Source organism: Antennarius striatus, chromosome 18, assembly GCF_040054535.1.
Source record: "Antennarius striatus isolate MH-2024 chromosome 18, ASM4005453v1, whole genome shotgun sequence".
Lineage (NCBI taxonomy): Eukaryota > Metazoa > Chordata > Actinopteri > Lophiiformes > Antennariidae > Antennarius > Antennarius striatus.
The window spans coordinates 8,151,836-8,252,949 of record NC_090793.1 but is presented as its reverse complement, the minus strand read 5'-3'; the positions used below and the strand labels follow the sequence as shown (position 1 = coordinate 8,252,949).

General features: G+C 43.8%; 5 protein-coding genes across 9 annotated transcripts; 1 reads left to right on the top strand and 4 right to left on the bottom strand.

The window, feature by feature from the left end:
- Positions 1-18,017: 18,017 nt before the first annotated feature.
- On the bottom strand, positions 18,018-26,917 carry LOC137612457 (microtubule organization protein AKNA-like). The gene is made up of 20 exons (XM_068340994.1): positions 26,744-26,917; positions 25,474-25,725; positions 23,870-24,956; positions 23,498-23,615; positions 23,088-23,236; positions 22,964-23,023; positions 22,749-22,882; positions 22,417-22,609; positions 22,015-22,175; positions 21,644-21,805; positions 21,414-21,576; positions 21,232-21,326; positions 20,924-21,123; positions 20,735-20,843; positions 20,477-20,659; positions 20,238-20,344; positions 19,864-19,986; positions 18,972-19,077; positions 18,366-18,534; positions 18,018-18,288 (listed from the first exon to the last, which is right to left on the bottom strand). Exons 2-20 carry the CDS (start codon positions 25,680-25,682, stop codon positions 18,118-18,120), a joined length of 3,699 nt encoding a protein of 1,232 aa, XP_068197095.1. The 5' UTR covers positions 25,683-25,725; positions 26,744-26,917; the 3' UTR covers positions 18,018-18,117.
- A 357-nt stretch (positions 26,918-27,274) lies between these two features.
- On the top strand, positions 27,275-36,590 carry gpsm2 (G protein signaling modulator 2). Of its 3 annotated transcripts, XM_068340654.1 has the most exons (16): positions 27,275-27,473; positions 28,442-28,480; positions 30,112-30,499; positions 32,751-32,972; positions 33,062-33,197; positions 33,303-33,442; positions 33,522-33,645; positions 33,750-33,865; positions 34,132-34,287; positions 34,365-34,473; positions 34,610-34,739; positions 34,815-34,891; positions 34,996-35,184; positions 35,272-35,431; positions 35,841-36,031; positions 36,120-36,590. In XM_068340654.1, exons 3-16 carry the CDS (start codon positions 30,435-30,437, stop codon positions 36,294-36,296), a joined length of 1,992 nt encoding a protein of 663 aa, XP_068196755.1. In that variant the 5' UTR covers positions 27,275-27,473; positions 28,442-28,480; positions 30,112-30,434; the 3' UTR covers positions 36,297-36,590. The 3 variants fall into 3 exon arrangements, with proteins under 3 accessions (XP_068196755.1, XP_068196757.1, XP_068196756.1); XM_068340656.1 differs by lacking the exon at positions 30,112-30,499; XM_068340655.1 differs by lacking the exons at positions 27,275-27,473; positions 28,442-28,480; positions 30,112-30,499 and adding an exon at positions 30,546-31,585.
- A 301-nt stretch (positions 36,591-36,891) lies between these two features.
- Positions 36,892-46,152, bottom strand: wdr47a (WD repeat domain 47a). The gene is made up of 17 exons (XM_068340653.1): positions 45,925-46,152; positions 43,990-44,159; positions 43,812-43,895; positions 43,640-43,724; positions 42,954-43,085; positions 42,687-42,863; positions 42,087-42,598; positions 41,880-41,997; positions 41,011-41,192; positions 40,155-40,406; positions 40,007-40,070; positions 39,563-39,720; positions 39,298-39,467; positions 39,038-39,208; positions 38,809-38,940; positions 38,481-38,699; positions 36,892-38,252 (listed from the first exon to the last, which is right to left on the bottom strand). The coding sequence occupies exons 2-17, from the start codon at positions 44,145-44,147 to the stop codon at positions 38,110-38,112; spliced, it is 2,757 nt and encodes a 918-aa protein (XP_068196754.1). The 5' UTR covers positions 44,148-44,159; positions 45,925-46,152; the 3' UTR covers positions 36,892-38,109.
- Positions 46,153-46,869: 717 nt separating this feature from the next.
- camsap2b (calmodulin regulated spectrin-associated protein family, member 2b) lies at positions 46,870-73,817 on the bottom strand. 3 transcript variants are annotated; one of them, XM_068340649.1, is made up of 22 exons: positions 73,327-73,817; positions 68,405-68,664; positions 64,269-64,448; positions 63,665-63,751; positions 60,772-60,913; positions 59,650-59,789; positions 55,295-55,385; positions 55,085-55,177; positions 54,245-54,317; positions 53,863-54,141; positions 53,046-53,775; positions 52,803-52,949; positions 52,491-52,722; positions 52,181-52,364; positions 51,355-52,093; positions 50,598-50,734; positions 50,272-50,486; positions 50,092-50,191; positions 49,574-49,639; positions 48,962-49,077; positions 48,757-48,875; positions 46,870-48,680 (listed from the first exon to the last, which is right to left on the bottom strand). In XM_068340649.1, the coding sequence occupies exons 1-22, from the start codon at positions 73,463-73,465 to the stop codon at positions 48,381-48,383; spliced, it is 4,569 nt and encodes a 1,522-aa protein (XP_068196750.1). In that variant the 5' UTR covers positions 73,466-73,817; the 3' UTR covers positions 46,870-48,380. The 3 variants fall into 3 exon arrangements, with proteins under 3 accessions (XP_068196750.1, XP_068196751.1, XP_068196753.1); XM_068340650.1 differs by lacking the exon at positions 49,574-49,639 and having other exon boundaries at positions 73,327-73,816; XM_068340652.1 differs by lacking the exons at positions 60,772-60,913; positions 63,665-63,751; positions 64,269-64,448; positions 68,405-68,664; positions 73,327-73,817 and adding an exon at positions 59,918-60,314.
- Positions 73,818-74,737: 920 nt separating this feature from the next.
- On the bottom strand, positions 74,738-78,564 carry ticam1 (TIR domain containing adaptor molecule 1). Its single transcript, XM_068340857.1, has 2 exons — positions 78,338-78,564; positions 74,738-78,175 (listed from the first exon to the last, which is right to left on the bottom strand). Exon 2 carries the CDS (start codon positions 78,036-78,038, stop codon positions 76,242-76,244), a length of 1,797 nt encoding a protein of 598 aa, XP_068196958.1. The 5' UTR covers positions 78,039-78,175; positions 78,338-78,564; the 3' UTR covers positions 74,738-76,241.
- Between the last annotated feature and the right edge of the window lie 22,550 nt (positions 78,565-101,114).

Below are 101,114 nucleotides of genomic sequence, written 5' to 3'. Positions count from 1 at the left end.
ATAGGCAGAGGAGTTAATCTATTAGAAGTGGATTGGTGTTTTCATATTAGGCATTGTTCTAAAATGTGAGTTATGAATTACACAATGTAACCCAAACTTCCTTCCTACCTGTCATAAAAGCGACATCCTTGCTGACAGTGCTGTTGCACATCAGATTTGTGCCAATAATGGTGGCGTTGTAATATTGCCCACAACTCAGGCCTTCAATCAAGCAACTAGTTGTCCTTGAACTACAGCTGTGTGAGTTTCCATTTGCATCCCGAGCATTTACCACATAGAATACGACACCAATGCTCGCAGTCCAGTTAACTAGTGCAGAATCTTGTCTGCAGTCGATTGATACCGATAGATTTTTTGGAGTGCAGGGAACTAGAGGGATGAGAAGTTGTGTTCAAGACCAGAAACATTAAATATATTCCTATCACAAACTATGACTTCACACATCACAAGTGTCTCTTAAAACACCAACTATGTACCAGTCTGAGCAGCCGGTCCCAGTACTCTGCTGGTGCAGTTGTCATTGGAGGCGACAATCCACACACTGAGGTGTTCACCACATGGTATCCCGTCCAGGTCACAGCTGTTATTGGTGGAGTTACAGGTGTACATTTCTCCGGTGTTGCCTTGTGCTTCCGCAGTGTAGAAATCTGCTCCGGCAGCAGAGTCCCAGGTTGCGGTTAACCTGTCAAAGTGACACCCGCTTCCAGTCCTTATGTTTGTCGGCAAACAAGGAGCTGAAGAGAGAAGAATAATTTGAGAATAAAAATACTTCCTCTGTCCACACATTCAGCATTCCTTGTTACTGTTGCTCCATTTATTCTACAATCCCCCATTGCTCATGGGGGATTGTAGAATAAAGAATCAGTCCAGACCTGCACTTCCTGGAAAGTCTCTTGATGTAACTTATGTTTTGGTTTGGCAAAATATAATTAAATGTGATTCTACTTGATTTGAAGAAATTGTAGTTGTGATACATTATTGAATGCTATTTAACTGGCACTCAAACAGAAAAAAATTGTAGTTATTGTCACTGAAGTTTTAGCAGCTGGACATTCATTAGATGGAAGGAACATGTGATTAACTGGAGGAGTCTGGATCATTAATGTGCTTCTAATACCCCTACTTGTTGTATTGTTGTCTTTGGTTTTTTCAAGACTGATGATGCAACCTTATTGATCATATTATACTGTATGTTAAAAACCACATAAAGATTTATTTCCTGCCCCAGTTGTAAAGGAAACAAATGAAATCCACCTCACCGGTGTGGATGGTGTCAGATTGGCTGACTGCACTGTTACAGCTGCTGACGGCGTAGACGGTGTAGCTGTAGGACTGACCGCAGCCCGCATTACTGAAGAAACACATGCTATCTGCTGTCATGCACTCGGTCACACTCCCGGTGTTGTCCATAGCCTTCGCCACGTAGAAGAAGGTGTTGTTGGTTGGCTCCCATGTAAAGATGATCACATTGCTTGAGCACTCATGAATGGTGCGAAGATTTGCAGGAGCGCATGGGACTGTGGGAATGAGACAAGGAATTAGGCACTGAATCACAACCAATGGAGAGGGAATATAAATCTAGGGAATCACCGAAGGTGTCTATTATCTTGTTCAAAAGTTTAAGTGTCCATTACCTGAAATGATTTGAAAATTTACAAATAATGAAGAAAGGGGAGACTTTATAGCACCTGTTTTTTTTGCAGTTGTTGGTTCTTTAGGGTAAACTGTAACATTAGATTATTTTCAAGTCTCCTTCACCTTTTCCCTGATCTAGACGGGCAGGATAACCCACCTTTGAGATAACCCCCTGATTTTTGTGGACAGTAGAGATGAGTGTGAGAAATGAGTATAAGACACCAGTGGGAGGAACCTCAGCAGTGTCCCGCAATGAAATCCATGGGGAGGGATTGTGTTAATGGGACAGTGAGAGGTAAAACACAAAGGTGTCAGTGAAAACCATAGAATAAGTGTTGAGGCCACGTTTTTCATTCACCTGTCTCAAACAAGGACGATATGTTGGAAGTGCTCTCGCAGTCGTCAGAGATGGCGGTGACATAGACTTGGTAATTCTCCCCACATTTGAGCATGCTGATTTGGCAGCTGGTGGAGTTTGACATACAGCTGAGGGATGCGCCTGTGGTATCGGTAGCCGTTGCCCGGTACATATTGGCCCCAAACACCAAATCCCACATTACCGCCACCATGCTGGTGGAGCAGCTGTAGTCCGCAGAGATGGTCGTCACCGGGTTTATGGCTGGAAAATGCATTCGACAATGAGAGCAGATAATGCAACTATTCTAAATAGTTCATCCTCTCCTTCTGATCAGTTCCATATTTTATCAACTTGACCAAATGTGGAAGAACATAAGTGAACATAAGGGAAATTAACTTGCACTGTGGATCAGTGCAAGTTAATGGAGTGCAAGTTAATGGAGTACTTACTGGATGTAATGTGCGAAACATTAGAGGACTCTCCAGGAATTGAGAAGACGTTGAGGGATGATACTCCCACCACGTAGGTGGAGCAGGGCTCCAGATTACTGATATCCAGGGATGTGTCTGAAGTGTCTGTTATCACCGGGGGGTTTGTGGGATCGCTGTCTATCACAGTCACTCGATAAAGCAGGACTTTGCTCACAGGGTCCCATGAAACATGGGCTGTGTTCTTTCCAGTCTTTATGAGAGTCACACCAGTGGGTGGCTGCACCACTTCCAGGAGAAAATACAGGTGTTAAACATCATTTCATTTAACCTCAGATTAAAAATCGATCAGTTTTATTCTTATCTAATTGTTTTGGAAAATAATCTATTAAATAACCATCACTTACACGTCACAATAAACTTTGTAAGACTTCTGGCACCTCTTCCAGCAGCGTTGGAGGAGTAAAGGTAACAGGAGTAGGTTGTGGACGGACTCAGGCCGCCTACTTGTCCACTCAGGGTTGTGAAAGTCTGGTTAGTTATTTTGGGGGGAAAACTAAACAACTCCTCCATAAATAAGATGTAGGTGTCCGCCCCTGTGACGCCAGACCACTCAAATCTTACAGATGTACTGGAAATAGCTTTGGCAAAGGTGATCTGAGATGTAGCAGGCACTGTAAGGACAACAGTATTCAGCAAAGGATTCACTGGTTTATAGAACTGGTTAGTTTTTAGAATGTGTGCTTACCAGTTATAGTTTCTACAACATCTGTGCACACGGCGATGGAGCCCACAAAGACCTTCAATGTGACTGTATAGCGGTGTCCAGCTCTTAACCCCTGAACCAGCCTTTGTGTACTGGGCGGTGACACCATCACCACCAGTGGAGACGTAGTGGTGGAGTTCACAACTCTAAGGTCCAGCACATAAGACATTGCCCCAGCATAACTGGTCCAAGTTACACTCAGTGTTGGGGCAGAAGGAGACATCACTGACACAATATCACATCCTGAAAAAACATAGATGAGGGATTTGGTTTGCTTCTACACTCTAAAGAAATTTGAGGCTTCCTGTCTGGAGCACTTAATCATAATGAAAGCATTAAACAAAAGAAGTATTTAAATCTTCTTGTACTATCAACTTAACACTACATGAGATTAGATGCAGTACAATAGTAATTTGCATCACAAAATCAATATAAGCCTATTACTGAATGTCATGTGCAAGCAAGTTGAATTATCCATTTAGGAATATTATTTTCTACATTGAAAATAACAAAAAGCTATCATTCATTTCATATATATCATTCATTCATTTTCTATACCGGCTTCTTCCGCCGTCACAGATAGCAGGGTTTCTGGAGCCTACCCCAGCCAACTGAGGCAGGGTACACTCCAGGCGCGACGCCAATGCACCGCGGAGCCACATGTAGACAGACAAACACGCACCCAATTTGAAACTGGCCAATTTGCCGGCAGTGCATGTTTTCAGAGGTGGGAGGAAGCCGGAGAGCTCATAGAGAGCCCACGCAGACACGGGGAGAACATTCAAACTCAGCACAGAGTGGGACTCGAACCAGGAAACCTCCATGCTATGTGACAACAGCAGTACCCACAGCACCACCATGAGGCCCAGGCTGTTTAGTTTGACAGAATTTAATCTCGTTTGTGGTAAAACATCAAGTTGATATAGATTTACATATGTGCCTCATTAATATTCATAATAATATCAATACAGTAATCCCTCGCTTATTCGCGCTACAACTTGAAGCAAGATGCACGGCATCATTACATCGCAGATTTTTAGTAGGTAGTCACGTGATACCGTACGTGCATGCTATTATCTGACAGAATCTGTGTGTGCACTGCGTTCCGAGACTCACGTTTCCTCCTGCGACTTTTCTTTTATACAAAAGTGTTTTAAACAGCCTACAAGACTGTGGGGAAAGGCCATACAGATATAAAGGGGTTTAATATCAGTGTGGAGAGGGTTCATTAACGTTTATCATAAATAATAAAATAAATATTTTGGTCGCTGTATCGCGGAATTTCATTTTTCGGAAGTGGTCCTAGAACGCATTAACCGTGAGTAATGAGGGATTACTGTATTCATCAATTACAAATGATTTAATTTAAATATCACTAATATAAAAAAAAATTCTGTTCTAAAAAACAATATTTTTCTCTTCTCAAGTGATGGGAATTGGAGAACAAATGAAAAGAAATGCCCTGAAATGATTGCAGTGGACCTCTGGTGGTGGTGGTATTGTCTCTGCAGCTATTATCATTAATCAGTCAATCAGTAAAGCCTATAATATAATATTTCCTGATGCGATAATATAATATAATATAATATAATATAATATAATATAATATAATATAATATAATATAATATAATATAATATAATATAATATAATATAATATAATATAATATAATATAATATAATTGAATATAATTGAATATAATTGAATATAATTGAATATAATTGAATATAATTGAATATAATATAATTGAATATAATATAATTGAATATAATATAATTGAATATAATATAATTGAATATAATATAATATAACATAACATGATATAATATAAATATAAGCACAAATATGAATATATATTACAGATAGAAAAGTAAAACCGAACAAAGAAAACTCACCTGTGGCCAAAGCATGTTGTATCTACAAAAACACAAAGTTAGTTAGAACTGTTACAAAATGCAAACTTTGTAAAATTAAAAAGAAATTGCATTTAATAACTTTATTTACCTGTATGACAGACAAAAGGATAACTGCTGAAAAACATGTCTTATCCATTGTTAGAATCAGAGTACGTTACATCCATAGGTGGGTCCAGAAACACTTCTGAATTCTTTGCAGGCTGATCTCCATAGATCAACTTCGTGGGAACCAATCAGGATGTTCTAAACGAGGACAGGTAGATGCCTGTGGGCTCGCCGTCATTATGAGAAGGTCTGTTACGTGGAGGTGGGGGCCTTCTCCATCCAACACATTCATTTTAATCTGAATTTCCTCTCTGTTCCCGGAATATATCAGCCTTCTTTAATTATGATTATCTGTAGAATTCACATATTCATGTTTGACTTAGCGGTCAAGGTGGACATTTGATCACAAATTGCTTCTCTTGGAGTCCATATAGATTTGATCTCATTGACGTAGGTCAGGTAATAGGATCTCCTTTGTATGTACCACTGAGTAATTGAAGAGTGACAGGCTATCACTGCATCCTTCCTGGATTTATGTCATTGTTGTAAATGCTCTGTCATTAACGCATAATGTCTTAGTTAGATTAAGAAATAGATATCCTGTGAGTGTTGTCCTGTCAATGTTTTATTTGTAATTTGTTTTGTACTGACTTGTATTCGTGTTAATTTATTAAAGCTTTTATAACTAAATAAATCTGAATATCTTTTCATTGACGACAAAAATATACAAAATAATGTACAAATATAATAATTGTGTGTGTGTGTGTGTGTGTGTGTGTGTGTGTGTGTGTGTGTGTGTGTGTGTGTGTGTGTGTGTGTAGTGTGTGTGTTATTCTGGATGAGGTTTTTCTTTATCTAAAGATGCATCCAGTGTTAAATAACAATCTATTATTAGATGTGAGTTTTTGCAGTTGTTTTCAAAGTTTCCCGATGCCGTAATTTCATTGTTATAAGAAAGTATGAAACACACAACTACAAGCTTCAGTTTCGGTGAATTGTATTGAAGAGCATTAAATTCAAACTGATGAAACTGGATGACACTGTTGATGAATGCTGTTGAGCAGTGATTCATCTCTGATGTTCTCTAATAGTTGTTGAGTTGTATTCTCAACTTCCAATAGTCAGAATAATTAATAAACGGAAATATGTAATAAATTCTGCTGTACGTGAAGCAGAAATCAAAGATGTGTAACAAAGATATTTTGTATATATTACATTACGTATGTAAGATACTTCAGTGCTTTGTAGACACAGAGATATTGAAGCTTTAATACCAGCAAATACAGTATGTGTGACTTCAGGGAATTTCCTGTTCATGATATAACAGTATCTTGTTCTTAGCTTGTGTATTCTGCTGCGGGGGGGGTGTCGTCAATGAATATCACAATAGATCAACACCTCTATCTCTTTCCACAGCTCCTCTCGTGTTTGTCTTCAGTCTGACATGTCCCATTGTGAGACGTATTCGCCTGGTCGTCCAGTAGCTTGTCTCCGCCACATTGTATGGCAGGCTGAGTTATAGAAGCACACTCTTCCTCCACCCCAGGAATGGAGGAAGAGTGTGCTCATGTCCATTTTTAAGTGATGTGCAGAGTTGATTTAACTATAGAGGGATAAAGTTGATGAGTCACACAAAGAAGTTGCAGGAACAAGTAGTAGAAGCTAGACTTTGGACAGAAGTGAGTCTCAACACAATACAGTTTCATGTCTAGGAAGAGTCCAACAGATGTATTATTTGTCTTGAGGATGTTGATGGAGAAGTGCAGAGAAGGTCAGAAGAAGCTTCATTCTGTCTTTGAGGATCTAGAGAAAGCCTATGACAGGAGGATACAGAAAATAGACTGACATGGAAAAGGATGACACGTTGTGGCGACCCCTAACGGGACAAGCCGAATGGAGACGAAGAAGTAATCACAATTTAATGACTGAATCATTGATCTTTATAGGTATAATGTGTATTTGTACTGCTGTCTGTCCTTGTTCTAAGATGATGCCTTAGATATTTAAATATTAGAGACAAACAAACAAATAAACAAAAATAAATAATTTGTTCCTTTCTCAGATTTAAAACATAAAATTATTGATTCATGCCAGATTTATATTCCTTTCCTACTCCTTACAAATAATACTATTTTGACACTAATTTATTACATTTTGCTCTTCACTGCTTTTATTTAAATAATTTAATGATTTTAAAGAATTAAATCATTTTGTGGTATTTCGTGCGGACAGTTTCTGGTCACATACAGTATTTAACTTTTAAAATTAGACTATCACGTATTTCACAAGTAAAATATTTATTTGTCTAAATATTATTTTCGGCAGGCTGAACGTAACTCATGTACTCCCGGACAAAGCCTGTCTGTGTCACAAAGAAAGCCAACACCAAACGATGAGGTGAAATCGATGTGTTTTATTGTTGTCGTCCATCAGCTGACAGAAGTCCAATGACAGTAGAAGTAATGTTGAATCTCCCTGCAGCTATCTGAGCAGACATTTCATCCACTGGACTTGCTCTGCCTGTCTCCAGGCTAATGAGATGGAATTCCTCCTGCCCCACTTCTGATCCACTTCTGGGTCACCGATCCCCTGGCTTCACACCCCGGAGACAAGTCAGAAAGCTGCCATGTGGAGGTCCTCTATTTGGGGAAGTCCTAAGATCATTCTGTAAGTCCATTTTGTCTTTAAATATAAATTTCAGCTCTTTATCGTTTTTGCTAGACACAGCTAGGTTTAAAGGAGGAATTCCAGAGCAGGTAGTAAAAACATGCAGCGTGCTGTAAGATGAGTATTTTATACTAAATATAAGAACATTTTTCAAATGCATTAGACAAACACTCCAATTTAATACCCCTCCAAAGATTGTTTCGTGTAAATTCAATGTTTTTGCTTGTGTTTGTCATATAGTGCAAACATTTCTAGCGAGCATTCGTAACAACAAAACGGCAATATTCCTAAACAAGTAATAGTTCATGTGGACATTTTGTTCTTCACAGTTGCTGTTGATTTGGATGGAGGGTGGTGATGACGGCTGTTCACTGTGGAGGTGGGAGAAATGAGAAAGAGAGGCATTATCAACTGGGAGTGAGAGGACAAACCGGTTATCACCTCATCATCATTATCATTTCAGCACTTTTGTTCTCAATAAATGGTTGTTTTGAGAGAACTTTGTGAAACTGTATATGCAAAATGAAGAAGAATGCAATGTTGTCATGCCGAGTAAGGTGCTATTAAATGTCCATCAACTTCCATATCCTTCCATCTTTCTATTCAATATTTGCCTGTATTGTTGCACCAGTGCACTGCAGACAATCGGCCTGTTTTACCTTCAAGGTAAAATACTGAAAGCGCCCTTCATCAGTTCACAAGATGTACTAAGGTAAAGGACAGCATGTTCTTGTTCTCAGCTTGTCACATGAGTCTGAAGACATTTGGTTCTGCTTTGGAGGGAGTCTGATGACAGTGAACTTACTGCAGTTAATAGAGGCTTCGTCTCCCGCGCATCACTAGAAAAAAAAAAGGATGGGATTTTAATCTGAAAATCAGTTCCTTTTGGATGTTTGATAAAGGTGCTTATTTGTTTTCTTGCAAAAATTATCAAATCAACACCACCCTAATAATAATAATAATAATAATAATAATAATAATAATAATAATAATAATAATAATAATAATAATAATAATAATAATAATAATAATAATAATAATAATAATAATTAAAGACTACAGTTAGCAATTGATAGCTTAGCATAAGGACTGTAAACACTTCTAACGAAACTCTTTGGTGGATGCAGGTGAATGTTTTTCACCAGGTTCCCTGGTTAGAGGATACTCACCCATGGAATTACCAAGTGAGCAGGAAACTGAGGATGTGACAAGAAGCATTGTATTAATTTGTAATTAATTATGAGGTAGACACAAATGTTAATAGCAGTGAAATGACATGAATCTTTTGTTCCTTCATGACTCACTTGAGTAGTTCCTGCTGTTACAGAAGCTGACTTCTTCCCCGTTGTGTTTCACCGGCGCCACTACGACTTGGAAGATGTCTCCGCAGTATGCATTCTGGACGTCACAGTACCTGTAGCCTGCAGAGGCAGTGCAGGAGTGGTTGGACCCTTTTCCATACAGATGGACTGTGTGGTTGTGGGTCTGTGGGCCCAGAGGACGCCACTGTGCCCTGAGCGAATTGTTGGCACGGCGAAGGATCTTGACGCCTGTTGGACAGCAAGGACCTACAAGAAGAAAGTTTGAACTGCTGGGTTTGTCTGTCTGTCTGCAAGAATATAGGAGTAATTCATAAAAAAAAATAGGTCATTGAGATATGTTTGATATACACTTATCATTATGATCAGATTAATTAAATGTGTTTTAAATAACAGGAAATGGGAATAACATCCAAAACCAATGTTTATGTGTGACAATTTGCACTTGAATGATAAAACTAAGGAAAAAAAACCATTTGGATATTTAAAATGACTTCCTGTAGAATATTTTGGTAAATGTGTGTGTGTGTGTGTGTGTGTGTGTGTGTGTGTGTGTGTGTGTGTGTGTGTGTGTGTGTGTGTGTGTGTGTGTGTGTGTGTGTGTGTGTGTGTGTGTGTGTGTGTGTGTGTGTGTGTGTGTGTGTGTGTGTGCGTGCGTGCGTGTGTGTGTGTGCGTCTCACTGGATGAGAATCCCTTGTAGTGACACTCTGACTTGTGTCCCGTGCTGCTGATTGCTTCCATGCTGATGCTGTAGTTGGTGCCACAGGTGATGCATCCCATCAGGCAGTGGTTGTCCGTGGTGTGGCACTTAGCATGTCCGTGTGAAGACGTCAGACTGGTGACGTAGGAGCGAGCCGTGCTGCTGTGCGACCAGGTCACGTTACTCACGGCCTGGGTGACTTGAGACACGTTCACTTGTTCGGGGCAGCAAGGGCCTACGGCAAAAGGGTCGTGAAGAGGTCAGAGGTCAGTGTTGCAGTGCGTGTACGTGTAGTTGGATTGTTTGAAAGTCAAAGTTAAATTTATACCCTATTTATAGTCTATTTAAAGAATATTTACTTTATTGCAACATGAGGACAAAGCAGTAAAACATTATTTTTGAATGTAAGTAGCATTTAACTCGCTTGTTTTAAGCCAGTAGCATGCATTCATACTTTTTGCAAGAGGCCAAAGGGATTCATAAACTGCATAACCTTTTCAGATTTCGGTTTTTGAGAAATCTTGAGCTTGAAAACACATTTGAGAGAAATCTCTATAATGTTTCCAAAAGATTGGTGAGAAAATCCCATGGATTTGATGTAATTTGAGAAAACGTGGCCAGAATTCTGTCCATAAGAAAAATATGGTGCTTCCATATTTGGTGTTGTTTCTATGTTTTTTTTATGCTTAAATTAAGATGATCATTAAAAACTATTAAAGACACAAACCACCTCAACAAACCTGCATATCAATAATCGTTCGCCTTTGAATATTTCTACCTGTTTCCAAAGTTTTACTGAATCCAGGCAGGCTGCTCCCCACAGCGGTGGTGGCCACGGCCATGACCTCATAGGTTGAGCCGCAGGGCAGATGAGTGAGGTTACAGGAGCTGCCCCTGGTGTGGCAGGTGTGTGAGCCAGAGCGTCCGCTGGCAGTGACGGTATAATCGGTGTTGTTGGTGTTTGGGGTACTGAAGGCGACTGTGCACATGGAGTCGTTGGTCAGCTGCAAGTCCAGGATCTCTGGAGCACACGGAGCTGCGGCAGGATGGAGAGGAAATCATTTCACACCAAAAATGCATCCTTTAAAGGGGTGGTGAGAAATATTCCATTTATATTTTTGGGAACTATGATGGAAGAGAACAGAAATGGTGATTTCCTAAGATGTTGACTCATTGTCTTGTTTTGAATCCCCTGCCCTACCCTTGTTTGTGTGGGTATCTGTGACGTGAGATAAACCCTAACTGCTGCATCACTACCTGTCTCGTGCGTGCTTGATCCGCAGGTGCGGTTGCATCCGCTTAATTCACTGCAAGGTGTGACGGTGACAGAATACACAGTGTTACACTTCAGATCCGAGAGTGCGCACACTGATGACGTGTCGTTACAGTGGATGACATTGTTGGTCTGCGCCGCTGTCGTCTGGTACAAATCGGCCCCTTTGACCGGCGGCCACTTGACCTCCAGGGTCTCCGTCGACACGAGGTGGACGGCAACATCCTGTGGGCAACAAGGAACTGCACCAGAGTGGAAATTCAAATTAGGCGAGAATAATAATCGTCTTTGAGATAGTATTTAAAAAAATGCAAATAATGTAAATATATTAAAAAGTAGAAATAACTACCGATGGAGTAAACCAAACGTGACAATAAATCATATGGCTAAACTGCCACGATGCACTATGAAATGTTAAATCCGTTAACCAAAACATGTACTGGTGGTTGTACTAAACTGGTGGTGTAGTTGTGGACACGGTGTGAATGGCTGGAGCCGGCCTGGTTGTGGGGAAAGACCGAGGCGTAGTAGGTGCAGCCGCATTTGCAGACAAACTGGCACTTGGTTTCGGTGGTGTTGCAAGACTTCTCCGTCCCGTCGTCCATCTTCCAGTAAGTCTTGTAGAAATCCGCCAGCTCCACCGGGTTCCATTCCACAGTGCAATTGCCTGGTATGGGCTCCTTCACCTGGATATGGTCCGGCAGACATGGATCTGTCAGAGAAAGGAAATCGTTAGCTTAGCTTAGCTTTTAGAGTATCTCCCTCATTATAAAATGCACTGGATTATAGGGTGCACCTTCAATGAATGACTTATTTAAAGAAAAAAAATTCATATGAAAGGCGCACTGGATTATAAGGCGCACTTTAAGTTTTTGAGAAAATTAAAGGCTTTTCGGTGCGCCTTGTAGTGCGGAAAATACTGTAATACCATAGATGTGCCCAAAATGAGGGGAAAAAACTAGCATTGCGCTTTCATGGTGGATTTATTTTTAAAGATCTGATCCTTTCTTGACTGGATTAACACCTTCCAAATGATTCTAAACCCAGGCTTTCTGTGGGAATACTTACATGTGAGGTAACCTTTTGGGTCTGACTCATTGCTGGCACCACCTTTGTTGTAGGCTTTGACGGTGATGGAGTGGTTCTGACCACACTCCACAGGGGTGATGAGACAGTGGTTCTGACCATCTGACATACAACCTTGCCCGTTAGTTGATCGAGCCTCATATTGTTCAGCTCCCTGCACTGATGTCCAGTAGACGCGCATCTGCTCAGTCCGACCTTGACTGATCTCAATGTAGGTCACATCTGGGATGGGAGGACCTGGAAATCAGACCAGAAGGACATGAGACAGAAAACCTGCTGAGCTGCTGTTTGTTGGGTCAAACCAATTTTTATTCTCCATACGTGTGATCTGACAGACGGTGGTGTCATCTCCAGTTCGACCCTGAGGATCCATGGACATTGCCTGAATGCAGTAGTTGACCCCTGCTTCAAGGTCATCGAAGGTCACCGTGGTGTCAGTGGTGTTCAGCTTGTGGCGGTGGCTGGAGCCCTCGCGAATGATGCAGAGCAGGTAGAGGTCGGCGTGCTCCACCGGGGTCCACGTGGCACGGATGGTGCCATTGGCTGGGGAGGTGGTGTTCAACTCAGGTGGCGGCACCACTGCAGACATGTGAGGGCAGAGGTTATAAAGGCCAACGAGAACAAGTTAACACTAAGAAATGCATGGATTCCTATCTTTTATTGTCAGACGTGTGAAATGGAAACAGTTTCTGTGTTATTATGTTACGTTCTGTTGTCCTACAGGAGGAGGGGGCGACGGCTCGGTTCTCATGGTGTTGTTTTTCATGTTATGAGAATAAAACAGTGAAAGGGCATGGATCCTGTTCCCATCTTATGAGTATGAGACTCTGAGACAATGGGCTGAGAAATGAAACGCCGTTATGTCTAGTGGAGCGAGATGTTGACCTATTGTCTGACAGAAACAACAACGAGGATGCATTTCACCCGTCATTCACAGGTTGAGTAAACTGCTTCTATCTGCAGTATCAAAAGGTGAAAGTGGACAGAAAAGCCCCGTATTATTCGCCGTTAAGAATATCTATTACTGATCCTCATGGGGAAACATCACATATTCTTTTATTAGCTAGTTTAGATCAGTTTGAATCTTCTGCATCTGTTTGAAAAGCTGAAGCGAGGGTGTGAAGTTCTGGTATGAGACGTTACTTCCCGTACCCGTCTTGACTTCGATGTGGAGCGACGGCTGGCTCCGCCCCCCAGAGTTGACAGACATGATGCTCAGCCTGTAGTCGGTGTAGGACTTGAGCTCCACCACAGTACCCGGGGAGCTGCTCACCACACTCTCAGAGAAGAAGTCACCAGTCTCCGACTCTGCCCTCAGGATGTAGCTGGTTGCCCCGGAAACCTCTGTGAACTCCACAGTGATGCTGTCCGACTGTTTGGAATACGCTTGTTCAATGCTGGGGATTTCAGGAGCTGGAGACGACATGATAAAAATCTCAGATAAACAGATGGATAAAAATCTTGTTGAATATTTTTTTTAATTTAAGATAAAATAAAACACAAAAAGGCACGTCATCATGGGACCTTTTGTTGTTGAAACAAAAGGAAATGTCTGCTTCTCATTTTAAATGAGTATTTTATTCTGTTGCACAAAACACATTAACATAGATCTAAGTAAGGGCTGTTTGATTTTTATTTAATCATTATATTTTGATTTTATTGTTAAATATGCTCCAAAAATGTTGTGGAAAGGTAATTTCTTTCCAAATAGAGAGAATTACGTCATCTGGACTTCAGACGTTCTAGCCAATTTGAACCCATAGCTGCTCTCCCTTACATTTAGAGAAGAAATATATTTTACACTCAACAATGTAAAGCTCTGGATACTAGTCTCTGTTCACATTAAAGTCTGAAAATGTCAAGAGATCTCACAAATAAGGGCTGCATTAATTGTTTTTCCAGTTTAGTTAATTAAGCTTAAGATAGATAAAAGTTCCCAATTTGCCCAAAATTATCGATTTAAATCAAGATCAAGATCTCATTATTGTCATTGTATTGTACCATCATGCTCGATCAAAAAAGGAAATTGTGTCGTAGCAGTGGATTAATAAATAGATAATTTACAAATTAAAATAAGGACATAATAAAATATATGAGTTGAAACGTCCGCTGCCTGGTGAAACTGATTCCACCTCAATGCATGACAGCCAATCACCCAACAGCAGGGTCCTCTCTGCGTCCGTGTAAAAATGCACTCAGTTCTTTTGATAATTTTAATTTTTAAAAAATTTTATATACTGATTGTAATCCCCGCAGGGAAAGTAGTGGCTTTGACTCTAGGCTTTGACTTCTATGTGCTCTTTGTGGTCTTTTACCTGTTGTCTCCTCCATCTCTGCGCTGCTGAGGACGTTGAATGTGTTGTCCATGGCCTCCAGCTGCAAGGTGTACACTGTGTTGGGGGACAGCGAGTTGATGGAGCCCATCACCGTGTTGCCACCAAACTGGGCGAAGGCCGATGGTTCTGGGGAGTTCTTAGGTGTCGCTGTGATCTTGTAGGAACTGGCACCGGCTTGGATGTTCCACTGGACCGTCACACTTTTAGATGTGACCGCAAACACTGTAAAACCGCTGTCTAGAGGAGGGAAACAGCAATGGGAGGCATTCAATCTACGCTGGAATAAAATTCCTGATGACAGAAAAAATTTGCTTTTCCACAGCAACAGTTAATATTTATGGAAAAGGCATTTCAAGTTTAGAAAAACTTGAAATGTTTGATAAAGGGTATGATTTACCATTTTGAGCAGCACAAATCTGAAAACGACAAAATACAGTTACGTTAATAAGATAATGAATGAAACAAAGGAATAGCCTGATGGTAAATCACAGGATATACAGGCCGAGGGTAGCGAGCTGTTGGTATTTGATGTTACATCCTGAGGCAAATTATGGCCTGTATCATATTCTCGGAGCATATGAGGCAGCAGGCTGCACATTAGCTTCACTCAACGCAGATTTCAGGCCTGGTCAGTGCAGGTATTTCTTTCAGGAGGGAATGAATTTGTCTATTGAGGTAAGGTTGGGCATGCCACACGCTCTTGTTGAAAGCAGTGACACTCAAAAGACCCTGTGTTCATGTATATCTCTCTTTACACGGATAATCAGAATCTGTATTAAATGGTGCCACTACTGTACAGCGCTGATGTAAAAATAATTTTTCTTGCGGGTGTTAATTTGAAATATTAAGAGACAGCCCTTGTAGAATGAGATTGTGATCTCTCACCTCTGTGAAGGTCAAGAAAATCAAAAGGATCAGCATCCTCAGCAGCGTCGTTCCCCTCGGCGTTTTCCTGCCCAGCCACTGCCTGGAGGCGAGATGCATGATGTCGTTTCTCTAAATGACTTCAGGGAAACTGCTCAGGCTTAAATTTGACTTTTTTTCCCCTCTCTCCCTCCCTCATGACAGGTGCTTTATTGTTTCAGCAAATACCAAAGAGCTCAAAGGCCGTAACTCCTCCCCTCAGGGGTGTCCGGGCAGCCTATCAGACTGGAAGGAAGCTCACCTTTGATAGACGAGGATGCAGATAAAAACTGTGGCGTTGCTGCCAGGTTTTTAAATTTCCATTTTTTACAGCCCCATCTTTAAAATGGACAGAATGTGTCTTGATATATGATCTAAAATAATGTTTTACATATAAAGACTCTTCCCTATCATCAATGTTGGAAAACATCCAGCCTGGCGGCCTCATATAAAGGAAAACTTGATACAGGGATTGACCTACTTCTGTTGTCTCAGGGAGGATGTTTTACAGTATAGTTAACTTTTTTTTTTTCCTGTGACAGTTGAGACTTTTTCTTAAATTAGGTTATCATTTGGTGGAAAAATGCCAAAAATGACTTTAAGATTAATTTACTGTAAATAGAAGCATATAATGAGTGTTTGAGTTGATTAGATATCCCAGGATTCTTCCGTTGGCTAATCCAAGTCGATGCAAACTCACTGGAATGCACATGAGCTGAAACCCGGTTATATAATACACATTCTGGATGGCTGTGATATCATACACCGTGCTCTGCTACAGTGAATTTCATTGTAGGTGCACTACCTCATGTACAAAAACATTGTCAGTGGCACCCCACCCAGGCCTTATCGGGTGTGTCAGGTGTGTGTTAAGAAGACAGTCTGGGAGGATCCTCTAAGGACCGGCTGTGGATAAACGCTTTTGTGCATAAAGGCCAAAGGAAGAACCTGACTGAATTCTGCTTCAGACAAACACAAGATAAGATCTGCTTTCAAAAAGCTGTGGAAGATGAAGAGCGAGTGTCAGATTCCCACAGTCAGCATCACGTTTACAGGTAGCGCTCCAGCGCTGTTTATCACATTCAACTCCAAAGTTAAGATGGCGTGCGAGATAAACCATCCTGATCATCATCTTGCTCAGACGATCTCCTCTGGTAACCGAAACTAAAATGTCTCCTCATCACATGGTTCCTCTGCGGGAGACGAGAGACAAAATTTACAGTTCTCATTCTGTTATACGTCTATCTAATATTTATTTCAGGGACGATAATAATAATAATGATTCTAATAATGAGAAGATTGGGCCATTCTGGAATAAATAAATTAACCTTAATTTTATTCCAGATCTACACCCCTTCATCACATCAATCCGTGACACAAAACTACCGTCAATCAAATCCTAGCATCAGGACTTCCTATCTATGAATTAATCTTAGCTTTCGAATAAAAATGCGATCAAACCTTAAAGACAGACCATAAATTCTGACTGGTACAGATGTCATTGACATGTGGAGGAGCAGTTATCAATGATGTTCTACATTAATGAGTTTTAGTTTCTCTAGTCATAATAAATGTTCATTTTCATGCCAATGACAGACATGTCTCAGATCAGGAGCTGAATACTGATATTTTGTAAATTTTGATCCACTGGTGTATTCATGTCCTGTGATGTGCTGGGGTCTCATCTGGGGTGTACCCTGCCTTTTGCCCACATCCGGCTGGGACAGGCTCCAGCAGACCTGTGACCAGCAAGGCGGATAAGCGGCTGTAGAAAAAAAAATGCTAAAAGTGATTGTTATTTCCCACCTGCCCTTTTGATGGCCCAGTGATTAGACAACACCCAGAACCTCAGCTGCTTTTTGAACAATCAGAAGGAGCAGCAATGTCATCTAGACTCATCCTCCTTCCTGATACCCCCTCAAGTAAAAAACCCACACAACAAAACCAGAACACAGCCCGGCACCAACGGGCGATGGCAGCGACAAAGCAACAGAAACTGGGTAAGGAGACACTTCCACAGCAGCAGCCACGGGCTAACATTAGCATATTAGCAAAAAAAAAAAAAAAGAGGCAAAAGCTGATACCTATTCAAACTGAAGGTGGAGAGGGATTTTCTTGGAAGATAATGTTACTAATCTGACCCAGTTTAATCAGATTTAGATTCATCACCTCAGCCTGTGGCGACCGGTGTGTATTGGTGGTTTTGTCAGGCAGGTCAAATAAAAAAACAAAACATGAGGATTAGGTGACACCAGCGCAGCGACATGGAACAAAAGATGTTTATTGATTTTTTAGCTTCTTGATTTGTTGCTAACGGATACGACTATGAGAATGATGTCGCCCCCCACCCCCCTAACTAAAGGTCACAGGTCACGTCTGGATTATACATCTCCTGCTTTTGTCCAGGAATGCAAGCATTACAATAACATCCACCAGAGTCTAAACCAATATTGGCCTCTTTAGTATTTATTCTTGGCTTTGAGATGCTGGTGACTATATAACATGTTGTGCATTAATAAAATTATTTAAATAAAATTTCTTTTATATAAAATTGAAAATACAGTTTTTACACTTTTGTTCTGACTTTTCCGTGTCTTATAAATATGCAGCGTGGTGTGGTAACACTAAAAGGAGTAGCTCCCTACAGAATCTGATTTCAGAGTAAACTGATCCACAATCTGTTTTTACACAGTGTGGTGTTTCCTGCCCCCCAGCGGCTGCATACTGTGCGCCGTCCTGTGGAGCTGAGCCTTGACCAGGTCTGCTGACAGTGTTTTAGCCATACGGGCCGTGGTCCTCTTCATGCCGTAGGCTACCTCAATCGCCTGGTCCAGGGCTCTGCTTAGGCGTTCCTCCTGGATAACAGTAGCAGCGTTGTTATGGCAACAACAAACTGATGTGAAATGACACATTGGTCAGCAGTAGACATCACCTTGGTGCCTCTGTGTCTTCCTGTCCTGGTGGAAGCCCTCGTGGGTCCTGATGCCGGGTACGTCGTCCTTTGAAAGAAGACATTGGTGGGCAGTAGCGCCGAGTCGGACTGGGTGGAGCGCTTCCTGCCATGAGATGTAGACTGAGGCAATGGCTCCCTCACTTTGTAGCTGCAGAGGACAGAGAAGAATGATATCCACCTGATTTAAGGGTGTAAGTAAGTTAAATGTTATTTTGTTAGTAGCTTTTTAGATCCAGTATTTGATTTCCTGACTTCGGGTGCTACTGAAGCTGAACATTCATCTATGCTGCAGTACTGAGGAGCTAAAGTACCAGAAACGACCACTGATTTTGGAGAGAAAGGGTCTTCCTACTGGTGAAGTCACTACTCAAAAAAAAGTTGGTCGAGCTCGGATGATGAAATCAATGGTTTGACTTTTTCTATACTCATCAAGTAATAGAAAGAGACTTGATCCACTTCACTGACATGAGGTCAACCTGAGGGTTGAACATCTCCAGCATCCGATGTGACAATGAGACCAGGTGGACCAGTGTTAGCAGAGGATATATGGTGTGTTCAAGTGATTCTTCATAGCCATTGGTTTACCTGGCAGGGAGGCTGCTGGAGGAGGCAAAGCCGACCTGGAGGAGAGGCCTCTGAGGGGAGAATAGAGGCCACTTTGACCCGGAAGGACAACGGTCCATGATCTCTTCTGATGACAGAAACATGAGATATACAACACTGAGGAGTTATACAATAATACTGCACTGCATATGTTTGTGCGTGTGTGTGTGTGTGTGTGTGTGTGTGTGTGTGTGTGTGTGTGTGTGTGTGTGTGTGTGTGTGTGTGTGTGTGTGTGTGTGTGTGTGTGTGTGTGTGTGTGTGTGTGTGTGTGTGCTGGTCACATTAGAATACTGTATCATGAAACAGTTTATTTCTGTAATGCCATTCAAAAAGTGAAACTTTAATATAATATTTATTCATCACATACAGACTGATTTAGTTCAGATGTTTAATTTATGCCAAAAACTTTTCATTGCAATCATCAGTGTTTGTGTGTTTGTTCGTCTGTCCGTCCACCAAATATCTTCACAACCGTTGGAGATAGAACGTTGAAAGAAAAAGCACATTACTCGGGCAGCAAAGGGGATGAAAATAAGATGATCACAACCTTGACCTTGAAAAACTAGGTTTTATAATTTTCACTTTTATACCTTTTTAGGTACACATCTCTGAAACCTGATGAGATATAATCACAAAACAAAAAGCAACATTTTCAGGAAGCCAAGGACACAAAAATGTGTAGGTCAGGGAAAAATTTTGAATTCAGGGGTGTTGCAGGATGTTGCAGCCTCTGACTACCTTGTTTACAATGACCCCTGATGGAGACACATATTCTTCTTTTCTGGACACAAAATCCCCATACTGTATATTTGATAGATATAAAAAATAAATACAAACACCATCAGACCTCCTCTGAAGCTATGACCTACTGACCTCTGCTGGATCCCACTGCCCAGTGAGGGTCATGTTGAAAACCAGCTGTTGCCCTGCCACCTAGAGGCGTTTTATGGAACTGCAACGCCTCCTCCTCACTAGCAGATTCGTCACTGTTTGTGCCTGAAGATCAAAAAACGTAGTGGAAGAAAAATCACACTTTCTTCAACTGTGGCCCAGTCACTTTTTTGTGTTCTTCTTTTCATTGCATATTTTGCCTTTAATTTTTATGTACTTCTATCTTTCTTATGTGAAAACTGTTATTTGCTACTGTATTCTAAACTTGTTCAGCATTTTAGTGAGCTGTTGGCTGCTTTAAATACCATTGCAGATAAACTTCACCTGTGACTTAGTGTTTTCTGGTTATGGATTACCTTTGCTCTTGCTGGGTTCCAGGTCTGACGAGATCCAGTCATCTATCCTCACCTGACAGGAACTGAGACTTCTCACAATCTGTTGGTTATTTGACAGCTTCCTCACACTGGAGTTAAAATAAAAAAGGTCGTAATAATATATGTTTTCATGATGTGTTTCCCATGTAATGTTACATACAATACAGACATTTTTGATACAATGTTAACATAATACCCTTCCCAACACACCAGCACCCCACCTGCTGCATGTAGATCTTTGGTGGCTCTGTGTTCTGGTTTTAGACCTACGCTCCAGATGATCTTGCCTGTATTTGGAGGTCAGATAGTCCATCTTCAGTGCGAGGTGAGGCAGCTGGACCAACCCCTCCTCCAGGTCTGATCTAAGCTTGGATACCTCAGACTGTAAGGCCAGGATTGCCTCACTGAAAGCAAAGGGTTGTCGTTGACACGTCTGCTTTTCAGCAGTGCATCATGGCTGCTCCGAAACATTTACTGACCTATTACGAGAGCAGGCGTGCAGAGGGCTTTTCTCTGCATGCATGGCAGTTTTAAGAGTAGCTTCAGATGTGTGGTGGTGGAGATGGGCAGGTGTTGTCTTTTCAGATTCTGTTTGAATTCAGGTAGAGAAGGGTTCCAGCATGTCAGTTTTCCCCATGATTGATGAAATATAAGAAATGTTTGCTCACCCTTTGATCTGACTGAAAATTTCTTATCGGTGCTCTGTGCCCACTGCTGCACTTCCACCGCTGCATCACAGGATTGTGTTTCGACAAAAGGGTGGGTGCTGGTCCACCTCTGGCTGGTCAGGCTGGCAGGATGGACCGTTGTCTGCAGATGGGAGTCCTCACTGTCTGAGCTACTAAAAGCTTCATTCTGGTGCTGCACGCTGCAGGAGGAAGGTCCAAACTTATGTTATTCTCAAATCAGTCGCAATCCACAAAAGTTTATTTTTATATGTAGTCCTATATAGCTGGAGCTTTTCATTAGTTTTTACCTTTCTGTGAGCTGATCTGGCTGAAATTGTTCAGACGCGGATTGATTCAAGTAAAAACTCCCAAATCCACTGTCTGTCTCTGGACTCACGATCCTCTGCAGCCCAGGAAACCCAACATCAGTCCAAAACACCAGTGTGACATAGACAGCATCATCACAACCGTTACAGTATGTGTGACTGACCTGTAATACAGATGAGGTGTTGAGAGGAGGCTCTGAGAAGCTGTGGGTGTCTGAGTCTCTGGGTGCATCAGAAGAAGAGGAGACCCCCACAGCCAAACTGGCACTGACTCCCAGACAACATTCACCCACCGGGTTCAGGACACTCTCTGGGGTGCTACAACTGCTGCAGCACCAGAGTGAGATACTAAGACGGATGTAAAAACCACAACAGAGAGTCATTCAATTACTACCTGTCAGGTTTCCACTGGCTCTGCCTGGAGGACGACCTAACTCCACTCAAGAAATCTAAAATGTCATCTCTATGATCTCCGGCCTCTGAAGACACGGCGCTCCTCTTTTCTTCAGCCTCAGCCGTGTGGGTGTTCTGTTCCTCCAGAGAACCCTGTGTTCTCCTGCAACAAGTCAGAATAGAAAACCTGCACTCAGAGACCCAAACACTGGAATCTAACACCGACACCTGAAACTCGATCAGCTCCGTGATGTGAGCACAAACACAAAGGAGCGCTGCTCAGACCATCTCTGCCCTAATTTGCCTCAATAAAATTTTTTTTTTACTTTATTGATTATACAGAATTATTATATTTTAATATTTCAGAAGTACCTTGGCAAGTGTGCAGTAGTTTTCAGTAAAGAGTCAGATGTCATGAGTTCATCACTTTCCTTTAATCCTCTTTCTCTGTGAATCCCACTGTCTTCCACCACTTCCTGGTCTCCCCATTTCTCCGTTTGAAAACCCGCGGTGGAAAAAGCTGCACTCAACCCCTGAAACCAGAGACCAGGTCAGATCATGTGGGGTGATCTTAAACTCACAGGACTGATCTCATGCTAAGGTGCAGGCAGGGTTTAAATGCTACGTATTGGCCTCTAATGTACACCCGCAGTGGATCATGTGATGAGATGCTAACGCTTTAGCCACACACAACCACCTTTCGACATGGAAGAAATGTTTGAAGTGTAAATACGTCACGACCAGCAATGCTCGGATCATTGTTCTCTTGATTACCTCATGCAGGGAGGGTGGAGGCGAGGGCGGAGGAAGGCACAGAGGACTAGGCTTCATGTCCAGCATCTCTTTCATGGGGGTGGGGGTGGAGGACACGTGGGGTGGAGAGATCTGCTCACACACGTTTTTGTCTATCATCTCCTTTATGTCCTCAATGTGCATCCCTATTCTGAATATGTCTCCTTCCACAAGTCTACACACACACACACACACACACACACACACACACACACACACACACACACACACACACACACGCACATTTCAGATATACCCTGGCAGGATGTATTAGCATGACACTGATACAGGTGCGACAGCAGCATCTGCTTAACCTGTTTGGGTCAAACGTTCCAGTGTTCCTGCAGAGACCCATGTAGTTTTGCCTCTCCAGAGCTCGATGCTCCTCCTTCTTACTGATGTATTTCCTTTCCATCTGGTCTTGAGCCTCCATGATACCCCTCAGCATCTGATGACAGATAGGTTTTAAAAAAGGGGGGACCTACCTGCTCTAACAAAGTATAAGACATGTAGGTAAAACAAAACTTACCGTCTGCTGTTCTGCTGTGCTTAACGACATGCTGCTGATGCTCAATCTGAATTCTTCCACCTGAACAGAGAAGGGGTTCATTTTAGATGTGATTCATCGTGATCACAACTTCAAACGTCCTCACCATCTGCATGAACTGGACGATGATACCCCTCAGCTCAGCAGTCATTTGTTCACCATCACTGGAACCCTCCTTAGCCTCTTCGGGGGAACCCGTGTTCACCTCTTTAACACTACCGTGGGGGGCGGTTGCTTCTTTTCCACCAGAGTGTTCTGAAAAACATATAATTTGTTATTGTGAACAGAATGTATTCAAAAATTTGACACGCAAAAGGAAAAAAAAATATGTTGGATGGGAGGTATTGTTTTTCATTTAATTAAAATGCTCTAAAAGCAAATAAAAGATGTTTTTGCGTGTATAATAAAGTCATCTGACACCATTTGTTTCTATGGGAGACCATTGAACTGTACTTGCAGGTAGTGATGCGAGGCGCTGGTCGGTCATCATATCAGATGTCGAACTCAAAAGCTCACCTGCTGGGGGAAGGTGAGGACCAGAGGATCCAAGATGGTTCCCCTCAGCTGCAGGAAGGTTTTGCTGATCCTCCTCTTTACACTCTAAAAACACAGTCAGGTCTGAGCAGGGATCAGCCTGTGGAGACAAATCCAGACATTCACAGCTTATATGGAAAATATGATTTGAAATAATCACGATAATTCTGCATTTATATCACTTCCTGGTCTCACTTGATCTGAAAGGTTATCCGTCTTAGCATATTTGGTGAAAAAATGCATCCCATTCATCCTTAATTAATACGTTAGTCCCACATCCTCTGAACAACCATTATTAGTGATTTAACTAAATGTGATGACAGAAGTCCAAAGTGCGAAGTGAACATTTCCTACCAGAGCTGCAGGAGTCTTGACCTTGCTATTGAAGATGTAGGGTGTTTCTGATGGCTGGATCGAGTCCTCCAGGACTTTGCTGATCAGGTCTAACATTCCTGGAGAAGACTGGGTTCGGTGCATGTAGACGGGACCATGAGGAGCAGGTCTAGCTGGTCCACATGGAGCTCTGGGAATTTTTACCTTGGGCGCAACTTTTGAGAAGTCAGGGAGTGGGTAATGGACTTGGCCTTGGCCATATTTCATCTCACTGAGGGACCTTGTGCGCACAAGCTGGGATCTCTGAACCGGATCGTCCTCTCCAGTCTTTTCCTGCTCTGATGCATCGCCAGCGCCATCAGCGGTGGATGTGATGCCGTCAGCAGCAGCAGAGGTGACGTGATCAGCGTTCTCTTCCTCCTCTCTGTCTGAAGGTACATTTTTGGATGCAGTATCGATTTTCTCTTCAGTCCAAATCAATTTGGACTCAGAATAACATGCGATTTTATCTGAGGTGTCACTGTTATTATTTTTGCTTCTGTGCGTTGGAGCCCAGCTGGTAACAGTGTCATCGATGCTCTCCAGCAGGGATACTTCTGGAAGGGTCTCTGCCTCGATCAGCCGGTCCAACCGTAGCAACTCCTCCTGGGAGAAGTGCCGCAGCAGCAGCTGGTTGATGTCTGCAGGACACGATGAGGAAACATCACCAGGCTTTGAAACATTTAACCTGCTTTCCTGTTTTGTATTGTTGCTAGTTACTGGCGTCTGAGGACCAATGTCTCCATCTCTTGTACTGCGGTCATGTAAACCAGGAGAATCAGGACTTGCATGAATCGTTTCTCTTCCATCTGAACTGCTGCCCTCAGAGCTAGGGGTCTGGTTGAGGGATGGGGTCCCAAGGTCACCATCGTAAGGAAGGTCATCCTGATCTTCATCGCTGGTGTTCTGCTCCAAGTCCAGGTGGTTTAAAGGAGACTCCTCCGGTGTGGTCTCCAGTCTGGGAGCAGACTCATGTGGTGGGCTGCTCTCAGTTTCTACTACCTTCTCACTCTGACTGCTGCCGATACTTTCCTCTGAGGAGGAGACGTCTAAGGCTGACAACTCTGCACTTCCTAAAATCATAGAACGTCACAAATACCAAATAAGGAGGTTGATAAGGAGGTCGCATACATCTACACTGTGTTCAAGACACACTGGAAATTGAGAAGATGCACATTTGACGTGATTATGGTGTCCCCCTCTGTGATTGATTGATGTCCAATCCTTCAGTTACCGTTATTGATGTGTTACGAATGTTTCAATAGTTCTTAAATGTACAATTTACAGAACATATAAACTTAATACAGTATTTAGATGCATTAGGTAATTGTTTCTGTTTATGGATATTTATATATACAACTAAAATATACTGGTACATGCAGTACTGTATGTTATAACTCTAGCTAATAGCTTTGTGATGCTAGTTTTCATCTATTTCTGTCTTATTTCTGTGTAGTATTGAGATAAATGAATAAATAAATTGCTTGTGTGCACTCATTATTACTACATAGGACTATTCTGACAACACGGTGCAGAGCTGAAATCAGACACATATATACAAGTGACAAGCACTCAAAACAAATGACTTGCCACTGAGATGGATGCTGGCTTCGGAGGCAATGGACTCTTCCTGGGACAGATGTAAAGCTAAAGAACTCTCTAAATCACTCAAGTGGAGACTTTCATCCTCACTCAGGTCAACAAAGATCGTCTGCTGAATGCACTTTTCCCAGAGCAGAGTGCGCTTGTCCTCTCCCTGAACATCATCGTCTGAGTCCTCCACTTCTCCCTCCATCGACGCGTCGTCCTTGACAGCAGCAGTTAGCCTCTCCTCACATCTTGTGTTGAGACCAGGGGTGACAGAGGAGCACAGGGCACCTGTTCATCACTTAGCAACGCAACTTGTCAGGAGACAACATTGGATCAAAATGTGAAGGGCTGTCAATTATTTAAGGTTCGATGCATCGTGTGGGCAGATGTGACACAAGTTTAGCATTTTGAGATAAATTAAATTTAGTATCAGTCTTCAGCACATACAAAAGATAAAATACTTATGAAGTGGATTCATTTTCAGTTTTTGATAACAGAAAGTAATGTTTGATTACTTTTTAATCCACAATGTCAGATCAAATCAGTAAATACCGCTAGGGAGTTTATTTATTTCTGGATTTTATACAGTACTCATAGTTACATGTTTTTGCATGGAACTTTATGTGCTCTGTCATCTTTTTTTTTTTTAGGATGTGTTGTTTTTGCCAGCGATCTGGTTAAAACTATCACGGATTTAAATACAAACAAAAAACCAAAACTGCAATCATTGTGCTATAATGTGTTTCAACACATTAAGCATAAATTACTTTGTGTATTTTTGGTCAAACTTTGATGAAGGGAAGGAAATGAAGTCAAATTCCGTTACTTTTTTAATATGCCAACTACTCAACAAACATAATAATGTTCAGAATATATATGTTATATATGCTAATGTAAATATTTTACTTTAGATTGATATCTCTGTGGTTTTAAATGTATAGGTAGTTCAGTTTGTGCTGGGCTGCTGCAGCAGCTGACAAGTCTAATGATGAGAAATTATTCCAGGTTTAATGAAGGTTTTGACCAAACTTAAACAACCAGCCATACAATGACAACAAATCTGAATATGAACTACATGTTTTTGCCAAACGGCAGCAACAGTGGAAATGACAAATGACAGAACACAATGCAGAATTGATAAAGTACAATAGAGAAGGCATTCATAAAAACCAAGACAAGAACCGATTACAGAGTGACAGAATAAAGCAGACTCTAGTGACTCTACTGTAATGTGAATAGGTGTCATGCTCTTGTGCTGTAACTTACTCGGGTAACGAACTGGACCTTCAGCAGAATCATCATCAGTTTCTTGATGAACCCACACCGAGCAGGAGCCGTCTTCTCTATTTCTTTCTAGGCATGTGCATCACATATTGACGGCTTTGGTCTCCGTGGTCTCATCAATAATGCATCCCGCTGCGATGCCCTGGACGTCCGGCCGCTGAGCTGGCGTCTGGTTGCTGGGCAACAACGGTGAACTCTCCTTAAAACGTCTAGTGCAACCAGTACGGTCAGTTTTGGACACACCAATACATGACGTATGCGACATTATTTTTTTATTTTTTTATTTTAGCTTTGGAGAAATTAACTTGACATGCTATCTTGTTCTTTTAGTCATTTTGAAAGCAAAATTGTTTTAAATATTTTTTTCTTCATTAAGTCTGACGGCTAAACGACGAGACACGTCACTTCTTTTCTATTCAAATCTATTGGTCCAATGACTGTTATTGTGGGCGTGGTCATCTTTGAATGTCGTCCTCTGACTGGCTGCCTGGCGACAACACAGGCGAGCGCAGCCCCAGGGCTTTTCTTCTGTCCACGAAGTTAAATCGAACTTTTGTAAAAAGTAACCCGATAATGTAGAACTAGGTTAGACAGTCAGCAGTTTAAATTACAAACGCCTGTTTTATTTTATTTTTTTAAAAACTTTTTATCATCTTTGTGAGAACTTAAAGGAGAAGAGCGCTCAACCATTGTTCGAACTGGATCCTCTAACGTAAGTTCACCACCTAGCATGCTAGCATGCTAATCCTAAACTGGCCGTGATAACTGCTGTGGAATCAGACGGGAGTGAATTCGCTGCCCCAGCTTGGAGCCATTAGCATGTGTTCATCGTCCTGACAGTTCCAGCCACAAGAGTTGTGTGGTTTTTCTTTCAAGCTTCCTCGTGGAAGATGAATTCTGTCTGATTGGAGCTGGCGCTGACAGGAGTGCCTCTGATCAATAACAGAAATTGATCTGGTACTGATCAGCAGGCATTTGAGTGATCAGTGTTTTTAAAATGGTCAAAAACACTGATCATTCTAGTGATATAGTCAAACTAGTGATATAGTGACAGGGTACTATCACCTATATCTACTATAATCACCCTGATTAACAATCAATTTACCTGTGTGAAGTAATCCATGTTGTGTGGTGGAAAAACTGCATCCAAATCCACAATTATGACAAATCATTATTTTATCAATAATTCACATACTACCAATAAATAACACATGTTTTATTACTTTAAGGATGTGTTAAAAGAATCAGGTGTTATTTCATTTGTCTTTAGTCAGATTCAAGTAAAGTGAGCTCATTATCTTAACAACACATGACGTTTGTCACACCCTTGGTGCAGTTTTTTTAAACAATAAGTGACATTAGAGGAGGTTTACATGTAGTTGCTGAAATTTAATTTCAAGTGCTGGGAGTGATTGTTAGTTGAGATTGACATTGGAAACTGTAGTATTTAGATTTCCCTATTGTATAATATACATACTCGGTTTATATTATATAGCGTTCATGTTTGATGAAGTGGCAAATTGTGTGTGTGTGTGTGTGTGTGTTAAACAGAGTGCTAAATCAAGTATTTCGTGCACCTTAAATGGTATATCAGTCATTACAGAGTGCAAATGTTAAGATTTCTCCATCTTTCACAACAAAGTAAACAAATCATTAATGATCATTCACCGTTCCCTGCAGGCTTTCCAGATATCCTGTTCCTGTGAGGAAGAGCTATCGGTCAGTAACCCCGTACTTATGTGCTTGTTTCTTTCTTTTGTTTTGGTGCTGCTTTCTGCTGACTCAGTGCCATGCTCACTTCTGCTTCCAAATTTAGGTTTTTCTCTCAGTGGCTGTTTCCATTTTAGTGCATCAATAGGATGTAAGCTCAAAGAAAATAGATCGTGGGTGTGATTCAGTGATTACCCCCCCCCCCCGCCAGAAACCTGTTATTACCAGTCAGCCTCTTGATTTGTTTGATGTGTTTTAAGTCATGAATCACTTCTTCTTACTGACTCATCGCTGCAGCTGCGTGAGCAGAAACGGCCTCTGTCCATCAGACCCAGTTGACCCAGACATTATTGATGACGATTGGATTCGTTAGCTGCCTTTAGCAGACATATTTCACATGTTTTATGTAACGTTAACAATAACACTGTAGTTACAGGTGCCAACCTCATTTTTCCTGTGTTTGATACCAAAGACAAATTAAGGAAAGAAAAAAGCTAAAAAAGGTTTTTTTTTTGTGTTCTTTTCCTTATGTTACTCAGCTGTTTGCACTTTATGCTACACAGTGAAACAATTGTTTGTTGCTACAAGCACATTTTGTTAAAGGTTTAATGAATTGTCATCGTAACGGTCTTTTTTTTTTTTTCTAGTTAGCATATACCTTAAACAGTTCAACCTGAAAACTGATGTTGACATTAGTTCAGCTGGTGCGATGAGGTGAATGTTTTCATTTAATTTAAGCGTGATCTGATTAGTTGACTACTTGAAAAAATAAACGGTGATTAGTCAAGTATCAAAATAATCATTTGTGGCAGCGCTAGTTGGTCAGGAATGAGGCAGTACAAACTACCATGGACATGTCAGAGAACCATTAGAATAACTGGACAGACTCCGAAAGTCCTCCGATGTTTACATACGAGCAAACCAGCGTACAAATCAGTATATAAACTGAGTCCCCTCATTCTAAGTTTAGTATTGATCTTTTTTCTGCCTTTCTTTCTGTGTCGAGTCTTCCTGATGTAGGAAAGTTTAAATAGCATTAACCTTATTTGAACGAGGCATTCCAAATTCAACAGGAATTGATTGTCATTGTTTGCTGCAATTGATCAAATGGAAGTCAAACAGTTTGCGAACAAGCCCCCTGTTTCTGAATATGGGTGTCTGATGGGTTAAACTTGGGGGACAAATGGGTGTGGCCGGTATGACCTCATGGAGGAATGAGGTAATGCTCGACTCTCTTTACTTGGTACATTATGTGCTATTCTTGTAGCTTGACTATCCCTGTACTTTCCTGTGGTGGAAGCTGCTTTCAGGTTCATCTGTTCCTTTGCGGGGGGGTGTTCCTCCTTTTACTTAGCGACACTTTTCTCCGAGAGATCATGCAACAGGTTGCTGGTCGCTCTTTCTTTCCAGTGACGTCCTCTGGTTTACTTTCCCATTGCTTGAGCATAGCGCTGAGACGAGCTGCCCTCGTAGAATGCCTGCGCTGAACTGACCCCATCCATTAGCTCCCACCCTGCACTCTCTCTCTCTCACCCCCCCCCCCCCCCCAACTTATGCATGCTGCTGTTTGGTTGGTGTTGCCATGGCACCGTGTGGCCAGAATGAGGCTTCACACACAGCATCTTGTGTTCTCTTCACAGAGGGCAGCTGAGGAGATTGAGGTGCAGTGACGCAAAACACACACTATACCAAAGCAGCCGTGTGGATTTCCACTCAGGACTCTCCTGTCAGACACTCATGGGGTTACCTTCCTCTGTCAACGTCCAGCAAAGGGACAGTCATAGCTTTCACCGCATTGGGTGATCTGGGTTGTTTTTTTTTTATTTTTTATCATAGTCTACCCTCACCTCGCCTCCGAATCCCTGGGACCAAATCTTTTTTTCTTACTTGTTGACCCCTGTTTTGAAACGCAACCATTTTTTTGGGAACAAGACTGGGATTTTCCCTCATATTATGCACGTCAATGGATACCGGTGGTTCAGTGATTAGCACGCGAGCAGAGGAGCAGTCCCTCCATGTCCGCTACAGGTAGGACTCTCTCAACTGAGGGGTGGGTTTAGAGGGAACTGACTGGCTCTCTTTTTTTATTTCCTGTTAACGTTTGGTTTAGAAGGAATTTCAGTCGAATCATTTGCTGTCGGATGAAACGTCAAAAACCTTGTGTCATTTTGTGGAGAAAGTACAGTATTTTCCGCACTATAAGGCGCACCCAAAGGCCTTTAATTTTCTCAAAAACCGACCGTGCGCCTTATAATCCAGTGCGCCTTAAATGTGAAAAGTTTTAAAATAGGTCTTTCATTGAAGGTGCGCCTTATAGTGCAGAAAATATTGTAATGCATGATCTCAAATGTGGAAATGAAAATTGACGGATAAGTTGGGGTCCCTGTAGACCTTCAGGTGAGTTGTGCAGAAATGCATCTGCCAGCTGTCCCTGCATTCCCAGTAAAGCACCAGGTGTGACCTGCCAGATCTCCTCCCCTTCAATATTTAATAAGCCCTGAAAAATTCATCACCACTGGCGTTGTCTTTGTTTTGTTTTGTTTTTTTTGCTGCGTGTGTGTCCGGCTTGTTTGCAGAGGGTCGCCCACTCGTCTGCTGACGGGACGGTTCTGGTCAATGACTTGATTCCATTAGACGACACTACAGACTCAGCTCGTGTCTCGTAAAGCCTCTCAACCCTCACCTGAGGGTGTAATCTGTCGGCTGCTGTAATCTCAGGCGACCAGGTCAGAAGAGAGAACTTGAAAGAAAGGAAAGCAGATTAGCTTTGAAAACGCTGATTGTGCACTTTGCCTGCTGTCCTGTATTGTGAGTTAATACTTGGAACAACGTCACACGCGTCACACTCTTTGGGGATTTTTTCCAATGCGCTGCGCTACGATACCTGGATGACATCAGAGAAGAGGTGGCGTTGATGTCACAGGAAAAGGAAGGGCTTTTTTTTTAACCTTTATTCAAACTGATTTCCTTTTTTTTTTTACCACAAACCCCCGGGTTGTTTCTGACTTGTCTTCATGCTCCGGCTTCAGCCTGGAGGTTTTTCTAAAGGGAACCTCGGTAGATGCCTCTCAGATGTTCTGTGTGCTGTTGTTGTAAAATGACAAAATCAAGAAGGTAGGCTAGTGTCTGTCGCAGCTCCACTGCTCAAGGGTGTGTTGTTAACTTTGGAGTCAACAGCGAGTGCGTTTTCTAATTCCTGGCTGAAGACTGCTAATTATACGAGCTTTATCCGCTGCTCAGAAAATCCAGTTAGCTTTTGTTTGCAAATTATAGCTGACCGGAATGACGAAACAAACGACTTTGTTGAGTGTTTTTGTGCTGTTTAAGTAGCTCGCCGCAGATCAGGAGCAGATTGCATCTTTAAATGGGTGTTTGTGGTTCAGTTCTTGAGAGCTTGGGTGGGTGGAGATGGAAAGCGCGAGATAAACAAACCAGATAGCCTTTGTGTGGAGCTGATCTCTTCTCATCAATGGTTTCCTGAAAGCTGTCTGTCTCTGTTTGTGTCAGTTGTTGCTTTGCACTAATAAAACACATTTTAAAGACAATCCGTGTGCAGATTGTCTGACGCTCCTCTCGCCTGGCTTTAAAACGCCTGAATCTTTTTTTCTACAATCACGAGATAATTTGCATGTTTCGCCCCACATTAAAGAACATCTTTACACTTTTTGAATTTATTTCTTCCGTTACATGTAGCTATACGAACGATAGACCTCATTTACTTTATTGTCAGCTGAGAAAACGTCTTTCACAAGCTGTATCCTTAAAAATGAGTTCATTTAAATGATACATTCTTAAGAACCAGCTCATTAATCTCATAGAAGCCTTCTTAAAATCATCCCTGCATAAATTTGTACCATTTAATTTTCATGTCAGTGGGAAATCCAGTGGAAACCAGTGCCTGCTGAAAAGGAGCTGATCTAAAAACCAGTGGAAAGATTAAAAATCATGTCTCAACCCCCTCAGCTAATAAACAGGAGAAACCACAGCTCAGATTGTTAAAGGGACCCTCAGAACTCTCTGAGGCCTGTTCAAAGGATGTGAGGTTGACCACAACAAGCACCCCCCCCCCCCGTCTGAGCCATTGTTCTCGCTGTAGGTGGAAGGAAGTCACTGAATGACGTTTCCTGTGCTTAGACAGACATTTTATTCCTGGTTGTGAAGGGAGTCCGGTCAGTCGGCAGCAGGATTCAGACACACAAGATCTCTTTTTCTCCAGCTTTGTCGTTATCTGGACTCCAAACAGACACCAGACACACTGATCTGACTTCTGTCTGCGTAGGATGGAGGTGTCCTGCCTGGAGCTGGCGTTGGAGGGTGAGCGCCTCTGTAAGGTTGGCGATTACAGAGCAGGCGTCTCCTTCTTTGAAGCTGCCATCCAGGTGGGCACAGAGGACCTGCAGGTTCTCAGCGCCATCTACAGTCAGCTGGGAAACGCCTACTTCCACCTCCATGACTACGCCAAGGCTCTGGAGTTCCACCGGCACGACCTCACCTTGACCAGGTTGGTCTGCGCTGGAAGCCCCGTCACAGATATTTTTAGATTTGTCGTTACTAGTGTGGTGTGTGTGTGTGTGTGTGTGTGTTGTGCAGGACGATCGGCGACCTGCTGGGAGAAGCCAAAGCCAGTGGAAACCTCGGCAACACTTTAAAAGTGCTCGGGCGTTTTGAGGAGGCTGTGGTTTGCTGTCAAAGACACCTGGAAATAGCGAGAGACGTAAACGACAAGGTGAGGCGGCGAAATTCTGAACCCAATCAGCGATCATCCGCGCAGAGAAATGTTTCGCATCGGACATCAGGATTCAAAACCGACATAGTTCTCCTGCAATTGTAGGTGGGTCAGGCACGCGCTCTCTACAACTTCGGGAATGTGTACCACGCCAAAGGCAAGAGCATCTGCTGGAGCGGCGCCGAGCCCGGAGACTTCCCAGAGGAGGTGATGATGGCGCTGAGGAAAGCGGCCGAGTACTACGAGTAAGTAGCCGGGACAATTTGTCGATACGCCGTCCCCCTGATCAAACATATCAAGTTTGACCGTTTTGTGTGTTTTCAGGGATAATCTGGCGATAGTGAAGGAGCTCGGCGACCGCGCCGCTCAGGGACGAACCTACGGCAACCTGGGCAACACGCACTACTTGCTAGGAAACTTTCGCAAAGCCGTGGCTTCTCACGAGCAGGTGACACTTCGTAACGACGACACGTTCCTCAGATAAGATGCATAAATTGTCTAACTGCAGTTTTTCTAAAAGAAATGCGTGGCTTTATCTCTGTCTCTGTGCAGCGATTGCTCATAGCCAAGGAATTTGGCGACCGTGCAGCAGAGAGACGCGCTTACTGCAACCTGGGGAACGCCTATATCTTCTTGGGGGAATTTGAAGTGGCGGCAGAGCATTACAAGTATGACCCAAACAGAAGAATGGAAGATTTTTTTTTTTAAAATGATGTCCCTTCTCTATATTATTTTGACAAAAAAAAGTTTTATCTTTAAAATGTCTTTTTCTTAATGATGAAGCTTAAGTACCAGCATGATAGAATTTTAAAGCTGTCATTTAAAAAAAATCTTCTCTTGTGAGAAGCTCAAAGCATCTTGTTAGCAGATGTAGATTTTTCAAATTCCGAGGAGGCAGATTCTTCTGACCCTGAAACGTTCTGGTGTTCCCCAGGAGGACGCTTCAGCTGGCTCGGCAGCTGAAGGATCGGGCGGTGGAAGCCCAGGCCTGCTACAGCCTGGGAAACACCTACACACTCCTCCAGGATTATGAGCGGGCCATCGACTACCACCTCAAACATCTCATCATAGCCCAGGACCTCAACGACAGGTACACACACACACACACACACACCGTGGTTCCACTGTGCCCCCCCTGCATCTGTTGAAATGTGAGTTTGGATGCAGGATCGGGGAGGGCCGTGCATGCTGGAGTCTGGGAAATGCCCACACTGCACTGGGGAACCACGATCAGGCGATGCACTTTGCCGAGAAACACCTGGAAATCTGCAAAGAGGTAAAAATCAAAGGTTTAAGTTTTCCTTCGCCGCATGTTTGTTCTCTTCTCTTTATTTGATTTGAGGGAGATCTCATTCCGAGTAGTTTAACCACAGCAGGGAAGGAATTCCTTTCTAAATGTTTTGTCGTCGTAGACTGGAGACAGGAGCGGGGAGCTGACGGCACGCATGAACGTTTCCGATCTCCAGATGGTCCTGGGTCTGAGTTACAGCACCAACAACTCCACGCTGTCAGAGAATAAAGAAATAGATTACAACCTCCACGGTACGCCGATCTCACCAGTTACGGGTCAGATACCGTCACCTTTTGACACTGTAGTCTAACATTTTTGTGTTTTAGGAGCGAGGCCCAGGATGAGTAGAAGACACAGCATGGAAAACCTGGAGCTGATGAAACTCACCCCCGACAAGATGAATGTAAGAACTTCTCTTCACGGGTCACCAGTGAGACACGTACAGAATATCCCAGAGTGATAAGAGTAATGTAAGTTAACCTCCTCGGGCCTTCCTGTGTTTCAAAGGGGCAGAAGAGGAATGTGGACATTCTGAACAAACAGTCCAAACCGTCTCTGGCTAAGAGCTCCTCCAAACTGTTCTTTGTCAGCCGTCTGCGGGGCAAAAAGTACAAGACTGGTGGCAGCAGTAAGGTCCTCCAGGACACCAGCAACACCCTGGACTCCAGCCAGACGGCCACTCAGGGGCCTCAGAAGGTAGAGCGACAGGGGCGTCCGACTGGTGGCATTTAGTCCCCGACGGGCCCCTTCTGTATTCATTTGACCGTTTGTGTTCTTAACTAGCGACTCAGTCCAGACATGCTTGGGGACGAGGGCTTCTTCGACCTCCTGAGCCGTTTCCAGAGCAACCGAATGGACGACCAGCGCTGTTCAATACAAGATAAAGGCAGCAGGTTATCGCTGAACAGCGGCCCGGAGTCGCCTCCCAGAGCCATCAGGAAATGTAAGACAGAACTAACCAGGTTTTAAACTAACTAGATTTTTAAAACTAACTAACTCACCCACAAGGTTTTAAACAAACGAGGTTCTAAACTAGGTTTGGAACTAGCTAGGTTTGGAACTAAATAGTTTTTAAGCTAACCCACTAGGTTTTGAACAAATTAGGTTCTGATCTAACTCGGTTTTGAATTATTATTTAACACAAACAGTGTATTTGCTATTATTTAAATACTTATGTTGGTTTGTTTACACAGTATGTTTTCACTTCTACACCAATCCGGCTTTTTGTGCTTTTAATTGCCCCTTGGGGACAAATAAAGTTTTTTGAAATTAATTGAATTTTTAAAAAATCCCACACTGAACTTCCTTTTCACAGTAAAACATGACTGATTTGTCTCTGTGTGTTTCTGCAGCGGTATCAGAGTCCGCCAACGTGTCCGGAGCCCAAGCCCGGCGTCTGGAGGAGTGTTCCGCGCCGGGGGGGAGCCTTCCCGGCCTCAGGCTCAATCAGAACAGCAGCCAAGCCGTCCTCAACCACCTGATGGCCAACGCCGACAGCGCCGAACCCGACGACGAATTCTTCGACATGCTCGTCAAGTGCCAGGTAGCTAACGCCAACAAACGCACCGCGTGTGAAGAGAGAGGCCCGACGCCGACAGAACTCACAGATGTTCTTTCTCTCGCTCCGACAGGGGTCCCGTTTGGATGACCAACGCTGCGCCCCTCCCCCTCCTCCCATCCGAGGACCCACCGTACCGGATGAGGACTTTTTCAGCCTCATCATGCGTTCTCAGGCCAAACGAATGGACGAGCAACGCGTCACCTTGCCTTCTGCGTCCAACGCTGCAGCCCGACCCGGCTCCAGCTAAGCTAGAGACTAAAGGGACACAGGTTGACCTGCAGGCTCGTGTCCCGTTACTTTTGTCCTCTGGGACTAAACTAAAGCACTGTCAGCATTAAATGTAGTTTGGAAGATTTCTCTAATCAACAAGGACTTGTTTCACACAAAGTAGCACGACGCTAACAAACGGTCATCAGGGACATTTTGTTTTTTCAATGTTTTCATGGATTTCATTTATTTTCTGTGTATTTTTTAATACACAATACAGTTCTGTGTGTATTTATTTTACTTTTAATGACTTTGTTTTTTGTTGACTGCCGTCCCCCTCCGCTGTGGAGCAATGTGGTTCAATTCAGTCTCTGAGTCAGCGTGGACAGACTTTTAGCACACTACATGTTTTTGTTTATATTGGGTTTTTATTTTTTGATTACTTATAACAAAATAAATTGTGTTTCAAGCTAACTGGTAAAAGAATGATTTTAACCCATGTACAGCCCTTTATTCTCTTTTGTACCAAATGTTTTAAAGATGTTAGAGGAATGAAGCCTTGTTCATATATCCTCCTGGCTCAGAGTTTTTAATGTGAACTGTTTATTTTGAACAAAATACAAACAACAAACAAATTGTGTAAAAGACAATTTATTGAACATACTATCAGTCAGACTCACGTTAGCTTGAATTAATTTAAATCACTTTTAAAAACAAGAATAAGAGGGGTTTCATATGAAAACCGCTAGCATTTCAATAATATACCAACAAATCAGATAACAAACATAAACACAACATAAATAAATACATCTAAGTACGTATTAGTTTGGCCTTGTTTGTTAAAACCATATGTGCTATATATTAACATATAAACCTAAATATGCATCTCTGTAAATTAAGATTAGGAGACAAAGTAACAAAAGAAAAAGTGCATTTTTAAAATAAAAAAATAAAATGCTCATGCCCCAAATACTGGTTATAAATAAAGGTCAGCATCCATTCATCCAATCAGATTCTGCTGTGCACAAGTTCCACCTTTCTGGGCAAACACTGCCACCTACTGGCAGATGAACAGAGGTGTGCAACACAGTAACCCAGAACAAATGCCACAAATTACAGTTCTTATTTCGCTTTAACTTTATAACCTGTCATTGCAAGCAAGCCATCACGGGACACTGTAACACCTCCAGAGCAGAAACACTGATGTTCAGATTGAAAACTAATGCACAAGCTACTGCTAATGCTATGGATACAGTAACTGTACAGACATCGGGGGGGAGGGGCCGACGCAGAGCCGAGCTGATCGGCCAATCCTCCACCAGATTCTGACGGTATATATTTTACATCCTAAAGTCAACTCTTTCCTGAACACAAGCAGCATTACACCAGCTGTAAGAAAGCAAAATGCTAGAGAAGAAGGAATGCAGGATTTTTTAAATGGTCGAGAAGAATTTGATCTGAATTTTTTTTTTTTTTTTTTTTACATTTTTGGTATGGAAACGCAAGAAAGGCACCATCAGAAAACCTCGACAGCTCCTCAGCGAGAGAACGAGACATGCAGCAACAGGCTGGTGTGAGTAAGCAGTATACTGTATATGCATGATGGGACCTTGGTCCTAAATGTACCATCGTAACATGTGGGAAGAGGTCTAGTGATGAGATAAACACAACATCCTGCCTTTGAATCCCCGGAGGTCAACAATTGGAAAGCGTGTGTGTGGTTAAAAGAAAAAGAAATGTGTGCTTTTGATGAGTCGCAGGTTTGTATCCATTTGCTTCACTACAGACAGGAGAGAGAACGGCTCGCTCACCATATCCAGTGTTTTAGAGGAGTGTGTGTGTGTGTGTCTGTGTTATGGGTTGTGCGTCCAGAGTGTGACGGTGCGATCGGCGGAGGACGAGAGGAAGGACAGGTCGTTGGTGTGCCATCGACATTGGATCACCTTGTCGCCGTGTTCGCCGACCACCGTCTGAGGCAGCTGCTTGGTCAGGTCGCCTAGAAACACACACACACACACACACACACACACACACACGGAGGAGTGTTGCTCAGTAACGCTCAACACCAGGGTGCGATCGGTGGCGAATGAGAATAGCGGCGCAGCTAGCCAGCACCCTTCTGTAAAATAAGCATGAAAAGACTGGAATATGTTTTTTCAATCCGGTTTTGATCAAATCTGAGTCGACTCTGTAACGTCTCGTGTGTTTGTCGAGTCGTCCGTACCTTGCAGGTTGGTCACCATGACCTTGGTGTCGTAGGAGCCCGTGAGCAGGTAGTGTGCTCCGGGAGAGAACCTGACGGATCGCACGTCGCTGCTGTGCGGCCGGTACACCTGGACGATCCGTCCTCCTCTGATGTCGTACAGCATGCAGGCGCTGTCTTCCTGCCCCGTTGCTAAGAGACGGGCGCTGGGATCCACTGCTACCGAGGCCACGGGACTGCCTGCAGGAAACAAATGTAGAAAAACAGTAAAGATTTGTAAAAACAAACATAAAAACATGATACCGTGATGAAAAGAATCATTATTTTTTTCCCAGGATTGGAAATATACCTGAGCCGTGGAAAACAGTTCCCACCACCCGGACACAGCTGGGCACCCTGAGGTCCCAGAATCGAACGGTCTTGTCTTGAGAGCCAGAGGCGATCATCCAGCCCCCCCATGTGTACAGGGACAGAATGTGACCTGTACACGGATGAGATGCAGGTTGCATTAAAACACTCTCCGTTTGACGCTTAGCGTTCAGCAGGGGGCGGATACGCGGCTCAATTCGTCCGTGCACCTGTGTGTCCGCTGAGCGCGTGCAGACCCTGACCCCTCTGACAGTCGGTGGTGTAGATGTTACAGTCTCCAGCTCCGGCACTGATCAAGATGGCCCCTCCGCTCTCGGGGCCCTCCATGAAGGCCAGGTCCCTGATGGTGCCGTCGTGCATGCTGAACTCCAGGTCCGGCCCTGAAGCACAGACAGAAGAAAACACACCAGTGACTGCGAGACGCTGATGATAAAACGCTGACACAACAAAGCGGGACTCGCGCGGCCACCTGTGGCGTTGCACGTCTCGGCGCTGAAAGGCAGGACTTTGACATATTTGTCGTTGGAGCCGGTGGCCAGCAGGTTCCCACAGTGGCTCCAGGCCACACAGTAGATGGAGCCTTTGTGATGCTTGTTCCTCTTGAAGCGGATGGTTGGCTGCTTGAGCGGAGTGGAACCACTGCAGACAGGAAGAGAAGGGAGAGAGAGAGGAGTCGGGGCGGTGATCAGAAAACTCATCGGGTCATTGGAAGGGAACACAAATCAGTAAGTTACCTCAGGTCTAACGTGTCCGGATAAGCGCAGACTCGTAGAGTTTTGGAGTTGGACCCCACGGCGTAGAGCGCTCCAGACGGGTGAAACGCCACGGCGCGAACAGCCTGCGTGTCCTCCAGAGTCTGCACCGGGACAAACAGCTTTTTCTGCTTGTCGCCCTGCAAAAACGTGCCACAGATTGCGTATAATTAGCCGTCTAATCTACTGTGATCTCAACCCTACGACATCCTTACAGTTGTGATGCTTGCATGACATCAATAATCAACAATCTGCTTAATCTGATCAGAATTACGCGGCGTCACCTCACGCCGTGACGTACACCACAGCGAGCTCAGTCGACGGAATCAGACCGGTGGCGTTCAGCGTGATGTCAGACTGAGAACTCGTTCTTGTTGAAGTCGACTTCCTTTGCAGAATGTTTCGGATTAAAGCGTGAGTACGTACCTCTTTCCCTCTGGACAGGGACACCGGAGAGTCGCTTTGTCCACCTGCTTTCAGTTTCTGATCGCTGCAAGAAAAACAGTGAACAGTTATTGTTGAATTCAACCCAGAAACCAACTCCAAAAAAATAAATAAAAATAAAACGCAGTGCCTTTGGCTGACGACGGGGGACTCATCTGGAGGCAGGACTGTGTGACCCCCCACGGTGCGTTGTGGGGTGCTGCTGAGCACCCCTCCCCCCTGAGTCCTGGTCTGCTCCGGAGTCACAGATGGGGGGTTGTTATTGTTCTCAGAGGCTGTGGCGTTCTCGTTCCCGTTCCCGTTACACTGCTGGGTCAGAGTCTTCACCTCCTCCCCTAAATTTTCCATTCCCACATTGAGCTCCTCCAGCTTCTGGATAGACCTGAGGAGCACACCCACACACCGACACACACACACACACACACACACACACACACACACACACACACACACACACACACACACACGCACACACACACACTTTATCAAATTCCATGTATTTCATCCCCCCTGTTTTGATCGCCTTCTTATTTCCCATAATAAATTTCTTTTTTTACAGACTTTCAGCAGCGTGAAGGGAATTAATGAGGTAATTATTCTCTGTTCCTCTGAATTATGCAGAGACTAGAGACAGGAAGACATGGGGGGACGGGGAACTCTCTGGGGGAGGGGGGGGGGGTTAAGAGAAACAGCTGATGTCCTTCTGACAGTAAAAATGGAAAATGTCATCAGCTTAGGGTTAGGGAGTGTGGACTCAATTGTGTGTAAACGTAACATACACACACACACATGATGTGACGTGGAAGATCGTCACAGATGGTGCAGTCTAAACTGGTTATGGGGGGAGGGTGTGTCGTGATGGGAAGAGCCACCTGGACCTCGTAACTATTAACAACAGCTGATCCCTTTATTCTGTGTTGAAATGGAAAAACTGGGCAATAATGAGTGAAAGTAATTCACGCAAACATGGTTCCTGGTGTCGGTACCTGTTGAGGAACTTCTCCGTGAGGCTGTGCTGCATGCTGCTGGGTGGGGGCTCCTGCTGGACCCCGCCCTCCAGCAGCATCTGCTGGTACATCTGCCTCTGCTGTTGCTTCTGCTCCAGGTGCTGCTGCACGCGCAGGCGGTGGCGATAGAACTCCTCGTACTTCTCTGTGGAGTCACGGAGCTGAGGATCCAACGAGACCGGATTAAGAAGACAGAAGTCCTTCGAATGATTTGATAGTAAAGCTCGACTCGTGTTATCAGTCTAAAATGCCTTCAGTGACAGAAAAAAATAGATTTTTCCTCTTAAATTAATCTGAATTAGCAGGTTGAGAGGAGTAAATGATGTGAGCTGATGGATAATCTGGGCCCAGCATCAGGATTAGGACCAAAGTTCCTGACTGGATTTCTTCTTTGACTTTCAGCGGGAGTGGATCAGTGTGAAACCTGCCCGGTTCTCCTGTAAGGTGAGCTCAGCTCACGTCAAACAGTCTTTGTATTCAGAATTGAGTTCTTAGTATCAAATTTTGATGATGTAGCTCGTCAAACGACGTGTCTTTATACACACACACACACACACAAACATACATCATCCCCTTCCTACAGGAACAACAGTTTATGTTACCAATGAATAATAAATCACAAACAAACCAAATCAAGGTTAACGTTCTTTTTTTAAAACGTTCCATTCCAGCGGAAACATCGCTGTCAGACAGCGTCCGACCACTAACTCACACCGGCAGAGGGTGGCTCATGAGAACTGACATTTATAACCCTTCAGTGTCACAGACGCCTGTGGAAACAGGAAACCTTTCCACAGACGGGTCAAACAGAAGCACCTGCTCAGTGACTTGATGTCTAACGGCTCTACCTCATTCCTGTCGGCGGCGCCCGGTGATGGTGCGTCCTCCCCTGGAGCGGAGGCGGGGCGGAGGTTCTGCGCTCCGGGTGAACTCATCATTTTATCCACGGGTGTGTCTGTCCTGGATCTGCAGAGAGAAAATAGAGGAAAGAAATCAGTCAGAAGAGTCAAAACATCCGCAGGGGGGGGGCTTCTGCCTCCAGGCTAAACTCTTACGTTTCAGGGGATTCCTCAAAGATGCTGTGGCAGTCGGTGCTCTCCATCATGAGACTCCGGCTCAGGCTCTGCCCACCCGCTCCGGGGTAGTGGAAGTTAGCAAAGGAGTGGGACATGGGAGCGGCGCCTTTACCCGGCGCCACCTCGGCAGCGCTCGCTCTCTTATCCTGACCGGACAGCCCATAAGACAAGCCGTCCAACGCTGGGTTCAAGGAGCGTGACATGTAGGTGTCGGCGGACTGGGGTCGGCGCAGCGGGGAGGAGGGGTAAGGAGACAGTTTGCTGATGAGCGGGGTGAGGAGGTCAGCGTAGCCCGTCTTGGCGGGTTTGACCAAGCGGTCCACGTGGATGTTGAGCTGCTTCTGTTCGAAGGCGCAGGAGAAGACGCTGTGGGAGAGATTCTGCATCCAGGACAGCAGAGACAGGTCCAGGTCGTCGCAGCCGTTCCCGCAGAGCATGTCCACCCCCAGGAGGACCTCGCTCTCTGTGATCTCCTCGCCCGTCGCCTTGCTCTGAGCGATCAAAAATAATGACAGCTCCAGCGTGCCAGCAGGTGGACACACAAACAGTGTTTATATTTGATTGTAGCATGTTAAAAACCTGGCAGAACTCCACGCAGCACTCGTACAGGACTCCCTTCAGGAGCAGCTGGAAGAGTCGGTCGCCGCTGGCCTTGAATCCAGCCTCGCTCAGCTTCCTGTCTGCGGGGATGAACTCTGCCACCATCGTGCAGGCCTCCTCAAAGCAATGCACCCTGGCCGTGCTGGGGTTCCAGTCCTGAAGGACATCAGCAGCGGAATAAGAACAGGAAATTTGATTTTAAACTGATTAAACATTTCAATTTCAGTGCACTTTCAAACGTCTTACCTTGAATTCGGCGTGATTGGTGAGACGAGGCAGCGTGAGGAGCAGACACAGTTTGCTGTAGTCGTCTTTAGAGGGACAGAACTCTTCCAGGACGTGAAGACACTTGACTGCTTCCTGCATCGTGTACTCCAGCTGGGAAAACATACAAAAATACATGTCAGACAGGCAGACGTGGACGGGTCCAAACGTCTGAACAGCAGAAAGAAAACCACGGTTGTGTTTGGAGGAGCTTCATCTCCAGCAGCACATCAGAGCATTAAATGACTCCTAAATGTCAGTGAGACTGAAAAACAACCTTCAAATGCCAGTTTGCACAAGAAATCAGACAATTTATTCATGAGGATGTGGAACAGCATGGATTTACAAAGAATTAGATGTGATACAGGGTTATCATCAATGAGCCTGATTTAAAAGCAAAAAAAAACACCCCCAAACCCTTCCCTTAAACGATAATAATAAAAAGATCATATTCCGTCCTTGCAGGGGAGGCACAAAAACAGTTTGCTTCACTGCTTGTCTTTGAGATTCATCCCTCATGTTTATCGCCATGACAACCAGTCATGCTGTTACTAAGTCTATTCCTTAAGGACAAGAATTCAAAGCTGTGTCATGGTGGAGGTGAAGAAAGCAATAAAAGAACGCAGAGAATCGATCACTCCATCAACCGATCATATTTAGAGACTTACATGCTGCGGCTCATCCTCTGCTGACATGGCATTATTCACACACAGCGCCTCCAGAAACTTCTGCTTGAGGATGATGTAACGAAACCTAAGGAGGAAACAGTCAGCGTTAGAAACGGACACCAAAAGAAACCACGAAGGTGTCGATGTTGCTCGCATGTCAAGGTACTCGTACCTTTTCCTGTCAAACTTATCCATGCACTCCAGAGGCTGAATGAACTGTAAGACTTCGTCCCACTGGCCATCAAGCACCAGTTGTCTTTAGGAAAAGAGATCATGTTTAATACGTATGTAACATTTCAATTCATACACCGTACACAACGTCCAGACCACACAGGCGTGACTCCGTCTACCTGAGGAAGAGCATGTCGTCGGAGTAGAGCCCGTTGATGACGCCGCTCTCCTTCTCCAGAGCCAACATGCTGATGTGAAGCTTCCTGGAGTTCAGGAAGTCCAGGATCACCTTGATGATCTCCACCTCCTTCACATTTATGGTTTCTTCCACTGTCATGGTGACGGCGGCCTGCCAACGTACAAAAAAAAAACGAAAAAAAAGAAGAAGGACAATACTAACGTTACGTCATGACTGTTTTTAATTTTAAAAGATCACAAGCCCCCCGGGGGGTAGCTGAAGAACATCTTCATGAGATAACAGTGATAATGAGCATTTTATCAGCAATTAGCAGCAGTAATTTGACCTAATGTTGTCATTAAGAACTAAAGAATCCCGTTCAACTCATGTTTCACTTTTTTATTCTACGTCCCGCTTCAAAGCGATGATGTAAATGTAATTGTCAGCGTTTGTGTGTTCGTCCGCAAATGTAGCCGCAAGAGGGCACAAGCCAGTGTCTTATTGTGCCGGTCCCAAGCCAGGATAAATAGAGGGTCGCTTCAGGAATGGCATCCGGCGTAAAACTTTTGCCAAATGAAACATGTGAATCAAACCTATAACTTCCATATTGGATCGGTCGAGGCCCGGGTTAACAACGACCGCCATCGGCGCTGTTGACCTACAGGGTGCCGGTGGAAATGGGACTACTGTTGGTTGAAGGAGAGGAGGAAAGTGTGCCCGTAAGAAGAGAGAGAAGAGGAACGCCAAGAGTATAGGACTGAGAGTAGGGACGTTGACTGTTGGAACTATGACAGGAAAAGGTAGAGTGTTGGTTGACATGATGCAGAGGAGGAAGGTAGACATACTGTGTGTCCAGGAGACCAGGTGGAAAGGTAGCAAGGCTAGAAGTTTAGGAGCAGAGTTCAAGTTGTTCTATCATGGTGTAGATAGGAAGAGAAATGGAGTAGGAGTTATCTTAAAGGGGGAGTTTGTTAGGAATGTCCTGGAGGTAAAAAGAGTGTCAGATAGAGTGATGAGTCTGAAGCTAGAAATAGAAGGTGTGATGTTCAATGTTGTTAGTGGGTATGCTCCACAGGTAGGATGTGAGCTGGAGGAGAAGGAGAAATTCTGGTCGGACCTTGATGAAGTGATGCAGAGCATACCTAGAAGTGAGAGCTTTGATCTATGAAAGTAGGTCAGAGCACTAGTTCTGATCTTTGACCTATGCAAGTAAGTCAGGGTAAAATTTTGAATTCAGGGGTGTCACGGGATGTTGCAGTCTGTTCTCATTAGGAACTAACGAATCCGTTCAACTCGTGTTTCACATGTTCTGTTTTGTTTTAATAGTCAGACTTCTGACCAGAGGAGAGCAGAGGGAGGGTGAGATACATCAGTCAGTCATCACATGAGGGTAAGTACAGACATTACGTTAACTCCACAGGACACACACACACACACACACACACACACACACACACACACACACACACACACACACACACACACACACACACACACACACACACACCTTCACGAGTGGGGAGAATAAATACCACTGTGACGGCAGTCAATAGCCACCAACACGTCCACGGTTCCCCACCTGGGCGGATGCGCTCCAGCAATTAGTCTGTACCTGACAGCAATAGCTAGTCAAGCAGCATCGAGCTAAGCTAGGCGGGGACGTTAGCAGAGCTGATCCCGATCACAGCCGCCGGTCCCGCGGATTAGGAGCTTATGCTGGCCGTTAGTTTTGCATGGCTACCGGATTTACCGGATTACAACATGAACAACACGCAGTTCACACAAATCGGGCTAATTTAACGAACGGTTGCAGCGGGGAGGAAAAAAAGGGGGGGGGGGGACTGGGTAGCTAGCCGGGCCGACGGGAGAGAGGCAACACCCGCTAGTTAGCTGCGCGACTGGGATGCGGCGCGGCGGATCCCCGACCGCCTCTTACCCCGACGCTACTCCCGCATGAACACGCAGTTTCCCTCCGCTGGTGCTTCCGTTTAGTTGACAGACGCTGTTGTGAGGCAGCAGCTCGGTTTCGTCGGGACCGGGTTTCTCCTCCCCTGTCGGCTCCTTCTACCCGTCCGCTGCCTGCTGGATGCTGGATGCTGGATGCTCCTCCGCTGCGGTCCGCCGCGCCTCCGCCTGCCGCCCGTCTGCCGCCTGAGGGAGCGCCGCCTCCGCCTCCCCCTTCCTCCGGGCGAGCGACGATCAGAAAAATAATCCAAAGAATTAGAAATATGAGCAAAAGAATAACCAATCAGTTCGATTATGTAACATATCTCTAAGCAGATTTTGATTAAATTCTATTGTGCTTAGGATGTGATTGTATTTTACTTTCTTGCACATGTTGCTATACAGTTTAAAAACACTTGGCACCGTGGAATGTTCAGTGTGGATGCCCTGTTTTATTAACTAATTAGATAATCATCTCAGAATACAGAAAACATTTTCCTGAATTAACGATTTCAGTCCTTCAGAAAGTGTTTTTCGAAAAAGGATCTCAAAAATATATTGAAATTGCCTCTGTTAAAATTGTTAACAGACTGATGGAGGACAGGCAGTGAGTTATATTCTCCTGTATTAAATACCTGAGGGATAAAATGATCGCAGCACCTGTAGAAAACTATTGTTTGGACATTTGAAGTTGAAAAATGACCAAATTCCCATAAATAAGTTCCCTTATTTAAAACAGTGTACGGTAAGATCACTAGATGTCTATCGATGGTATTGGTTTCAGCCTGTATGGCAGCAGCAATTATATTTACCTCCTGTTTGTTCATTCAGGACGATGTTATTTTCACACAATCAAGACCAGGATGTGACCTGAAGTAGTGTTGATGGCTGGCATTTTAATAAACTCAAGGGAATAGAAAAAAAAACAACAACAACAAACAGTTGAACGCATTTAATAAATTGAACATAAAATGAATTTCGTATAACATGAGTGTCTCATTATACTTAATGGCTTCCATACCACACCACAATAAAACCTCATCTATGCTTGACAAACCTCGACTCATCGGCTGCACTTTGCTTCCTTCATCTGCACTCCTTCATTAGTGCACATCTCCAACAGTTGGATGTCATTACAAAAAATAGTTCTGTATGCCAAAATATATCTGTACAGTGTCAACACATAGCAAACAGAACACATGGAAAAAGTCAACATAAGATAACACACATGACAGTCCTGGTGTGGAAACCAGTCTGGGCGGGATCTTGTAGTTTGATCTCTGATTAATTCATTTATTTACATTGTGGGAATTCAAGATGTAACAGTTAAGACAATGTGCATGTTAACATGGAATGTTTAATTCCAACACGATCAATATGACTATTTAAAATGACTTAAATTGCACAAACTGATGTGAGATTTCCATTTATCCTACTACTGATGATAGTTTTTTTTACTGATCACACTTTTTGCATTAGTAACACAATGAAAGGCCCCAAAACGACAACATACTGATACGCACACTCGAAGTTAGAAAAGCTACAACACAGATGGATCTGCCATGTGCCATCATATACAAATTAAATGCACATACAGTTTGTCTCTGAATAAAATATAAGAAGCCTTTCAAAAGATGTTCAAAGTATTATCAAATGAAATAAATTAAAATTCTATTGCAGCTGAGTCCTAGAATTGTCGGGTGGTACTCCATTTGCACAGATATGTCATCATCATCACATCCAAAGGTGTTTAAATCAATGCACTGGACTTGTAGAGACTTCATTGGAAGAAGAAACTTTCTACAAGTCAAGCAGATTGATTTAAACAAATTTTGGATATTTTCCTCACAATTCTTGGCACTTCACTCGACATGCATGAGTCTATCAGTCATATGTAAAACAAATAAAATGCCTTTAGGCTGCTAAACTCTGAAAAAAACTGCTGCCTTGAACTGATCACAGATCAGACAGGCCATCCTTTAAACAACCCTGGATTTAAGGGTGAGTGGAACAATCAATCTCCAGATCTGTGAGTACAACAAATTCTCCTGCATCACAACAGACTTTTTTTTCAACAGGCGATGACAAAATGACACCAAACACTCACAGCGGCTCCATTTGACACAAAACAAGCATAAGGCCACACATGATCAACTTATAGAGACCAAATAGCCTCTTTCAGAGGCAAGACATTCACGGCTTCAGTGGTGCAACGAGGTAAGGCATCGGTTCACCTCTTGTTTTTTTTGGCACATGAGAACATTGATACACATGCTGACAAGTGCACACTTGTACCCCATTAAAGCAGTCCAAAGTGTAACAACACCGTCTGTGAGGCCTTTGTGTGTTCTACATTCCAGTTGTGAGTTCTTACAGTGGGAAAAAGTGTCCTTTTAATGATACAGTAAAATTCTTCTGAACTGTCCCGATGTGTGTCGCCATCTGGCATCACTTTGGCTGTACTTTTTTGGGCGTCCCCTGCTTCTTCGTTTGCCACAGATGACTGGCGATGGTGATGGCGTCCACACTTGCAGACATGGTTTTGGCTGGGATCTGGCTGAACTGCTTCCTGTCTGAGTTGTACTTGTACAAGCCCTCGATCATTTTGGTGGTGATGTTCTTTGGACCGATGCCAGCCAGTCTGGTGATGTCGTCTGTCTCTGGGCAGTACGTGTACACAGACCTGAACTGGCATCCAGAGTCACGGAACAAAACCAGGAAGCTATTGGCTTCGGATTTCTCCATTTCCTGCACAGAGAAAATGTAATATTTAGTGCTGAATGTAATTTAATGTGGGAATATAAAAGCATATGGCTAAACATACATCAAGTATCTTGTTCTTCTGCCCTTCATTGACTTTTCCAGCGAGGCAGCAGTGAGCCAGGGCATTCTGGATGATGTGCTTGTTGGACTTGGCACTCGGCTCCTTGTATAGTTTTGGTCCTGTGTAGAGTAAACACATGCATGAGACTGCAAAAAAAGAAGAAGGATATAATGCTTTATTAGAAGGGTGCAGATATGTGTTGTACCTGTGTACTCAGTGTTGGAGGGAGTGGATGAGGTGGTGGAATCATTTTCCCAATCCTTGTCTCCGTTTCGACTACCAGTCGAGGGACATGAGGAAAAACCTTCTGCAGAGTCGGGCCTGGAGATGATCACATTAAAACCGATGAATGAAAACCCACACACAAAATGTAACGTTAAAGCATTGTGGTTTAAATGGACAGGCACACAGATGTACTACAATAAGATCAGATGCAAGCGCTGCCTGTTGTCTCGCATCACATCAGTCTGATGAAGCTGGGCGTTGCAGGACGCAGAGGCTTGTTCAGCCGAGCAAAGCAGCGCCTCTCTGCTGTCATTACAGCCACGATGAGAGATGAGCTCGAGCAGTTGGGCGGCAAACGGCCAAGATGGTGGTGAAATTCAGAAGAGCCAACACAGAGAAGAGAGCGAAGAGCACAACGATACAAAAGAACGAGAACTGAAGCAGAAAGATCTCAGCGACATGGATGGAATAAAATGAGGCAGTGGAATATGTTTTTCTGCATTTCCCTGCTGACTGTCAGAAGAAAATCGAATGAATGCAAGATGAAGTTTACATGGAGGCTCATGTGTGGTGTTACGGGATCATTACAAACCTTCCCTTTCTTTCTTTAGGAGAGCTCAGAAAGAACGGGACATGGGCAGAAGCTACTTTATTGGCCCTGAGGTATTGCAGACAAAATAAAAAGCAGGAAGAGAGGCATAAAGAAGAATCAAGAAGAGGAGCGCAAGAACAAACCTTCATGATCTCAATACACCGTGTTATATAAAAGAGACTAAACTCCACAAGTGGATGGCAGTATTTGAAAAAAGTTGTGGACTTTGTGGTTTTATATCAACTAAAAGAACTTGGATTAAAAAGAAGAATCACTCAGAAAGCTGCAGCTCACTTTCCTCATTATTATAAGACATAAACAATATATTTTCTATATTTTAGAACACAGCACACTTTAAACTGTTTCAGTCACAAAATACTATGTGATGAAAACTGTAGCCTCACTATGAAGTACTCTTATAGGTACTGAGGATCCCAGTACGTCCCCACACGTCATTCTTCAAATCACATTTGTGATGTGTCAAAACAGTCAGACTCCAACCAGAGGCCAGGTCTTACATGTTGCTCTTCCTGCTGTTTGGATGGTCTTTGTCGTGGTCGGCCAGATTAAGGGACGCCAAAGAAGCACTTGATACAGAAAAGCCTCGAGGACGCACCCCTGCAATGCACCAAACAGGACAGGGTCAGCAGGGATCCGTGGAGACCACGCAGTGGGCGTGAAATTTGTACATTGCTCACCTGTGGCTCTCACAGGGGGGGTGCACGACTCTAACACGTCCCTGTGGATGGACTTGGGCCGTGGTTTCTTCTTGAGGCTTCCAGATCGGGGCTTGATGACCTCATCCATGTCCACCATCAGCTTCAGCTGCTTCTTCCTCAAATACTCGTTCCTGATGTATTCCCTCCGTGCCTTGTCTTCATCCTTTTTCTGCTGCTCCTCCTCAGCTTTCAACCTGGAGGATGAGATCCACGTCAAGATTTATTGTATCCCTGCAGACAAACGTAACTAGCTGTTGTATGTTGCTAGAACTTGATAATAGACAGGTAGAAATAGCTGCACAGACCGTGCAGCTTCCTTCTTCTGCTCCTGGTCCTGGTCCTGCTGCTGCTTCCGCTCCTGCGCCTCCTTCTCTCTCCTCAACCTTTTCTCCAGCAGAGCAGCTTTCTTTACTGCCATGTCCTCTTCCCCTTTCACATCATCCTGATGTTTATTGGGTGGGAAACACAAAGCAACGTCAGGTTATGTAAAAATATCCCGAGTCTATCTTTATTTCACTCGTAGTCAGCAGCAGTAATGATCTGATGATGTGAACGAGATACTTGAAATGAACAATACCTTCTTTATACAGATGGGCTTTTATAAAAGGTTTTTAAACACAGTTTCTTGTGTGAAATAAACATGTAGCCTTTTTAGAACCTGACCCTAAAAAAACTAAAAAAACAGAATCGAGAATAGCTAATAACTGGAAATGAAATGCAGGATAAGGATTAGAATCACAACCCTTTAGTCCAAATGATACCAAATCCCAGCCAACACGATGACTTTTGTAGATTAGTTTTGAGCAAATGTGGTAAATGTTGAGAAACACTCTGACAACGTTAAAGAAAGAGGGTTAAAACTCACGTATCAAAATTAAATGGGTTCTGTTGTTTCACCATTCTGCAGTCAACCTTGAAACCAGGCAATCAACCAAGCAACAAACCACCCACCCTCCCACCCACCCATTCCACCAATCAACCACTAATGTTTATATAGACCAAGACAGTAAAATGTCTTATGTGACACATTATTGTATTAAAACTTCTGTAACTCAGGTTCACCTTGAAGAAGAATCCACAGCACATCTTTTGATCCTCCCCACAAGTGTCTCCTGCTGTCTCTCCCTCCATCTCCCCCTCCCTGGTTATCACATGACCATCAAGTGGCGCTGCTAGAGGCTTCAGCCTAGACAGAGGCACCTCCACCAGGTCTCTTCTGTCTGGGGAGTCCGTCTTTACCCAGCTGGCTTTGGGCCCTTGGATCTCAGCCACCGGTTGGCACAACACCTCTGATGACCTCACTTGCTTTGTGTTGCCCATCAACAGAGTCTGCTCTGCCTGTTTTCTTTCCTCCTCTTTCTCTTTTCCTTTCTCAATGGCTGTCTGTTTAGAAGGTTGAGGAGTGCCAGCACTCTCCTTCACCACCGTGTCTTCTTTTGGGTTTTCTGTGTTGTCCTTCGCCACTTGAATCTTGCTCGCCACTAAGCCGTCATCATGGCCCAAGTAGTCAAACGAGCTGAGCTGGGTTTGGCTTGAGGTGAACCGCCTTAGTCTGGGTAGACTATCCACCGAGGTGGGGGTGTTGAGCATTCGACTGAAAGGCGTCACTTTTAGATCAGTTGGCCTCGGCGTCCGAGGGGTCCTGGCATGGAAAGAGGCTGGCCGCCGCTTGATGCCGGAAGGAGAATGTTTGGGAGCACGGGAGGAGCCGGAAGAAGACAGGATGGGGGATAAAGATCCAACCGATCCTCGACCCGATCCCCGACCTGTTACGCTGCTGCTACGCAACTCACGGAGCTGCCTGTATCGGAACAGTGACATGAGGCAGTGTGAGTGTTTTCAGGGATGATGGTAGGATGATGCTTTTTTTCATATATCCTAATGATACCTGTGTGGAGACGGGGCAGGAGGAGGAATGACCCAAGCTTGTTGCTGCTGCTCCCTCATGGCCATGATCTTCTCCTGTTGCTGGGACAAACGCTGCATCTCCGTCTGCAGGAAGCCCAACGACGTGTTCAGTCTCTCGATGGAGCGGGTATAGTCTGCTAAGTTGATCTCTCCTGGGGTCACACCTGTATCACCACATGAAAAACATCACACACAATTCCTAAGTATTGCATAAAACACATGTTAAAGAAATCATCCTCCTCCTCCTGGCATCATCCTGCTGGTCTTGTGGTCGAACTGCCTTTACTTGCCTCCACCATCCTCACAAGGGGATTTGGGCGCTGCTCCATCTGGTTTGCACCTCTCTGTCCGCTCCATGCTGCCCTGGTTTGTTTCCTTGGAGAGCGTGAGTGGTTCTGGAGATGGTGTTTCTCCTGCTCCTGACATGGGGCTGATGGGACCGGTGACTCCTTTTCTTCTCACTACATTCAGAAAGGCAGTCCTGCCCATCTTCTGACGATGACGGGTGAAAGCCGCTTCCACCTGATGTGTGAAAAGAACGACATAGTGTAAAGAGGAACCCGATATAATAGATAATGTTTGTTGTTTTAATATCTGTTTACCTTCTTCTTCTGGGCTTCAATGGCTCTCCGTTTCTCCTCCAGCTTCATCCTCAGCTGAATCATCTCTGAGGCTATCAAGCTAGAGGGGTCTCGGAGGGAAGGTGTGACTGGAGAACGAGGTGTGATTGGCAGAGGAGGTGTGGAGATCTAGAAACACAAAGATCATTCACATTGACTCCAAATTGTTTTTCTAGAATAAGTTCAAATCATATGGAGGAAGGAGGGATATAAAAGAAAACCAGCCTGAGAAGAGACGTTTTTTGTCAGGTGTGTATAAGGAACATTTAGATCTGAACTGTCTGGTGTGGTTCCTCCACTGCTCCTTCCCTCCAACTTCCTGAATTTCTGCTCTGCAAAGCTTGTCATCCGGACCACACCCCCCCCAGATCCCGCAGAGGACGAGGCGGGGCTGGCTGTGTGGGACCTGGGGATTGTGGGTGCTGAGCTGGGACAGGGGCTACTCCTTTCACCGCCATCTCCCCACTCACCATCCTGGTTTGCATTACCAGCCCCGTTAGGTCCATCATCTCTACTTCGTTCCCTCGTCTGCCGGTCAGACAGAGGGCAGGATCGGGTCATAGCCTCGCAATCTGGGTCCATATCTGAATAGTCTCTCAGAGAGGACGAGTCCTCATCCAAGCTCTGGATGTCCTCTGTCCTCACATGGATACCGGTGTCAAATTCGTCAGTGGACACAGAGTTTGGGTCGAGGTCATTAGGCCGAGCCTTAGCTGAAGCTGGGTCATCTCCTTGGCCCTGGGCCCCTGGGGGGTCTGGAGGCTCCGCTCCATGAAGAAAAAACCCACTGTCTCCACCCCCCAAGCCCAGGCTAGCGTGGGGCCTTTCAGTGTCGTGGATAATCTTTAGGGCCTCCTCAATGCTCGGAGGAGTTGACGGGCTGATGGGGCCACTCTGGTTGCCATGGTGATTGTTCGGGCTGTGGTTGCCATCTGTGAGGAATCCATTGGAGTACCTAGTGACAGTATATTTAAAGAGTCATTAAAAAGCTCAAGGAGTCTAGTGTTTAAAGGTTATACCACGAGGCGTCTCTGGACATCACCTGCTTTGGTTCTTAACGGAGAACGTGTTGCTCCTCCCCAGGGGTCTGTGGGATGTAAAGTCCTCATCCTCCCGTATGTGTCTGCTCTGTCCGTTTACACTGACAGGCAGGAGGGAGGGAGGGCACTTGACGTCCCCTCGAGGAGCAAAGTGAACTTTGAACCCGAGGTCGTTGCTGCTGGCGGAGCGAGTTATTCCTGAGAAGGAGGGAGCTTCACAGGGAGGCACAATAGGGTCTCCATCCAGAGGGATCTCAAAGGAGATTCCCTGAGAGGACAAACTAAGGAAATTAGGTAAAGATATAGTTAATAAACAAGCAAACGTTTTGGGGTCAGCAAAATCCATCTTCTCTAGTAGGACAACAGTAGGGTTTAGGTACCAACCGCTTTTCTTTGGGCCATGTCCCAGCGCTGCCATCCACATAAGACATGGAGTTGGACCTCTTTATTTGTCCTTCTGAAGACACAGGCAAGACTGAGTTACCTTCTTAATGTCACTAGTCAGTAACTCCTGTCCTCCTGTTCTTTTATTCTGCATTAGAGTTATCCTACATACATTTATTATAAGGGGCTCAAATGAGCACAAGAGCTGCTGCATGCCTGCAAATTAACCACTAGAGGGCGTCTGGTTTTAAATCAAACATCCACACATTCTTTCACAGATCTGTACTCAGGTTGATACCTAACTTTAACAATCATGTCTATACTTCAAGCACCAAAACAGAAATTCATAATAGGAGAATATTGAGAAATACAGGTATTACTCATTATACGTTTCTAGTTGGTTCCAGGAGATACAGCATAAGTCGAAAAACAACGCAAGTCGAATGAACTAGGCTAAACCAAAAATAACCATTTCCAGTTCTGCACTGTACTTTATTTAGGAATGCATTTTCAATAATATATGGTTAATGTAAATCTATTTTAAGCTTAGAAACAAAGAAATGTTATTTTTTAATACATTACAGTAAAGAAACAAACAAAAATGTATTAATACAATTTGGTGACATTTACCATACATCACAGACGCTTCATTTATGAAAGAATGATAAACTAAAATCCCTGTTAAAAAGGTTATGAAACAAACACAGGAATTAGAATTATTTATAAATCAAGTTTTATTTTTCCATTTTTTAAATTTTTTTTTAAAGCAACATATAATTGAGAACAACGTAACGACGTAAGCCGAGGTACACCTGTATGAAAGACAGAGCAGATACTAACCCTCTGCAGGGACGCTCTCTGGGCTCTCAGGTCTGTCTGCATATCCTTGTTTGACTGGACTGGACACAGGAGCCATTTTTCTACTGGATGATACTGTGGAAGGAAACATGCAATAAATGTTCAATATTCACCTGCGACCTTTATATATTTATTGAGCATGTCCAACAATACAGTTCTGGTATTTCTGGTGTTAGTATGAGGTCATCGTACCGTTTGGATCGAAGACTCTGGGCTGCACAAATGAAGGTTTTACCACTTCAAACCACCAGAAAAGCTCAGCCATAAACACCAGGTAATTACTCTGTAAGACCACACACACACACACAGACACACAGACACACAGACACACACACACACACACACACACACACACACACACACACACACACACACACACACACACACACACACACACATTAATTCCTGTACAGTAGTACATAGAGATATGAGCTGCTCGACATACAATTTTTTTGACATACAGGCCACCTCTCTGTCAATATTTCTGTTCGACACACGAGCAAAATCCGAGATACGAGCCATGCTTCGGGACACCACCTCTAGTTGGTGGATGGATACAAAATCAACTGGGACCGGATCTCATTCTTTCCCACATTTGGCGGATGGATACATCAGCTAAGACCGCATCTCATTCTTTCCCACGTTGTTGGACGGATAAAACGTCAGCTGACACCGTATCTTGTTCTGTCCCACATGTTGGCAGATGGATACATCATCTGAGACTGGATCTCATTCTCTTTCATGGAATAAAGATGTCGCTTGTGTGTTCTCATGACTTTTCATACTTAATTACTGTTTACGTGACTTGTATTTAATTGCATTGGTCCTCTGCAAAATAATCATGTTTATTGGTTCATAGTATAGGGCGTTTTGGGCTCTTCTACAAGCCTGGAATGGATTAAACCAATTTAAATGGGGAAATGTTGTTTGACCTACGAGCTAAGTCATGTTACGGATTAAACTTATCTTGTGGTTGTAATGTACTTGGCATTACTGTAATAAGCACATCTGTCCCTTTGCAGTCAGGACTCTAGATGATTCACAGTATTATTCACCTGTTTGACAGATCAGTGAGGTCATGGGCAGCCAGCTGTTGCTAAGTAACAACATGAGAAATGTGTGTGCATGTGTGTGAAGAACAGGATAGGTTTCATTGTCTGAGTGCTCTAATCTCACATGCCATACTCCATATAGGAAGTTTCTGGGTTGAGTTTAAACATGTCACGATGCACAGAGCAGTAAGGCTGAGGCGAATATTAAAGCGAAATGCTTTCAAGTTAGAGACAGAGAGTCTCTGGAGGCTAGTAAACTTTTGTTTAATACACAGACACACCAGATTAAATGTCTGGATACCTCCTAGCTGGGTGAGACTTTGAGACTTTGTTTTCTATAAACAGGAATGGTTGACAGAAAATGAAAATTTCCCATCGCGCTGTCTGACAGGCAAACGGCAACTCAAATTTCAGTCACAGTTGACGCATGCAGGTGTTGTGTCTGTTTTTGTTTCAATACAAATACTGCATAAAATAGAGAAATTGTAAAAAATCATGAACATGCTTGAGCAGGCTATAGCTGTCCTCTGCTGTGTGTGAGGACACACACAGTACAAGAACCAGCTACAGCAGTTAGACAGCAGACTGGACTGGCCGTCCAACATGGACTGTATCTACAGGAATGGGCAGAATAGGATGTGCTTCCTAAGGAGACTGGCCTCCTTCAGCATCTACTCAGCATCTGCTCTTGCATGTTCTACCAGTCCAGGGGTCTGCAACCTGCGGCTCCGGAGCCGCATGCGGCTCTTTAGTGCCTCCCTTGTGGCTCCCTGGACATTAATCACAAAATAAAAAAATAATACTTAACAGAAAAAAATAGATATTCTACTTATAGCTAAAAATCTTTAAAAAAACAAAACTTATTGTTGTAATTTTCCTACGCTTTACTACATTACCATAGTTATCGTGTTGTTTAAAAATTTAGTCAGGCTCCTTTTAGTACAGCTCAGATGCACTGTGTGGTCCTAGGCAGTTGTTGCCCTGGCTTTAGAAAGCAGTGGTGATTGGTTGGCAGCACAGTGGGCGGGTGGTGAGTGATGTGACATGAATCCTGACCAATCGGGTGAGACTCCCAGTATCTCTAGCCACCTGAGGGCAGGTCTACCCGGGTCTACTCCTTGCCGTCAGCCGCGGCTCTACCACTCTGTCGTGGAGGACTGTTGGACTGCGTCAGGTTGGGAGAGAGAGTCACAAGAATTCCACATTCTATTTAATAAAGGAAGCAGCGCTGCGGCCATTCAGCATAGTATGAGTTCATACAGATTAGACGGGAATTGAAAGTTGCGCTAATCATGTTAGCCTCCCTAATCGTGCTAGCTGCGCTAGTGAGACTGGTCTGGTCTGGTCACGTGAATCGCTCCAGCCATGCCGGCTGCTAATTGACTGTTAATAATAGCGACGTGAATACTGTAGTTATTTATCATTAATCCAGAAAAGTGTGTTCCTGTTTGGGTTTGTTCAGCCTTATTATGTGTAATATTATGTATGTATGGTCTGTCTGCGGGGCAGGTTTTTCTGGTAGGGGGTGAAATTGGGACCAGAGAAGCGCCGGTGAACTGCAAAAGAGTTGTTCATGAAATTATGGTCTGTCATGCTGCAAGTTACTGATTAAATGCCAGAAATCAGCTGTTCCCTGTGTGGTGACCGGAGTTACTCTCTGACCGGAGTTACCACTGTGGATAAGGTGGTTCCAACACACACACAGTCCCCCCGATTATATATCTCCCATAGGTGGTGATTACACGAAGGACTCATTAAAATAATGAAAACAAAACAATACAGAAAGTTAGACCTGCTTCTCTCTGCAAAGACAGTGAAGGAAAGAAGACGCAACATCACCAATCAGCAAATCTAGGACATTAATTCAACTCCTTCATTATCAATTAAACGTGAGGAGTCATGCGATGTGATCGCTAGTGAACAGACAGGCTGTTGTGCAGGTATGTAAACATGGAAAATAATGCATGCATGAAAAATAATGAATCTCATTATGCATTAACTATGACTAGTTAATCAATTTGATAGTAGGCTAATGTAGCTAATATAGACACTTAGAGCTTGTGTTGCCTTCATATAAAGTGTATAATTTTTTGCGGCTCCCGACAGGTTTGATTTTAGTTTTTTTGGTTCAATTTGGCTCTTTGAACCTTTAAGGTTGCCGACCCCTGTACCGGTCCATAGTAACCAGTGTGCCGTCATACACCATTGAGTGTTGGGTTGGTGGTACCAGGAAAGTGATGTGGAACGCCTTAACAGACTGATCCCTAGAACGGGTTCAGTGGCCGGACAGAGCCTGGACTTTGTGGAGACAGTTCTGAAAAGTAGGACCATGTCCAAAGTCAGGGCTATCATGAGGAACACCAGCCACCCCCTACACACCACCTTCTCCCAGCAGAGGAGCTCCTTCACTGGTAGACTGCTGTCGCACAGCTCCTCCACAGAGAAGCTGAGGTCCTCCTTTGTGCCCCACAATGAATCATTCAGGATGAGGGGGTGGAGGCGAAGATGTCGGGGATGAATGGGGGAAGGAGTTAGCTTGTGTTGTGCTACAGTGTGGTGGAACCAGGGTGTTCATGATCTAATTGGGACAATGATGTGTCTGACAATGTAAGAGGGAAGAGTCTTGACCACCATGTGGGCTCCTGCTGAACTCTTCTTTTTGTCTGTCTGTCTGTCTTTCCGTCCATCCGTCCGAACTCAGTCAGTCTTAGCAAACGTCACGCTAAAGCACACGGACACACACTAGTTAACATTCATTGGCCAGCGGGTCTGTGGTCAACTGGCTGTGTTCCAGTCTCTCTAACTGCTCCTCATGACCATTTCTCTCTCTCTCCTCCTTTCTTTTGCGTTCTTGTCCAACTGCAGAACAATACAGTCAACACACAGTCTCTATAAACAATGAAGTGACAGAGGGAGGACGACAAAAGTGAGTGTGAAAAACATCTGTTGTGTGGCTGTGGAGAATGGAAAGACCCGGTCAACCCGGACTGTGACTTGAATCCAAATGTTCCTACCCACGCACACAATTCTACCCACACAGTCTCTGCTGCCTCTAATGTCTGCACGACACGAAGATAATCTAAAATCTGCCATCGTGACCAAGTGAATCTACGGCTGTGCCGTGTCTGTTTGTTATCTGCTCAATTCAGAAGGGATGTGGACGGAGGGGAAAACAAGAGCGGCAGGCAGAAATAGGGTGAGGACTCCTTGGAGGAAAATCTGTCTTGTCTGGGAGAGACGGAGGGATATTAGGCCTGCAGTGTCTGCTCTGGAAAAGCACACACACTGGCTTCCTCACACACATTCACTAGGAAAGTTTTCATCACATGACTCAACCCTAGCCTTCTTTGGAATTCCCAGCACAGACTTTATTCATCACTGAAACACTTTCTCCTTCACGGTTAAGTCGATTCAATCCATGAAAAAACAGCACCATCCATCCATCCATCCATCCATCCATCCATCCATCCAACATGCATTTAAACGCCTCCCTACCTTTATGGATGCGTGTGCATAGAGCATGTCCTCCAGGCTGAAGTGGCAGCAGTGGTTTAGATTGTTCCTGCAGAACTCCTGCACCAGCTGGAGGTTGTACAGACTATCAGCCAAAGACATGGTCTCCTTGAGGCAGATATCTGCTCCGCCAGGGGAGGGGTTCGCACACGAGGGGAGGCGCAATAGCAAAGGCCAAGCAGGAAGGCGAGGAAAAGATAAGAAATAGTTTACGTTTAAAAAAAGAACATTTGTGAGGACAATTACTCACCTCTCCTTCAGTGTATGAGCCAGAATTTTAACCACCAAAAAACCTTGACACGATTTCTCCATCTTTGATTCCTTTAAACTGAATCGTCAGGATTTGAAAGTCATGACGCTGGTGTCGGGATGTCCCATGTACGTGTACATATTTGATGAGATCAGACCAAACAAACAAACATAACGTCATGGAGTCTAACATCTGGCCCAGAAAGTCTAACATCTGGCCCACATGTGTGTGAGCTCTCTGCGAACTACATTCAATCCCATGAGCGTCAGAGCTGTTTATCTTTGAAACAGCAGCTCCTCTAACGGTTCTCTGCGACACGCTCCTCATAACCAATCACAGCCCAGCCAAAAGACTTTTTAGAAATGAGACGAAACAAGTCATTCTTTCTCTTTGTGTCTTACTCAGTCATTATGTCCACCCTGAAAACACTCTAGTCTCATATTACTGACAACATTAAACAGCATTTATATTTTACATGGAACCACAGGAAGTCCATACAGGATCTCTTGTCTTTTTTAGAGTTATAATTTAAGACCATCCTGTTTGAAACTATAACACATTTCCCACCCTGTAAGCATTCCTTGCTACTTGAAAAGAGGTTGTGTTTTCACCTGCGTACATTTATTTGGTTGGTGGTTTGTCAGAATGATTATGCAAAAAACTAATGAATGGATTTCCAGAAAACTTTAAGGATGGGTCCTGGGACGGTCACAATGGTTTTCTCATTATATAACATATATTCCTATTTCTACCCATGTATAACTGAAATGATTTTGGCCTACTTTTTTTTTTTTTTGGAAGAATTACATTTAATAGTGGGTGTGGTCAGTGAGATCAGGTAAGTGTAGTCTCACCTTCCAGCCTGATGACCTGTGAGCAGTAGAAGTGCAGCAGGACGGTCAGAGCACAGCCGTCTGTGTTGTCCTTCAGCAAGTTCTCCACCAGGGGGAGCGATGGAGCGCTTCTCTGTAGGGAAAGCTCTTTCCTGTAGCGAGCCTGAAACCATGGCAACAGCACAAAGACATCATCAACACTACATGTGGATATTTTGTGCAGATGCTGCATGAATCAGAGCCCAATGACCATCACAATAACTGATTCTTTAGACTTTCTAGTAAACATATTGCCCTTAAATAATTTCATTAGGGGTTTTAAAATGAGTCAAGCATTTCATTATCGGTGACTGCTCTATGTGACTGTTGCTCACATGATGATTAAAGCCTTGATGGATTAATTCTCTGAAACACGATTCCGGCAGATAAGTGGACTGACAGTGAATAGGTGATTGCAATCTGTAGAGCTACGATGCTATCACAGCTAAAGTCAAAGTCATCCTACAGAAAACAGCCTGTTCATGGAACCACTGTCACTCCTTCATTGAGGGCACCGTTCTGTATAAAACTTTCAGAGGTTTAATGAAGGGTTGTTGTATCGCTGATAAAGTAAGTGTAGTAAAACATCCGCTAGCAGTTAGCGGCTAACTGGCACTGTTCTGTCCACGCAAAAAATAAAGCCAAGTAGGGAAGGGTCAATGTTTTTCTTCTCTATGTTGCATTGAAGGGAACCCCTTAAATATGTCGATCAGAACATGCGATAATTTCGTCTTCTATTTTCTTTATGCATCCAATTAATAATTGATTCATGTCTAACTTCTTCACGCGCGAACACAAACAAAAACACACAAGAAGACAAAAAAACCCCAAAACCTCATCAGTCATAAGACCGGAGTCAAATATTTTTCACACGGTTGCAGAATGGATTAGATTTACGGAGGAGTGTCTTGCGTTCATCCATTAGAGAGTGTGTTTGCAGAGACTTATGTGTGTGTGCATGTGTTAAATTCTCTTCTCAAGTGTGTCTTAAAATACACTGAACAGACTTCTGTTGAAAAGGAGGTGTGTGATGAAACACACAGGAGGAAACCAGCTGACTGTTTACTGATCCCTTCATGTTTCTGATTGCATGGTTCTTGGTCGACACGGTCTGATGGATCGGTTTTGTACTGAGATTCATGAACCCCTCCAGATGATTCCTGTGACGTTTGGTAACCCTCAAACTTTTCACCATCCAATACTAATCAAATTCTCACCTTAGCTGTACTTGCACTTTGGCGCTAATGCAAAATATTGTAGCTTTCTCAAAATGGTTTACCGCCATGCTTCAGATCCCCATCTGAGCTTGTTGTCACATTTAGCTCAGAGCTTCCCTCTGACCAAGTTAACAGTATTGGTAGTATGGCTGACTCCAGATAAGTTAACACACTAGTTAGCTGATGGTATCTTTAATTCTGTGACAGTAACAATTATTTTTTATATTTTAATGCCTGTTTATCTCTGAGTTAGAAATGTACTGTAGGAAGTTGCAACAATTCCCATTTTGCCACAGAGCAACAATATTCATTTTTCCATCTTTTAACTGTCACCTTGGCGGCATCACAAACACAAACCCGCGGCGAAGGTTGCGACCTGATAAGGCTTCGTACTAAAGCTTAATGCCCAAGTAAGTAAAGAGGGTGGTAACTGACTGCCCCAGTTTGCCCCACTGAACTAACTCGTTGTGTCATTTGGACCTTACATGACTGCAGCAATAGAACATTGTCTATCTGTCACAGGCTCTTTTTCTACAGCTGACAAAGTTCCCTGGTGTCATTTTTCCCAATCCCCCCTTTTCTCCTCATTTTTCTGTCACGCTTTATCCTCTCACCCTCCAGCCCACATCTTTCTTTGTCTCTTCTGTCAGCAGTGTTGTGACTCTCGCTAGCCTTTCTCTGCAGCTGGTTTGAGACTGACCTTATCTGTTCCTCTGGTTTTGCATGGTTCAGTGTCGACGAGTTACACTGCTGGATATGTGGTCACATATCATGTAGAAATAACTAAAATAAAGAACCTAAGTATGAGATGCACAACTTTAAAAGTCATATGAGAAATTTCAAATAAATTCTGTAAAGGATGTATCTATTTACTGACAGACCACAGCTTATTTATCTCCCCAATATAGACCCTCTACTGTTCCCAGTAGCAACAGAACTCATGGAAGTCGTTGCACCATGAGATAGTAGAATTAAACTAGCACCACTATTGCCCCTGTTCTCTCTATCTCTCTCCCTCCTTCTCCTGTTCTCTCTCTCAGGCCTTTGTGTGGTGGATCATCGGCAATCGGCTACTTCTGTCTGCTTCCGTGGCTGGCGCAATCAAAAGCTGTACAATGGTTCTGTTTCACCATCCAGTAGGGGAGTCTGGTTTCGTCTCATTTGGTTCTGCTGTGGTTTTTGGGTTTTGGCAGGGCAATCTTACACTGTCATTGTTTTGAGAACAATGACTTAGGCACTGTTTGGTCTGTCCTCAGAGTGGTGGATCCTCGGCAATTGGTGACCTCTGTGTGCTTCATCGGCTGGTGGTGACTCACTGTACTGGATGGATCAGCGTGCCTTTGTCATACATTTATTATTGTTATTGTCATTGTTATTATTATTGTGTTGTTAATCTGTACATGCGGTATCTATTGCTTTGTCTGTCCACTCCTGGAAGAGGGGTTCCTCCTCTGCAGTCTTCCTGAGGTTTCTCCCATCCATTTTTTCCCCTGTTGAAAGGGTTTTGGGGGGAGTTGTTCCTTATACGTCCATGTGCAGATTGTAAACCCCTTTGAGACATTGTTTGTGAATCTGGGCTATATAAGAATGAATAAACTTGAAACTATCTTGGTTTAATACTCTAGGTTGAAAAGTTGTGTGTGTGTTTGTGTTTTTACTTTCTGAGCGACTGCATTTCCCTCCTGGATCGAAGCTTCCCTCAGCTTTCTTTCTCGGATGAGGATGTTCCTCAGGTGTTCATTTACCTGGAGAGAGAGAGGAAGACAAAGAGAGTTAGAGAGAGAGTCAGTGTGTGGGTGTGTGTGTGTGTGTGTGTGTGTGTGTGTGTGTGTGCGTGCGTGCGTGCGTGCGTGCGTGCGCGTGCGAGAGAGAGAGAGAGAGAGAGAGAGAGAGAGAGAGAGAGAGAGAGAGAGAGAGAGAGAGAGAGAGATATGAAGGTCAAATTTCACCACACGGGAGACTGAATGGTGAGTCTGTGCTGGAGAAAGGAGAGACTTTAAAGAGAGGACAAAAGACCTCGAACATCAGAAGAAAACTTTTCTCCACAGTCGACTGGAACATTTCCTCTCAAAGAAAAGCATCACTTCAAACAATTACAGCTCTTCTGATTAAAAGCTGCACAAACAGCGATGTAATATTTCCACCTGAGGGGCTGCATCAACCAAAAACAACCATGCATCTGAGCAGGTTTACATCTGCCTGGACATTCAATGGATGTGGGTGGGGTCTATTATTAGAGGCTCAGTGACGATGTGTGGTTACCTTGTTGATCCAGGTGATGATTGCATCCTCAGTGTCGTAGGGAAGGTCCTGGATGTGTCCATCGCTGTACGGGGGTTCGGCAGAGGAGCATCTGTTGATGCAGAACATCACCCTTTCCACGCTCACCATCTCCACGGTGTACGCCATCATCAGCGTATCAATGAGCGCCAGGTGCGAATTCTGTGGAGATACAAGGCAGGATTGGAAAGACTGGCTTTTACTCGTTCATTCGTTCCCTCAAAAGTCAGACTGCAAAATTTTAAATGACATTTCACTTTCACCCAGCAAACAGAACCAGCTACTGTGAAGCAAAATGAAGTGAGATGGGAGCAATCAGTAATCCCTTGTTACTCACGGTTAATGCATTCCAGGACCTCCCGCAATAAAACTAAATTCCGTGACATAGCTACTATTTATTTTATTATTTAGGGTCATTTAAACGTTCATGAACCCTCTCCATGACATTAGACCACCTTATATCTGTATTACCTTTTCCCACACCCTTTTTGATAGTTTAAAGCGCTTTTAATAATTTCTTTAATACACGCTGTCAGCCAATAGCATGCATGTACTGTATCATGTGACTACCTACTAAAAATCTAAAATGTAGTGAAGCTGTGGATCTTGAAGCGTGAACAAGCGAGGGATTACCGTAGTCCAGAAAGTGGCTTAAACGCTTTTGATCAGGTGCAGCAGGGTGATTCAAATTACATCCATCAAGAACTCAGAATCTATTCATTAATCTCCAGATATGGTAAGGTACCTGAGAACATGCTGACTCCAACCAATGAAGTTTTGAGGATAACAGGAAGTTGCTGGGACTTTTTCCTGACCAAACTTTCTGTCTCCTTGTCACTCCTTTGGCCTAATCCCTGGTTTACCAGCCATTGACACCTATACAAAGCCTGACATTCTCCTGACCTTTCTAGTCTCGTACCAGACCGGCCAGACCTGCCCTTCCCTTTCCTGTCACACCACAGGTCCACTCAAAAACATCAGTGTTCACACACGTCATGCAACTTACTCACTGCTTACCCCAGCGTCAATGTGCGAGTTCAACCTAACTGAACAAACAAGGTCACGCGCTCCCTAATGCAGAAGCAGGCACAAACATGCATTCAGGCCTTGTGGGAGCTCCTACTGTCAGGCACAGGCCTCTATTCATAACCGCAGAGCCTTATGTAATAGCCAGCATGACCAAACTGTTCCCAAAGGAACCAACAGCCTACCCAGAGAACCTGCTACCGCTACGTCATCACCGCATGTTCTACTGCTGGCCTAAACACAAAACATGGCTCTTAGAAAAACATAGGAATCATAGCACAGACACTCAGCCGTCACCTGACATCAACAAATTTACCTGCTGATTCTTTATCATTTAATCAGATTTGATTCATTAATAAGAAAAACCCAACCAGCACCTCCAGCTAGTGACTCATCTGAGTATGCAAACTGTTTGCTGACTGTTTATACCACAAGGACAAAGCTGTTGATGCATGGGTCTGATACTGAACTGTCTGTGGAATAGTCTGGTAACTGTTTTTGGAGTCTTGCAACTTCAGGATATTGTCAGATATTTGACATTTCATGCATTCTCCTCTGGTTAACAGCTGGACCAACGGTATCTGATGTTGTTTCTCCAACTGCTGCTATGTACCACCAGTGACAATCTGAACTACTGCATGCAAAGAAATTCATGTTTATTACCCAAAACTGCATGAAAAATAACGAGTAAAGACGTGAAAATTGTGATTTTCATAAGGTGTGCATTAATAACAAACCAAACCAGACAAGCTATTTTATTTAGCTGCATTATTGCCTCATTTGCTTGTTCAACAAGTGAAGGTCAGGTTCCTGTTCTAAGCTAAACATCTTGATAGTTAAATGACCCTGAAGACTTTGAGTCTTTTAATGTGATTGGTTGGGTAGAGAATGGAATGCAGCCCTATGAAGCCACAAGAAAGTGTCAACAGTAGGCCGGTCCCAAGCTCGGATAAATGCAGCGGGTTGTGTGTGTGTGTGTGTGTGTGTGCACATGACTGACAGAAAAAGCTTCCATATCTAGACTGTTCTCACATCCAGTACTGTTGACACTACAACATGGAATTAAGCATGTCCTGTCCAATATCTCTTGACAAAGACCTTCAGGATTGTGTGTGTGTGTGTGTGTGTGTGTGTGTGTGTGTGTGTGTGTGTGTGTGTGTGTGTGTGTGTGTGTGTGTGTGTGTGTGTGTGTGTGTGTGTGTGTGTGTGTGTGTATGTGTGTGTGTGTCTGTGTGTGCGTGCACAGACAAGTTTAACGCCCTCACCGGTGACAGACCTTATATGGCTGTGGAAACGCCACAGACTGGTCATAAAGAGCTGCAGCGCACTCATGCACATTTTATAGCAGCAGTCATCCTCACTGGTGTGTGTGGCCGCACGAGTGTGTGTTAATAAGAATTGTAAATCTGAGTGAACAGGTAATAGAAGTCACAAGGGTGTGTGTGTGTGTGTGTGTGTGTGTGTGTGTGTGTGTGTGTGTGTGTGTGCGCGCGGCACTAGTGTTTTTAGTGTGCATCTTCACACGTGCATGTCTGGCCTTAGGGTTTACAACCCATCATACAAATTGGCGCATCCAGAAAATCTGACAACATTCAGCACAAATCTTTTGCACCAAGGGACACGCCCATCTGCACATGCTAACAGCGTCGTGTTAGCATGTGCAAGAGCTACGAGTGAAAGGTGTGTGTGTGGGGGGGGGGGGTTGTACAACGACTCTGGTTTGTGCACGAGACAGGGTTTGATTCAGACAACCCCCACACCACCACCACCTTCTGTGCAGCAATAGTGCAAATTCACAGCTTCCCGCCTCCTCCTCCTCTACACACACTCAAACCTCCCCTCACTCCCGATAAATGTCGGACCTTTTCCACTTCTTTCTCTGCCAAAGACATAATCCTGCACCCCTTTCCTCTCCCCTCTTCCCAAATGTTCCATAACTTCCTCATGTCTCTGGTTTCCATTTGTCCTCTCCCAGTTTTCCATGCTCACCCTTTCCTCTCTTGCTCTACGTTCCTGCTTCTTTCTCCATGACATCCATATGGTAGCTTTTGACTACAACCCTCTCCACCTTCCCTCCCTCCTTACCCCCCCCTCCCTTTTTCTCTATCCATCCAGACAGATCCAGCCTTGCTCCACCTGCTCATCCCTCACGAGTTATTCCTCTGCTGCACAGACTTTGGAAAACCATGAGGTCATCATTTTCTCTGCAGATACACCCTAACCTAAAACGTAGCATGATTGAAATTAACCTGCTGAGTCCACACACACACACACACACACACACACACACACACAGACACACACACACACACACACACACACACACACACACACACACACACACACACACACACACACACACACACGCACACGCACACACTGCTTGTCTGAACCAATTAATTAACTTCAGAAGGGCACAGAGCATCATTATGAATGGGCAGGTTAACTAATTCCCCAGATGTGTGTTACGCTGATGAAGGTCACGGTGCCGCCGGGCTACAGACTCCATTTATCTACCATTGCTCTCCGGCTCCTACTAGACAGAAGCGAAGATGCAAAAAGATGTCCATGACAGGGATTGAGAGATGGAGGCAGAGCATGAAAGACGAATAAAGAAACCGTAGGACAGAGGGTGAGACAGAACGAGAGTCGCGGAGGGAGGGAGGGAGGGAGGGATGGAGCATGCACTGCAATGCAGACACCTTTTGGCGTCAGCAAAAGCACCCGGTCTCCATCCATGTGTGTGTTAGCAGTATGTGTGACGGTCCTCTCAAAAGGGAGCAAACAAACCGATTCAACAAACTGAGATAAATGATTTATTAATGGTGAACTGAGAAACAAAATAAGCTTGTGTGACAATCCTGTTGATCACCAACTGAATGTCTGTTGGACTAAAAAACACCAATAAAACATGTTCTTTTGGACTGGATTCATTTTCAGACATATTTCCTCTATTTCAAAGATGGCTATTCATCTTTTTTGAGGGGGACCATTCCCTAAATATCCTGTGTGGTCAGGCTTGACTGATTTTTCATCATAAAAAAGAAGAACTCTTCCTCTCCAGAAACAATCTGTTCACAGCCTCCACTCACCATTTGTATGGGCGTGCTGGTGAGGTCTCTCTCGGTGACCAGTCGGTCTTGGTCGGTGACATACAGGCCTTTCTGAGCCAGGGCCTGGATGACGGCGTTGTGTCCCAGCAAAGGTTTGACGGCATCGCTGCGAAGGATCAGGCTCCCTGCCCGGCAGTAGAGCTCTGCAGACTGGAGCAGGCAGACCACCGGGGGCTTCAGGTGTTCCTGGTTGTACTGGTCCCGGTACAGGGGCTCGGCCAGCTCCTCTGGGACAGCATCTGAGCACAGAGAGAGAGAACAGACGGTTGAAAAGGGTTCTAAAACACCAACTGTCAGTAGGGAAGCTATGGAAGCAATAAAAAATCTACACTATTACTCTTTCTATATTCTGCTGCTTTTATTGTTGTTGCTATGGTTTCACAGTCACTACATGGCAATATCGAGATGAAAGCTTCTTGCACAACCCAGAAAAGATGGAGAATGCCACAAAACCACCTGAGCATCATGGTTAAAGAAAAAACGAGCACATTTTCACTTGCAGTTGAATAACTTTTACAGCTAATAAAAAAAAATTTCTGAATTTGGTGACCCTACACTAAGAAGAAAGACAGTGAATATTTTTATCACTATAAACACAAAATTTGTACTGCTGAGTTGCCACCATGAAACTGGTGAAATCAAACTAGTGAATAACTGAATATTTCTCCACATTAAATATCTCTCCACATAAAAATCCTCAATAAATTGTAAGAAATATGCACATGTTCAGTATAATTGCCATAGTAACACCAAAAGTAGCCCACTGATGTGTGGAAGGATTTTCAATACATTTTTGTTCAATATGTTTTCAGCTTTGCACTTTGCAGAAGATTCCTGAGCACTCATCTAAAAACCACCAGCACATAGAGACCAATGTTATTATCATCACTCCTTGTGTAACATGCTGCAGCATAAAGACGGGGTTGCTTATTTACTGTTATTGATCTAGGAAGTTTTAATCTGTAAATATTTCTCTGCTGTTTAATTACTGCCATGAAATTCAGAGATCATTAAGGTGGCTTTTAGAAGCAAAGACAAATACTTCCATGACAGCAAAACCACAAAGCAGAGATGCTAAACACGGGGAGTGAGGACACCCTGTTTAAAATCCAGATGTCACACCATGAATCTTGCTCACAGGTCCAAATCAAATTGATTTATTAATTGACTGGAGGTAATCAAACACTTATCCAGACCGTCTTTCCCCATGTGAACCTGTGCATGAATCTACGCCGTCTGTTTACAAAGCAGTAAATGTCATCTGATGAAAACAGCTGCGCACACGGCGGCATTATAAGAGCCCTTCACTCGTCTTCTGCCTTCCTGTCTCCACCACTCTGTTGTTGTAACTCATCGATCTATCATTCAGTGATATATGTATTACATCGCTGTCCTACATGTGTGACTTCATTCGTTCCCACCTGTAGGAGTGTGTATTTTATTCTACTCCAGTTTGAGTGTGTATTACTAGCGTGTGGGGTCATTTCCTGTCTGAGTCATATGGATGAAACAAAGGATTTTATCTTAAAGGTACAGCTTTCAGCCGCCTGTTCTTCAATCCCAAGTTACAACCCTGTACCAGCAGCAGAGGAGGATAATAAAATCAAACTTTAAACTTCAGGCGCAGGCAAAACCCATTAAGCGTGTGATGAAACCTCAGCAGTTTTCCACTGGCTGTGGTAAATGAAACCCCCCTCATCCTCCGTAACGGGTGATGAAAAGAGGTATTTAAAGCAACAGGCAGATGCTCAACCACATAAGCATGTTCTGAATAACAAACCCTCCTGTGTCTAGTCACAACTATTAAATCAATCTAATGCTTGACGCTGATGGCGAAGTACGTCAGCAATTTGGCCTCTGAGACGACGAGTTTCCTAACAAAGACAAAAAGATTTCCCCTCAGATACTTTTAATTTACACTTGAAAAGTGTTGTTGACTTTCAAAGCTTCGATGTTAATAAAGTCACTTATCAAAGATCAGGAGGCTACAATAGCACAGACAGCAAATTTTTCTGGAGTCGATGAAAATCTGCCCCGTCAACTAAAACCCTCTCCTTTGTGTTAGCTATCAAAGAGGAAACTGACAGGAAGTAGCTGCCACAGGAAGTCCAGGCATGGACAAGACTGCTCCCCATGAGACCTCCAGGATCAGAACTTGACATGCACAATATCACGGACAGCACAGTCCATCTTTACTAGCTGCTCTTGTTGGAGTCATCCTGCTGTCTACATTTCCGCATTTTGTGGACGAAAATGACTGAGAATCTGAAGAAACTGTAAAGCTGAGGGTCAGGAAACCAAAACAATAAGCTGAAAAGAGCTAAAATGTCTTTACTTTACTACAACAACAACAAAAAAGTTACTAAAATACAAGCTATAAAAACTTAACTGAAGGGAAATGTGGGTTAATAATAGTGGGATTATCTATATGTACAGTTCCAGATTGTAAATATTTGTAAGTACAGAACAATCTGCAGTTTAATAGTCCTATGGGTGGATTCTGTACAACTGGCGACATGTAAGCAAAACCTCATCACACACTCCTGTTTAATGTAAATGCACCAACTATATGAACAAAAACATTAAACTAACGCGCAAGATGCATTTTTGAATGCTGACATGTTGTTTCATTTTAGTCTTCATGTCTTGCCCAATGACTCACGGACTGGAGAGACTAGGATCAAACCACTAACAACCAATCCTCTTTCTGCATCTATTTATTATTGGGTATCTAATTTTGTCCCACCTACCCTTTGGGTTTCCTTTGGTTTGTAGATCAACAACAATCTCCCTGAAGAGAAGAAGAGAAACAAAGTCTAGACTAGACGAGGGCTCAGAGGAACCACTGATGGGCTCCGTCAACACCAGCATCACCATCAGGGTCTCCAAGATGAAATGTATCTACAAACTCTTTGGTTTTACTTTCTCCAAAGAAGAAATGATGGATGTAACTACATCTGGACAGCTTGAGAAGCAGTGCATGAAACAACACATTCATCACTGATATATTGGGTGAGTTGGGTGATGGTTTTCTACTGTTGGCCCCCCAGTCTTGGATTGCCCCTGGACGAGAAAGGATGCTCTACCTTAATTAAGACAGAGCATCCTTGCCTTAAGTAAGTATGCCTTACTTAAGGCACTTCACTAAAAATTAAGTCCCTTAATTTTATAATCTCTCAACAGCCTTAAGATCTAATTCTAGGTTTAGCCAGCGGACCTCCATCGGATGGCCTGAGGGACCTGATTGGTTTCTAAAAAGTCAGCAGGTCAGAGATGGACTGAGGAACCAACCCACTTAGAGCTTTATAGACCTCTAATGGCACTTTGAAGGCGATTGTGTATTGAACTGGGAGCCAGCAAAGTGATTAGGTTAGCCTAACCCTGTAGAGGAACACATGAACCAGATTCACAGTCTTCCTGCCCCTCACAGTCAAAAGTGATAATTCTACTTCAACGTTTCACGTGATCGGTCCTCCCTGAAGTGTCGGCACAAACTTCTAACTGGTGAGAAAGTTGTTCCATCTGAGCGTCGTTGCTCATCTGAACTAGGCCAAGCAGGGCTCAGAGGACTGCTTATGAATCGGGCCACAGTTCTCCAGCTAAAACCGTGTCACCGGAGGGATGATAAAAAAAATAAAAAAAACAGCAGCAGCCACGGGTCTTGTTGATCTATAAGTGTCTTCCTCACATGCTGCTCGTCTCTAACTTGTACTTCGTGCCCCCCCCCCCCACTCTGTTGAATTAATGGGAGAGAACCATCTGTCCGATTCCAGGTTTGATCCGGGTGCTGCAGATAAAACTTTCATCAGAAGCTGAGGTCTCGGGAGAGAACGGGTTGAAAGGAGTCTTGGTGAGGTTAGGCTGCCGGAGCAGCTCTCAGACCACATTGAGAAAAGAGACCAGAGCTCAGATTCCTATGAATAATGATATTTTATGGAGAAACATGCCAAATATTCCCTGTTTTTAGCTGCAGAAATATGAGGATGTGTTTTTCCTTTGTCTTATGTGACAGAGGATTGAACAAATGTGGAGCTTAAACTGACAATTGTTTGAAAAAAACCTTCTTATGACCTCTTACAAGCAGACGGACAGACAGATGGAGCAACCATTTGATTGGATGTTAGATGTGCATGTCAGCACTTTTCTTAGATTGTGTTCTCTCATTCTGTGCTGGAATGTTTACACGCTGAGTGTTTGCACACTTCACTTCAGAAAACATTCTTAGACGCCGATGACGGACCAATTAACTGACAAAGGACTTATAAAGCATTCAGTTCCTTATGTGTGACAATCAGCCATGTAGCGGCTCAGACTGATCAGGCTACATCATGAGTTTCCGCAGAGGCAAGTAGTAAGTATTTGCGGCACAACAGGTCGAATCATTGAGACATGAGCCGCAAGGTCAGGAGGTTGACCTTTGAACTCCAGTTAGAGACTGTAGAGTAAAAACACTCGACCTATAGAGTGGTTTGAACTCCAACTGCCTAAAAGTTGAGTTGCTCTCACCTAACCTCTTGACCTGTGGAACAGTCCAATCAGGTGTTGTTGAGGATCTTCATCTATCCCAATCTTTCGTTGTCCTGACATGTCGCTTATATAAAATTCAGCATATAAGCACAAATTCACTAAAAACCAGTGAAATTGATGATATATAACTTTGTATTTGTGTTGTTCTGTGTGATTGTGGACATCTTTACAGTTCCAAATATTCTGGAGTCAAGTTTCTCTTTCTAATTACAGTGTGGGGACATTGGCAACCACTCTAGATGGGTAACTTTCTGTTCCATGTTGCTGTGCAGCCCAACTCAACGTGGGTAAGTTTACCTCACTCCACTCTGATCTTACAATATTTCCCTCTGATCTAATCCAGAGATTGAGGAGGATTCGGAGGCAACACCTACCCGAGCCGAACGCCTTGGCCACCAGCCACGTCAGGCTGCAGGATATCTTGGCCCTGGTGAAGTCGTAGTGGTCGAAGCTCTTGATGGCAGGGACGATGAAGGTCCGTCTGGTGCCTCTGTCATCATCCACATCCCCCATCGTGAGCGGTCTATGCGCTGCAGCTGGAGGGTCTGTCGGGCTCAGGAGCTCCTCCTGACTGCGGATGACATCCCATCCAGAGGAATTCACTGCAGCAACGGCCTTGATGACTGGAGAGCACGATTCAAGAAAAAGGGGGCGCTCCGCCTAGATGAGCGTCATCCTCCAGTCTCAGTACAGATTCCTGACCGCACAATTTAGGAACGGGATTGAAGGAGAGTCCCCGACGTTTTTATCCTCAGACCGGCCGACATGACGGAGCTGCTGGGCGGCGGAGGATGGTCCGACACCGGCGGACGGTTTCACACGTTAACTAACGGCGGTGTTCGGTCTGTGTTCTCCCTCCCTTCTCTTACCGCTCTCTCTCTCTCTCTCTCTCTCTCTCCCTCTCCCCCTCTCCCTCTCTCTCCCTCTCTCTCTCTCTCTCCCTCTCTCTCCCTCTCTCTCCCTCTCTCTCTCTCTCTCTCTCTCTCTCTCTCTCTCTCTCTCCCTCTCTCTCTCTCTCTCTCGGCTTCTCTGCGCTTTTCCTGCCGCACCGATCGGAAGAGGGAGCGTAGTGCGCATGCGCGGTCCACCCACCCCGATCCTCTCAGTCTGTTCAAGAACTACAAACCGAGGGTGGAGTTCAGTATTTCTCATGCTCTTACCGACGACTGGAAAATACATTAATAAAAAGCAAGACAGAAAAAACACCGTTATGCTATTTCCACGGTCCGGTGGATCCATTTTTTGTGTGTGATCTTTTGGTTTTGCAATATATTTTACTGCAAACTTACACAGATTTGTAATATTAGATAAGTAATGTTAGTGCATAATTAATTTGATTACTGACTTACTGAATCTTATAAAATTCAGAACTTTCTTTTAGCGCTGCATTATCACATTCTTCTTCTTCTTCTTCTTTAGAGCAACTATTATAGCAACTAAAACAGATATGTCAGATACACTCACTATAAAAGTATATAATATGCCTGCTATTTATTTTTTGAATGACATTCTGTATTTTTACTTATCTTTTATGAAATGTTTAGAACGGCTTATTAGATCTGATTATTCACTGCAGCAGAATCAGTAGAGAATATCACATTCGGTCTATTTGTAAGAAAGACATTCAAAAATGTATGTTTTTTTAAATTATATTTCTTTAAAAACTTACAGATGAAAATATTATATGTGTATGTTATATATTAATAATAACACGTAGAGATTACTGATTGAAATTCTATTATCTACTTCATTATCAAGACGAGAAATATGATGATGATGATGATGATGATGATGATGATGATACTGGTTCCTGGGCTGGCTACACTAAATCACATCAGTTCATATGTCCTTTATTTCAACTTCAAGCATATTTTGTGGGACCATTGAGTGTTTCACTGAAGGTTTTTTTTAATACTTTTTCTGCAGCTACTCAAGCACAGAACTGGAATATTACTTTTTTCATTCATTAAAGGCGTATAATGTAGTTATGGAATAGATGGAAACCAAGGACATGTTTTTTTTGCACAAAAGGACATCATGCGTCATTCTCTGTGTGGATAAAATAATTAACTAACTGTGCCACGATGAAAAGTGATCACCTTGGTTTGCTTTGCAGTATAAGATCCAGACGGATATTCATGAAAGCCAGTTGAAGGGTTGTCAATGTACCAGATAAGAACTTATTTCACTTTCCATAATACAGTATTGCAATTAGATCGATCAGCAAGGAAGTGGGTGGGACAAAGAAGAACAAGATCAAGACAAAGGGGTGGCTCCATCTATCCATTTCCCATTAATTCCGTTTATTTAAAATTGCTAGAATCACAATGTCTTTCATTTTTATGATGCACAACTTTGAGTGTTTGGCATTGCTGGAAATATGTGTTTTCGGTCAAGGTTTTCGAGCCTTAAAACTATTTTAAAGAATTTCCAAGTATACACACACACACACACACACACACACACACACACACACACACACACACACACACACACACACACACACACACACACACACACACACACACACACACACACACACACACACACACAATAAAAAATTCACAGATACAAACAATAAAATATGAAAAGGAACATAATTTGATGTAATTCAAGTGTTTTTTAAGGAAGTTCATGTCACTGTTTTTCTCCTTTGCAGTCTGAACAGTTAAGCGACCCCTCTCAGAGTTAGGGTTTTGTTAGGTTCACAAGATATAAGAAACATGTGCCTATACAAAAAAAACCCAAAACAATCTTTAAAACAGTTAAATAATTTAGTGGCAAGTAGTATTCTATCCAACTAAGAACTTGCTGCTTGCTATCCTTCTTATAAAAGAATACTAGAAACTTTGTTAATGTAAACTGAGCTTTACTTTTTACTATTATGACACCAAATTGGATAATTTTTCTGTCAAAAGACCTATGCAACATCTCTGCACTCTGCATTCCAGGAGATGAACAATGGAGACAAACTAGGTGTAATGAGGAACCTGTAGAAATGTTGCTCATTTTGTTCCTGAAGTGAGTTCATATGGTTCATGAGATCAGGGAGCACATACCACGCATCGGTCATTAGGTGGCAGTCTTCTGCTAAATATTCACCCCACTGCTTCTCAAGTGACATAACATTAAATAGCTCTTGTGATGATTTGAATTCCCCCCAACAGGTTTGAAAACAATTTACAATATGTGCAAGTATTTTTAGTGTTCAGGCCTTGACGCATTGTCTCTATGAACAAACCGACTTCAGGACATGTCAGTATACTCTCCTCCAATACGCTATTTTTTTTTAACTCTGCTCCTCCTCTTTACAAACTGAATCTTCTTTGTTTTCACCTCCTCCCAAATCCACCGTCATCTGAGAGTCATTGCCAATCATAATGTACTTGGCGTTCTCGATGTGAATGTTTGGGAGGTGTTTCCACCAAGGCCTGCCGTCCTCACCTTCCTGTTCCGATGGTTCGCCTGGACCAAGAAGAAGTTTCTGTGTCATTAAAAGCATGAGGTTCTCCTTCTCCAACAACTGAGCTGTTTCGGACTCTTTAATCAGCTGATTTCTGCGCTGCTGTAATCGCTCCTGCCTTCGTATCTGAAGTTTCATTCTTTGCTCCTCAGCCCAAATTTTCTTTTGACTTTTAATCCTTGGCAGAGACATACACTTTTGTACTCTCCTCTCAAAGTTCCCGTTCTCTACCAGAGGAACTAACGTGCTCAAAACCAAGGGGATGCTGTTCCTGGGCATGCAGTTCTCCCGTGGCAGGAGCGGGATGACGGTGTTGTATTTGTGTTTCTTGTTCAGAGAGTTGACGAGGGCCGAGTCCGTCTCCATGTTCAGCATGCGGGTGTTGAAGTTGCGGGTGAGCAGCAGCAGAGTGAAGGCGGTGTTGTTGATAGCGTCCTCCATGCACCTCAGGGTGCTCTTTCCAGGGATGGCAAAGTCATTGGAGAAAGTCGCACCTGGATAACCGATGACCGTTTCCAGTCTTTCCCTCAGGATCTCAGCCATGTCAGAGTCTTCTGGTGCATGCAGGATAACAAATGAATAAAATATTTCCTCCTCTTCTTCTTCCCCACTATCGTCAGCGTCATTTGCAACATGCTTCTTTTGTGCCGTGTTTGTTGCGGCAGGCAGTGCAAAATTCAATACTGTCGTTGTTCTTGAGGTTTGGGTTGGAGAGATAAGACTGTCTAACTTAATGCTCTCTGCGGCGAATGTTTCCTCCATCCTCGAGTGTTTCCTTTCATTGAACAAAGGAGGATGATTGGATTTAAACTGATGCTGCTCACATGTGTGGGGATGTGGAGGTGTATTTCTGGCTTTACATCCAACAGCGGAAGAGTTTGGATGGGATTTATCCGATGCTTCTGGAGTTCTTCTGCCGTCTTGAAACGATGCTGCTGGGGGCGTACTTATCTCTAAATGAGTCGGGTATGAGAGCTTCGAGGACCTGGCCTCCAGGAAGCTGGGCAGACTGCAAGCGCTCTCTGAAAGATCCTGGGACGAAGTCACTTTCAAAGTCGGACTTCCTTCATAAAGGTTGCTGTGAAGATCAAGGTTAGACCCCAACTTGAGATCCATGGAAGAGTGCATCCACTCCACAAACTCAGGCCCACAGGTGACCTCAGCTTCCTCTCGGAGTCTATAATACTCTAAATTCTCATCCGCGCTCCATTTATGAGTATCGCTGGAAAGAGCTCTCATATAGGCCAAATTTCTCAGCAGGGGATTACACAACCTTTGTTCCGACAAGACTCTGAAGATACGAGCCAAAGTCACTGAATTTTCCCATGTGAACTCTTGGAAATGACCACAGTGAACAGCAAAATCCTCTAAATTACCATCACTCATCTGACACTTTTCGGCCAGATGCTTTGCCACATAGTTATCCTTGATTGTATGGAGTTTGCTGAGACCCTGCGCTTGCCTCCGCAGGACTATCAAACACAAGGCATGTATGATATTATCCTCAGGTGACTCCCTCAGTTGGAATGTCAGGCTTAGCAGACGTTCATGAGGTGTTTGAACCAGTATTTCAAAGACATCTTTGAGTCCCACCCTCTCATTTTCTTGCACTCTCTGACTCATGTTGAGTTTTATTTGCTACTTAATCTCCAGCCAACAACAGACGATAGAATCACGTGTGATGTTCCGACATATTGTTCATCATTTCTTTAAAGGGTGACTCCAGGGAGGGCTGCAGAAGTTTATAGACATTCTTGCTTCTGTACAGAGATTAAAATCAATGAGCATCAGAAGAACAGAAGTTCAATAGTCTGCTTGAATGTTCACAACGCAACACGAGGATACTTTAGAGATTTGACTTTATTGTCCCACTACTCTACACATATTACACTAAAATAAAATACTTAGGGAGGATTACTCACCAGTGTGGAGTCATTACCCTAAAATGAATCAGCGTGCTTGTAAGTCAAAACACGGAAGTAGCCCAAATGCCTTTTGGCCACATCAGGTTGAAGGGCAAAAAAACCACTCTGCTGACAACAGGAAGTTCCCACACGCCTTTCAGACTGATCAGAAGACACCAGTGAATGTAGTGAGTCTTACGTTAAGTAGTGAGTCTTAACACTAACTTAACTTGTGGCACAAAGTTCACCGGTTATCATGCGTGAGTTAGATACAGGCCTCTGCCTGAATGAATAATAGGATGATGTCACAGAAAAAGAAAGAGAGCCCACGAGGGACAAAAGAGAGAAGCAGGAAGAAGCACTCAAGGAGTTCTCCTCACGGATGAGTCAGATGAGAGACGTCTATGTAATGCAAATGTCTTTCTTCATGTGTAAATGGCGACACTTCTGCATCCTGAAATTCCTCACAACAAATTTGCAAAAGACGAAATTAAATAGATCGATTGAACATCATGGCGAGTGTCAGAGCCTTTAGCTCCTCGTGAACCAGAGGTGAAGCGGAGAGAATTATGGCTTTCCTCCCTTTCTGCTGAGAGGCAAGTGTATTTTAGTCCGTGGAGTAAACCTCTAACCCTATATTTACCAGGGGTGGGGTCACAGCCGGCGGAGTGCAAGCCAACATCAAATCCCTCAATGCAGCGCAGACAGAGAGCCTCTCTGTTCTTAGCATTGGGTAATATACTTGTTGTGTGTCGACTTCTGAAGGATGACAGTGAGTCTGTAAGATGTGTGGTAGCGTTGGTATGCATCTGTGCCTTTATAGAATACGTACAGTAAGCGGTTAAGTCATATAGCACATGCCACAAGACCGTAGGCCCGTTGGTTTAAGCCTAACCGTCCAGAGGCAACAGAGCAGCGACCTAAATACGGGACTGAAAATGTGGCTGGTTGAGTTTTTTGGGAACTTTTTTTTTATTCCAGACTTTCTTTTATTATAATTAATACAAGAGTATAAGAGTAAATATTTATTAGTGTTTGTGATTATCTGACAAAGAAAGGAGCCTGGCAGCATTTGGGTTCCACTTCCTGTATCCACCATCACCACAAACATGGTGTTAGGTAGCTGAAGGGGTCCAGTCTGACAAAAGACAATATATTATGTTTTGCTGGGTTCAGCCCCGAGGCCCCTGTTCTAATAACACCAGCTTTATAGCTACCTTATTGCAGCTACATTTAGAAGTATTTTCTGGTTAGCTTTTAAACAAATCTTTGTGTTGGTTGAGGAAATCCTTAAGTCACTTTTGCATTGATTTGAAGCCAGCTTTCAGTCCTGATATGAAGGCATTCTTTGGGAAGCTGCTAGTTTTCAGGAGTCAGCATATTTAGTCAACAAGCCAAAGGACATCGAAGGTAAAACTAAAAAAAAAAATTCTCAAAAAATATGTTTTCACTAAATCTGTTAATACAGTTTTGTACCCTAAACTGTGATGGTGGCATCCTTATAGCTGTCATTAAATCTGAGAAAAACTTCCACTGGACACAAACGTAGATTTTATTTTTTTGTGCAGGAGGCATGGCCTCATTGTTATCAATGAAAGTACAACCACATTTCATTGAGAGCTTCAACAAAAAAAAAGTGACAGCACGCTAACGTTACCTGAATCAGCTGGTTCAAAAGTTTTTAATCCAACATGGACAGGAGGTTAGCATTTTAGTGAAGGGAAATTTGGAGCTCTCTGCAGTAATTTTCATACTTCACCTCTCATCATCGTTCTAACACGAAAAGTTTTAGTTTGGATTACATCATTTCAACATGGGGGTGGGGGTGAGGGGGGTGGGAGGCTTGAAATAAATGAAAGAAGATCTGACCCCTCCCTAGTAACCTTTGTTCTGTCCCTAACAAGATATGATATATGCACATGATTTTTCTTGAACACTCACACACTACACACTCTTGTGTACCACTGAAACACATGTGTGTGCGAGCACGCACGCACGCACGCACACACACACACACACACACACACACACACACACACACACACACACACAAAGAAAGAGAGAGATGAAAATGCTCACACAAACACACTTGTACACACAGCCTCGGGATCGTCCTCTGTCAGTTACGTAACGGGCTGCCAGACGTCCATCTTTATTGAGGTCAGTTCTTTCAACAAGAGACAGGCTCTCCCAGCAGCTGTGTGAGTCAGCCTGCCGGTAAATTTGCCTTCACCTTCTGGCAAAAGCATATAGTAAGATGTTCTGTCACTTCCTGGCTTCGTGCGGCTTTAGCGACAAATGTATTCTGACCTTTTGCTTGTTTACTGGCTTGAATATTACCTTGTTTCCACACAAACAAATGAAACTTTCTGCATGTGTTTTATGGACATAAACTGACCGCACAGATGTGTGTGTCTGTCTTTGAGAGTGTGGTTTCTGGCCGTGGGAGAGAGCCTTAGGGAGAGACGGAGGGGTCACGTATAAGAGGCTTTCGGGCAGACGAGTGAAAAGGAGGCCCTTTCTTGGACAGAGACTACGGATTAGGATGAAAGACGTATGAGTGGGGGGATGCTCCCTCTCTCCCTTTTTATCTATCTCACACGCTTGCTGCATCGCTCGCCCACATTCTGCATTATGTTTATTTAAAATGAGCAAAATACGAAGCCGGGCGCGGTGGAAGATGCGCAGATGGAGATACAAAGCCAAAAAGATAAGATGACGAGATAGAGAGGGAGCTAAATACGGAGGGAGACAGACCTTTGCTGATCGATGGCCTCTTTAGAATTCAGTCTGAGAGAGGCCACGCATCGCGCTGCTCCTTTCCCAGCCACCTGATTCGTCACACATGCTAAGAGAATTTAACACACCCGCTTCTGGCAGCCACATATATGCTCAACACACATGTACATGTGAAGACACAGACAGGAGGCTGTGTGCCCACAGTTTGGCCCCTGAATGAACCACCTGCACCGAAGCCTCCGCTTCACCCAGCAGGGGAAGTTTGCACTTTCCTGCACAGTTTTCCTGAAAACAAATATTCAACAGTGCATAAGTCATCCGTAATACGGATTGCTGCAGCTTTTGCAGTCTGCATAGTCCAACTGAGTCCAGGAGGTGTATCAGAAAGAACAAAAATAACCCTGGTTATCACACCGAGAGGAATTTGTGTTGTTGACAAAGCGCTACAACAGATCTGAGTCAATATGACAGTTAACTAGCATTAAATCAGGAGCAAAGGTAAATGAAGCGGGCCTGCGGACACGACAAGGGAGCGCAGTGTGGATGGGAAGATGTGTGTACTGTACCACACCGAACCATGCTTGGTTGAGCATGTAGGCCATGCCAACAACAATGCATAATACAGCCTCTGGTGATGGGACACACACACACACACACACACACTCACACAGACACGCACAAAACACACACACTCGCTTCACATATACAGACACGCACCCACAGACATACACTCACACAAGCGCACACGCAAACTCACACGCATGCACAAACATCGACGGCGATGGGGCATGGAGCAGTTTATGCTCATATCAAGACAAAGTCTTTAATCAGTGTGACAGCAAGGGCACTCGCCCCAAAGGAATAGCTAACTCCTGCCTCGCAAAAGCACATCCACAATAAATCAGGCGTATTTGCATTTGCAAGAGAGGGGGAGAGAACATTTGATATTTAACATCATTAATATGCTAAATGTATGACTGTGATTTGTTCCAGTTCAATGTCCAGAGTAGCATGTCCAAGAGTGGCATGATAACCGTAAGGAGAAATGTGCACGAATCAAGGCTCCGTGTATAATCCTCTCAGTTTGATAGATTGTTAAAAGGCAATTTACATATGGCTTTTAAATTAGAACAGCCACCAGTTTTATTTCTCAAAATAATAGAAAAAGACACATTTTAAATGTCTTTTATTTATTTCTTTGCAGCTTAAGTACGTACTTAACCTTAGATTCAATTAATTTATATTTACCCTGTTGTAATATTTTTCCTTTAATTCCTTGGTGATATATATTTATTTGCCTTTGGTAGGAAGAAGAAAAGGTTGATGCGCCTCTCACAACGTCCTGTTAAATAATAATCTACAGCCAGAAAAAAAAGAAAACAGTGATTCTGGCTGAGTTCTGAGAAGTAACATCCTGAAAAATCACCATTTGCTAAATTTACTCTTTAATATAGATTACATGTCTCTCCCTCTTCCTGACGAGAGACCACCCCCCGCCCCTATTCCAACACACATACACACACACACACACACACACACACATACACACACACGGAGCGGAGCATGTCACATACCATATGATTATCGAAATATTAATTAAGTTCAACAAAATATTTTGCAATGTGTCAAAGCTGAGGATTTATGAGCTCATGCTGTTCGTAGTGTGAAATAGGCACTTCGTCAAGGTCAGGTCTGTTTGGTCTGTTTACCAATGAAGTAGATGTTTGGTTCTGATAGACAGATGAGCCGATAAACTAAATATCTAACGAAATAAGACACACTGACTTACAAGTTTTGCAGTTTTGCAGGTGGCCAGGAAACTACACTAGGATTCTTGTATTGTAACTGATTTATTTTCCTCCTCTTCCTCTCTTTGTAGCATAAACCACACTTTGCATTGTCCATGGCAGCAGCTGCTTGCTAATGTAAACTTTATCTGCAGCCACATTCTAGCCCAATGGCTAATAATAAGCATTCTAAATGTACTTTACACTCGATATCCCGCCTGACAGTGTCTCTGCTCCGTTATATCTCACACCTAAAGTCACATGTCAGAAACTCTGTTTGCATCCTTGTGTAGCTGCCGTTCAGCGAACTGACTCATAGCTCTGCCTGATGATACCCGATAAACATTTCTGACATGATGGACCTTCTTCGACCCTCCAATAGCCAGTCTGGATCAGTGGATCTGCATCCCTTCCAAATGACCACTGCACAACTAACATTGTCGGATGAAGCAGAAATTCACGCTGCTTCTATAATGAATCTAAAATTGGGTCAAAAATGGCCTCGATTCATGCAGTTCATATCGCGTTTAACAATTTTTTTGCTCTGCTGTGGTTTTAACTTGATGTATTGCGTTGATTTGAATCGGTACGTGAAGGATGGAACTCAGAGAGAAAGGTTGCTTCAGATTCAGAATTTTTAAATATCTGAGAAGAAAAGTAGAAAAGAGGTGAATGGAGCAAAAGAGGAGAGGGGAGGTCTTTACAGCATCTGTGTAGATGAACAGAAATAAAGAATAAATGGACTCAGTCTGGTTGTAATTGATATTAGAATAACTGCCCATCCAAAAGTCAGTGCCCAATCCCCCATTTCACTTTTGTCTATCTCCAAACCTTGCGGATGCTCTCCTCGTGTAGCAGATGCACAGAACCAAAGGATGTGAGGCATGAAAGCAATGGGAAAGTCATTACATATTCCAACCCCCCTCCGTTCACCATAATCACCACAATTAGCAGACATCTGCAGTGACTCCAAAGCTGAGAATGTATTCAGGCAATCAGAGCAGCTTCACAAACAACACTGACTGCAGCCCCCTCTGTGATGAGCCTCCTCCTGAAGGGAAGCATTCCATTAGAAACTCAGTGATTAATTGAGATCGAGAATTTGCTCCTGGCATCAAGCAAGAATGAATCCCGACAGGAGGCATCGACGATGGCGGAGCCGTGTGCAGGGTTGGTTGCGATGGTGTTGGCGGGGACTGCGCCATGGCGTTGATGATACGAGATAAGATGTTCACACTGGTTCGCAATTAGCTGTGCGAGAACAATACAGCCATACAAAGAGTTTCTGACCCATCAAATAAACAAAACCTGCATGTGTCTAATGATAATCCACATTTTATAGGTCCTTATGTTTGGAGGCAAGAATTGGAGGCAGTTGTGGTGATCACAATTGGTAGAAGTCCCCTGGACTCATTTGGAAATACTTGATTTCTGTGTTTGTTGGACATGCTGTTGTTACTTTAGCTTGAAAACAATTGTGTGTAACTTTTTTTAATGACAGGATTAATTTGACAGTTTGAAAAATATGCTTCTTGCTCAGTGTCAGATGAAAAGATTGATATCTCTCTTATCTTTCTATCTGGGTTAATGTGAAGTAGAATACAGCTGTTTAGTTATAGCATAGCATAAGTTTGTAAAGTTATCATAGCTATAACTAATGTTGAACCACTCCTAATTTGTTAATAATTTACAAATTGAAGACAGAAGTACAACATTCAGTAAAATGACAAAACAACTAAATACACAAGAAATTTTCACAAGATATTTCAAAGAAATTATAAAAAGAAAGACAACAGTTGGTTGGCCGCAAATCTGGATTTTGGTACAAAGTTTAGACACTGGGACAAATTGATATCAAGATGTTTTTGGGGTTTCACTGGCCTGGATCCCAAAGTTAAATCCAGAAGTGGTTTTAAATTCAGATGGAGGATTGACTAACAGACTAACCCTAGGGAAATAATGAAGCTTTGAGATTGGAAGAATTTTGAATTAGAAACAAAAGTTTCTTGAGAACCAGACGAATTAGAGATAATTACAAAAGAAGAGATTAAACCAGAAAAGTCTGCAGAGAGCCACAACGTTCTGACTGAAACACATAAACGGAGCACCAAGAGAACTATTTCCACACCGAACAGAAAGGAATCAATCCTGAAGGCATTCAATCCAAATGGGAGAAGACTTACACAAAGAAACAGCAGGACGAACCTCACAGCCAGTCAAATTCTTCCAGACTTTGGCTGGAAGAATCTGTTTTTTTTGGTTTTTTTGTTTTTTGTAGGGGGGGGGGGGGGGGTTATGACAAAATAGAAATATATTCAATCAGCAGTTCGGCTCTACCCGTCGATATTGCTCTGGTGCTCGCTGTCTTTTATCCTCTTTCCATTTTTAAAAGAAAGGTTTGGTTGTAAAAAAAAAAAAATTGAACTATAAGTATAAAACTTGTGGTTTTTATACTTGTATACTTATTGGATTATTTATGTTTAGTATTTGTAGGAATTGCTGTCTTTAGACTTTCTGTACAAATTGATAACAAAAGTTGTATATTCATAAACTACCTAGAAGGTATGCAACACCCATCCATCCATTCATCCATCCATCCATCCATCCATCCATCCATCCATCCATCCATCCATCCATCCATTCATTGATTTTCTTCTTCGTGTTCCATAATTCAGGTTAACCAAGATTTCTCAGACATTCCTTTCTCCGCAGTTTTCCCAGTTTCTTCATGCAGATCCTGAGGCGTTCCCAGTCTAAATGAGATAAAGAATCCATCCAGTGGGTTCTGGGTCTATCCTGAGGTCTACCCCCAGTGGAACAAGCCTGGAAAACCTCAAAATAGAGACACCCAAGCAGTATCCTAAGCAGACGCCCAAACCTCTTCTCATGGCTCCCTCACTTCCCACATCCCAGATTTGGGGTGGACATGTATAAAACTGAATGTAAAATAAGGCGGCAAGGTGGCGCAGTGGGTAGCGCTGTCGCCTCACAGCTAGAAGGTTCTGGGTTCCAGTCCTTTCTGTGCAGAGTTTGCATGTTCTCCCCGTGTCTGCGTGGGTTCTTTCCAGGTTCTCCGGCTTCCACCCACCTCCAAAAACACGCACTTCAGGTGAACTGATCCATCTAAATTGCCTGTAGGTGTGAATGTGTGTGTGTGAGTGGCCGTTTGTTTTACATGTGGCTTTGCAGTGCACCGGCGTCACACTCGGGGTTGTCCCCTCTCTCTGACCCATAAATCAGCTGGGATAGTCTCTAGAAATGAATGAATGAATGAATGAATGGATGGATGAATGAATGAATGAATAAGAAACAGTGTCTGAACCTGTTGTAGAAAAGGAACGCAGGCGTGAAGAACTGCTTGGCTTAACGTGGGAGCTGAACGATGAGGAAGCTGGCACAGATGCAGCTCCACCAAACAATCACCAGCTAAGGAGGAAATAAACATTCTGGTCCTGGGAGGGAACCCCACCTCCTAGAAACACCCGACTGCAGAACCTTCAGGCAGACACCAGGAGGTTTGACATAAAAGCACAGGATGGAGTTTAACGGCACGACAAACTTAATCCTACGAGGGATACAACAGTTGTGTTCCCTTGACAGTCAGTCATGTATTAATGGTAGTGATCATTCACATATGCTTGGAGATCTGCAGTTATAAACTCTAGTAGGTTAATGTCCTCTTTAAACGGAATATTATTGAAGGATGAAAACCAGCAGGAGGATTTTTAGTTCATAAAGATTTTTCCACATCCATTTTTTTGGTTACGTTTACATCTGATTTAAACGCTGCAATATCAGAGTTTTGCCAAAGAAAAAAAGAAAAAAGAGAAAAGAAAGAAATCAAACTATAGATTCATAATGTTTTCACATGATCGGAGCCACACAGATAAAGTCCCACATGGTAAGATTCGTGAAAGAGCTGTGATTGAAGCTGCGGCTAAATCTAGAGGAAGGGGAGATTAGAGGCTTAGAGGAAATGGAGCCAAGGCTGTTGCTCTCATTTGGATGTTGGAAATTGACTGAATTGTGAATATCTGTAGGAGCTGGACTTCTGATAACATCGTTCCCGCCAAGTCTGAAAAATGAGCCTTCAAGTCCGCGCAGCAATCAGACGGTGTTGATCTTTGTTAAGAAATGAACAAACTGTCTCCACAGGTAAACCGGCGCAGGAGGGTCGACACAAGGTGTGATCCTCTGCTCAGTGCTCCCTTCCTTCCGGTGTGAAAGTCTGGGCCTGATGGACAGACAGCCCACCTTTTTTTGCTGTGTGGAGAAATGTGTCCAATCACCATGGCTACCAGTCAGAGAAGAGCCCCCCTGCTGTGGTTATCAGGAGTTCTCTGTGTGCGTGCACACCGGCTCAGCATGCAGGTTAACACAAGCCCGCATTATGGATGTGGAACTGTGTGTGTTCACAAGGCCTGCAGGTCAAGGGTGATTTAGCATCATTATTACCTCCCAGCAGAAGGAGCGCTGGGGTTCTTCTGCTTTTTTTTTCTTCTTGAAATTCAGAGCATCATCTCCAGAAATTGCCCAAAATGGACCGCACCGGACTCAGCGGCCTCTCAAGTGCGAAAAGGAACACGAGAAAGCTTTGAGCAGTATTGATTCAGCCGAGTACTCTCTGAGCGAGTACAAGAGGATCTGAAGAGAGAATTATCCATGCACCATTTCCTCCCCTACTCCTGTGTGGAAAAATCTGCAGCTACAGCTTTCTCGTAGCCTACATACAGCAGGAACACACACACACACACACACACACACACACACACACACACACACACACACACACACACACACACACACACACACACGCACACGCACGCACGCACGCACGCACGCACGCACACATACACTGGATTCATTTGATGTTGAAAATTAAAGGCCTGTTTTATTAATTTTTTTTTTAATAGTTGCTCCATTCTGTCAGGCACAGTTTATTTTATTTTATTTTTCTATCATTTTTTTTTTATTCTTTAAATAGGACAAACAAGAAAGCAAACAAGTGAAATAATTGTCATAATTGGTGGGTTTTCTGCAGGTCAAATAGTATTTTCCTATAATAAACTGCCATTGCGCAGCAACAGCAGCCCACAATAAGAACTTGGGAGTCATTTAAACTCTATTAACCACCGCAGACACTTGAAGGTTTACATAAACGCTCCAGTTGGATTGTTTGTCCACATTGGAACCATGAACTGTGATGGATAAGTCCGCCAATGAAATCTCTGAAACGCGAAGCATTGTCTGCATAAGCCTCCGTCCTCCTTCTCCTCCTCCTCCTCCTCCTCCACAACCACCACCTCCTCCTCCGCTCCCCACCCGGTTTCTCCTGAATAATACACGACCTCCCCTCCGTTCTCCCCGCCGTCCAATGGCTGACGCGCATTTCATCAAGCTATCTCCTCCGAGCCAATCGCCGCGCTCCCGGTGATAAACCGGACGCCCTCCCTCCTGTCCTCAGACTGTGGATCAGAAGCAGACGCTCAGTCTGTGGAGAGGAAGTGATGAGAGCGAAAATATCTTCAGAAGAAACCGCATCAGTCCGATCCGACCGGACGGTGAATTCCGCTGCTTTCCGGACAAGAGGTGGAGGAAAATGTAAGTATGTCCTGAAAAAATCCACCAAACCCCGGTGCGCGTTCGTGTTACGCGCAAACCGGCTCTCCGGGTCAGATAGGAAACGATTCTTCTCTAATCTATGAAATGATATGAAGGATTCTATTTTTTATTTTTATTTTTTTTATTTTTTATTTTTGCTGAATGCGCACAAGTGAAACTCCTAAAACGTGACGCGAAGGTGGGAATGTGATCGGGATGCTTCGATCGAGGCGCGTTTGTCTTAAATTCAGCACACGTGAGAAGGTGTCAGCAGAAGGAAGGAAGGAAAGCCGTCGTTCATCGGTCATTCTGCGTGAAGGTTCTGTGGTTTAAAAAAAAAAAAAAAAGAAACAAAGAAAAAAAAAAAGGGATTTGAGATTGGAATCTTTTTTTTTTTTTTTTTTTTTTTGCGCAAACTTTGGAATCGCCGCGCGTCGATGGAACAAGGTGTACAGACACGCCGGTTCCGTCGCTTGGAAAGTTTTGAACGACGCGTTCAATCAGTTAGCAGACCGGAGGGGATCCCGGTGGGAGTCTCCCAAGCAGTCCAACTTTGATTCATTCCACTCGCCGGACACTCTCCGGTTTTGTGTGGGGCGAGCGCTGATAAATGGTGGCTATTATTTTTCAGCTAAGCAGCGCGCACTGGCTTTGTGCGGACCATCTGTCATTAAATCGGCGTTACCGCAGCCCCGTCTGAACCGCATGAGTCGGTGTGACACACCTGGGGGAGCGGAAAACCGAAACCGAGAGAAGATGATCGGGGAGCCGACACCCCGTCTTTCCTCCGTGACTCATGACGCGATCCGGTCTGCGCGGACCGGCGCGTAAACGCAGCAAAGAAAAATATAAAAGACGCCGGAATAAACTGATTAAAACACGCTCAGGTTTCCGTGTCGGGTTTGCGGAGCATCTTGACGCATGCACGGATGTTTCTCTCTTTTTTTTTTTTTTTTTCTTTTTTTTTCTTTCTTGGGATGTTTTTTGCGCATCCTGAATTCTGGGAAAAAGACTTTATTTATTTATTTCCGCTGTTTACTTCCTCCAAAAATATGGGCCTCTGGCGTATGGCTCACATCCCACCGCAGTTATCAGGGTGGACACTTTTTTTTTTTTTTTTTTTTTTTTAGAAGATGCAATCTTACCAAATAAGCACTTCCTACTCGGTTCTGGCCCAACTTTTATCCCTCAATGGTTTTGATGCTCCAGGAAGGCAGTTGTTGCAGCAGAGGCCGAGGAAGCTGACGTGTTCAGTCTGACTAGTTTGCCTTGAGGTGAACAAGGCCTTCTCTATAAATTCTGCGGCCTCCTATGAGGTCTAGACGTTTAGGATGGTTTCCACAGTGCCTGTTTTTATATTGGAAAGCATTTGCCAACAGGCGTTTAGGTGTACTCACATTTGTTCTTCGTAATCTGGTGAGGAATATTATCAGAGATGAATGCTAATCTCCCGTGATGTCCTCGCTTAGGGTGGAGTTAGAATTTACTTCGTGAAGAGGAAAAGCATCTACCTCACGCCGTAGAGCAACATCTGACGAGGCGTCTCTCCTGAAGGGCTTTAATTGTGTTTGGAGCGGCTCGGAGAGTTGAATGGATGGAGCTGTCTTCCTGCTATTGTCGTGTGCGCAGCCTGGCGGTCGGATTATCTCATCTCCTGCTGGAGATCATCATACGTTCCTACGTCGTTCATTATCGTATCCTGATGTGATGGGAGTGGAGAAAGCTTGCTGTTGGGTTTCTATACATGGAACAGTTTGAAATCAATAAAAACACAAGTGAATTTTTGTGAATGAGAATGTAACGTTAGAGTCCCGGTCTCACGTCTCCCACGTCACGTGACTCCCAATAGACTCCCGGTTGTTTCCCTGCTGCTTTCAAACACACCAACAAGGAGGAGAAATGCCACCTCGTGTTTTCCTCTTCAACTTTTTTTTTTTTTTTTTTTTTGTGGTTTCTTTTTAATCCTAAAAATAGGAGCCTCAAACTTTTTTTAAAGCGTTTCAGTCGTGTTGTGGTTTCAAAGGAGAGCTGGATGGAATTCTTTCTTCTCCATCCACCGTGGACTTTGTGGCACGTCCACGGATCCACGACGGTGAACCTCACAGCAGCTGTTCGTCACACACACTGTGGAGTGGAGTTGGTGAAGTTAAAGGTTGAGTGAGTTCATAGCAGCGGGTGGGTGGGGGTGCGGGAGGGGTTTGGGGGGGGGGGGGGGGCTACCTCCATATGCGTGTGTTTCGGCTTCTCTGAAAGTGCAGTGTTGGGTAAATGGAAAAGGTTAGGGAGTGCAGCCCGCCTAAGGCACCGTGATATACTGCCTATGTAGATGAGTGGTTGACCTCTGACCTCTCGTCTAGCCAAAGGCCCAGGTCTGCTTGAGGTCAAGCCAGGTGGCTTTCAGGAGCCTGTTGGTGCGTTCAGGAGCACATGACACTTGAACTCTCTTCAGTCGGGGATCAAACGATTGCTTCGGGTTAATTAAGAAACTCTCGCGGCTCTTGTGTGACGTCGCCCGTGTCAAAGGTTGCAGACCGGGACAGATTAAGAGTTTAGGGGAATTTAGAACATCTGCTCTGTCAAACTATTAGATCTGATCTCATTTTATGCTTAATAAAGTCGACTGCATCAGAAGTTCAAGCTGGAGATGATGTATTATCCCAGATATAAGAGGCGCTTTATGCAGCCGGGTGTCGGGAGACGTCCTCAGACGTCATTCCAGCTGTTTGTCGGACAACAACAACAACAACAACAACAACAACAACAATGCACTAGTTTCAATTGTGTCACAACTGAGACAAGCAGACTGTCTCAATTCTGTCACAACTTGTTCTCTTATTGTATGGCCATGCAAGAAACTCCCCGTGGAAATTTTGGAATCTTTCTCATTGTTCCTAAAGGAAAAAAGGGGGCTTTCATATGGAAGTGGGGGAAACGCCAGGAAATGGCAGGCATTCTTTGTGAACTATTTGAAAATAAACTTGTGGGTTCTCGCTTGCCTCTCGACCGCAAAGCAAAAAATTAGGAATAAGAGGAGAGGATTACGGGGCTTAACAATCCCTCAAAGGTATTTCCACTTTCTTGCATTTCCTGCTGCAATCTGTCTCAGAAGTATATTTTTCATTTTCAGCGTACTGGAGACACGCCATAAGCTAAAGAGCTTTTGTCTCAGGGCTTTTCACTCTGTACTCTGCAGTTTCCTGAATGGGCTGCATTCTTTTTTTCTCCGTATTTGTCCTTACTTCGCCTTATCTTTCCCCACTGGTTTTAAAAGCCAACCTCTCCGCTTGAGCTCAGCTTTATGAGGTGTGACAGCGAGGTCTGGCTGAGGTGGGCCGCGACGACCGGGACCTAAATCTTTACATTCACCCGGCTGCGGTCAGGTTAAACTGACTTCACCCCCCCCCCGCCCCCATACGGCGCCCCGTCGGAGCGGACCGGCCTTCCTTCTGCTGAGCTGGCACGAAGGTTCCCACTTGGGGAAGAAGGGAGGAAGGAGAAAAGGGGGGGGGGGGCAAACCGCCTTCCTTTAGTGCAGAGATTTTAATTGCGCACATTGCTGACTGTTAAATGAGGAGAAAAGAATAAAGAAAAGTAAAAACAGGTGGTGAATTTTGGCGTCTCCATAATCAAAAATGTATTTTCCTGGAGTTTGGTACCCGGTATTTAAAGTTCACCACTGATTGCACCTTCCTCTTCCTCCTCTTCTACATTTAATAACAGGGTTTATTCTTAGCTGGTCAGTCTCCTACCTAAGATTAATGCTCACACCACTGTTTCCTTTTTGCCCTTGCTGTTTTTCCCACCAGGCCGGTGGTAGTTCCCAGGTATTTGACCAGTCTAGCGTAGCCAGGAGGGTGGCAGCTCTGTCCTCTGAGACAAAGGCAGCGTGCCTCAAGGAGAGGGATGAAAGGAAATGGGGCTGTGCAGACACTCCTTTTTACAATGGGAAACCTCCTCAGTTGGGTTGCAGAGCAAATAACCATCTTTTTTTTTTTTTCTTTTTTTTTTAAATGAGTGCTGAGCTTAGGAGGGTGTCTCTATCCATCTGTGGGAGGAAGAGCAGCGCTGGGAGGATATGTCTAGATTTGACTTTGGACATGAGAACCCTTCATGTCCTTGTGGAACCATGTTTTGTTTTTGTTTCTTTTTTAGCACTGTCGTTTTTTTTTTCTTGCACAAGAAGGGAGCTGGAAATCGATGCCAGAGAAGCATAAAAGAAAACTTTTTTTGTTGATGTTAATGATTCTGAATCGTTTCAATGTCACAAAAAGGGCCTAAAATAAAGATGTAATCAATTCTAATAGTCTTGGAAGTAGTGAAAATAAATCTACTGGATGTAGTAAAAATAAATTAATATCAAGTGATAAAAATGTGATTCAACTTCTGACTTACGGGTTTATTTTTGAAATCCCTCTTGTGCTTAAGCTCTCATAACTGAACACGTGTGCTGCTGAAGAGTTTAAGATCAGGAGCTCATTACATGCCTTTAAAATATTTTTAACTGCTGAAATTTCATCAAGGAAAAAAGATCTCGTTTTTGTGACTTTTTTTTTTTTTTTTTAAATTCAACGTCCGCATTTGTGGACGCCTTGGATTCCACGCACTCGTGTATTTTCCGCGTCACCGCCTCTCTCATCTTTGTCTCCTCCGACCCACCGGAGCTCCGTCTAGTGTCATCATGTCGGGTGGTTGTCAGGAGGAGGGAGCAGAAGCCGCAGGAGTCTTTTATGGCTGCAGCTCCGGAGACAACCTGTTCTTAGGCACTTCTCTTCTGGCACTTTTTTTTTTATGACATCATAAATTCCTCCATTTCCTCTGACCAGCCCTAGGTGGGTATAAAGGACATACCTGGCCAGTAATTGTCTGTCTGGCCCTCTCATCTGTCGGTCCCCTCCTACTGCTGGGGACTTCCTCTGCAGACGTTCAGACTGCCTGAAGATACGCAGGCTTCTCAGATCTGGACAGTAAAAGCTGCAGTTTATTCCATGAGGAAAATTTCTCTCCTCCCGGATTCTCTTTAGCTGCATCTTTCTTGATCTTGTAGTCCGACGAGCGTCCATCCGGTACCCTCATTGGTGACCTTTCTGCATCTGCACTTCAGCTCGCAGACAATAGCGCCGTCTCACATCGGTTGATACCTTTTGTTTGTTGAAGTCCGCGGATGATGAGCCGCAAAGAAACGGATTAGTCGAAGAATAAAAGGTCTTTTTTTTTTTTTTTTTTTTTGGAGGGAAAGGAGAAATCCTGAGGAACATTAAAAGTTCAGCATTCATCTGATACTCGGTTGGGGTTCCTCAAGGAGGCTGGAACAATACTTGCATCAGCATGACTACATTCCTCGAGGTTAAAAAGGTCAAGGGTCGCCGACGACCCCGCCCTGCCAATCAGACTCGGGGCGCTAACTCCGTGGCTTCTTTGTTTTTGGTTTGTGTCTTCACACTTGTTGAACAGACTGGACACCTTTGTGTTGCGGCGTGGCCTTCGCTCTCTGACACACTCGATCATACGGATGTCGCTCGCTTGACGATGACGCGTCTAACGATAAAGCTGCGCTTTGCACGTTATTCCACGGTAATATTTTTGTTTTTCCGACTTTATCTCCAACACCCGCGTCACATCTAACATCCCCGGCCAGATGTTTGTTAACCCCAGATCCCCCTCCCCCTCCCAAAAGCTGCTGAGCTGTAATTACCCATATTTCAATTTAAATGGCCACTTTGTCTAATCAACCCATAGGGGTCAAATATGACTTTGAGTTCGCTGCAGGGGGCTCCAGGTCATATTTTTCCTCCATTATGAAAAATCTTTGTTCGGTTCGTTTCTTTTTTTTTTTTTTTTTTAAAGTGTACATCAAATGAAGTCTGAAAGCTGCCATTAAAGTGGAGCACATACATGTGTAGGCACCGACTGGCGTGTGAGGCCCCTCCAGGCAGACTGCAGGTCTGGTAGTCATTAGTACAGTACAGTATACACTGCAGTGGACATGCAGCTACATTAAAGCTGCGCCCACGGCCGCATTGGACCACCCTTGAGACATACCGCTGGCACTTCCTACCCCCCACCCCCCCCCCATCCTGACCTCACCCGCTCAGCCTTGAGGGAAGTGCGTTTTGGGATTTCCGGAGGATGCACCGGACATTAATTAATCTGCCGCTTAGAAAATGTCCCAGTAAAAACGAGATTCGAGAGTAAATTCAAACGTACATAAGGAGCGGACGGATTCCTCGGCATAATCCTCCCCCCGCCCCCCCCCCCCAACAGTTTTTGGGTCTTCTGTCTATCTGTAGGTGTTGGCATCTCACTGAGAAAGGGGGTGGGTTATGCGAAGATGGCGACCGTCGGGTATCACCATTAAAACATCTGTACGGAATCCGTAATTCGCCCGTCGCTTCCTTTTCCGTCGCCATCGCTCGGCGACTTCTAAACCCCCTTGAATTTGATGCCGCTCGCTAAATCGGCTTACTGTAGAGGAGGGAGAGACGTAGCGCGGTTCCAAGCGAACAGCCTATCCCGGCTGCAGCTGTGGTGGAGCTCCAAAGACGGGGATGCTTATTGTCAGGAACAAATAGAGGCCTTTCAGTTTTGTCCAGCAGCTGTCTCCACCCACTCCCCCCCCCCCAAAAAAACACTTTTGTCAGTTAAGTGGAGCGGCCTGCTTCGAGCGCGAGCGAGCCACCACCAGAGGGTTGACAAAAAATAAAGTGCGGGGTTTGTTTTCGGTTAGGGGGCGGGGGGGTGGGGGCGGTTTGGGATGGGGAGACTCGGCTGTTTGCCATATGATGTAATTATCTGTTATTTCCAAAGATTATCTCCCTCCATCAATGTAGGGTTTAATGCGTGTATATATGTGTGTGTGTGTGTGTGTGTGTGTGTGTGTCTGTGAGTGATTTGATCTCTGGTTCCTACCCCTGGTGTAACATTGAGACTCTGTGGCCTATAGCTTGCCCCCCCCCCCCACCACTCCCATACCCCAACCCCCATTTAAGCTGGGTTAGTTATGATTCCCCCACTCTCCATCCCTCCGCTCGCCGTGTTTTCTTTCGTTCTCTCCGAGTCTCTCAACACAAAAGAAATATTCAGCTGTAGAGAGGAGGGGGGGGGGGTGTCCCTCAGAGGGCACGACATTGAACTGGGGGGGTTAAGAACAGGATTAAGAAGAAATGGCTGGCTGACACAGGGGTTGCCATGGCAAAGCCCTCTTTTTCCTCTCCTTCGACCTGCTGCCTATTTTTCATTTTGTGTGTGTGTGTGTGTGTGTGTGTGTGTGAGATACTGTGATGGAGTTGGGGAGATGTAATATGGATTATGATTTTAGTCTCTTATCTGAGCCAGTTTTCTTCACCCTGAGAAAAAGCAAAACAGATAAATCCTAATATTCTGGTCTGTAAGTTATTTAAATGGTTGTAAATATTTGACTTTACTATTCGATATGCCTTTTTATTATCGTAGAGATTTTTGTTTGATTTTTTGTTGTAGATTTATATTCATGTCATGAAAGAATGCAAAGGCAGTAACTGACATAACCCGCCATGCCCCCCAGACAAAACACAAATTGTCTGTTTTATAACCTCCTGAATTACAGCGGCGGCGACGCGATGCATCGCTCATTCATAGTCGGGCAGCAGGTTGTCGTGGCAGCCGGACGTTTGACGTCAGCGGGCTAATAGATGCAGGACCGACCTGCTCGGTGACATCAGCACCCCGACCCGCCGTGAGATCTGACAAATGACTGCAGAGCTGCATTCACCAGCCTGACGTCAGCTCCCAGTCCGCCCAGCAGCGCCGGGACACTGGCAGCAGTCACCCCCCCCCCCCACTTACCCCAGTTGTGGCCTTTCTACGACAATCAGAGCTCACATCCCGCCGGCCGGACGATGGCCGGAGTGGGAAAGTTGTTGTTCCATGAGAATCAAGGCCTCAGTCGTCCGATTCTAGTGGGATCCATTCATTCTGATTGTTTTTCGTTGACAAATAGATGAAAACTGAGGTGATCAGAATTTAATCTGCGCAAATTCTGTGAACGTTTTGCGGTTAATTGCGATGTTTTTTAGTCGTTGAGCATCTGAATTCGTTTCGATGCTGCGACCGCAGCGACATCCGTTTGTCTCCCTTACGCTTGAGTAACAGAAAATCTGAAAACCCGTTCAAAGGGATCCAAGAATAGTTGCATGACCAGATTCTACAAAAGGAAATTGAGAAATGTGTAATTTTAGGTGACTATTTGAAGACGAGACAACTTCCTGCTGACAGCAATCCTCTTCATCTGTGTTTCAGATGCAGTTACAGCCAAGTTTTGAGCTGAAGATGAAAGCCCTGTAGTTCCTCTGAATAATGAGGTGGTGGTAATAAATAAAGAGCATCCCGACGCAGCGTGTTCCAGATTAAACGTGGCCCTCGCAGCCTTTTTTTTTTTTTTTTTGGCCTGCGGATGGTGAACTCCATCCGCCGCTGTGTCGTGTTTCGGTTTGAGCCACATCCTGGACTCTCATCTCCATGTCTGCCCTCCCCCTCCTCATCCTTCTCTCTCTCTCTCTCTCCCACCTCTCTCCATGCCCCCCCCCTGACTTGTCTGTCACGCCGGCGGCCGCTGTCCCGCCTGCCTCGGTGAACATTCAACGCTGTCGGTGAGTTTGGTATGGAACACATAAAAACCATCGACCGTTGACTGTGCCCCGCGGCTCGCGCCGACGTCAGGAACGACCAAGAATGAACAAAAGGGCGAGTGGGCGCATGCAAATCTCACAGATGAAGACACAAACACACACACACACACACACACATGGAAGTGACACTCTGTTTCCACTGTACCCAAAGACTAAAGGTCACAATCAACATTCATTGCTGTCGCTGGGTTGGACTGTGTAGAAAAGCTCACTGAACAATGAGTGCAACTGTGGCCCAGATCTGCCCGACTCGTGTCTCAGCCAATCAGCCGACCGGATGTGAAACATTCTTTCTTTATTTATATGCTTCTTGTTTTCCACTTCTATTTTCTCCTCTCCCCCCCTGTCTCCCCAGCACCGGGAGTTTTCAGAGGAAAGAGAGAAAGAGCGAGAGAGACGCACAAAATAGACTTCTGGCTGCTCGCTTGTCCTCATCCTCCTCTCTTCTCCTCTAATTGGCGGTTATGTGTGCAGCAAGGGGGAAGGAAGCGGAGTGAATGTGTAATCATTTGGAGTCTCTTCTCCTTCAGATGTTTCATCCCTTTCTTTTTTGTTTGTCTAATTATACGCTGAGCCCAGTCGACTTGTTAACCGAGCGTCTGCGCCGGCAAGAATGAACAAGTGACAAAGAGAGGGAGGACAAGGGGAGACGAAAAGAAGGTGGAAAGATTGTAACACCTGCAAAATTATCCCATTTTTAAGCATCTTGATATTCTTCCCCGGTACTGCTCGCAAATGTTCCAGCACATGTTCCGGAATGTAGAAGGATGTTGTTCGTCCTCCTGAGCGAGCTTGTCTCATTATCTGTTTGAGTTTCGGGAAACTGCGTTTCTAACAAGACCTGTCGGCTGATTCCTCACTGCAATATGTTATTTTCCCCTCTGCGCTAGCTCAGGCTGAGCTGTTTGCCCGTGAGACAGCTCAGCCTTGTCACCTTGTCTTTCTTTAGATAATCTGGGAATAACAGGGTACCTGTGTCCTCTATCTTTAACCAATAACACATCTGACAAGCGAACATGTGTTTTTAAGCTGCTGACGTGTGCATCTTTTTATAACCGGATGGTTATAGCAGATTGACACTTCGGATGAAGCCGTTCAAAGTTCACGTCACCATGGTTAAAATTCAGATATTGTTTTTAATCAGGTCAGGTTTTGAACGTGACAGAAAGCTGATCTGATCCTTAGCTCTGTTTCATTAAAGAGGCTAAAAACCGGATTGAGCTTAAATAAACCCAACAAATCAATCAAGGTTGAAGCAGTTCCATTAAAACTCTATTCTAGGTCAGCCAGCCGGAAAAACTGTAGATGGTCCAGCTAGCTAAGATAATGGTCACGGTAGGCTATTTTGAAAGAACTCAAGAGGTTGAATGTGTATCACATGGATTCACCGTGGAAATCAGCAGAGATGTAAAAGAGCAGCACTGGGTGGAAAATTTAAACAGACATATAAAGTAAAACATCATCCACAAAAAAAAAAAAAATCTGAGTATCAGATAATATAAAATAATGAATTTGGGGTCCCTGAGGTGCTCATCAGATATCCTGTGTACTGAAGGTGAGTCTCTTCTGAGGTTCTTTAGAAGACATCACATCTCTTGATGTGTCCCGTCTCGAGCTTCATTCTGTGAAAATTAAAGGTCACCCCTAAAGATGAATATTTTGATGCCCAATACTTGCGAGTAAATTCTTTAATTTTTGTATAATGTCTGTGTGTGTTTGACTTGTACTGAGTAACAGCTGTTATTGCAAAAAAACATACATTTCATGTCCTGTAATCCAAAATGTTTGATGTTACAAACCCTGTAATTAAATGCATCAAAGTCCATGCTTCCACTTGTCTTTGTTTACACACTTTTATTTCATTTTGTGTAGCATTTAATTTTCTAAGTGCAGTTATTGAGTCCATGTAACACAACAGACAGCTGAGGCTTAGCCTGACAGTTAGTCTCTACCAGACTAGGCTAATTTCCCAGCACATGTTTCCATAGTAACTTGAGCCTCTACGGTGAACTTGCTTTATGGAACATATTCAAGTTATTGTTTTTATATTTTTAAATATTTCACCAATTGTATTTTTTTTTAAAACTTGAAAAACATGATGAGGTCTGGACTTGGATGACCAATGAGCCTGAGCTGATCATTGATCATCGAACTGTTAAAAGTGTGAATCATGACAAAGCAATTTAAGACTTGAGTCCTAAAGGTACGCGACATGCAGATAATGAATATGCAGGATTTAGCGTTGCATGAATTAGAGCAACGCAACTGGACAAATTGTTAATGCAGCTCTACAGGGATGTGTTTGTGCAGGTCAGTAACACCTACAATTAGTCCGTCCATCACTTTACACAGGGTATGATTTAGCTTTCATCTAAGTAGCAGGAGTCTAATTTACTCCATTCAGCCTGATGACACTATTTACTGTCACACAACCTGTTGGAGCTTCAAACATAGGCGACTACAGCGTGCTTCTCCTTGCAATGCTTTCAAAGAGCTGTGACACATCCCTGACAACTCTCTTCTGAGTAGACTGTAGAACTTTGGATCTGTCAGGTTCTTGCTTCTGGGCCCAGACTCTGCTTCTGAATTTAAGCAAATCTGGCTCTGACCAAATCTGTATGAAATTATATAGCGGGTATGTTAGCATGCTATCATACCTCAGACAAACTACATGGACACATTCCAGGCAGAGCTGCCTTGAACAGACATTGTCCTGAACGCAGTGCCAGATACAAATGATTCAAATGTTCATGTCTTCAGTAAAGCGATCTTATATTTTAAAGCGACGATATGTCCTCTTACAATACAGTCATTCTCCTTTGTCCTAATGATTCACGTAGAGACTCATCTTAATCTAATAGCGTTTACATGGAGACTAATTTTCTTTTCCTGTCATTTGTCTTCCATCAGACCACTGCTGCTCTGTTCATTAATTCACTTCGCCATGATGAATATTGGCATTATTTTGGACCATAACAAATCCAGGGCCTTAAACTTCTACCCTCTGATATATCTGGCAAAATTAAGTATATTTAAATACAAGGTGAAATCTGTCTAAAATGGACAGGTGGTCTTCTGCAGAAAGCCCACATGCTTTTATACCTCCCAAAAACGTGGCAGTTTCCATGTTGGAGTATTTTACTGTCTATATTTTAAGTAAGCAAAAATAATATTAGGTAAATTACCAGCTGATGGATACAAAAATATGTTGGCATTTCAGAATAAATACATTACTTGTTATTCACAGTATATTTATCTTTTTACGGTCTAATATTTCTTTGACAAAATCAGAAGTGTAGAGTCTGTTCTTATCTTACTTGTACACCATTTAACTCGCCAGAATTGATAGCATGTGCTCTCCAGCCATGCTGGGCTTAATCATAAAAGAAACGTAATGATTAAGTCAGTGAGAAACGGAACAGAACTGTGGGGAAAAAAGTTCAATTTTGACCAGAAATTTATCATTGTACTTAAAATGAACATTTCTACACATTTTTAGTACCGTTCAATAAAGCACACTTCTCTTTACGTAATTTAAATGCAGGTTTAAAAAGTCATTTCATCAAATAAATCAATGTTAATGTGTTAAGTCAGCTAAAATTTATTTAACCCACAACAATAATAATGTTTTACTGTCCCTTTACTTTGTTGAGGTTAATTTATTCATTTGAAGCTAAAGCTGCTAACAAGCTACAGTTTTCTTACAATATTATGGACGAGTGATTAGAGAACCTATCATGGAACCATCCTGCTAGAAGATACCGTAAAACTGCTTTGTACTTTATTTTTCCTTACATGGGAAGTCTGTCCTCAAATTAAAGAACTACACGATTTGACCCGAGGCTACTGATGAGCTACAGCTCCCCATGTTCTAAAGAAAAGATCTCATAAACGCACTTCAATGAAACCACAAGGATAGAATTACAGTTAAATCAAGTTTGATGGTTGTCAGCAAACCAAAGTAAAGGAAAAGGCCTGTGTCACACTGGTTAGCTCGTGAGCTTG

Excerpts from the sequence above, each read along its gene's own strand:
- LOC137612457 (XM_068340994.1), bottom strand. The coding sequence starts at position 25,682 with ATGGAGGGAGAAGTGGAGGACTCAGACGATGATGTTCAGGGAGAGGAC. Across the intron at positions 22,610-22,748 it reads GGAACGTTTGACCCAAACAG|ACTTGTGGAAGGAGACATAT; the intron begins GTTAAGCAGATG and ends GTGTGTGTGTAG. Across the intron at positions 20,660-20,734 it reads CACGCCTGCTCTCGTAATAG|TGAGGCAATCCTGGCCTTAC; the intron begins GTCAGTAAATGT and ends CTTTGCTTTCAG.
- ticam1 (XM_068340857.1), bottom strand. The coding sequence starts at position 78,038 with ATGAGTCAGAGAGTGCAAGAAAATGAGAGGGTGGGACTCAAAGATGTC.
- gpsm2 (XM_068340654.1), top strand. The coding sequence starts at position 30,435 with ATGGATACCGGTGGTTCAGTGATTAGCACGCGAGCAGAGGAGCAGTCC. Across the intron at positions 33,646-33,749 it reads CCGTGGCTTCTCACGAGCAG|CGATTGCTCATAGCCAAGGA; the intron begins GTGACACTTCGT and ends GTCTCTGTGCAG. Across the intron at positions 34,740-34,814 it reads AATAGATTACAACCTCCACG|GAGCGAGGCCCAGGATGAGT; the intron begins GTACGCCGATCT and ends TTTGTGTTTTAG.
- camsap2b (XM_068340649.1), bottom strand. The coding sequence starts at position 73,465 with ATGGGGGATGTGGATGATGACAGAGGCACCAGACGGACCTTCATCGTC. Across the intron at positions 52,094-52,180 it reads CCTGCCCCGTCTCCACACAG|GCAGCTCCGTGAGTTGCGTA; the intron begins GTATCATTAGGA and ends GTTCCGATACAG. Across the intron at positions 50,192-50,271 it reads CCCCCCTGTGAGAGCCACAG|GGGTGCGTCCTCGAGGCTTT; the intron begins GTGAGCAATGTA and ends GGTGCATTGCAG.
- wdr47a (XM_068340653.1), bottom strand. The coding sequence starts at position 44,147 with ATGACAGTGGAAGAAACCATAAATGTGAAGGAGGTGGAGATCATCAAG. Across the intron at positions 40,407-41,010 it reads ACGGAGAAGTTCCTCAACAG|GTCTATCCAGAAGCTGGAGG; the intron begins GTACCGACACCA and ends TGTGCTCCTCAG. Across the intron at positions 38,941-39,037 it reads CGCGCTCAGCGGACACACAG|GTCACATTCTGTCCCTGTAC; the intron begins GTGCACGGACGA and ends ATCCGTGTACAG.